At 36.9% G+C, this 144,179-nt stretch overlaps 7 protein-coding genes across 12 annotated transcripts in view; 4 read left to right on the top strand and 3 right to left on the bottom strand.

Moving 5' to 3' along the window:
- Positions 1 to 3,972, top strand: part of LOC128524160 (potassium voltage-gated channel subfamily H member 7) — a 71,403-nt gene extending 67,431 nt beyond the window's left edge. The window contains exons 14-15 of the mRNA XM_053496556.1: positions 226 to 394; positions 1,930 to 3,972. Of these exons, the coding sequence (XP_053352531.1) occupies positions 226 to 394; positions 1,930 to 2,130 (370 nt within the window). The 3' untranslated portion in view covers positions 2,131 to 3,972. The remainder of the gene's footprint in view (positions 1 to 225; positions 395 to 1,929) is intronic.
- Positions 3,973 to 7,588: 3,616 nt separating this feature from the next.
- On the top strand, positions 7,589 to 33,898 carry ifih1 (interferon induced with helicase C domain 1). Its single transcript, XM_053496557.1, has 16 exons — positions 7,589 to 8,294; positions 10,965 to 11,133; positions 14,180 to 14,446; positions 14,980 to 15,051; positions 20,099 to 20,292; positions 21,557 to 21,767; positions 24,512 to 24,729; positions 25,228 to 25,329; positions 26,079 to 26,202; positions 28,948 to 29,163; positions 30,121 to 30,377; positions 30,471 to 30,620; positions 31,770 to 31,931; positions 32,020 to 32,213; positions 32,335 to 32,428; positions 33,198 to 33,898. Exons 1-16 carry the CDS (start codon positions 7,869 to 7,871, stop codon positions 33,393 to 33,395), a joined length of 3,054 nt encoding a protein of 1,017 aa, XP_053352532.1. The 5' UTR covers positions 7,589 to 7,868; the 3' UTR covers positions 33,396 to 33,898.
- A 1,357-nt stretch (positions 33,899 to 35,255) lies between these two features.
- On the top strand, positions 35,256 to 46,257 carry fap (fibroblast activation protein, alpha). The gene is made up of 26 exons (XM_053496558.1): positions 35,256 to 35,530; positions 35,636 to 35,720; positions 37,393 to 37,485; positions 37,883 to 37,977; positions 38,068 to 38,142; positions 38,243 to 38,295; positions 38,424 to 38,496; positions 38,604 to 38,724; positions 39,175 to 39,329; positions 39,410 to 39,507; positions 39,606 to 39,735; positions 40,598 to 40,636; positions 40,742 to 40,840; positions 41,328 to 41,398; positions 41,502 to 41,555; positions 41,770 to 41,900; positions 42,069 to 42,119; positions 43,026 to 43,127; positions 43,235 to 43,304; positions 43,711 to 43,905; positions 44,668 to 44,722; positions 44,935 to 45,034; positions 45,141 to 45,199; positions 45,298 to 45,370; positions 45,612 to 45,685; positions 45,827 to 46,257. Exons 1-26 carry the CDS (start codon positions 35,528 to 35,530, stop codon positions 45,926 to 45,928), a joined length of 2,256 nt encoding a protein of 751 aa, XP_053352533.1. The 5' UTR covers positions 35,256 to 35,527; the 3' UTR covers positions 45,929 to 46,257.
- A 1,891-nt stretch (positions 46,258 to 48,148) lies between these two features.
- gcgb (glucagon b) lies at positions 48,149 to 49,297 on the top strand. Of its 2 annotated transcripts, none has more exons than XM_053497077.1 (4): positions 48,149 to 48,221; positions 48,337 to 48,439; positions 48,589 to 48,735; positions 49,002 to 49,297. In XM_053497077.1, the coding sequence occupies exons 2-4, from the start codon at positions 48,345 to 48,347 to the stop codon at positions 49,120 to 49,122; spliced, it is 363 nt and encodes a 120-aa protein (XP_053353052.1). In that variant the 5' UTR covers positions 48,149 to 48,221; positions 48,337 to 48,344; the 3' UTR covers positions 49,123 to 49,297. The 2 variants fall into 2 exon arrangements, with proteins under 2 accessions (XP_053353052.1, XP_053353053.1); XM_053497078.1 differs by having other exon boundaries at positions 48,985 to 49,070.
- Positions 49,298 to 54,629: 5,332 nt separating this feature from the next.
- Positions 54,630 to 107,129, bottom strand: slc4a10b (solute carrier family 4 member 10b). 2 transcript variants are annotated; one of them, XM_053495988.1, is made up of 28 exons: positions 106,920 to 107,129; positions 102,680 to 102,709; positions 91,772 to 91,853; positions 87,225 to 87,368; positions 85,512 to 85,650; positions 76,669 to 76,829; positions 75,428 to 75,616; positions 73,346 to 73,567; positions 71,405 to 71,493; positions 70,708 to 70,865; positions 68,880 to 68,967; positions 68,203 to 68,349; positions 67,456 to 67,550; positions 66,480 to 66,654; positions 66,005 to 66,138; positions 65,289 to 65,534; positions 64,196 to 64,301; positions 62,396 to 62,557; positions 61,297 to 61,410; positions 61,010 to 61,171; positions 59,900 to 60,151; positions 59,331 to 59,399; positions 59,068 to 59,241; positions 58,616 to 58,738; positions 58,295 to 58,359; positions 58,059 to 58,170; positions 57,014 to 57,029; positions 54,630 to 55,774 (listed from the first exon to the last, which is right to left on the bottom strand). In XM_053495988.1, exons 1-26 carry the CDS (start codon positions 106,965 to 106,967, stop codon positions 58,074 to 58,076), a joined length of 3,471 nt encoding a protein of 1,156 aa, XP_053351963.1. In that variant the 5' UTR covers positions 106,968 to 107,129; the 3' UTR covers positions 54,630 to 55,774; positions 57,014 to 57,029; positions 58,059 to 58,073. The 2 variants fall into 2 exon arrangements, with proteins under 2 accessions (XP_053351963.1, XP_053351962.1); XM_053495987.1 differs by lacking the exon at positions 73,346 to 73,567 and having other exon boundaries at positions 106,920 to 107,126.
- A 5,768-nt stretch (positions 107,130 to 112,897) lies between these two features.
- On the bottom strand, positions 112,898 to 117,593 carry tbr1b (T-box brain transcription factor 1b). The gene is made up of 6 exons (XM_053495989.1): positions 116,803 to 117,593; positions 116,233 to 116,387; positions 115,924 to 116,045; positions 115,471 to 115,629; positions 115,203 to 115,264; positions 112,898 to 114,613 (listed from the first exon to the last, which is right to left on the bottom strand). Exons 1-6 carry the CDS (start codon positions 117,492 to 117,494, stop codon positions 113,764 to 113,766), a joined length of 2,040 nt encoding a protein of 679 aa, XP_053351964.1. The 5' UTR covers positions 117,495 to 117,593; the 3' UTR covers positions 112,898 to 113,763.
- Positions 117,594 to 136,349: 18,756 nt separating this feature from the next.
- tank (TRAF family member-associated NFKB activator) overlaps positions 136,350 to 144,179 on the bottom strand; it is a 10,067-nt gene continuing 2,237 nt past the window's right edge. For 2 of the 4 annotated variants that reach the window (XM_053496909.1, XM_053496908.1), the window contains 5 exons: positions 144,019 to 144,131; positions 142,860 to 142,930; positions 142,099 to 142,217; positions 140,329 to 140,705; positions 136,350 to 136,788 (listed from right to left, as the gene is read on the bottom strand). In XM_053496909.1, coding sequence (XP_053352884.1) covers positions 136,639 to 136,788; positions 140,329 to 140,705; positions 142,099 to 142,217; positions 142,860 to 142,930; positions 144,019 to 144,131 — 830 coding nt within the window. In that variant the 3' untranslated portion in view covers positions 136,350 to 136,638. Of the gene's footprint in view, positions 136,789 to 137,772; positions 137,916 to 140,328; positions 140,706 to 142,098; positions 142,218 to 142,859; positions 142,931 to 144,018; positions 144,132 to 144,179 lie in introns of all 4 variants that reach the window. The other 2 variants (XR_008360509.1, XM_053496910.1) reach the window with 2 other exon arrangements.

Raw genomic sequence — 144,179 nt, 5'->3', positions numbered from 1 at the left:
ACTGAATGATTTTGTACATAATTATGCAGACATGATAAACATATATATATATATACATATACACACACACACACACACACACACACATATATATATATATATATATATATATATGTGTGTGTGTGTGTGTGTGTGTGTTGGTAAATTATGTTTAGATTAGAAATCAGAACCTCTGTTTATAGTCCTTGTAAAGCCTCTGGTAAAAAAAATATATATTTTTTTTAGGCTGGAGTCTCAAATGACGTCAGACATCAAGACTATTCTGTGCTTACTGCAAAGAAGCTCATCTGCAGTCCCTCCTGCATACAGCACCGTCACTGCCAGTCTGGAGAAACATCCCAATAGAGCACATTCTTCAGTCAACACCAGCCAAACTCTCCCCCCTAACTTAGAGGTAACCTTCAAAATCCAATGCTTCCACCCATGCTGAAGAGTATGAGTCTCAGGACTCCTATAGCAGGGCTTTAAATCTCCTGTCATGTGTAAAAGTTAGTGCCCCATCTTTTCATTCTATTTTTTTTTTTGTGTGTAAAAACACAAAAATCATCACAATTTTCACGGTGCCATTTTAAATTTAACAAAAATACAAATAAATACAGTAAAAGCACACAAAAAAAAAGTTTGTGTATCTGAGGTAGTATTTGCTGTGTTGTAAGACCTGCTACAATCAGATGATTTATTCACGAAAAATTAGACTTGAAATAGGGGAACTTAACTTTTACACTTGACTGTATATTATGTCATATTACATATAAGATGTTACATTTACATTTACATTTAGGCATTTGGCAGACGCTCTTATCCAGAGCGACTTACATTTTTTTTTATCTTATAACACATCTGAGTAGTTGAGGGTTAAGGGCCTTGCTCAAGGGCCCAACAGTGGCAACTTGGTGGTTGTGGGCTTTGAACCTGGGATCTTCCGAACCGTAGTCCAATGCCTTAACCACTGAGCTACCCCTGGCCCATATTAGATAATGTCATGCATGTGACATCCATTTGATAAAGCCATTTTTTTATGGTTTTATAAGTTTCTGGCTCATAAAAACCTTAATGCTTTATATACTTCCAGATCATTCTTTGATTGGACAAGTGGTTAGTGCAGCAAAAAAAAAATCCCCATTATTAACGACAATCCTATTAATAAACTAGATTTATGTCACGTTATGTCAAAATAATGTAAGTATATTTTGTTCTGTCACATGTTAATTTTTTTCTTCTGTCAATTCATAAAATTTTAAATTACGTATGTTTTATTACAAGCAATACTATATTGTAATTGTAACATATTACGTTTATACTGTCGATATGAGTTGCCGTGCTTACACTGCTTTGATTTCACCACTGATTGTGATTCTTACATGAGTGTCTCTATTCTCTCCAGGCATCAAAATTTCTATTACTATTACTATTGCCTTAAAGTTACCTTAAAGTGAATTGTTATTATCATTTTATTCCTCTTATGCCACAGCAATTTGCTAATACTTACAATGACAACTAGAGGGCACCTAGAATGCTTTGCGTTTTATTTTCAAGCAAACCCTACCGGCCACTGCATCTCTTTTTTTTTTTTCTACTGGAAGGGCAATAAATACTTACCTGTACCTAAGAGTATGGTTGTAGCTTTACCTCACGATTGCTCTGACATTGGAGAACCTTTACAAAATTTAATATCTTAATGATTTAATCACTCTCTGAGCAAGTAGAACTAAGAAGTCAACAGTGGTCCTTTTTTTGCATTGTTTCATATAGGATATATTCTTGGTATGTACTATATCACTTCTTTTACAGTACATGAGAATGTTGTACAAAATCTATTTTAAACCTGGCTCCTACAGGATATCTAATTGCATTAAATATCAGGTTCTCTTTCTCATCTCTGTCTGTCTCTTTCTTTCTCTCTCTCTCTCTCTTTCTCTCTTTGAGCAGGATCAGGAGACAACTAAGCCCCACAGCCCTACACCAAAAGAGAAGGTTCCTTCCAAGCACCAACATTCGAAATCACTCGTTCCAATCCACTTCTCCTCACATTCTCAGTCACCCAACACACCCAGTACAGCAGCCACAGCGATCCAAAGGCCTCTGTCTGACCCTGGACTGCCACGATGTAGCACTGAATCCCTTCCATGACCATAAAACTCGACTTCCAGGATTGCCTAGGCTTGTATGTACGAGGAGAATATTGAATCCTGATGCTCACGTCCATGGAGCTGAAACTTTAGTTGTTTTGTTGAAGTTGAACATTCTGTTTGGTTTGAGTGAGAATCCCTAAACTCTGACCTCTTTTATAGCTTTTGCTCCATGCTAGAGCGCTGGATATGAATAAGTAACCTCACTCAAGGACTCAGGGTATGGCTTATGACTACAATACACAACGAATAGTGATGGTGGTCTATCATCTCTAAGATGGTTCTTTCCACGGTTTTAATGTCTACTGCTGTATTCTCTACAATTTTATCAAACACTGGAATAGTTTGCAAATCCTGGACTGTCAGTAGTACTATGGTATTCTACATGTTGTATGATTGTTGGTGGGTGAAGAGCACTTCTGCAGGTGTCACAGCCATGTAACCATTTTCTGCCTCAGTTTACAGTCATAAAAGTTTCTTATTATCCAAAGCTAGTCAGGAGCAAATAAGAGACTGGTATTTAAGAGCATCACCAATTTATCACACATGTATTTACCACTTTTATGTACTTACAGTACATTCCTGCTGTATAGGATAAGAAGCATGTGGTAAGTCTGTTCATAGAGAAGTGCATGACTGAAAGCGTTACCTGTTGCATGCTTAGTGCAACGTACTGGAAAGCAAGTGTAGTGTGATTCTGGCATGTATCAAAAATGTTTTATTCCCTATTTTAATGGGTTACATTTCTTTGCACATGGACCAAATTACTGGAGGCCTAGAACTTTTTTGATAACCAAAGCATTGGTACCGCACATGTAGCTCTGAATAAGTATATATGCATATTTATGTATAATTTTAGCAACTACTGTAAAACAATTGTGGATGAAACTGGATATTAATAAGGCACAAAGGAAAATGTTTAGTTTCTAAACCATTATAGAATTTTTGTTCCAAATTCTGCTTGCAATATTAACGCCTGGAATATGGTACGTTTTATATTATTAGCTTCCATTGCAAATTGATGCAGCAATAAGCATTTAAGCCTATGTAAGTATGTATTTATTTATTTGTTTGTTTGTTTGTTTGTTTTTGTTTGTTTCATGAATTTTTAATGGACTGATGTGCTTTAAAATAAGTTATGTGGAGTCTTAACAAAAATTTGTTTAATGACAGTAGAGTGTGTTTTAAAGTACATATCACTAAGGGAAGTCCAAACTAAAATTACGTTTATTTAGAAACATAAAAAAAAAAAATATTATTTTTTTACTAAAATCCAAGTAAATATTTAGTTCTGGGAAATGAAAAAACTCTTCCAAGCCAATTACTTTTTAGTGTAGGAAGCTCAGAGAGGTAAAAGCTGCAGCAGTGAAAGTTTTTTCCATATATATTCCAATCTTGGGTGTAAAAAGGTATCACCTGAAGGTTGTATTTATGAAATTATATCTATTTCATAATACACCACAAGTTCAACACAAGCATTGAAACTGTGCATGCTTTTACTTGCTGGATCAAGTGCTGTCTGAAAACATCTTTACTAATTACCCACAGAACAACATGGTTTATTCTTAAAACTTCTCTCATACCCACTCCTTTCATGTACAATACAATACATAAAACATGACAAGTAGCCTATTGATGATAAGTGGACTGAAAATTGTTGCAAACTTGCATATAAAAAAAGAAAGAAAGAAAGAAAAAAAAGAAAATTGCAAACTTTTGCACATATTCTCCAAACTTGTACAAGAAAGTCACTTTTTACCTAAGTGTGTTTCACATTATTTAATTTACATTTAATTTTATTATTTTTTATGCATTTTTAAAGTTTGCCACCATATATTTTATACGCTGCAACACTATACAGATTATTTGAATGTGACAGTTATTTAATGATTTCTTATATATTGTATGGTGTATATAGCACACTTGCTTTAGAAGATTACTTTTAAATAATTGTATAAATTAATACACAAATAAAAAGAGAATGCTAGATATCAGCTTTGAGTTTACTGTTTATCAGAAAATTAAGTTTTCTTGATATTTTCGGTTTACCAACGCACCAGTTACTGAGGTACTGAGGTTACCAATACTGAGGTATTCAAAGATCCTGCCAACACTCTTCCGGCTCATTGCTGTGTGTCAAAAGTGATATAATCCCTGGTCAGGAGTGGCCCTGTGGTGGCCTCTACAGATTGGCTTATACATTATAAATAGCAATAAGCTGGCTAGTGTAATTTATTGTAGACTGGGAAACTGGTAGCTAATGGTATACCTGTCGGGTATGGTAAGAAATTCTATAAAAATGAAATATAAAAAGATCCTTCTAAGTACTTCTAAAAATACTGTTTTGTTTCATTCACACATAATTAGGTGACAAGAAAAGTTGTCTAACAGAACAATTTTATATATATATATATTTGGGTTTTTTCCAATTTTCTCCCTAATTTAGTCGTGGCCAATTCCTCCGCGTCAATAGGGGGGCTTCCACATTAAGGCTACTACTACCATTCAGTCGGGAGGGCCGAAGACTATCACGTGTTTCCTCCGAACTGCGTGACGTCAGCCTCTTTTCGAACTGCTCGCTCACGCACCGTTAGGGGCGGAGTAACACACTCGGAGGAAAGCGCTAGCCGCTCTTTCCGCGTGCGCGAGCTCACAGACGCCCCTGATTGGCTGTAGAGTCGTAATTAATGTGGGAACGCAAGTACCTCTCATCCCTCCCCCCTGAGAGAGCTCAGCTAATCAGCTCTCTCTGTGCCTCCGGCTGTGAGAGGAAAACCCGGTTACCCGAACCAGCGATCTCCGGATGATAGGGCGAGCACTTTACCACTGCGCCACTCGGAGGCTAACAGAACAATTTTTAATTTGTATAGCACGTTTAACAAACAAAAAAGCTTTACACAATCAAAAGAATTATTTAAGTTTGTATAAAATGTAAATGTGTATGAATCAAAATGACAAGATTTTTCCTGATGAGCAAGCCGAGGATGAAGGTTGCCATCGGCAATATGTAGGGTAAATAGTGGTAAATTGGGACAATGGGTAAAGTGGGGACAGTTAAGCTTAATAATTTATATCTTTGCATGGATATGTTTTTATTACTAAAAATCAACAATGAGTTCATCATTAGCAAGTATGTGATAAAAAAAAAATCTGTGGCTATTACATCCCTTCCGGGGTGTGGCACATCATATTTAACAACCCTTTTCAGAAAGTGTCCCACTTTACCACTATTCACCCTAGCTATATAGCTTATATATATATATATAATTCCATATCCTAGAAATATATAGAATTTCATAAATATCAATCATGCAATACCACAATAAGTAGAATGTTGTTGAGCTAAATATACAGTAAACATGGCTGTGTTGTGGCCATAAGCATCACAGCCATGGCGATATCCAGCATAACCACAAAACCTTGTTTTTATACATCAGCTCCACAAACACAATTTATTATTAACAGATTATGAATTGTTTATTTAACCAGTTATTTTGCTCCGCCAACACATATCCTTTCACAACTGGTGGAGCTTTTGACCAACAGTTAGTGTAATTACATAGCTGTGGTGAAAATAGTTTAAGTTCTTGCCAGTAGTATGTAGTCAAGAGATGAGGAAAATAAACCTTGGAGGTGGTGGACAGTCCTGTAAATCTTGTAAGTTTCTTTTTATACAGTGTATCCACTTATTCCTTACTTTTGGAGCTGATACTTGGAAATCCATTAACTTTTAGGTTTTAAGGTTAAATCCCAAATAGCTTTACATGGAGCTAGTGCGCTAGGGAGTACAATCACTTGTACTGTACCACACACCAAGTAGTGCCCTCATAAGGGGCTAGAGAGCGATTTGGGTTCAGACTTGTGTTAAAATCTAGTTACTGTAGCTTTGTAGTTCAGCTCAGGCATAAATTAAACAACACATACTGTAGGCCATTCAGAATGACAGCAGTCATTATTAAGGAGACAAAGTGTAGTTTAATATGACACAATATTATCAGGTGCATTTTTATGGTGAAAGTGCTTTTGGCGACTTTTGAATGAGGAATTTGCTGCTTCTTTTTTCTCAGTGTTGCACACAGTACCAACCTACTTTTACCCATGCTGGTGACCAACAGTTACTTACGGTAATTAATGATTGTAGAACACCTGTGACTCAGAGAGATACAGTACTTACAGTTGAACGGTCCAGTAGTGCTACAATCTATTATCACCAGTTCTGGAAAGACACTCGTTCAACTAGATTACTCGTACAGAACTGTTGCATCCATCCATACATCCCTACACTCAACTAGGAACCTCTGTAGTCCAACTAGGTGAATTCCATTTTATTTATTCCCTTTTTACGACCGTGGTTCGACCTCTGGTCAACATTCACACACGCTTTCACACACTACGGGCAATTAGGAACCATCAATTATCTGCATGTCTTTGGACTGTGGCAGGACATTAGTGCAAACTACCAACTATGGGCAGAACATGCGCACAGACCATAAAGTGGGAATCGGACCCAGACACTGGAGGTGCAAGGTCAACAGTGGTAACCACTAAGCTACCGTGCCATCTATCTGTTATATGATCAGTTTTATCAATTATGATTTGCAACCATGATTAAACTAAGTAACTGAAAAATCCTCTGCCTGACCAAAAAAAAAAAAGGTCAACTACTTTATAATTAATTTGTGAAAATGTTTCCTCATGCTCCCAGAACCAGAACTCCCAGAACTTGAATATATTTATTTATTTTATATATTGGAATACACCCATGTCAAGTTTATTTCAATCTATTTGAGGCAACTTTCACCCACTGTTTAAGCATTCATATTTTTCTGACAACATTTTTTCAAAAATTCTTTTTTTCTAACCAAATTTCAGTAATTTTTATTCAGAGGCAATTCTATAGTCTTTTAAGACTTATCTAGACAAAAATTTTGCCTAGATAAAATTTCTATCTATCTATCTATCTATCTATCTATCTATCTATCTATCTATCTATATATATATATAATGTTCTCTTGCTCTCTCTTTGAGCAGACCACTAAAGAGACCACTGCAATTTACCCCAGAAAAGGTCCCAAGGATGGTGACAAATCATCATTTAAAACCGAGCTGTTTCCTTTTTTGCAAAAAGAGTGGTACAAAGTTACCCGACAGCAATGTGAAAAACTGGTGGAGAGCATGCCATATAGTGTATACAGAAACTGCAAATGTGTTTGTCAGACTTAGGGGGTAGTTACTGGCCCTTAATGTCTGTCAAGCAGCACCTCTGTTTCCTTTGCTTAGGAAAGGAGAATATAATTTGGCACTTCTGATGAAGCCACCTTTTTTTTTTTTTTTTTTTTTGGTCAGGCAGTGTACTTTGTACCTTGAGTAAACTAACAATGTCACAAGACTGGACTATGTCTCCCTCTACTGGTCGCATTTTTTTCACAATAAAAAGTAACCAGTTGGTTACACAATCTTTTTTTCTGAACACCTTAGTTGGCATGATAAGTCTATCTGAGGAGATTATTATTATTATTTTTGCACAATTGACAACACTCGGTTCATAAAAGAACACCGAGGCCGAGCGCTGGTGGAAAGAACCCGACCACAGTTTGGTAGAAGAAACGAAACCGAAAGCGGGCGCCACATTTACAGAGAATACGTGTTTACTGTGCTAATCCTGGGCGTTCATCTGTATGTTACTTATTGTCACTTTCTATACACACATTCTCCCGACTCGCGGCTTTATCTTGCACCATGAACCACAATCAGGAGAAGAAAATCATCGAATGTTTCAGAAACCGACTGAAGCAACTGATTCGGGTCGCCCCTGTCCTGGATGTGCTGCATTTCTTAAGCAACGAGCAGAAGGAGCTGATAAAAGCCAAGATACAGAATGAAGGCGAAACAGCCGCCGCAGATCTTCTCCTCGGGGAAATTATAAATAAGACCCATCCAGAGGGCTGGTTCAGAGAACTCGTAACTGCACTGGAAACGGTCGAATGTAAACAAGCAGCCAAATATATAGAAAATAATCCTCCCAGTCCGTCGTTGGAGGCTGAGAATGACGCCTACACCAGGCTGATAGACCTGCTACAGCTCACTCTGACCAAAATGAAGACCACTGATGTGTGCCACGGCTGCTACGAGCAAAGGATTCTCACCGCCGAGGACCGGGAGAGTGTGAGTATGGCTGGAGGAACCGTTTAAATGAGTCGAGCCAAATGATTCGCAAGCACAAGGCCTTCTTTAATAAAAAATATTTCTATGAAACAAACAATAAAAATGGAAACCCCATAGCCCAGGAACTTTATCAATCAAGTTATGTAGTTTAGTTATAATCTATAGAAATTCCATCCCCCCCCCCCCCCTACAAATATTATAAAAATGTTGTTCCTTAAGAATCATATAGAATATTTTGACACTGCAGGAAAACCTTTACTAGAGACCTGTGTTTCTGTTATAAATGAGGGTTTGTCTGAACTCTTTTGTCAAAACTCGCTCTTTCAATGATATTTGTTTCATACATCGGAGGAATCCGAACCCTGTCACAGAAATATTTCTGTCTGTATGTCTGTCCAGCCAGATTTTGTCACAGCTTCATGCAAAACTGGCTGGACAGAATTTAATGAAACTTTGGCAGTACTGTAGTTTGTATTTGCATGAAGTTAAACCTGCACCATAAATATACGGAAAACAGAAATACACCACCAAGCTGCCCAAATTCTCATGACACAAAAACATGGCTTAGTCAAAAAAAAAAAAAAAAAGGCAAGTACAATATGAACCAAACCTTCCAAGATGAATTGACAAATCAATGAATGTTTATTCTTCCTGCTGGAAGTTTAAAACCAGTTTGTCTTATGTGTATCGAAACTATATATCTAATATATAAGTTACTAATAACCTGCTTGCTCAATGTAAACAAACACCTGTACCAATAGATATTGATTAGAAAATCTAATGAATATTTTTAATGAGATTACTTAATTATTTCACAGTTTAAATACCAGTTCTGAAGTGGTATAAATTAATTTTATCACGCAGAGAGTTCTGCCGTATAGACAGGCAGACTTGTGTGTGGGTTTCAACCTGAAATAATATCAGCTATTACATTAAAGCTGATCAAATGATTTATATCTTTAACCTTTTAACTATTTCTTAATTTTTTTTTACCTGTCAACAATGGGCGCTTACGCTAGTTTCTAAATATTTTCCTGTATAACTTGGGTACTAAAGCTCCTAAGGATTTCAAACAATTATTGAAATAAATTTCTACAAAACATATTTAAGTAGGGCTTATATATCGCAAATTGATTCAAACCATAAATTATGGTTTCAGATAAAGATTTGACTCCTCATGTAGTCTTTAGACTGTTTATCGAAATTTTCAATGAATAAAACATTCATACATCTATTTTCCTGTTTGTATAACACAAATCATAATCTGCCTGCTTTTGATTTCCTTGCACTCAGATGGGTCTTGACTAGATTAATAATTATATTTATTATGTTATAATTGTGTGTGTGTTTGTACACAGTGTACATTGTTTTTTGTGTTTTATATATATATATATATATATATATATATATATATATATATATATATATAGAGAGAGAGAGAGAGAGAGAGAGAGAGAGAGAGAGAGATAATGTGCATCAGGGCAGACCTGGGGAGAGACATACTGTAAAGGAGCATGACTGCTGGTAATTAGCATGTGAGGTTTTTTTAAGCCCATACAATATTTTTGCATTCCATTCTGAATCCTTAGTAAATCAAAACTTGGACTGCTTGGTTTACTTTCTGTAAAAGAGGTAATACACAAATTAGAATATTTTTATCATCTTGATGCATACAAAAAATGCCAAAACGATGCACAAACCAGACACACCCAACACCTTAGTTTAATTTGCATTAGCATCAGTGCATCAAACACTGTCGAAAAGTGGCTGTCATGTTGAACTTTTGTTCTTTTGTGTGTAAATATTTGCAGTATCAAAACAAAGGAGGTTTTATGATTTAAAGCTACATCTAAAAATATTTTAGGAAAAAACTGTTATAAAATCTTTCTTGTTAAGAAAAAACTAGTTGCAGCTTACATAAACTGTTCATTTACTGTGTTTTCTCCTTACTGGGAAAATACTGTTCTTTAGTCCTTCAGTCTGTGTCCCTCCAGTCTATGTCCGTGGAGTTTGCATGCTCTCCCTATGTTTGATGGGATTCCTTCCACAGCTCAGCACCCATTCAGAATGTACTCTGCCTTATTCACTGGTCACTGTACAGTAGGCTTCAGCAACTTCAACCTCAAACAGTATAAGCAGTACAGACAATGGATGGATGGATAGGTTTCAATATGTTACATTTAAATATTACATTACAATGTATTAATAAATTTACAAATATACAAATACTACACACAATCCATTATATTCCATTAAATAATATATTAGTGATTGAATTTAAAGGAAATCTTGGCTATTAACAATGGAGCTTACTTAAAAGTCAAGCTTTTTTAACTTTGTTTGTGTGTTTTAGATATTATAGTGCATTTTCAATCAAATATTTAAATGCTGATATAAGCATATTTTAAGAGGCCAAGTAATTTTTTCAGTAGACAGATAAATAAAAATAAATAAATTTGTATTTCTATGGTATTTACAGTATGTTTAGGTTGCAGTGCAATACAGTTTTATTCCAGCAGAGGGTGAAGGAGATTCATTTACTGTATAAGACATTTAATTGTCACAGAGATATTTTTTAATGTACTGTAGGTATAAATTTGTTTTCTTTCTCTCTCTCACACACACACACACACACACACACACACACACACAAACTATACCTTTGAACAGATTTTAGCCACAACTACACAGCATGGAAATACGGCTGGGGCCCGTTTGCTGTTGTCTCGGCTGCCAAAGAATGAGTTCGGGTGGTTCTCTCAGTTCCTGGATGTTTTAGAGAAGACAGAACACATCATGCTGGTGCGGGAATTAAAGGGACTACCTGTTGAGCCCATTGGTAATTCTTACTCACACTAATCACATGGCCTTATACATTTTTGCTGCCTACATGCAATAGTTAACTTACTTTAATATCTACACTATCAAGACATTTTATTTTTCTGTTTTTTTTTATTTATTTATTTGTATTTTTTAAATTGTATATTATACTGCAGAAATTGAAATTATGACAAATCTGGAATTACAGTATGTTGTCAACAAAACATGTTAAATAACCCAGAATATGTTTTATATTTATTTTTTATTTTTTGTTTAATGTTTGGAATGCTGGTTAGAACCAAAAAAATTTAAATTTGGACTCATCTGACCAATGGATGGTTTACACGGATCTAATCTCCATTCCATGTGTTTCTTGGCGCAATTAAGTCTCTTCTACTTGTCATTCTTCCAAGAAATATTCTTTGTTATTTCTTTGCCACAATTCGAGCGTGAAGACCTGACCTACACGGCCTTCTCTGAACAGTGAATGTTGAAATATATATCTGCCATTTGAACTTCAAGAAGCAAATATTTAGGCTCTAATCTGAGGTGCTTTAGGTTTCTGAGGCTGGTCATTCCAATACAAATCTAAAACTTATCCTCTGCAGCAGAGGTAACCCTTAGTCATCGTTTCTTGGGATGGATCTTACAAGGGCCAATTTCATCAAAATGTTTGATGGTTTTGGCAACTTGAGATTTGACAAATTGACTGACCCTAACTGCTTAAAGTAATGATGAACTGAACTGTCTTTTCTTTTTAGGCGCATTTCTGAATTCAAAAAAATTCCTGGGTAAATTCCATGGGTGTGCCAAGCTGTCATCAAAGTTAAATGTAGCTACTTTGGACAATCTAAAATATAAAATGTATTCCAGGTTGTTTAAAACTTTTTTGTTGACATTCCATATGTGTTCTTGCATAGTTTGGATATCTTTAGTATTATTGTAGTGTTGAAAATAATATACAGTAAATAGAGCAAAAACACTGAAGAGGAAGTGTCCAAACATTTGCCTAGCAGTGTGTGTGTGTGTGTGTGTGTGTGTGTATGTGTATATATATATATATATATATATATATATATATATATATATATATATATACACACACACACACACACACACACACTGCTATATATATATATATATACACACACACAGCAAAAAAAGAAACGTCCGTTTTTCAGGACTGTGTATTTCAACAATAATGTTGTAAAAATCCAAATAACTTTACAGATCTTCATTTTAAAGGGTTTAAGCAATGTTTTCTACCTTAACAGCTTACAGAAAGTAGGCATTTAAGGTCACAGTTCTAAAAACGCAGGACACTAAAGAGACTTGTCTCCTGACTGTGAAAAACACCCAAAGAAAGATGCCCAGGGTCCCTGCTCATCTGCGTGAACGTGCATTAGGCATGCTGCAGGGAGGCATGAGGACTGCTGATGTGGCTAGGGCAATAAATTGCCATGTCCGCACTGTGAGACGCCTAAGACAGCGCTACAGGGAGACAGGAAGGACAGCTGATCATCCTCGCAGTGGAAGACCACGTGTAACAACACCTGCACAGGATCGGTACATCCGAATACCCACCTTCGCTGGACCAGACAGGAGTGGCAAAAAGTGCTCTTTACTGATGAGTCACGGTTTTATCTCACCAGGGGTGATGGACGGATTCGTGTTTATCGTCGAAGGAATGAGCGTTTGACCGAGGCTTGTACCCTGGAGCGGGATCGATTTGGAGGTGGGGGGTCCGTCATGGTCTGGCGCGGTATATCACATCACCATCTGACTGAGCTTGTTGTAATTGCAGGCAATCTCAATGCCTTGCGGTACAGGGAAGACATCCTCCTCCCTCATGTGGTACCCTTTATGCATGCTCATCCGGACATGATCCTCCAGCAGGACAATGCCACCAGCCATACTGCTCGTTCTGTGCGTGAGTTTCTGCATGACAGCAATGTCAGTGTTCTGCCATGGCCAGCGAAGAGCCCGGATCTCAATCCCATTGAGCACGTCTGGGACCTGTTGGATTACAGGGTTAGGGCTAGGGCCATTCCCCCCAGAAATGTCCAGGAACTTGCAGGTGCCTTGGTGGAAGAGTGGGGTAACATCTCAGAGCAAGAACTGACAAATCTAGTCCAGTCATGAGAGGAGTCAGGAGGAGATTCACTGTAGTACTTCAAGCAGCTGGTGGCCACACCAGATACTGACTGGTACTTTTGATTTTGAGCCTCCCTTCATTCAGGGACACATTGTGAAACATTTTTAGTTTATGTCTTATGGTGTTGACTCTTTTAGTGTTCATACAAATATTTACACGTTAAGTTTACTGAAAGTAAAAACAGTTGAAAGTCAAAGGACGTTTCTTTTTTTGCTGAGTTTATATATAAAATTGTTTGTACACACATATACACAATATTTAATTAAACTACACTTGCTGTAGATTTTCATTAAGAACGAGACTCTACTGTTGTGTGCATTGCGTTTTCTCCACATTGTTTTTATATTAGCACATGATACTTATGTTCTTAAACAATATCTTTATAGAGAAAGATGTTTTGCAAAATAATTGTAATCTAGCTGTTCCATGCATGCATGGGCATGCATAATTTGCATGCCCTCACATAAAGTCTCATAAAATCAAGAAAGAATATATTGCCCAGTTGTTCTATATACTGTAATGCAGGCATTTTTGAAATTAGATAACGCAGGCTATACTTAGCTTTATACCTCACCCCTGAATAATATACCAAAGAATGAAAAAAGTATATAGACCAACCAAAAAATATGTTGATATATAGCATTTTTTTTTAAACCAGTTAGATTGGCAGTGGTAGCTGAAAAGTTAAGGCACTGTGTAACTAATCAGAAGGTCAGGGGTTCAAGCCCCAGCAAGCCACCTTCAAGCTGCCTCTTTGGGCCACTGAAAAGGACCTAAGACCTTTTTCTTCCACAGTAACTTTATTCATGCACTCTGAGCCCACCTTCCTAACAAGTTCTAACAAAGTATTTTACTATGCTGTATTGTGTACTTGACAAATAAAGGCTACTTCTTTGACTTCTACTTTCAGAATCATCAGCTGATGTTGACAAACCACAGTCTCCAAAGGATGAGAGTGAATTGACTACACAGTCAGACACTGGGGAAGGGAAAACAATTGTGGATAAACCTTCTCCCAGATCTATCTCTCCGCCTCCCAGTCAGGCCTCTGGCTACTCTCAGGTTTCACTCTCATCCACTTCTTGCCTTGAGGCTGCGGCTCTTGACAGCAGCATGGACTGCAGTGGCTTCCTGTCTTGTACAGACTCAGTCGCTGAGCTAAGCACTGGAGTCGAAGGTTTGCCAACTTTGGACACACATTCCTTATCCCCTTTTTCAATCAGATTATTATATCATATAGTATATGAAACATCATGTAAAAAATATAACAAATAAAATAAAATTCAGTAACACAAAAACTGGAGGTCATACTTAGAACAATATTTTTACGATACTGGTTTATATTTTTACTCATTCATTTATTATAGTTCTGAAAAGGATTTAAAACAGCTGATGTTGATGAACCCCTTTCACCCCTGTTAATTTCACTAAATGTTGGTCGCTAACTGTTGGTCGCCACCTCTGCCAGTAGCGGTTAGTTAGTTCCGCCAGTCATGGAAGGATATGCTAGACCAGTGTTGGAGCAGAGTAAAAGCACAAAAAATGTTATAAAAAAAAATTAAATTTCCACTAACTGACTATGGTTTAAACAATCTAATAACTTTGTAAATAATTAAGAAATATAACACAAATTCAACACAAACTATAAACTAGAACTAAGAGTTTACTAAGAACTTGCATAATATCCCTGGACATTTTTTTCTGCCACAGATTTGGACCTGTATGAAGGCAGTGATGTTGAAATAAAAGAAGAAAATGCAATGGAGTCTTTGGATCAATCAGGTAATGTCATTTAAAGATAATGTAAACCAACAAAAAGGGATCTGCCTTTTAGCTAGAAAGAATTATGGTTGTAATTCTAAGCGAACTAGAGTAACATATGGTTTTAATAATATGCAGTGACTCCAGTGGTGTGAATGTGGGGGGAAAAAACATCATTTAATCTAAATCTAAATGTCGGAAAGTATATGATCGTGTTCATTAAACCTAGGGGGTGCATTTAAAATAGTGCACATTCTGCTATATTAGCAGTTGTGTGGCTATATTAATGCAAACCAGACCTCGGCCAAAGCTTCATGCCAGGTTTCTGACACTCCTGAGAACATGAGTCATGTTTTCTTCTTTCGTATTTTCCAGAGGATTTCATGACATGAGCTGCCTGTTAAGTATTTCCCCATTTTTAAAGATTAAAGCTTTCACAATCCAAGTGAGTTCTGTGATCTAGATTTAGTAGTCATTCAGTAGTTAGCACTAGTATTACTTTGTATTGCTTTCAGTCGTTTATCTTTCAATTTTCTAGCGGTTCCACAAATACTTAAATCAGTTACTATGGAAACAAAAATATGCACACATACAGTTCTGAGGAAACCTGGAAGCCTTAGCTGAATGACAATCAGTGTGTATTAAAGGTTTGTTAGCACAGTCAACATGCCATAATTCACATTCAGTTCCAAATTGATTCTACAGGATTACTCCAGAAATCCCTATTAAACATACAGGGTCGCAGGGGGCCTGGAGCCTATCCCAGGAGGCTTAGGGCATGAGGAGGGGTACACCCTGGACAGGGTGCCAATCCATCGCAGGGCACGCACATACGCTCACACACAGACGCTGATTTACACACTACGGGCAATTTGGGGAACGCCAATTAGCCTAATCTGCATGTCTTTGGACTGTGGGAGGAAACCCACCAAGCATGGAGAGAACATGCAAAATCCATGCACATAGAAGCAGAAATTAAACCTGGCCGGGAATTGGACCCGGACCCTGGAGGTGCAAGGAGACAGTGCTAACATTTTATAATATTTTTTAGAATTAAATATTTTTTACATGCATAAGCTATACTGGTGCTTATTTGTTGGATAATGTATATTTATTATTGTCGTCAGATATTTTAATTCATGCTAAATTTCTGCTCTAGTATCTCAGCAGGACATTTCTAAGGGTGTTAAGGTGGTGTTAATAGGAGGAATAAAGATTATAATGCTGAGGTTTCCCTGTTAGCTCTTTAAAACAAGGTATTATCTTTTTTTTTTTTTCAGCAACATTCAGTGTCAGGCAGGGAAATATTCGATTCAGTTACACTGTTAGGGCTGAAGCTTGGCTCATCTTTTTGCATTCTGTCAGGCACAAGCACAATGGCTTAGAGTGCAGTATAATTATTGTACTTAATATGTTTGAGCATGTACAGGAGAGAACTTGAGAGAGCTGTAAAGACTCTTGAGAGTTTTTTTCTCTTTAGGTAGGGATGAAGTCCCACTGCCATCACTATTAGCACTCTAACCAGGAGGCCATGTGTTAAATAAGCAGTCATTATAGTGGATTTTGTTCTTTAACAGGATCAGTATGACACTTAGAAGCAGCACCAAGAGAATTCAAGCACATTTTTTACTCAGTAAGAATGTTCACTAATAAAGCAGCTCTAGGGCCTTCAAAGCAATGTTGTATTTATATTTACATTCTTTCCAGTGGTGTCATGAAGCAGACAAACAGATCCAAATGCAGGTTTTTCTGTTATTTATTAAAACCAATTTGACAGACATTCCAAAGAGATACGCAATGTTCAGAAATGTAAACAAACAAGTGGTGGGCAAACGGTCATGAATAAGACAAGAATGTAACAGGAAACGGGAAGTATGTTATGAGCAAAACTCTAATCTAGACAGGCGTGTAATAACAACATGGATTTTTCACAGACAATGCTAGAGCAAGGCATCGCAAGGTGTTCAGCGGTCAGCAGTCTGGGTTATTTACAGTGTAGAGTGGTATTCAGAAAAGTGTCATCAAGTGACCATGAGCTTGACTGAAGAACAGTGATGTGGCTGTGATGTTCCAGTTTTAGACTGCAATTTCAGCATTTGCAGACATACAGTACGTGGCAAGCAGTGGCCAAACACACTATGACTAAACAGATTCTCCAAAGAAATTTTCTATTGCAATGTTTTATTACGCAGTTGATGGACTGCACTGTAGATTGCTTAGATGACATCATTGACAAGAGCAATGAACACTGTGTAAGAGTTGAGTTTAGTGGTGGTGCAAATGTATGGATGGAGTTAATGTTGAATAGCGCTTTTGCATAGAGGAAGAGTTTCTCTACCAACATATGAAATTTGTATGATTTATGTCGGTTGATCTTATGCCCCTTATACTATATATACACACACTGTACAGTGCAGCAAAAAATTATATTGTGAAATTTTTTTTTTTAATGATTTGGTTCAAAAAGTGTAACTTTGTATATCTCTAAATATCAGAATATTTAAATTAGAGTTTGCATAAATTACTATTCAAATAGTATAAGTACCTTTTATGTTTCAGTCTAGTTCAGTACACACATGGGTAAGACTGCTGATTTCACAGTTGTTCAGAAGAGGATCATCAACACAGTCCACAAGGCTGGCTGTTCATAGAGTGCTGTATAAAAGAATATTAAGGAATAATTAAATAGAAGTCAAAAATGTGGTAGAAAAAGATGCACAAGAAACACAGATAACTGCTACCTTAAGAAAAGCAAAGCCAACTGAAGAACCTAGGAGAGTATCACAAGGAGTGGAATGAGGCTGCAGTACATCAAGAATCACCACACAAAGACATCTTCAGAAAATGGCATACAACTGTTGCATTCCTAGTGTTAATCGACTCCTGAACCAGAGACAATTTTAGAAGCATCGTACCTGGGCCAAGAAGAAGAAGTAACTGGACCACTGCTAAGTGGAACTGAACCCCACAGATACTGTAATCTATAAGGTATTGTCAAGAGGAATATGAGATGCTAACAACCCAGCCCCCCCCCCTCTAAAAAAAGAAACGGTGAGGATTGCCATCAAAGCAACCTGGTTTTGAGTAATATGTCAGCAGTGCACTTGCTGACTGCCTCCATGCCATGCCACACTGATTCATTAACTGTGCTAATAGAGTCCAGACCAAGCACTGGTGCATAACTGAACATACATTTTCAGAATGCCCTGAAATGCTTTTTAATAAAAATTTGGACAAAATTTATTTTTTGAGAAGCATTGAATATCTGTTACTGAAACCAATGTATGAACTTGCGCAAAAAGACTTGGGGAGGCACACCCTTAATTACAAACACATGCTCCCCCTGTTGCAAGCAATAGCTGTGGAGGTTGCGGTCTCAGCTTCCTCTTTTGGTCTCTTGTGTACTATCAGTCTTTTGACTTTGACAGGCACAAATGAAAGGAATTCAATACAAATGCCTTCTGGTTTGGGATGTTTTAAAATAAGTGCTAAGTTATTGACCTGTTTTTAGTACTGACAGATCACAAAACAGAGTGTATAAACAATAGATAGAAAACAGATAAACAGCTAATTTAAAAATGAGGCTTAGAGTGGATGCGTGCTCGTGTGGTTCCTGGTCCTGCCACTTTTTTTGTTTTTTTGGTTACAACCCACGTGAAGGCATTTCCCACCAGTGGACTTACTACTGAAACTCTCAGTCTGTGTGCTTCATACCCAACCAGAACCAATATAACCTGTTGCCATCGGACGAGTCTCCCGAGATAAAACAGATGTAAGCTAAACAGATCTCGGTCTCTCAAATGGCTATTGTAGTATTGCAAATAATTGTGTTGCAAGATCTTTACTGCAGATTTCATGAGAAATCCCTGCTGCAGAAAACCTTAGGTCTAACTTACTGTAAAAGTAATGTAGAGGAACACACATAATCATTAGTCATGTACACACATAACTGCATTTAGTTTTGTTCCACAGTTATTCATATTACTCAATCTAATCCACTGGCCTGGCTGCTCATCCACAAACATCATTTTGTTCATTTACTGTAGATATGCACAAGAAACATTTAATGTAGGTTAATAAAGTGTTATCACAGTTAGCTTTCTGTGAAGTCCTGTATATGCCTAAAAGGTTATCTTCAATAAGACGTGGCTGCAGATACTATTTTTCAGTTACAGTCTCACAAAAACACAGTTCACATTTCTGCTGAACTGGTTGGGCCTCATGTCTGATCTAGGCTTTGGCAGCATTGTGGTTAACTGGCACAGTTACACATACATAGTTAACCTAGCCAGACCTTAGTAAATCTGCTATTATATCACATGTGAAGTCTTATGAAGTTACCCTCACTCACTTACTCGTCAGGGTCGCGAGGGGCCTGGAGCCTATCCCAGGAGACTTAGGGCACAAGGTGGGGTACACCCTGGACACATTGCCAATCCATCACATGGCTTGTGAAGTTATCATTATTGTTTTATTTGCATTGTTCAATTAGGAATGATACCTAATGTCACTTTATGCTTGTATTTGTATGGAGGGCAGGGAATACATGGCAGAAATGTCCTGTGACACGAATATACAGTATGTAAAGCATACTGTATAACCTATGTATTGTTGGGGCATTTGTAAATTTGTATTTCCTTCTTAAATAATGATAGGTAAAATAAGCTTAGTAATAAAACAATAAAACATTTTAATGTCATTATTTACATTACACTGCTTTATTCAACTCTGATGTTTGGTATTATAGCAGGAGTGGTGACACAACTAGCTCCGATGGATCTGCTTAGATCCAAAAACCACAGGATGTTACCCAGAATTTCAATTAGCAATTTCAATTAGAATAAATGTAATAGCTATGAAAAAAACAGCAAACACCCCTAACTATTGTAAACACTAATTTTCCCACACTGGTGGATAGGAAGTGTGAAGCACATACTTACTGGAGGCATCTATAGTTGGGCCTAGCCTCTTTTCGGTTTGTTTGTTTGTTTGTTTGTTTGTTTGTTTGTTTGTTTGTTTGTTTATTTGTTTTGCATTAAAAAAATTTTTTACTTTTTTTTCCCCTCAGATAACAACAAAGATATAGTTCTGCGTGATTATCAGAATGATGTTGCTCGGCCAGCTCTGGAAGGGGAGAACATCATCGTTTGTCTCCCTACAGGAAGTGGTAAAACCCGAGTCGCTGTGTATATCACCAAACACCATCTGGAGAGCAGAAGGCTAAAAGGACTGCCAGCAAAAGTTGTTATTCTGGTTAACAAGGTACTGGAGAGCAGTATATGATACAACGCAAGCTTGCCTCTGTGTAGCATAAACATTTAGAACATGTCTAAATTTTAACAAATACATCTTCTATATGAGAGAGTTTATACAATACATTTTAAAATAGAATCAATCGAATTCAACACTGATTTTAGATCCTCTCAGGGATCTGAGAGGATCTAAATTCAGTTAGATAATTTTCCATGTTTGGCTAAAATATGTCTGCTTAGAAGATCCACACATTCATGTGATCTGGTGGAAATGCAGTGAGTGTTTGAGGTGGAAAGACATTAACGTTATGTTTTGTCTGAATCATCTCCAAAGTAGTTCCTGTCACACTCCAGACAGGTCAGACTTCTTCAGGAACATATTGTATGAATATTATGTTTACATCCTGTGTGTGTCTAGAATTGCCTTAGCTCTTGTTTATTAAAAGTATAAAGAAAAAACTATTTAATTGTTAGATAATTAAAGGTCAAGATAATGAAAGCAGTAGAATATTTTCCGAATTAAAATTTAAGATTTGGAAAGCTTTTTTATTACCGTGTCTTGATATGTTCAATGAACGTTCACATCGTTAAAGTTTAACGTAGTGTCATATTTTCTATTACAAAAGAATTTGCAACCACAATCTTCTACTATTTAATTTTTTAATCTTCTAAAGATAAAACATTCAATGTAGGCCATATAAAAACCTAGGATTTCAGTATTTTTACATTGTTTTATTTTATACATTATAAATATTTTAATAGTACTGCAGCTTTATTGCTTTAATCCAGCTTGCATACTTTAACCAACACACTTGACAGCTCTTTATCCCATGTTTGGCTGGTGATGCTTTCCTGAAAATAGAATGCCTTTTTTAGAAGAAGTTTTTTAAACCTAGACCCATGATGTCCTTTTGAAGAATTTGACACATTTATGAGTCAGTTTAAACTGAGTTATTCAAGCAGGCATGTGACAGTTTAAAGTGACTTTACTCCTAAGAGTGACAAACAGATTATTGTGGGATTTATTCAAAAACACCACCTTTGAATTGCAGGCGTATTGCTGACCATTACTGTCGGTAGACCTAAAAAGCTTTCTCCAAGATTTCTTAATAAACAATGCACTCTAATATTGCATAGTGCTCATATTATATCCCTCCCTCTAAAATATCTGTTATCATTTCACTTCATTAGTCTTTGTACCAGTGCATGTTCTCTTTAAAGTAAAAAATAAGCTCTTTCTGGAATGAAAAGACATCTATATTCTGTGTACGTAGGTGCCCCTGGTGGAGCAGCACTACAAAGCTGAGTTTGGGAAGTTTCTGAAGCACCTGTACTCTGTTGAGAGAGTGAGCGGAGACTCACAGCTCAAAATCTCCTTCCCACAAGTTGTTGAAAAAAATGACATCATAATCTGCACTGCACAAATCCTGGAAAACTCTTTAGCAAAAGCCAAGCAAGGTGACGAGGACGGGATCACATTATCACGTAGGTTACACTTGCTTTACCATGACCTTTTTTTATTACATTTCATAACACTTGTATTTCTGTAAAATCTCTACTATATTTACCTTCACTGTGTGGCTAAAATTGAAGAGTTCAATCCACTGACCACCTGATGTTTTATTGGTTTTTCTTTTTTGTGTTTTTTTTTTTAAACCTCCTGTCTATGCTGCCAGTTTTGATGTTTTTCTGGCAGTGCATACTACAAGGTGACATATGGTGTTTATTGGGTTTAAGAATATTTCAATTTTTTTCTCTTCTTTTCCTTTTTTTCCACTGGTCTCTGGCCACATGTCTGTTCTAGTCATCAGTTAGTGAATTGCCTGACTGATCAAATCCACAGGGGAATTATTTTTCTTCCCTTAACGATCATTGTTTCACTATAAAAGCTAAATCAATCTGTACACAAAACCTTTACAGTTTGTGAAACATTTTGTTAAAATAATTGTTCTGGCTGTGATACATGCACATTTTAGTGCTTTTCTTTGGAGGTTTGGTGGAATGTATTGCAGTAGCACAAAGCAAAGGGGAGTTCTGATACTATTATTATCACACCTAAAGGTTTGACTTACAATAAAGACATTCAGATTGAAGTGTGCTGGACTCTCTCTCAGTCTTCTTGTCACTGGGGACTTCCAAGCGGGATGTTTTGATTATCAATAAGTTGTGGCCATGATAACTTGGCAGTGTTATGGATGTTGGGACATTCTTGGGACATTCTTGTTATTGTGTTGTTTTTAAATGACTCACTTTGACATTGCAGCAGCATAGATTACGTAACATAGGGACAATGTTAAATGTATATAAATGGAAATACATATTACAATGTCCATAATAGTTTGTTGTTTGTTTGTTTTCCAACAACTATGTTAGTTCCCTGAATGAGCATTAAACCTAGTTTTTAGGTAGATGTCTATTGCTAAAAACTGCTCCCAGGCGAAATTTATTTGACTACTGCAATTTACCAATCCATTAAATCAGGAAATAGGCAAAAGTTAAACACAGTTTAAACATGTATTAACAGGTCTGTGTCACTTAACGTTTGTGATCTGTTCTAGGAAAACAGGCGTCATGCAGTTTGAATGCCGAGTGGACACTATTTTACAGTACAGTTATGTAAATGCTTATCAAAGCTATACTGTAAGTGATCCTACAGTGTAGCTGCAGTGTATAAGTGTGATATGCTTACATCCTGAGCAATATTTTTTATTTATTTTCCATACATTTATATCTTTTCTTTCCCCAGAACTAGCCCAATGGCCAACTAGAACTAACTTATAGCTAGTTCCAGGGTAAGAAAAGAGTTAAATTTGCACTAAAAACACCATAACCTTGAAAGAGACCACCTCAGATTAGCTCAGAGGTCTGTAGATGCTTCAAATGATTCTTAGCTGAACTTTGGAACGCATTTCTGTATTACTTATATTGTACTTGTGTTATGGTTGACAAACTTTAATGTTGGTGTGCAAAGCAGGAACATTTACAGTATACAGTATATTGACAAAGACCTATGGTAATATACTTATACTGTATACAGTACACCTCAATTTTGATTTAAAACAGTTTTGAAAAACCTTAAATATTCCTCCAAACACTAAGTCTGAGGTTCAAAATGCTACCCCTTTAGCACAAAGCAAAGGCTGGTGTTGAACTTTCAAAGAAAATAGCGGGTGTACATAGCTAGGCCTCACAACATAAATATGAAAAGTATTAGAAGAGATTTCTTGTGGGACTGGAGACATGTACAGTACATAACTGCTTTTCATACTGTTTCATAATTCCTTTTTATACACATCTGCTTTTAACTACATTACTATTCATGCTCATTTCCTTCCACATGTGGAATATCCCTGAAACAATGTCCCTGTGATATTTAAACATTCAAAATAATTTGCGTGGAATAAAACATTACTTCATGGACATCTAAAAACTAGTACAAAGCTTAAAAACATTTATAGCCTATATCTTATTAACATCACTGAAGCCTCAATTAGCAGTTTGTAAATGCTCTGTTTCCTCTGGACTTCTCAAATATCTATCCTATAATGAACCTACTGATGCAGTTTTAAAATCATAACTTTTTCAGAGAAATACCCTTCCAGAGAAAAATAGACTCAAGTTCAGTTAGAAGTCAAAACTAAGGCACGCCTCTGTCTTTGGCAAACACTGGCCTGATGTGTACTGTACTTGTGTGCAAATGTTACGAACTGACTCCTCCATATGCACTGTATGAACTCAGCATAGGAACTTTGTTGATTAACCTTATCCAAGAACTTAACAATATTAATAATTGATATTTACTTTACAGTTTGTATAAATTATGCAGCACCATACTTAAATCATAATACTGTCTTTAAAAAAAAGTACACGCAGAACCAAAGACGAGGATTGCAAGGGAAAAACACATGAATGACATTATAAACATAATATTTAAACTGTTATGTGAGCTGTGTATGATGTGAGTCAACATTTACATCAGTGACAGTGTTTTTGCTGGTTTAGATCATTCTGTTTGGACATAATGTATTGAGTTCCAAATAAAACAATAACATTAAATAGAAATGTGTTCTGCAATATTTTTATTTAATTCCAACTGAAATTGCAACAGAAGACTTTTTTGGCAGAGCAGAACAAAATCAAAATATCCTCAGAGTAGCAACATGCATGGGCGGGAGTGTGTGGGCAGAAAGGTGTTAAAGTTAGAATGCTCTTATTGACTTTTTTGCCAGAATTCACTTTGATGGTAATTGATGAGTGCCACCACACGCAAAAGGGCGGGGTGTACAACCACATCATGATCCGCTACCTGAAACAGAAGCACAAGAATGCCAGCTTGCAAAAGGAACAAAAAGATCCAGTACCGCTGCCACAGATCCTCGGCCTCACTGCTTCACCTGGAGTCGGAGGGGCCAAGACTCAACAGAAAGCTGAGGAGCACATTCTCAAGGTAAATGCACTTTAACACATACATACACACTGAATTCTTATCTACTGTAGATACAGGGGGTAAAAATCTAATTTTTATTTTAGTTGGCCTTCTGACCTACCTTCTACTGTATAACCAGTTCTCTTTAGTTAATTTTTTCCTTCTGTTTCTTCCCTCTAAAACCTTATCCCACCTTATCTTTCAGCACCAAGCTGTTCCTAATGTTTCACATGGCCCCTGTACACAGTGCGGCTATAAAGTGTCTCATGTGTTTCATTCTTTTCTGAAGGAATTTTCAAACAAAACAAGGCACTCTCTGTACACAGGTTTACCCTTTTCTCTCTTTTCACAGTTAAAAAACAAGTCTCTCCCCTCATTTTCTTAACTTTAGGACAGTTGTAGGGAGGGAGGCTATCATTGGCTAAGCGGTGTTAGCTAAGCGGCCAAGACTGACTAAGCATAATTTAGCAGATGTAATTTTTCAGAATGAACTGCAGTCATTAAAATAATGTCTTACAGATTTGTGCTAACTTGGACGCCTACACAATAAAAACCAAAACTCTCGGAGAAGAGCCCAAGGGTCCATACAAACGTATTGCGAGCGCACAAGAAAGAAAGGAGGTACCAACTGCATCCAAGCACACCATCACATTAGAAAACAAGACATACAGTACAATACATGACAATTCATTACACAGGCATGCTTTAAGTGTGCTGCATTATAGAGGGAAGTGCAAAAGTTTGGATACCCTTACATGCTTTCATTATTAAAGAGTTCATCTTAAAATAGAAAAGATTTTGGAATTGATTCAAAGGGCAAGATTACAGCATGGTCAAATATCTGAAGTAGATTTTCTTCAATAGCTTCCTCCCTGTTTGAAGTATATTTTAAAGGTATTTCAGGCATACAGATTAGTAACAAAAAGACCTATCCTTGTTATCACAACTGACTTAGAGTTCCAATTGTTTAGTTATTTCCTGGTGGGTGATTTGTGTCTATGTTTTCTCCTGTGAATGATGTTGGCAAGCATGAACATTTTTTTTATTCTTTTATCCCATTTACTGTACCTTTGTGAAAAGTCAGTAGTTTCAATTTCAGGTCTTTTGAATTGTACTTTATTAAACCCATTGTCTTTTACGTACTCATGGCAAACTGCTCGATCATGTGCTGTATGATTAATACAATTGGCACCTTGATGGGGCCTAACATTTGAGGTTCCTATTGCTGCTGAATTAGAATTCAGTTTCTATAATACATTTTTTTTTGTATTTAAATATAGCTTTATTATGTGACAAAATGTCATTATCGTTGAAAGTGTGATTTCTAATACAGATTTCTGTCATTACTATTTTGTTCTGCCAATTTGAAGGATCCCTTTGGAGATGTGATAAAAGGAATCATGAGTGAGATTCACACACATGCCCAACTGAACCCACTGTGCCAACCAGGCACACAGATTTATGAGCAGTGGGTGGTGCAAAAAGAGCAGAATGGTAAGGCAGAAACTTTTTTCATGTTCCAGACTACCAGAATATGTTTCTTTTATATTTCGTGGAAATTGTTCTTAGTGAGTATTAATAGCCAATTCATCCCTGAAAACACTGTGACACTTCTACTGTACACTGTAAACTCATTGAAGCAAAGCACCACATATGCCCTATCCCATGCTGTCTTTGTTTACACATGCCTGTGGTGTCCACAACGCCCTAGACATCCCATTTGTAACTTTCAAACGGATATTCTCTATCTCCCTTAATCCATTCTTTCCATTCTTTCAAAAGATTCTTCAATTCTTGTGATTATTGGCATGAACCAATCACTAAAAGCTGTTGTATTAAGACCTTCGAGTATGTTTGAATAGACATAACTTAGTTTGGTGCGTTGGCAGAAATGACAGAAATGGTGAAAAAAAAAGAAAGAAAAAAAAAATTTTTTAAACCAGCTTTTAAACACTAAATGCAACCATGAAATGAAATAGGTCTGGTAATTAGCTGTCTTTCTGTCTGCTTTAAGACAATGTCCACTGTTAAAAGCGTATGTAAATAACACAATACTTTACACAATACTTGTGTAAAATTAAACATTGAGCACATGAATTGAATGGTAACATTAAAAATAATCTTTTTTATTATAATTTCTTTAGAAATAAAAAAAATAGACATTCTATTCCCGTATAGAGCTTTTCTTTAATGCCATTTACACTATTCTGTGCTCCTTTACCCAAGAAGAACAATATTTATACATGTGCTCATGGAAAATGATGTCATAAAAGTTTCCAGGCCAGTTCTGTATTCTGTGGATATGGTCACTGGAATAATTTTGGCTATTACAGTACATAAAGATGGTGTTATCTTACACATTTTGTACCCAGAACATCCATTGTATGTTTGGATATTATGGTTTCCTGTAAGGAAATGCATAAAGACAACCTGAAATCAGAATACTGTAAGCCACATAAAAAAAAGGGGGACTAAATCATCTAATAAAGTGCAGTGAATTTTTCATACTTCTAATAGTCCATGTCTTTGACTTAAGTAACAAAGGAAATTAAAACCATTTTGCAAAGACATTGTGTACTTTCCACAAGATAAAAACAATCCCCCACCCTATCTCACTTAAACATAACATTGTAGAAGAAAAATGTGCTTGAGTTCCTGATTTTGTATGGGGACAATCCCACAACATAGTTAATATAGGCACCTCAACCCATTTAAAAAAAGCAGTAATAACTTTATCAGCCACCAGAGAGATGTCGTCCACAGTGCTGTGGTTTACTTCAGTGGCAGGCACACACAACTCTGGCACAAATGGGGAATTGCTGCAGTGCCTGGAAAAAGGTTTCTCAGGAATCAAGTAACACATATGATTCAGCTCATGGACCGCACAGAAAATAAGACCAAAGTACAACTGACTTTTGCTTTTAGGAGTGTTTTCTGGACTGCTAGGTTGAAGTCCTTAGTTTATGATTTATTCAAAAGGACCAAACTCACATCTGTCCATCCATTTGAAACAGCAGATCTTGCTCCGGGACAAAGCTGCCAGGGTGTTCCAATCCCCAGTGTAAGCAGTAATTCAAAAATGGGGTTGCCGGCTATCTTGTGGTCAAGTGCAAGTGCCTAATTTCTGAACTCTGTGTAATATTACAAGAATTAGTGGCCCTCTAGCCCTAATAAAAAAGGATCTAATTTATCCTAAGGATGTTTTATCGAGTTGAGGTCAGGACTTTGTGCAGGCCAGTCAAGTTCTTCCACACCAAACTTACTCACCATGTCTTTAGGGACCTTTCTTTGTGCACTTCTGCGCAGTTATGTTGGAACAGGAAGGGGCCATACTGTTCCCACAAAGCCTGGGAAAGCCTTCCCAGAAGAGGGAAAACTGTTATAGCTGCAAATGATGGTCTAACATCAAATTATACCCTATGGATTCAAAAAATTCAAAAGTTTATATGCATGTGAAGGCAGGCGAACTAATACTTTTGTCAATATAGTGTAACATGGAGATGTTTAAAACTGGTAAGAACTTGGAGAAAAGACCCTGCATACCTACAAGAATTATCTCAGAGACCACCGACATGTGTCTTAGCATTCTTAACACCATCTCACACTGAATAATTATGTGGCCTGCTTTGATGTTTGGGAGCCCTATTCATTAACTGTGATACTGAGTAAATTGTAATACAGGTACAGTATGATGTAGCTCTAATGCCAAAAGTAATTGGAGAAAAAAACTTTGTATCCTTGAGACACTGTTATCACATCTAACTAAGTTGGCATACAATGGCTTATATCCTGGCTGATGTTTTCAGCTGTAAACTGCTTCATTGCTGGTCCTTGTAAACTGAGGAGTAGTGGTGTTCACTGTTCCCCGCAAAAGACTTAAGGAAGCACTTAAACCTGAGATTATGTCTCCTCTTTTACTTCTACTCTAAGAGAGACTTGGAAAAAAAAATGGTTTGAAACTGCTGTTACTTGTCGGTTCAACCTGATTCCTCTCCATCTGTTGCTCTTTCTCAACCATGCATATTCTGCAATTTCTGAACTAATGAATCACAAACTGGAGCTCTGTGATCAGCAGAACATCTGGATGATCTGTTAGAAAACTAACAAAAATTACTATCGAGGTAACATATAATTAGTGAGTAGTAATAGTGCCATTTTAAATAGCAGTATGCATATAACTTTTTTTACAATGATGCAACAGTACTTTTGATGCTACCTAACTGTGTATTATGTTCTTAGCTGCCAAAGATGACAATCAAGCAGTGCGGGTTTGTGCAGAGCATCTGCGTCAATACAATGAGGCTCTCTACCAGAGCAACACTATCCGCATGTGTGATGCCTTCAGCTTCCTTAACAAGTACTACAAAGAAGAAATGAAGAAGAAATATAACCCTGATGATGAGGACACCATTCAGATCACTGATACTGAGCGTTTTCTCTTCAAATTATTTAATGGTATTATAACAGAATGCAATGCATGATGATCAGATAAACATGTCCAGATCTTTCATGATGAGTTCAGCTCACTATTACAGTTAAATCCTTGTTTGTGAGCATAATTTGTTCTGAAAGCGTGCTTGTATATCAAAGAGAATTTCCCCAAAAGAAATGATGGAAACTCAGATGATTCATCCCACAACTCAAAAATATGAATATAAAGATTAACACAAAATTAATCACTTTTAAATTCACAATTGAATCAATCAATTGAACTAATTTTGCAGGGCATCGTCACAGGAATCAGATGAGTAAAGAATGAGGAGAAGGAGATTGGGGGGCACAAACACAAAACACAAAACACGCACACACGGAATCCTTTTAAGGATTTCGCAGAAATGTGACATTTTACTGTCGTTAAACAGATTAATCTTCCGTACTGCTACAGCCAACTTTTTTCTTTACAGGGGAGTTGTTGCAGTACAGTTACTAAAGAACAGTCACTGCACTTGGACACAAAATTTTGGAGAAAAAAAAATTATGTGCATGCACACACGTTACAATGTTACAATAAACAGCACACGTGTGCACGGATTTTGACTATACGCGTGATGTATATGCACTGAGACTGAGCATGGAGACGATTACCCACAAATCCGCAGCGCGAGAGAGAGAAGAACTATTGGCTCAGTAGTGATAACTTGAAGTTCGACAAAGCGCATGTGTACTATAGTACTTGTATATCAAGACCTCACTCGTTTTTCAAGTTACAATTTATTACAAATTTTGTTTGTCTAGCAAAACACACGCAGACCAAGTTCCTCGCAATCCTCGGTTCCACTGTACTTACAGTATGTATTAAATTTGTTAAGAATTTAAATCTAGAGCCAAATGTGCTGCTAACTGCATTCAGGCTTTTAAATGCTCTAACCTCTTTCAATCTCCCTTTTTTCCTTTCATTTTATTTTTCAATAGCTAAAAAAGAGCTTCTTCAAGAGTTAATGAAAAACCCACAGTATGAGAATAATAGTTTGGCTCAGCTAAGGACCCTTATTTTGGAGGAGTACACCAACAGAACTGAAGCCAGAGGCATTATCTTCACCAAGACTCGTCTTAGTGCCATTGCTCTCAGCCAGTGGATTCAGGAGAACCCAAAGTTTGAGGATGTTGGTGTCAAAGCAAGCTACTTGATTGGTGGTGGAGATCAAAGTGTGGTGAAACCAATGACTGCAGTGAGTTTAAGGAGATCAATGACAATCTGTATATTGTTAATCCCTCTTACCATAGTAAACCACGTGTGTGTGTGTGTGTGTGTCTCATGGCAGGCAGAGCAGAGAGAAGTACTAAACAAGTTTCGTGAAGGAGAGATCAATCTTCTGATAGCCACCACTGTTGCAGAGGAGGGCCTTGATATCAAGGAGTGCAATTTTGTCTTTCGATATGGTTTGGTGACCAATGAAATTGCTATGATTCAGGTAAATATTGACACAATTTCCTGACTTTTTTCTCCCTTATTAGCATTAGATCAAAAAGCAGCATTGTCTGGGTTTACAGCTCTTGCTAATTGTATAAATATTGAAAACTAAAAATCATTAATGCATTTTATGTGACAACCATATATGTGACTGTCTAGGGAAAAGCCATTGGATAAAAAAATTACTTAATCAACATGCAAAATGTTTTCATTTTATTTATAAATATGTTCTAATTATGTTGGGTATGAAATTCCACAGAAGACAAAAATATATTGGTAAAAATGATCAGCCTGCCAATCACTATCTAAAAACTATTGTATCTTAGTATACTCTTTTTCACTTAGTGAATGTAAGGAATATCACAGTGAGACATTGCTAATTTATAATCCTAATAAATTAATTTTGTAATCAGACATCAGCTGTCATGGTGTCGATACACTGTAGATTTTTAAAATAATTTTTTCTCTTTTCACTTATGTGGGTAACCAAAAAGTAAAAGATTGTAGTTTTACTTGGGATTGGGATGCAACATCCCTTCATAAAAACTTTTCCTAGGCATTTACACATATATTACACAAGATCATCTAAGGTGCTCACTCTAAAACATATACAGTATTATGATCTAAAAGAGAACATTGGTATTAATCATGGATGGGTTCAGTGTCATGAAAATATTTACACAATTAAAGAGTAGTACTGAATATTAGTACGACACATATATTTGACTTTAAATGAAATTTAAACCTAATTATAGAAAGAGGGCACAGTTTTTTTGGACATGCGTCTAACAATAAACTAATTGCTAGCATGCCTAAAGATAAAGGATGGTTCAATGATTAAGGCTTTGGGTTACTAATCAAAAGTTAAGGGTTAAATCCCCAGAACCACCAAGCTGCTGCTGCATTACACACGTCCCTTAACCTCTCTGCCTCTGGTTACTGTCTCATAGCTGACCCATGCACTTTGACCCCAATTTCTTAAGCTGAGACATGTGACGAATAGTATTTCACTGTGCAGAAATGTTTATATGACAAATGAAGGTTTCTATGTTTTTCTAAACACACAATAAGTTTTTATGGAGAGCTAAGTGTACCTTTTAAGAACTAAACATAATGTAAATAAGCAATTTAATTATTTTTTGTCCTGCAGGCTCGAGGCAGAGGAAGAGCGGAGGACAGCAGTTACACAGTGGTGGAGGAGGCAGGATCAGGTGTAGCAGAAAGGGAAAGTGTAAATGAATACAGGGAGAAAATGATGAGCAAAGCTATTGCCAGGGTGTGCACACTGAGCCGCGAAGAGTATGAAAAGAAAGTAAGCGTGTTTTACGATTGTGGCTCTCAATTTTCTGTGCATAGCATGAAAGAAAATTTTAGTTGATGCATTGCCATGTTGTGTTCAGATAAAAGAGAACCAGCTGCAGGCAATCATGGAAGAACGTGTGAAAACCAAGAAGAAGGACAAGAAGGGCATGATGATGGAAGACCCCAGCAAAGTGAAGTTAACCTGCAAAGACTGTGGTGAGCCTGTTTGCTCTGGGGAGGATATTGAGATTATTGAGAAAATGCACCATGTCAATGTGACTGAAGCATTCAAGTAAGTAAACCTGGACAGAAAAAGAAGACTGCTCATTTTTCATTGTATACTAATATTATTGTTGAACTTAATAATTAGTTATCATTATTATGAGGACAGTAATATTGTTATTAATTTCTAGGAAGCTATTCATTGTCAGAGAGAACACTACCCTGCAGGAGAAACTCCTAGACTGTGAGGCAAATGGAATTATAGCATGTAAAAAATGTGGACAGGTACTGTATGTCTTTTTCATTATGTGCAAGTGTAATACTTTTTAAGAGTGCATGTAATCATAATTGATGTTTAAGCATTTTTTCTGAATTTTCTCATACTTAAAGGTCTTTATGTATGCCAATTATGTAAGTCAAAGGGTAGTAACTAGCCTTAGTCATATTAGTCATGTAGTTTATCACAGTGTGTGTGTGTGTGTGTGTGTGTGTGTGCAGTACTGTTCCAAAGCCTTAGGCACCATATTACCTTTATTACAAATGTTATGTATGTTTATCATGTCTGCATTATTATGTACAAAGCCATTAAATATTTTCAAACAATACAGAATAATATTGCATGACAGACCAGTTTTCAAATGGTAACAAAAAAAACTAATGTAGGCTTAGGGTTATCAGAACAACTTATTCTCCAGTACACTCAGTAAAGCCTAACAGCTGTTTTACTTCTAAAACTGTACACATATGTATCTAACCCGACTGATTATTTTCAAGCAATATTTTTCACACCAAATATTGCACATTAAATTTTTTACTTGTTTCTTTCATGTATATATGTTTAGAAAGCCACAAAGTTTTCTGTCTGTTCCCAAATAAATTTTTTCTATACTGTAAGTAAAACAACTATTAGGTACTGTATTACTGACTGTTCTGAACAAGATTAGACAAAAATATAGTTCTTCTGGTAACTTTGTCACACTTGCTTCTTCCTTTTTGACTATATCTAAATGTGTGTAGATACAGTATATTTATGTATGTTTTTGTCTGATTGCAGCGTTGGGGCTCTATGATGCTTTATAAAAGCATTGAATGTCCATGTCTCCACATTAAACACTTTGTGGTAAAATACAACTCCAAGAACGTGACCAAGGTCTTTAGCAAATGGAGTGAGCTACCCATTAAGTTCCCTGCCTTTGACTACTCTCAACATGTTGTTACACAAATCTCAGATGATGAAACAGAGTCTGACTAAATCAGTGCTCATCCCAGTTTACTTATTGACAAATAGGCATGAATGCATTGTACACTGTGCTGTTGAAATACTGTAACGATACATAAATACAAATATATACAAATATAAAGATACTGCAAAAATTGCATTCACATAAACCATGAAAAGAAACCTGTGTAGAATCATTTACGCTGGCATGTGGGGTGTGAAAACTTATTTATTTTCTTTAAAAATGGTTTACTTTTAGGTTTTTGGTTTAGATATAGCTGATTCTCTGATTCTCTGACTTTTTTGACTAATTGTATTTATGGATGTTAGATCAAATATCACAGATCATAAATCTAATATATTAAGACATTATTGCATTGTCTGTCTTATTATGTAATTGCATGTGCTTTGTATTTGTTTTTTTGTATTATAGAGATGAATACTGTTTGTTTTATTTGGATATTATTGTAAGAATTAGCACTAACCCTTATTAACCTAGTTTATTCCCACTAAACAAATAAATGTCTGATGTGTCATTTGGGCTTAATTTCTTGCATGAGCAATCCATAATGATGGGGCCTGGTTTAAAATGTATTGGCTGCCATAATGTTCTCTAAGTGTGACATCCTCATGGGAGAATGTCACACACAACAACTCACACACACACACCACTGCATCTGTTCAGGCACCCCCAAGAGGAAGTGGTTTCCCTGAGTACAGGCCTCATCAGAGAGTTCCTGTCAAATCACTGCTGCCATCAAGTAGGACTTACTCTGACAGCTGGACAGTGGACAGACTTTTTCCTTCTGTGCTGGCTCAAAGATGTAATTAGAAATGCACAAAAATAAAAACAAGTCCCATGATGATCAGAAACGTGGAATAGCAAGTTTTAAGAACTGCTTATACGTTTCCATATGCTGTTGTAAGTTATAGCCTATAATTAATACCCAGGCAAGTTCCAATCATAAAATGATAATGTATACCATTTAACTTTTTTTAAAAAAAAATCATGTAGAGGGGCTTACAATTAAAAGGCTTAAAAAATTAAAAACATTTTTAAAAAAACAATCATACAAAAATTCCTTGAGCAGTCTTTTCAAAAGATAAAAAATGGGGCAGCAGATTGCTTTCCATTGTTATCAAGGTATGGTCCCTGGACCTCCTGCAGACTGTGAAGTAAAGCTGGTTGCCCTGAGTTTCTAATTGTGGTAACCCCCTTTTATGAGTTATTATGCCTATAAAGAAATTCATAGTTATCTTCATTTTCCTGATCAGGATGGAGGTAGATCAGTAGTCTGTGCTGGGAACACTGGGCACAAGGCACAAAACCCCTGGATGCGATGCCATGTGGGCTCTGTGCACACGTTCATTCTTGGGGAAAGATTTTGCAACCAATAGCATGGTTTTAAAACTAAGAAGGTCTGTAATTGGAAAATGAATATCCAAAAATACTACAGATTTTCCCCAATTTTGTAAATCGCTGAGTGGTAAAATTATTTTACAGTTGAATGCAATTACTGTATAATGAGTGTGATATTTAAGGAAATACAAATGTGATATCACTTTTAACATAACATCAAGATAACATTTTTTTCTTCCAGAGTGTATGCAATGCATGTAGTCAATAACACATAGGATAATTACATACAGTACCACTGACTCATAACAGTGGTAGGCTAACATCATGATTGTAAATGATGGACAAATGTTTGTTAAAGAAAGCCTGGGGTTCTGTCAACTTCACTACAGGTTTTAATTAAGTCGTTTAAGTCGTTTATGTCCCCCTCGGCGAGTATGACGGCTGTAGTGTTGGTTCAGCTCTAGTAGTGCTGAGGGAAGCTCCTGTGCTTGCTCGGAAAGTCGCTGCGCTTGCTCACTTTGCGCTGAGGTGGCGTCTGTGCGGTGATGGAAGCGGGAACTTTTAACTGCTGCATCCCAGAACTTCAGTGATTCATCAGAGGAAGCTTGTTTTTTTTTTTTTTTTTTAACTCGGACACAACGCGGGTGGTGTCAAGACATAAGTGATTGAAGTGTGTATGTGTCTGTGCTGGTGATCTAACCTGAGGTTCAGAGAGAAGTCCTCCACGTCAGCGCACCCGAAACTCCACAGGAGTGTAGAGAGAAAGAGAGAGAGAGAGAGAGAGAGACTGAAGCTCCGCACCAGCATGGTCAGTTCAGGAAACTACGTTGATTCATAATTTTTTTTTTTTTTATTGTTACTGACTGTCGATAGAAACTTTTGCTGTGTGTTTACCCGCCTTATGTACCTCCAGGGCTGCAGTAGGCTGTGCATAGGTTTGATCGGCGCGCTTGTGCTCGTCACGCTGATAGTGGTGCCAACGGCCATCTATGTAAACAGTGAGTAGTGTTAGTGTGGCTGTCATCCCTGTCCTGGTCCTAACTTAAAGACAGTGCGTTCTTCACTTTTACAGTGTTGAAGCAACTTTTATAGTGCTGAGTCAACTCTTCCATTCAATCCACACCTCTTAATGTTCAATCAACTCTTACAAGGTTGCATTCCTTCTTATAATGTTTATATAACTTTTACAGGGCTGACCCAGTTCTTACTGTATTGAATAATTTTACATTGCTGAGCCAGTTCTTACTGTATTGAAAAAAAAAAAAACATTGTTTTTACAGTTCTTACACCGAAGGTGTGGAATTCACTGTTGAAATGCTTATACTCTTATAACTCTTACAGTATTAAATCATCTCTTACAGCACAAAATCAAGTCATACAGTACGGTGTTTATTCATCTCTTACAATACTGCCTTTCCCCTTCTACAAAGTTTATATAATTCAGTGTTCAAAGTGTCAAGTCAGCAGGACAGTATGATACTGTAAGTTCAGTGGAACTGCCTGCATTTGGTGAAATCTTAGTGTTGAATCAAATCTGAGATTTGAATCCTCCCATGGTGTTGAATGAACACACTTAAATCTACATGTTCTGTTGAACAAAAATACTTTGGAGGTTTCTCCAATATTGATCATTTAGCACTAAGCATAACAATATAAAATGCAGCTTTTTTGTATGCCAGCATGTTGAATTAGATGCCCATTTTTATAAGACCTTATAATGACCTTGAGGCTTTTAAAGCCAATTTATTTATAGTACAGTATACTAATACAGTATATATTAGAAAAAAACTTTAACTATGGTCTTGAATATAAGTTCATAGACACCACCCAACATTTATATTCTATAACATCTATAACATCTTTCTGTATTCTGTGGCTTTCACAACAGAAACATTTCTAAAATCTATTTCTACAGATGATATCAAATTATAGTTTAAGAATGAGTGGAGTTTTTACCCTAATTTTCTTCTAAATACAAATTACTCTTTACATTTATTATTATTATTGTTATTATTATTGTTATTATTATTATTATTATTATTATTTTAAAAGCAGTTAGTGCAATATATCTCAAACCAACGGTGTATGTAGGCGGCACGGTGGCATAATGGTTTGCACTCTTGACTTGCACTTCCTGGGTCGAGAGTTCGATTCCCACCTTGGGTCTGTATGTGCATGACCCTGAGTATGTATGTCCTCCCCATGTTTGGTGGGTTTCCTGGGTGTCCAGTCCAAAGATATGCTAATTAGGCTAATTGCCATTTCCAGACTGCCTGTAGTGCATGTGCTCTGCAAAGAATTGGTACCCTGTCCAGGGTGTACGCCACCTCTTGCCATAAGTCTCCTGTGATAGGCTTCAGGCCCCTGTGGCCCTGTACAAGGAATAAGGAAGATTAACAATGACAGCGTAATTCATATATATTTTACATGAGTTTTGCTGATGATTTTTTAACAATAACAATATTTTATTTAGATTTTTTAAACAATAATAATAATAATAATAATAATACATTGAGTGATATGGATATATTAAATTAATTAAAATTGCTTGTGTTTAGAATAGTAAATTCAGTGACTGTCATGCAGTTAACCTTCAAAGTGTCGCCACCGTGTGGCCAATCAGTAGTCCTGTCTGTTCCTGGTTTAAAATATTTTTGTTTCCTGTTTTAGGGAGCAATTCGGTTCCGAAGAGGACTTTCACATTTGACGACTTTTATAATGATACTATTAGGTATCAAACCTATAATTTACGGTGGATTTCAGGTAAGGTACTCAAATTAAAAACGGACATGTTTACCAAGATCTTTTTTTTTTTTTTTTACCACACAGTTACAGCTGATGTATAAGTAAAAAAAAAAAAAAAAGAAAGAAAGGGGGGGGGGGGTAAAGTATTTTTGTTAGCTTTTCCAGTAATTATATTAAACTTTTTGCATAGGATTGCAGAGGAAACAATTATGGCATTACAAACTGCCTTGGCTTTGTAAACAATAAATCAATGAACTTTAAAATGATCAGTTTTATTTATTAACTTATTATAATTTAGAATTCAAGGCTGTGCAGAAGAAGTAGTTTTACTTTAATTAAAACCAGTGTTATGGCACACACATTGCTGTGTCAGATATTATAACCATGGTCTTACCTTTATGTTGCTTTCTGACAGACAATGAATATCTCCACAAAAGCAAGGATGGTAATGTGTATTTGCATAATGTAGAGACCATGGCCAATTCATTATACTTGAGCAACTCAACATTTGTAAGATGCCTCTCCATGATACTCTTTAGATTTTTTTTTTCCATAGCATTATTCATTGTTAATTGATTTTAGTTATGATTTGTTTTGTAGGCCCAGGTGGATGCAACAGATTACATTGTGTCTGCTGATAGGAAATTTGTCTGTTTGGAAAGCAACTATTCCAAGGTAATCAAACATTACAAACATCTTACAGTTATAAAAATGTTGCTTTTTGGAAAAGGAAACCAGTAACATTTTTGATGCTGAAATGGCATTATTTTGACAGCAATGGAGACACTCATTTACAGCCTCATATTCTTTATATGATATGGAGAATCAGTAAGCACAATCATTTTTACTGTAATAGTAAATATATTCTATTTTAAAATAGTATATTATATGTACTGCAGACTTCATGTAATATATTGTACAATACAATTTAATTGTTGTCATTGTGTCTTGTACAGGACTTTCATCACACCTACTTACCTCCCTGAAGACATCCAGCTATTATTGTGGGCACCCGTGGGGAACACAATGGTGAGACAGAATTTGCATATTTGACTGCTCAGAAAGTACAGGTTGTTTTTAGTATTACATTGATGCTATGTGAAATACACTGTTTCTAATACATTTCTTTTTGTTAGGCATATGTGTGGAATTATAACATTTACATCAAGCAAAATCCTACTGCTGAGTCTAAACAAGCGACTAAGGATGGACAATTTAATCAGATCCTTAATGGAATACCAGACTGGTCTTATGAAGGTCAGTTACCCATCCATCCATCAATTCATCCATGTTTATACATAACTCTCCATCAATTAGTCCGTCCATGTATACAGGCACATCTCTTATCCACCAATCTCTTCTACTATACCGCTACTACCAAACTTACTAGTTTACATATATCCATCCATTCATCTCTTAATGTGTCTGTTCATCCATCTATTCATCCATCCATCTATCTATCTGTGTGTAATGGCATCCCTACATCTATCCATGTACCAATCTATCATTCATCCATTTATACATGCATATTCATTTATTCCCATCCATCTATTTATCCTTGGATCTATCCACCTGTCCATTCACCTGTTTATCTTTGTGTACATAGATATTTCTATATTTTTTGTAGTTAATTAATTCATCAATTCATTTAAATCTAATAATATTTTAGCAAGGTAATAATCAGCAAGGTGTCCTTATGCTTCCCAGAGGAGGTGTTTGTATCAAACGAGGGAATGTGGTGGTCTCCTACTGCAAAGTACCTGGCCTATGTGCAGATTAATGACACAGATGTTCACGCCATTGAATACTCTTTGTATGGAAATGGGCAATACCCCACCACAATGGTTGTCCCCTATCCCAAGGTATGAAAATGCAGAGTAATTTTGTTTGTCAGCCACTCAGTGTGTGACCCACAAATAACTGTATGTGTTTCTTTTTAAAGGCTGGCTCCAATATTCCAAAAGCCAAGCTGTTTGTAATTGATGTTTCAACGGCATCTATTTCTTCAGAGGTGATGGTGCCCAAAACCCTCAGGGGAGGGTATGGTAGAATTTATAATTTTCAATTTTTTTTTCCTTATCTTAAGAATAATACCTTAAGATGCGTCTATAACTTTTTGTTTTGTGACTTTTGTTTAGTGATCATTACCTGAGTTCAGTAACATGGGTAACTGATGAGCGGATTGCTGTGCAGTGGCTTACACGCAGGCAAGACCAGGTTCTCCTTCAGATATATGACTATGATGGGACCAACTGGAATGAAAAAACGGTCTGTTACATCTCTTATAAGGCTTTAGCCACAGAGAAAGAGACAGAGAGGCAGAAACAGATAGAAAGAGATAGTTGTTAAGAAACCTGACCTTACTGATACCCTTTATTCCACCAAAACAGAGATCATTTTAATCGGGACAATAATTTGACTCTTCTGAAACAAAGTAACATCTTTGCCACAACCACAGGAGATGTCTTCATGATTGTTTAATAAATGAAATGTTACTCACTGTATCAGATATGGTTAACTAACTTGATGCCAGCTGAACCATATGAATGACTGTAGTAATTATCCAATGACACTCTTAACTATTTGCTTAGTTAAATCCATGTTTTGTTTGGTTTTTGGCCAGGCAGTGTATTTCTACTGGTAAAAGTCTGGTAGTTTTTTTTTGTATATGGTAAAAGTAAAGCTGTCTAGAATCACAACTAAGATAATTTAAACACAGCAGATGTGGCACACATTATATTCACAATTTGTAGCTGTTTACATAATGTTTTGTTAGCATTACCAATGTGGAAACTACTCAAAAATCTTTTTTAAATATTCAAATATTCAAATTCTTTACCGAATTTTCAATGCTAGTAATACTGGAAAAGGATCACAACTGCTTAAACCTCCATGATGTGCCAGCAGATCCAAACTTTATCACTCTACTTGTGACATATTACGATATGTTCCCAAATAGTTTTACTAAGTACTGTATGGTTGTTGCTGTATAATTCACTTCATACATTTATCATAGGATGGGGTTATATGTTTTTTTGGGTTTTTTTTTTTTTGCTTGTTGTTTGAAAGCCATTGCTATCATTGATATACAGTAAAATGCATTTATTACAAAAACAATGTGTTCCTACAGAAATTTGAGCAAAACAGCAGGACTGGCTGGATTGGTCGGGTAAGTTTATTTTGTTATATGATCAAAAAATAAATAAACCGATAAAATCTCAGCAGTCAGTGAAAATATGCTTAACAGCTCTTCGTACCTCTTTCTGTTTCTCAGTACATCCCTTCAGCTCCTATCTTTGCCGCAGACAACAGTAGTTTCTACAAGGTGATAAGCGATGCAAACGGCTACAAACATCTCCACTATGTAAAGGATGTAAGTAACTACATGTACTATTTAGTAGTTTCAAAATGAAAGTAGTTTGATGTTTACTGTATGTAATAAAAAAAAATGGAGCTACATATGGAAATACCAGGCAGGGTCACCTTGCCATTTGATACTTGAGCTCTGTAAAACCCAATTACAGACACCTTTAATTGGTATAAATGGCATTATTATATCTGGTCAAGGAAGTGAGTAATCCTGTTAATTAAGTTACTTTCAGAAGCAAGAAATAAGCAATTTCCTGAAGCATAAGGAGAAGAAGCCCTAGCCATATGGTGTAATTTGAAGTTGTAAATTTACATTCTTGATAATGAGTGTTAGCTCCCAGTGCATTATGTAACACTGTGTCCAATTAAGAACTGGGATGGGTTTTTTGAGACCTCTGAGTGTATGTGTAAAGCGTAGGGCAGAATAAAGTTATAGAGAGCATCTAATAACATTCATCATGGTAATGTTTGTATGTTTTTTTCTTCTACAGGGCAAAGCAGTACCAGTAACCTCAGGCAAATGGGAAGTAATCTATATATCAAAATTAACCAAAGATGCCATGTGAGTGCTATAAAATGCTAGATTTATTTTTAGATTGCTTGTTTTGAGAACAAGCCTATCAGTTAGTTTAATTTATTTTCTTTTTTTATTCTATTCATCATAGATACTATGTTAGTAATGAGTATATGGGAAGGCCAGGCCAGAGGAACCTCTATAAGTGAGTAAATTCTGTTTCTGGATAGCACAGAAAAATAACAGGTGTTATACTGTAATTGTGTAATTGCCTCTAAATTTCTGTATTAGTGACACATTAGTTAATGCTGTTTTTTAATTGGGTTTATTATTCAATTTAACCGCTGTGAAATTATTGTGCAGTTAATACCTAGCACACTTCATGACATTGACATATGTCTGTTTTTGTGTGGAACCAGGATATCATTCAGCACAAGTCATAGTCACTCTGCCGCTGAATGCCTCACCTGCTCACTCTATGAGGACAGGTGCCAGTACAATTCAGGGTATTTCAGCCAAAATGCTGCTTACTTCCGCATGGACTGCTATGGTTAGTGCGCATCGTATCCTGCGCTCTCACACCTGCTGCTACATTAAACTATTTTAGATAAATATAAAATAATATTAGACATAAATTTATTGAAAAAAATGGAAACATAAAGTAATATATTATTTTATAAATTACTGCCCATAAATACATTTTCTTCCTTCTACTTAGGACCAGGACTGCCCATGTTTACACTTATGGACAATCGAGGATCTAGTAAAGGTGAGGATGTTAATTACATAAGGTTAAAATAAACATGATGGGGTATTGTTGTTATTTAGCTTCAGTAGATTGTTTTATTTGTAATTTATTTTTATGTGGTAATTAACCTTGTATTTTATACAATTCTAATTGCTTACAGTTACATATGTGCCACACTTATGAAGCACTTACATTGTAGCAGCTATAAATAGTATTTAAAAAAAGATCACCAGCCTCTCTTTTTTCTTTGAAAGATAATAAAATAAATGTATTCCTCCAATTTTTGTGCCCTGCAAATTTTGTTCCCTTAGCTTCCAGCACAACTTTTTGTACTGTTCAAATACTTAATCTCATTTTCATTCATCTTATTTGAAGTGCATGTAATAGAGCAGGGAAAACACCAAAATGTGCATGACATTGGGACCTCCAGGAACAGGGTTTCGAACCACTGCGGTGCAAAATGCTTGCTCCTACCATAAATTGTAAATGAACATCTCCTCAAAGAATGCATCACCATTATATTTGTGTTTATGTGTTTAATTTGTTAAATAACAATGTTAGAGCCACTTCCATAATATAATAATCATGGCACTAATAATACTCTTACTCACACACTTATCTTCTATATTGCTTTATTCCTATATATACACACACTCACACACTACAGGCAATTTGGGAACGCCAGTTAGCCTAATTTGAACTGTGTGAGGAAACTCGGGCACCTGTAGTGAACCCACCAAGCACATGCAAACCCCATGCACACAGAGACGGGAATCGAACCCGGGCTCTGGGGGGGGCAAGGTGACTAAGCCACCGCAACACCATAATAATGACATCACGACAGAGCAGGAATGGTGTATACATAAAACTAGTTTCCAAATAAAAGATAAATCCCTGATAGCTAAAGACTACTTGATGTTTTTTTAGAAATCCAGGTGCTTGAAGACAACAAAAAGCTGGAACAAATCCTAAATACAGAGCTTCTAATGCCAACTATAAAACGTGCCACATTAAAAATAGCAGGATTTGGTAAGAGTAATATTTTCTTCACAGACAATACAATATTTTAAGTACAGTATGCTAATAATACATAAATATTATTATGTAAATGTAGAATACCTTTTGATTCATAACAGATTTATGGTACCAGATGATGTTTCCTCCTGACTTTGATGCATCCAAAAAATATCCTCTCCTGATTCAAGTGTAAGTTCTACATTTATATTTGTCTATCCATTGTTTTGTTCTCCTGCTGTGTGTTTAGCAACAACAATATCAGATAAAGTCTATTTTTTCCATGCCAATGTTTGCAGTTCAGGAACAGGTGCTGTGATTAAATGTGTTGGCTGTGATGTGTCAAATGTCTGGCGTCATGGGAAACATCGCTTTCTCCTAAATTAATGGTCAAACTGGTTTAAATATTTTTAGAAAATGGCTAATGTCTATTCTGATGCCTAATTTATTCCAAATCTCTACTCTTTTGCTTGCATGAACGATGAAAGTGTGTTGAATGTTATAGTTGTTAATTAAAATTTATGAGCCAAAATAATTAACGTGCAAAAGGCCTTGAAAATTCTTGAAAAGTTTCAGACTGAAGTTTTGTGTTTTAAAGGTATGCAGGTCCAGCAAGTCAGTATGTGGAATATAAATTTAGGCTGGAGTGGGCCACGTACCTCTGCAGCACAGAGAAAGCCATCATTGCTAGCTTTGATGGAAGAGGAAGCGGTTACCAAGGTGATGAAATAATGCATGCAATCTACGAGCGGCTGGGCACATATGAGGTGGAAGATCAGATCTCAGCTGTGAGGTGAGCTTAAGAGACACAGTATGACCACACTAAATGCTAAACCTGTCTAAGTCTAGCAGAGCAGGATAAAGCAGGTGGTGAAACAGCTGCATATTACATAATGCATGAATTCAGGATAAAAGAGGGGGGAAAGTTGGACAGATTTATAGAAAGTGAACTCAATGAATCTTGGCTGATTTAAGAAGTTGCATGACATTCCACAAAGATACTTAGTAGGTCTCCGGACTGATTGTTTGATTTAAAATTGGCTTGGTCTTGAGGGGTTTGGTGAAAAATAATGGTCATATTGACTTTCCTTTTGATATTCACAAAATTTGACAAGAAGTGTTACATATTTGAATGTGCTTCACAACATGTATGTGATGGTTAGGATCAACACTTAGTCTTCATTCAATCTTGGCTAGTCCTGGCCTTAAACTTGTCTTGTATTTAACAGTTCAAATTCAAATTCAAATTTTATTTGTCACATACACAGTCATACACAGTATGAAATGTAGTGAAATGCTTACACGACCGCCAGTGACCTTAAAAAGAGAATTAAAGCTTATAATAAGTAATAAATATGAATAAAAGAAATACGATAGAAAAATTAAATAAAAAAATAAAATTGAAATTGTTGCAGTCTTGAAATTGTTACAGTTGCAGCCTACATCATTATTGTCTATAGCTTTAATGAGTTTAACCCTTTAAGTCTATTTTGTTTTGTGTCTCTTTGTGTACCTTCATAGCCTTAGTGTTGAAAATCTTATTTTTTCTATGTAGGAAATTCATCGATATGGGTTTTATAGACAAAGAGCGAATAGGAATGTGGGGATGGGTAAGTGTTCTCATTAAGTATACTAACTATTATTAAGACAAGGATTAAAAACATAGATGACAGATGGCCTATTACTGAAAATGTTCTACAAAAACATGCATTGATTTTTGAATAGTTTCTTTTTTTAATTGTAGAATATACTGTAAAGATTTTTGCTGAAAACATCTATTAAAATAATTATTGTAGTAGCACAGGTTTGTTTTCTGTTGTAGTCATATGGTGGCTATGTGACCTCCATGGCTCTGGGCTCAAAGAGTGGCTTGCTCAAGTGTGGAATCGCTGTAGCTCCTGTTTCAAAGTGGGAATATTATGGTATGTCTTTTGATTTTTAATAGGAGTACTGTAGCCTGTTGGTTATTATATGATGGTGTAACATTTTGTCAGGTTTAGGCATGTTCTGAAAGATGCTATGTTCCAGATGCTGTGTACACTGAGAGATACATGCATCGCCCTCAGGATAATTTAGACAGCTATAATGTAAGAGCTCACATTTCTCACATCATTTGTATTTAAAAGAGATTTATTACCAGACTAATGCTCTTCTGTTACCATTCATTCCTGTTTTACCTTTGCAGAACTCCACAGTAACTGGCAGAGCAAAGAATTTTAAATCAGTGCAGTACCTGCTGGTGCATGGCACTGCAGACGGTATTCCTTACGGTTCATTATAAATAATTGTATTTAGAGTAAAGCATAAGTGTATACTTTTGAAGCTTTAGTGTTCACTACAGCTGTCAAGTACAAATATAAACACGTGCCATGTATTCTGCTTCTAATCTTGCAACTGATGTTTCATTGTTTCAGCAAATCCTTACTATTTCTCTTAACATTTCAACGTTTTTCCATAACATATTGTCTATTTGTATTTGTATATATTTTTTTCTTCTAGATAATGTCCATTTTCAGCAAGCTGCTCAAATTTCCAAAGCCCTGGTGGAGGAACAAGTAGACTTTGAGGCAATGGTGAGTGTAAGAAGAATATGTGACCAGATTTTAAGATAGCATGAAAATAAAAATAAGATTTGTTTAAAATGCTAGATATATTTAAATCACACATATGTGAGTATTCTGTGGTCACTCACCCGTATTTCTTTTTTCTTACAGTGGTACACAGACAAAGACCATGGTCTGTCTGGCAGGGCCCGCTATCACCTCTACACACACCTCAGTCACTTTCTTCAAAAGTGTTTTTCTAAAAATACATAAATAATCACCTTAATTGCAGGAAATTTGTAGTAAACAAAAACCATATGACACATATGTATATAAATTATACAAAAATGTTAACAAATTGAGATTTTGAATACTGTTCGATTGCAGTTTTTTATGCTGAATATTCATTTTACCTTTCCTTTTTTATTGTTAGATTTTTGCTTTGTTGATCAAGCAAAACATGACTGCTATATATTAAATACCATTTGCATGTCTTTTTATAATATGTACGAAATATTATGGCTCTACAGTAAACATGACACTGATTGTGATGGCTGTGCTATTCGAGGGATCACTTGCACTGAATTCAATATGTATTCTAACTTGGTTTTCGACTGTCCAAGTATGTCTTTGAATGTTCAAATAAATTAATGAATAAATAAATAAATAATAATAATAATAATAATAATCATATATCTTATGCATTTAACCTTTTCTCTGAGGGCATATAAAGTATGGATAGTTTGAAATCGAAAAAGTTGTTCCAATGTCCATATATTTCCAGTTTGATAAAGCTGTGCGCTTTATAGCCCAGATTCCTGTTCTTGGGTATAGTGTGTAATTGCATTTTAGAGAACTATGTATGTTCCCATTACAATCATATTCAATCTTTCATTTTACAGTGCAACCATTCTGTCCCATCAGTGGGTTAACACTTGTCTTCCAAATTCATGTAACAATTCATTTCTTTAATAGTACATAATAAATGAAAGAAATAATTTTATTATTATTACCATCATCATCATCATCATCATTATTATTATTAATATAATTATTATTATTATTATTATTATTATTATTGTATTTAGTTAATTTAGCAATCCAAATTTTGGTCACCTTCTAATGAAATGTTTTAATTATTTTCTAAATTGTAGAACAATGATAAAGGCATACAAATAATGAATTAATCTCATCCAAACAGTTGATGTTGAGATGTATCTGCTACTAGAGCTCTGCAACAATTTAATATAAATCTAAGGTGCTGTTAATTGGAGATTTCTAAGGCTGGTAATTCTAAAGAAACTGATCCTCTGCAGCAGAGTTAAGTCTTGGGACAGTCACCACGAGAGCCAGTTTCATCATAATTTTTGAAGTTGCATTAAAGATACTGTAGATTTTTCTTTCTCTTAAATTTTCCGCAAGGACTGATATTCATGTTTTAAAGTAATGATGGAATGTTCTTTCTCTTTACTTATTTAAATAATGTAAAATGTGTTTTTTTATGTCTTAGATGTCTTCAGTGTTGTTCTACAATGTAGAAAATAAATAAAGAAAAAACATTGAATTAAAAATGTGTCCAAACTTTTAAATGTTGCTTTAATGTGTATTGAACATAATTATAGTTACAGCAAGTGGCGTGGTGGACCAGTGAACATTGAGAAAGCTACAGCGTTCCTGATTTGATGCTGACTTCCAGTTACTGTTTGTAGAGTTTTGCATATTCTCCCGGAGTCTATGGGGGTTTCCATCCACATAAATCACTATGAATGTGTGTGCATGTACAGTACTGTCTTTTGCACAGTGTTGCCGCTATATGGGCTCCAACAGCACTGCAACCTTCCACAGAATAATTATGAATGAATGAATGTATGAATAGTAACAGCACTATAAGGTTAGAATGGATAGTGTAGTGATTTAAATTCCAGATTCTGTACTTAGCGGCATTAGATGCTCATTTAGGATTTATGTAAATATATTCCAGAAATATTAACTTTACAGTACATATTACCTTTAAAATGTTTTTTTTCAGACAAATATAAGCCAAAGATATACTATGGGCTAATGCTGAACCACCAAAAGGGCCCAAAGAGACATTCATTGTCCAATATTTACAAAGCTTAAAACCAAAAACAATGTGTTCATTCTTCCAGTCAGTCAGGCACACTTACTTCAGTGGAAAGTACTCAATTTCCTGGAAACTGAAATGAATCACTCTATTTGTCAGGCTGGAATCATGTTTGATCTCTCCTCACTAGTGACAGTTTTTTAGCTTGTATGGACATTGCCGCATCCCATTTGTCACACTGCAAATATGTCCAGTGCACTGAAATGGAGTCTTGACTAATGGATTGAGAGTAACAGGTAGGTGTACATGTGCGTGCAAGTGTGTGCATGTGTGCGTGCATGTGTGTGTGTTACCAGAGCTACCTGTCAATGGATGGGTTTCTCTATATAAGACACACTGTGCCAGGAGGGGACAAGGGAGCCTGATAAGACGCCAGCGGACACCATCACCCTCTCTCTTCCTACATCCTTCTGTTTCTTCCTTTAAGCAGTCGATCTACAGGTAGGAACAAATATCGAAGGATTTACCTTTGTTAAAAACTTATTATGCAGGCTATATTTAAGGGTGATTTATTTGATACTTAGAATAAGTATTGCGTGTGATTTTTACTTTTTAGGGAGCAAAATGAAAAGCATCCTGTATTTGGCTGGACTTTTACTCCTCATCATTGTACAAAGCAGTTGGCAAATTCCCATTGAGGACACAGAGGAAAATTCCAGGTGAGACTGAAAGATTTTGCTTTAGATTTGGCTTCTTTTATTTTATTTGAATTTGTTTTAATAAAATGTAATTTAATGCAAATAAAATGTGTATAAAATATAAAGTTCAGATTTTTTTTTCCATTTTTGTTAATGTTATGTCTTTTCAGTGTAATGTTAGAAGACACACTATTTATTAATCCAACAAACATGAAGAGGCACTCAGAAGGAACATTTTCAAATGACTACAGCAAATATCTGGAGACCAGAAGAGCACAGGATTTCATACAATGGCTGATGAACTCTAAGAGAAGTGGGTAAGTGTCGAATCTTTTCCATTGAACATTGCTCAAGCTAAATATAATTATATTGCTATTTAACAACAATGAAGATTTAGCATTTTAAAACAAATTTAAATTATATCATTAAAACTTTAAAACTGTCTGTTATCTGTTTCTTGTAGAGTGTTTAGCTCAAATGTTTATTTTGGTACAGCTATGTTTGATTTTTTTATAACTCTTAACAGGTTATAGTTTTTTTATTGGTATAAATTAACTTTCACGAAGTTTTTTATTTTTATTAGTTTCCACACAAGACGGCATGCAGATGGCACATACACCAGCGATGTGAGCACATACATGCAGGACCAGGCAGCCAAGGAGTTTGTCTCCTGGCTTAAAATGGGCAGAGGGAGAAGAGAATAGGGAAGCTCCCTTCAGCAAGAAAGAAGCATTTCATACCTTGTATGCTGAAATGAAACACCCAACAACGCACTGCTGGACCATCGTATTCCATCATACCACATTTTTTCATTGCCTTAAATAAAATGTGTTTGAAATAAATCTCTGCTGAACCTAAGCAATGTGATGTAATTCTAAACTGTGTGTGGTATATGTTATTTATTTGATCTTTTTTTGTATTCCATGGCCAAAAATGATAAGTCTTACAATTACTTAATAACCCTTGCTGCAAGAGGGAAACTATTGCATGGGTTTTAAGGAGCACATTAAACCTAACATTTCTGGGGTCAGATTCCTAAAAATCTCTATAGTTTCATTTCTATTTAACAATCTCTAAAAAAAAAAGATGTCTCAATACTGAGCCAAAACCAGGCAACTAATGCTGTTTTTACTTGTAAATTCAATTTTTCAATTCAATTTTTTTTATATAGCGCTTTTAACAATGGTCATTGTCCCAAAGCAGCTTCACAAAAAAAAAATTAAAGATTTTATTTTTTTAAGAAAATAAATATATATACTATATATACTATATATACTTGTATATATAAATATATACTTGTATATTTGTATATTATATTATTATCATTTTACCATATTATTTTATATATTTATTCTGCCAGTAGTCAATCACCCAGTACAATACAGTCAGCAGCATTTATTTGTTGTCTATCCAGTGGGCATGATGTTTAAAGTGGTTTATTACACCATGTCTAACATGACGCTATTGTAGAATTATGTTTGCAAGGCATGGAGATGTCAGTCAGCGAGAGATATAGAGTAGAGAGCGGGAGCCAGAGAGTGAGCAGCCTCAGGGACCGAGCCTCTCTCTGAGCTGTCAGCTGACACTTCACACCATCTGCTGAGAAATAAAGGGGAAAACAAGGCTGCCCACTCAGTTTTATTTATTTTTTGCTATATGTTATTTTCAAAATCTCCTGAGAAAAAAAATCTCATGCATGTTAAGTTTCCAAGAAATATATGCATATAATAAATAATTATCCTGTCTCCTTAAATAACAATAATCTAAAGAAATGCAACAGTTTGTAGTTTTTAAGTCATATAACTGCATTTTTTAAAAACTAACATGCAGAAGACATTCCCTAATTGTGCATTAGCCATTCATCCCCCTGACAGACGACTCACATCCATGTTTCATGCAGCACAGGGTTATTAGACCATATAAAAATTTCCAATTGTTGTGGTAATTCTATACAGTAGTACTCTAGTTTGCTTTAGATAGTTTAAACAGCTCGTGTGCAACCAAAACAGCTCTGACTTGGTCAGGTATTTAGTTGTGAGGTGAGGACTTCCTCAATTGGACTTGGTTTCCAATACATCCTTTAGGTGCTTAATGGCATCGAAATCTAGAGAATTAGGAAGGCTTATCCCTGTACTCTTTCTTCTTTTTCTTCAGACTATTTCTGAAATGTTTTTGCAGTGTGGTAGGGTGCATTATTCTGCTGAAATATGCCACTGCCATTGGGAATAAACTCACCATAAAAGGTTCTACTTGGACTGCAACAATGTCTAGGTAGGTGTTCCATATCATTGTCCAGAGCATCACACTGCTTCCACCAACCGGCTTGCCCGTCCCCACTAGTGCATTCTGGTGCATCTCTTCCTCAGGTAAGCAATATCCGGCCAACAACATGATGTACAGTAAAATAAAATGTAATTTATCAGACCAGAAAAAATCTTCCATTGCTCTTATATTCCTTTGTCAACAGTTGGGGCTTTCATCAGTCAGCATGTGCACCCTGACTGGTCTGCAGTTACCCAGCCCATACAGAGCAAGCAGTGGGACTTTGGTGCCAGTGACACTGCTGCCATGGGCACAAACAATAAAAGTTAATCAAATGTAACCTAAGTAATCCATTAACTTTATACTTTAACACATGATATACACCAATCAGTCATAAAGTTAAAATAATCAATACTTGAAAACTAATTATTGATTATACACCAGTTGACAGGTGACAGGATCATGAGCACCCATGGTCCCGGGGACCAAAAGCCAGCTTCTCCAGTTTGATCCCACACAAAAGCGAATGCAACACAAATAACCGAAATAGAAAGCCATTAAAAAGGAACCAGAAAAAGATTGAAGGTGCGTTCAAAGTGTTTTACTATGTGTAGATAACAAGAGAAATGGTGTAGGTCTAATACTGAGTATGCAGAGAGTGTAGTGGAAGTAAGGAGAGTGTCTGATAGAGTGATGTGATGAGTGTGAAACTGGAAGAGGAAGGGGTAATGATAAATGTAATCAGTGCATATGCTCCACAGGTGGGATGTGATGTGAAGGAGAAAGAAGATTTCTGGAGTGAGCTACATGACAGTGAGTCTCCCCTGGGAAGAAAGATTGGTGATTGAAGCTGACCTTAATGGGCATGTTGGAGAAGGAAGCAGAGGTGATGAGGAAGTGATGTGTGGGAATGGGGTTCAGGAGAGGAATGTGAAAGAACAGAAAATTGTAGATTTCACAAAAAGGATACAAATGGCAGTGGTGAATATATATACACTACCGTTCAAAAATTTGGGGTCACTTTCTAACTCCATGATGGTTCCTGATTTTTATTTCTTTCTACATTGTAAAGGAATGCTGAAGGCGTCCAAAAAATACAATAATCTCCTTTGAACAGTTGATATTGAGATGTATCTGCTACTTATGCTCTGTAAAGACTTCATAATGCCTCTAATCTGAGGTGCTGTTAATTGGTGTAGTTGGTCATTTTTCAGGCTGATAACTCTAAATGAACTTCTCATCTGCGGCAGAGGTAGGTTTTGGTCTCGCCCTCCTGGGATGGCCTTCATGAGAGCCAGTTTCATTATGGTGCTTGACGGATTTTGCAAATGCACTTGACAATACTGTTCTTGCAAGAACTATTACAGAAAGGCTGACCTCTGTGTCTTAAAATAACAACTAACTGTTGTTTTTGTTGTTGTTATGTAATTACCTAATTCCATATGTGTTATTTTTTTAGTTTTGAAATCTCCAGTATTGTTGTAGAATGTAGAAAATAAATCACTAAACAAAAACAAAGAAATGTGCCAGTGACCCCAAACTTTTGAACGGTAGTGTAAATTTCAGAAAAAAAGGGGAACACAGGGTGACATACAAGAGTGATGGAAGATGTACCCAGGTGGACTACCTGCTCTGTAGGAGATGCAATCTGAGCAAAATTAGAGACTGCAAGGTGGTTGCAGGGCTTAGTGAAGCTAGACAACATTGGATGGTGGTCTTCAGGATGACTTTTGAGGTACAGAAGAAGAGGAGAGTGAGGACTGAACCCAGGATTAGATGGTGGAAGATAAAAAAGAAGATTTTTGTGTGACATTCAGAGTGGAGGTAAGTCATGTACTTGGTAGCAATGAAGAGATGCTGGACAACTGGTCAGCTACTGCAGAAGTGGTAAGGGAGACAGCTAGGAATATATTTTGTATGTCATCAAGATAAAGAAAGGAAGGTAAGGAAACTTAGTGGTGGAATGAGGAAGTACAGAAAAGCATCAAGAGAATGAGGCTTGCAAAAAAAGAATTGGTATAGTAATAGAGTATAAGAAGATGTGATGTAAAGTGAAAAGAAAAGTGGCAAAGACTAATGAACAGGTTGTACTGTATAAGAAGCTCAACTTAAAGGAAGAAGGAAAATATTTATATCGACTGGTCGGACAGAGAGGCTGATGTACTACATGCTAAAGTGATAGAAGATGCTGATATACTGACTAGTGAAGAGAGTGTTTTGAGGAAGTTGAGAGAGTATTTTGTGAAGCTAATAAATGAAGAAAATGAGAGAGAAAAGCTTGGATATCAGGTAGTACAGGGACAGCTAGGAAGAGGATGAAAAATGGAAAGGAAGCTGGTTCAGATTACATTACAGTGGAGACATGAAAGTGTTTAGCTGAGATGGCAGTGGAGTTGCTTACTAGATTATTTAACAAGTTTCATGCCAAGTAAGAGTACCACAGATGCCATGGTTGCTTTGAGAATGTTGACTGAGAAGTATAGAGAAGGGCAGAAAGAGTTGCATTGTGTGTTTGTTGGTCTAAAGAAAGCATACAACAGGATTCCCCGAAATTACCTGTGGTATTGGAAGAGGAAGTCAGCAGTGGCAGAGAATTATTTGAAGATTGTGCTAGATATGTACAAGGACAGCATTAAAGCAGAGGGTTGTGCTGTGGGTATGACCGACTGGTTTAAGGTGAAGGTGGCACTGCACCAGGGATCTGCTCTTAGTCCCTTTCTGTTTGCAATGGTGATGAACAGGTTGACGGATGAGGTTAGACAAGAGTCCCTATGGACTATACAGTATATTGCGATCAGTAGCAAGAATAGGGAGCATGTTGAAACGAGTCTAGAGAGGTAGAGGGATGCATGCAAGAGGCATGAAGCACGAGCAAGACGGAGTCCATGTGTGTAAATAAGAGAGAGGGTGAGGGAAAGGTGTAGTTGCAAGTAGAGGTAGAGGACTTTAGGGTCAACTGTCATAAGCAATTGGGAGTGTAGTAGAAAAGTGAAGAAGAGTGTAGGCAATTAAAGGGAAAGAGAAAGAGACAGGAAGCAGAGCCGGAGGTGGCAGAGCTGACAATGCTGCAATTTGCTTTGTAAGTGACAAGAATAGACAAGATTAGGAATGAGCACATTAGAGGGACAGTGCAGGTAGGATGGTTTGGGGACAAAGTTAGAGAGACCAGGTTAAGATGGTTTGGACATGTGCAGAGGAGGGACGAGGTATTGTATATTGGGAGGAGAATGTTAGAAATAGAGCTGCCAGCCAGGAGGAGAAGAGAAAAGGCCCAAGAGGAGAGTAATGGAGGTGGTGAGGGAGGACATGTGTAGGGTTGGAGTGACAAAGGAAGATGTGGTAGTTCATTGGACAAACATGTAAGATCCACAAAGACCCCCCGATGTAATCCACAGTACCCAAAGAATCTGCTTCCAATGCCCTGGTGCAGACACTCCAGCAAACCCCCAGATGGTCTTGAGGAGTCATGCCACAAGGGCCACAGGTGCCCAGGTAGCACAAGGGGGTCCTACACATTGGTGGACTTTCCACTTCACCACTGTGCTTCCCCATATCAGTAGTATGTTAATTCTTAAACAATGACTACATTCAGATGACAAATATATAGAGAACTTCAGAGCTTATTCAGATTTATTTATTAGCCATACATTTATTAACATAAACAATAACATCTAAACAGCTTGTACGTATAATTGTGAAGTGCTATTTTAACATCAAGTTTAAGTCAAAACAAATTTATTTCAATAAATTAATGAAACATTAGATGAAAATGTATGTGGTCACCAGGTTATATTCCTTACTGGGGGAAAAAAGAAGCCTATTGTAGCTGCTTATTCAATTCCACAAACATCAAAGCAAGACAAAGCATATCACCCGAAAGAATTCTGATTACTCGACTTTTAAGAAAAAAAAAGGTAATCCTAAAAGTGCATGAATGTACATGTGCATTTACAAAGTAAATCCACTTATATATCTTTCATTTTGCCCTTCTAGATTAATATTGCATTTAGTCTCAAGTTATATTATACCCCTGATAGATTATTTGAGAAACCTTAAACTGAGGATTATGACCTGTAGAGAAATGCCCTTCAGAACATTTACAAAAAAAGGTATGTCATTTCTGTGTTGTTGATGTTTCCCACAACACTTCAGACGGTTCCTGTGTATAACATGCTGGTACTGAGAAACTGCCATGTGGTATTATTTAATCAGAGATGTGCAATGACCAAGCTATCAGAAAAATCTATTTGGACTTTGGCATATTGACAGAATCAACACACAGCCTACAAAATCATTCTCTAGATCAATTATCAGACATCAGATAAACATTTTAACATATAGTATAGTCATCTGAAAATATAGCAAATACATAATTAAAATGAGAAAATCTTTTTAATTACAATGCAATAAATTGTAATAGCCTAAGCCTCTATTCTGAGGTAATACTCTGTTAACAAAATAATAAGCAGTACCATAGTTCGCCATTTATTCTAACTAAAAAAAGAAAAATACATCCAGTATTAATAATAATAATGATAAAGAATGCAAGTCTTAACATTGATACTTATATGTTAAATCTACCATTAGTCTTCTAAATATTTTTTTGTTTAGTTGGATTTAATTATATGTTAAATAACAAGAAAAAGACTGTAACATTTACAAATACAAAACATAGAAAATACATATAAATCCAGTTAAAATCAAAAATAGTTTTTAGAATAGTTTCTAGCTTTTCCAACACACTCTATAACTTTTACAGTCACCATTCCTCACCTTCACCTGCTGGTATCGTTTTATTTTGCTAAACAGAAAATACATATAAAGTTAAAGAAATTGACAATTAACCACGCAAAAGCATCTTTAAATTATAAATAAAATCTAATAAAGCACTAAAAAAAAAAGAGCAAAAACTTGGACAAATATGAGCACACAAGACAAGACATATGAGCAGAAACATGTGGCACATGATATCAGTGTGTGTTTGTGTGTGAGACCACAGTGAAGGAGACGCAGGTCAAAGGCTTGTCATTATGTTGACAGTTCTCTTTTCTTTCATCTCTTTGATTTCCACTGCCACTGCAGGTTGTGTGTAAACTGTCAGAGAAACATGACTTGATTCAACCACACAAAATATCATAGAATACTGAACAGTCAGAGCAAACACTATCAGGAGCAGTTACCTGTTTACCCCTTTAACTGGAATGAATTATCTTTTGATGGATGTTATGTCTGATTTGTAACCATGCCTAAATTACTGGGGGGATTTCGAATTTATTAGTCAGAGATTTGTTGCTACAGTTTGTCCCCCAACACCAGTCACTTACTTTCAACATCTCACTCATTGTCTATACCACTTTATCCTGGACACAGGATCACAGGGGACCTGGAGTCTATCCCAGGAGACCTAGGTCACGAGGCTAGGTACACCTTAGACATGGTGTAGATCGATTGCAGGGCACACACACATACACACATCTATTCACACACACTACGGACAATTTGGGAATGACAATTAGGTTAATCTTCATGTTTTTGGACTGTGAGAGGAAACCAGAGTAGATGAGGAAATCCACCAAGCCCAGGGAGAACATGCAAACTCCATGCACACAGAGGCGGGAATTGAACCCTGGTGAGAAACAAAGCTGGAGCTTTTGGCCACAAAGCAGGGTACACCCTGGATGAGGTGCCAAACAGTGCAGGGCACACACACACACATTCATTCACACAGTTGTGGGCAATTTGCGATGGCATACAGGTCGGAGGTGGGAATTGAACCCCAACCCTGGTGGTGTAAGGTGACAATACTAACCACTACGACACACATATTAGAGATCTTCAAATAGCCTTAATGTGTTATTTTATTTTATTTTACTCGTATGTGTTAGTAACATTTTAGTGGTAATTCTCATTCAATCTATCAAAGCACTCACCAGCTGGCAAACATGGTCTAATCAGCCTGACTAGCTCAGCGTTTTAAAAGGAATAAAACTGATGTTCAGGTTTCTGTGTAATTTACATAAAAGCAAATGTTATATGCAGTCACTCAAACTGATTTTTATTTTAATATAAAAATATAAGAATATAAAAATATTTATTCTAATAAAATATAATGCAAAACCAATTCCTAAGGTAAAGGGCTAAAGTAAAAATGTACAAATTTGTGTATGAAGAAAAGAAATCTGCTCCAAACTAATGAAAATGCAGCATATGATTCTAAGAGACATGCTATGTCCTTCCAAGTAAAAAAAAAAAAAACACATTCAAAGGTGACACATTTAAAAAAAAAAAAAAAGGAGACGGCAAAAATAGGGTCATAGGACAAAGTCAACTTACCTGAAGTCCTCAGAAACTAGGAGAGCAAGAAAAACAGCATAAGATACACATAAGATTGTACGAATCTAATTACTGATTATTTGTAGAGAATCACAGTTTTCAACACTAATTTGATATTTATTAGCCAAGAGCATTTTCAAATAAACAAAGCCCTTCCAGGACTATGAAAAAATTCAACTATGATGACAAGAAGTGAAGTTTTTAGTCTACACAACTTATGTACAATGTAGTTATACAAACTACAGTAATTGCTTTTAAAGAAACAACATGACAAAATGTGACCCATCATATCAAGTCAAGTATTAAGTCACACATGTTACTGTAGTTTTGCACTATGGCCAATAGTATGCAGTAGGTAAAACGTATCAAAACTTGGTTAAAAATACCTTATCTTCCTGATCCTTTTTAATTCTTATAATGTTTAAAGCAATCTAATAAACACTATACTATATTTTTTTCGCTATAAAACCACACTGTTGGTGAAGATTTAGGGGTAGTAGAGAAATCCTGGTGCCAAAATAAGGCTGAGGGTTCCCTCTTTTCTATTAGGAATTTCACGGAATTCTTGAAATCCTCATTTAAATAGGATTCAGAGTAAATTGAGGCAGTGGTGTCTTAAATGGTTAAGGCTGTGGATTACTGGGTTACTAATTGGAAGGTCGGGGGTTCAAGCCCCAGCACCGCCAAATTGCCACTGTTGAGCCCTTGAGCAAGCCCCTTACCCTGCTCCAGGTGGGCTATAAGCTGGCTAACCCTGCGCTCTGACTCCAGGTTCCTAACTGGGTGATGCAAAAAATATATATATTTCACTGTGCTATAAATTACATGTGAATAATAATGTATTATTATTATTATTATTATTTTATAAATTGGATTTTGACAGATTTTTCTAAGTAAACAAAAAATGCACTGGCCATATCTCTGCAACCAGCCATGATATGCAAATCACCCAAAATGTGACTTAATACCTTATTTTAAGTGATAATCACTGATATCTGCATGGCTTAATTGTGTACTTTATGTACAAATGAAAAATAATTCAAACCTTTATGTGACTGGTTCACTTTTTTGAGCCATCAGAGCTGACTGCCTTCCAAGTGTTTCCAAATGAGGCTTTAGACATCTCATCCGTGATGTTCACAGATGAAGGATCATCCCTAAAAAAAATTCTAAATCAGTCATTTCACAAACAGCGCCAATATCTTATGTCTGTAGTAGAAAAATATTATGCATTGCACTGCAGCTATTTTTGTTCGATTCGTCAGTGAAATTGGCACACACTTGTAATGTCCTTCCAACGGCACTTGTACTACTCCCTCTTCTTCTGCCAGAATACTTTGCTCCTCCTGGCAGACAGGAATGGAGGGAGAGAGAGCGAGAGAGAGAGAGAGAGAGAGAAGAAGAGAGAAAGAGACAGAGAGAGACTTTTACTGCAGGAATGCCAGCAAGAACTTCATCCTCCTTTGACCCCCCCCCCATCCTTCAGTTTCCTGTTTCAATGCGGCACACTAAAATCGCTTTACACAATAACTATGTAAGAAATGTAACTAGTGTAAAACTGATGTCAGATGTGCTTGTGTTATTGCTACAACATTAGCTCACCTCTTTTTCTGCATCCTCCATTTTCTTTTTCTTACTTTCTGGCATGAGGTCATCCAGCCAGCTCAACTCTCTTTTAGTGAAGATAAAATCCAGCAGCTTCCGGATAAATACCAAAGCAAGAACCTGCCAACAGAAGAAACATCATACAAACACATTTCATAGCTAGAACTTGCTCCTGGCAATAATCTTATAAATCCTTAGCGCTTTTACCTGCCAAACGTCTATAAATATCTAAAGCTAGAACTTGCTACATTCTTGTTCAATGTACATGCTCCAAACTGCTGTAAAACATTGTTAAAATGTGTGTCTGCATTGAAAATATATACAAAAAACAATAAAAAGCTATCAAATATTGGAATAAACTGGCAAGACTAAGTGTTAAGTCTATATCGTAACAATATCCTATTGTGCAATTCAGTTAGTTTGATTAGATTAAAAGGGAAAAAGAGTACCATCATAGGAAAGACGATGGCAGCTCGGGACGTCTTAATGACCCAAAGGAGCACCAGGCAGCTGAGCTGGATGATGGTGAATAAGTGAACCTTCCGCAGAGGAACGTGCCTCAAGTAGATAAAGTCTGGCTGGTGCTTAGCTGGCATCCCAAATAGCCTCAACCTGTCAAAGAACTAAGCAAAGACACCAGGATCACCCAGTCACTGATCAGGAATTATATCAGGATAGGGGATAAGATACATTCACATGTTTATATTTATACCTGTATTCCTCTTAGTGATGATGCTCCCATGTAAAGAAACACTCCATAGAGGACAGGCATGGGGATGAACTGAAAAACAAATCCTACAGTAAATATGCAAGCCGTTGCGGTGATGCAACTAAAGCATTTGCTGAGATTATAACTGAAACTGATATTCTCACCATTAATTAAAATACTACCAAAGTGCTGCGATTTCTTTTTTTACTTTACCTAATGAAGGCAATGATGAGGTTAAAAAGACTTTATTTGCTTAGAAAGGTGCGGAAAAGTGAAAACCTTTTCTGGCACAATCCGTCAACACCTTTTTAAAGAAGCTAATGGCCTTATGTTTTTTTTTTCCCTAACTGTTGCAATAACTTAAAGAATTAGATAAACATATTAAGTATATTACACATTAGGGAACATTCTTTATGAAAAAACATTAGGTTTAGCTCTTTTTAACTATGCACTGGAAAGCTCGCATTATCCACAAGCCAGTTCAAACGCAGTTCAAGAGTAGATTTTTCACTGTATTGATAATCAGAAGGAGCTTAGAAAAGAAGCAGTGGATGTACAGAGCAGGAGCAGACCTTAAGCATGGAAGTCATGAAGACAGAGCACCCCATCAGGAGAAAAATCATAAGGCCTGTTAAACGCTGTTCTCTGATGCCAAGAAACTTAGGCTGCTCTCCTGGGGCGGCGCTTTCAGACTCCAGCTTCAGGCTGTTCACGTGTGAGATAGAAAGCACCGTAGCTGCCACAAACCAGGGCAGTCCCATCAGTGAACACACACCCAGCATCACACCCACCACAAACAGATCCAGGTGGTAACCACAGCCTTTCTGCAATGAAAGAGTAAAAAACATTTTTCAATCACAACAACATGTATTAGTAGTAGTAGTATAGGTATAAAAATTATTATTATTTCTATTACTATTATTATTATTATTATTAAAAACTCTAAAAGTGCTTGTTTCATTTAACAATCTTCTTGCGTGTATAATTTCAATCTTTTATTTAGCAATGCCCATGAGTTATTATTATTATTATTATTATTATTATTATTATTATGCTGCAATAACAAAAAATTTAACAAATAAATAAAACCCTTCTATGAGCAAATGTCCAAACATTTTGTAAGGTAGTGTTTATTTTAGTGTTATTACTATTCTTATTCATATTAAATTACTTTTGTATTTATAGGCAATAAACAAACATTTTTGAGATTCTAACTCCTTTAGATCATGTTGCACTGTAATCAATTAAGTTTTCATACAAATCTCATTGCTGTTCTGAAAAAAATTATTAAATCCCAAAACATCCCAAATCTTTAAAAACAACATTTTGGATTCATCATCACAGAACTCTAAGGTGCATAGAAATGATTTGTAACTCCCAGATCTGTAGCATGCCCATAGGGAACCGAGCGGAGTGACAGTTTTCAGTTTAAGTAAAACAAAATCAAAACTGTTAAAAATGGACTCACAAGGTTTTCTGGCGACGATATCGATATTCCGAAAGCCATATGGGATTAAACTGCTCAGTTGGTAACACTACTGACTAGGAACCAATCATTTGCTAGTTCAGAATGTGCTATAAGTTATTCTTAACATATACAGCACAGATGGACGCAATGAAAATATGTAAGTGATAAAATGATACATTAAAAAAAGAAAATATACTTTATATGTCAATTATACCTTAAGTTTGTGTTCCTTCCTGTTAATGATGACCGCAGTGATCTGCTGGTCCATGAAGATAAGGATGGTACAAAGAAGAGCGGGGATCACTGTTATGATACAAGTCCACCACGGGTTCGGACCCAGTGGGTTAATAAACCAACCTCGGTCATCTCGTGTTGGCTACAAGAGCACAAAGGCAGTCACTTTAATTAGTATCACTTTTAAACTTCAAAATACAAGATGTATTTATACATTACAGGTGTCAGACGAACATGGTTAGATGCAATTTCAGGACAGTTTCTCACCTTAAACTTGTTGGGGACCTGCAGTTTGGGTGAAGGGACACCTAAAGCGTAGTCCACCAGAACCATGGTTAAAATGGTAAAAAACACAGCAAAATCACTGATGATTGATCTGACCTGGAGCAGACATAAAATATAATGTTAGGAGGAAATGTATTAATACTAACGTTCATGTGCATTACTTATGAAGCAAATAATAGTCCAAGTAATACCACAAGTAGGGCTTAAGGGTCTTTTGTCAAGGTGCACAAAAAAAGGGGTTTAAAACTAGCCTGGTAAGCTGTAGTTCGCCTACATCTTTTAAAAGTATTGTTTATTCGTTTCTGTGTTATAAAACACAATAGATATGTATTTGTTACTGTATTTTTTTATGAAAAGTATTTTAGGATTTGATGAATCCAAATAAAGTCCAAGTTTCCCAAATAAAGGTTTTGTTCGCTTGGGTATAAGGTGGTTTTAGCAGACAGGTGCATGTTAATGTATGATAGCACCTAGAGTTAACAAATTATTATTCATAATATCTAATGCAGTATATTATCTATGAACGTAAGTACAAATAAAGGAATATACTGACTCAGTTCAGCCTTTAACTGGGGTCTCAAATATTTCTTTGATATTCCACTAGAGAGCACCAGTGCACAAAAAAAAGCATTTCACTATGAATCCTCTTATCAGATTTGCTCCCTCTCTCTCTCACACACACACACACTCGCACGCACACGCGCGCACACACACACACACACACACACTATTACATGAGAATGGCATTTTAAAACATGTATACAGTAGAAGTAATTCATAGTATGAATGTATACACACACAGTATAGGGAATTAGCATTAACCACTCACTGAGACTATGTAAGTTAGTGCTAGCCAAAATAAACAACTTGTAAGGAGATTCAATAATCATAATCAAGCGTACACAAAGCAATGACTTCTACAAATACAGAGGTTACCTATAATAACAGAAATTGAGCAATATTTTTGCCAGGTGGTTTGATTAGTCGTGCCTATTAACACACACTCACACACACATGTACATACTGTACATACACATGTACACAAAGGCACAGCACTGAGAGTGTGTGGTGATTTACATACCCTGGTGGGAAAGTATCGGCTGGTCTTGAATTCTTTAAGAAAAGCAGACATGGCCACAGTGGAGAAGAAAAGCACAACACACCAGAAGAGCACATCAGGGACATAGGGACCATGAGGACCACAGGCTGAGCCTACAAACATCCCCTTCTTCTCTATGCAGTCCTGAGAAAAAAAAGGCATCATGTAAAAGCAATAACTACATATATGCATTATATCCTAGTTAAAAAATAATATGTAACAAACTGAGTAGGTTTGAACATCTTACAAACAATCTTACAATGCAATTCCCATTCAACACTTGTTAGATTTTTATAGTTATGAATAAATATTCTGTTATTTGCTATATTAAAACTCTAGAATTCAAAGGCTAATTTGTAATAAATGTACTATTTCCATTAACATAATTTAGAAAAACTAATGACGCATTTTATAATTTGTGCAACAAATCGTAGTTAGGTTGATGCACATTTCATTAGGTCATTTGGTATGGGACTTAAAAGGTCAGGGGGGAAACAGTAATATAAAAGCATTCATTAAAATCTGTTATTGTTATTATTACTAGTATTATTATTTTATTATTATTATTGTTTTATTATTATAAAAAGAATTTAAGCATATAATCTGATCTGATGTTTTAAACTCTCTCTCTCTCTGTATATATTTTGCTTTTAGTGCTTCGAAATGGCTAATCCAGTATAATCCAAGCCACATGTCCTTAATCTCTGCTGTTGTTCTGTCTGCATCTGAGAGAACATGCTATTCACACTTTAGTAAGTCGCTCCCGATAAGAACGCTCAAATTCCAAATGCCTAAATGTAATGTAATGTGATGGAATTCACATGACAGGCACATAAGTATAAGACCACATTACAAATTTGAAATTTTTAAAACAGAAAATGTACAAAATTAACCTGAACATCAGGTTTCATGAGTCTGAGTATCAAACAGAGGACATACCAAATATTTAAAAATTCCAATATCAATTCATTAATTTATGTTGATATTTCTAAGATTCTACTTTTCACTCCAGTTGCTGATAATATTATTTGTATTTAAATTATGTTAAAATGTAACAGAATTGCAATCAGAGGCGCTCTAATCCCCATGTACTGTACTTGACTTGTTTTCTGACATTGCCACTATATATATATATATATATATATATATATATACACAATCGTATGTTACTCTTTTAAAATGAATCAATATTTGAGTGGGGTGTCATAAATGCTACCCACTTCAAACTATTTGAACAGTAAACCCGATCTTAGATCTTTAAGGGGCTTGCCATGGATCTCAAATATTTTAAAGTAATCCAAGGTTCCAAACCGTTTGCAGGAGTGTCCTGAATTTAAATTCTTCATAGTTCTTGGTCACCTGAAGCTGTTAAATCAAATAATACACCTATGAAATGTTAAGATGTACTTAAGAACCCCTTTTCGATGTTACTACAAACCTTGCTAAAAGGTCAAGCATTGTCTAAGAACGGTCACAACTTTCCTACTGAACCAACCCCTAAAGTACCTACTACACCTCCAGAATTAATATGAATTTTCATAGACTTCAACAATTTCTCACCTGTTAACCTGGGAACTACATTTTGGATACCTGTAACTGCAGAAGCAATAAATCTGCCACACACTACCATAACAATCATGTACATTGTAGTTTCTATAAGATGGATTGGTGTGATTTATTCTTAAGTGGCACAAACCACTAGAATATACCTTCAAACCACTTAAATTGCACAAATCTGGGATCAAACTTGGGAAAGCCATGGTTTAATCTGCTCATATTAACCTGCACTTCCAGAGCCTCCCAGTAGATTTCTGATGCTGTTATGTTGTTTTGCTCCCAATACTGCAGAGTGGCATTGCTGGGGTTCACTGGCTCTAAACAAGCACAACTGCAGAAGCAGAAAATAATACACATTTAAAGAGGAGAGAAATGTTAGTTTCTGCAGATAGGTAGTTGTTTATTTCCATATACTTGAAAAAAGATCTTCTTTTAGTGTAAAAAAATCATTAATTATCTACATTTCATTTAAAATGCTAGGAGGCGGCACAGTGGCCAGTGTCCAGGTTCAATTCTCGCCCCGAGCTCTGTGTGAGTTTGCATGTTCCCCCCGTTGTTTACGGGTTTCCTCAGAGTTTTCCGGTTTGCTCCCACAGTCCAAAGACATGCAAATTAGGCTAACTGGCATTCCTAAACTGCATGTAGTGTGTGAGTGCATGTTTTAATATTGACCACAAAATACAATGGTCACCATTAGCCTCCACTGTCCCTAGTTGAACTGCAGCGGTTCCTAGATAGATGGATAGAAAGCTAGTGAGCTACTCTATGTTGCATTCCTGAAATGCAGCAGTTATTACATAGCAAATCCTCTAGAAGAGCTATCCTATCACAAAAAGTTCATGCAGGCTATGACAGCTTGTTGTGTATGGGGCTATGCCGCCACAGACCAGTCAGAGTACTCCTGCTGTCTCCTGTACACCGCCGAAAGAGTCTACAATGGGAATGTGAGCATTAAAACTAGACCTTTGGGCAGTGGAAGAAGGTGGACTGGTCTGATGGTCTTTTAAATCATTTGTGGCATGTGCAGTGTTTACAAGGGGGAAAATGGCACCAAAATGCACTATGGGTAGAAGGCAAGCTGGCGGGGGTAATGTGAAGCTCAGGGAAATACCCTGGGATAGCTTGGGCCGTGGCATTCAGGGATGCTGCTTTAACCTACCTTAACATTGTTGCAGTTATACCCTGTAATGGCAACAGCATTCCGTAATGGCGATGGCCTCTTTCACCAAAAAAAATTTCCTTGTGTTACCTGTGAGCCTCTCTCTCCCTGTGTGTGTGTGTCTGTGTCTATGTGTATGTGACATGTGTGTGCCCTTACGAATAGGTGGTGAGTTTTTCAAGGTTGTTGTTCATATTAAAAGGATAGGTCTCGCCAAGGTGGATCAGCTTTTCCAGAGCCTCATAGATGAAAATGATGCAGATGAGAGAGGCGAAGGCTTCTTCTGTAAACCGAGTGATGTAACAAACGAGGGCGCTGGCATCAGTAGCCACCAGTAGCAGACAGAGGAAAGCTGTCCAAAGGCCAATGCATGCCCTGAGGGACAGATAGGACAACCCGTACTCCCTGAAAACAGCAAGAGAACAAAGGATTGCATAATATAACCTCACGAAAGTCTCACGAATGGTAATGCCTTGACTTTTAAGATGTTACTCTCAATAGATATCACTACAGACAAACCAGCATTTGTTTTTTGTTTTTTTCATTAAAAATGATAACAATTCATTATTATTTAAAGTAAAATATCCCATATACTATAACTATGAGCATTAAAAAGAAAATCTAATTTTGATTATCTTTATTATATTTAGTCTAAACAACATGAAAGCAGTGTACACTAATTCTCCACCAGGTCAGGCAACAATAAGGTTGGTCCTAGATAAATCCAAAAGCATTTCATTTCCATTAGGTACTATCAGTATATAAGTAATCTCTAGCAATGACCCATATATTTACAGCATACAGTTCTGAAAGTGAAGAAATATGTCACATTTGTAAGCAACGTTGAATTATATTGATGATAGAAGCAGCCTCACTTGCAGAATTTAAATAAAATCTTCTCAAAAACCAGCACAGGACCAGTACTGCCAAGGATGGTGAGAGGCTGGCCAGCAAACAAGGAGTAAGCAATTCCAGTCATCGATGCACCAAAGAGAGACTCGATAGCACTCTGTGCACACACACACACACACACACACAAACACACACATAAAACAAAAGAAATGTGTTTGTAGATCTGGGTGCCTTAATATGATAAGTGTGTGAATGTGATTAAATTAAACCTTCGTTTTAATGGATTGATATAGAGACTCCTATAGCCTTCTGAGTGTAGATAGATAGATAGATAGATAGATAGATAGATAGATAGATAGATAGATAGATACTGAAGGTAACTATGAATGATGTGAAGCATTATTACACAATTTATAGGGTAATTTGGCAGATGTTGGTGTACTCCGGTGTACTCCGGTAAACTTAGGTTTAAAAACCCTATTAATTGTGGTTTCTTACAACCCTTCCTTCTGTGGCCTCCCCTAGCAGTCCTCCGAAGGTGATGACAGGTGACATGCAGGCACAGTAGAGGAATAGGAATGAAGCCACACATTGCAGGCTGACAGCATCCACATAGTCAGATAGGTAATGTGGTGCCTTGCGCTTTATGTCCAGGAAAAACCCACCAAACAGCCTAGAACACACAGGACATGTGAGAGTCTTTAACATTTAATAATCTGACTTGTAAGGAACTTAATCTGATTTTACAATCTGAAGTCATTTAAGATGTAGGATTTGTCTGTTTTTTTTTTTTTTTCATATAAGTATCAAATTACAGATCATAAACAAAAGTCATAATTTTAACTAAAAAAAAGATTGAATCTGAGACTATTATATAAAATATATAGGCTATAAAAGATGTTCTTATAATTTTTAATCAACAATCAAGTCTAAGTAAATCATGGGAAAACGTCACATCCACGTGATATCAGGCACCCTGCTTAATTACGTGTTTAACTTTTACCCGTGCTGCATTAGCCACATAATCTCTGTATTTATTCAAGCTAAGGCTATTCTTATTAAGGTTTCATTTAGCATGTGATTGTTGCTTGATAAAAGTATGGGAAAAAGAGAGGCATTTGAGAACAGAAGGGGCTGTTGTGATGAAAAGAGAGAAAGTTGAGGCGAGTTGTGAAAACTGTCACTCATGGGGGGAGTCTCTGTGACCAAATGTCAGCTGTGGCGTCCGTCCAGTTCATTTCAAAGTTGTGAAAATTGATTTCAATGCCATGGCATTTGTTTATATACAGAAAAGAGCCCATAGTCTATAATATTTAAGACTTTTCATTTCTCTCCTACATAAGCTTTGACCTTCTCGACCTCACTCAAATGCACAGTCACTAGTTCTAGAGACACGCACATACTTTGGCTTACTCGCACACTGACTTCAGAAAATAAGCACACATATACACACACACACACTATCCATACCCACCTCCCGGTGTGCTGTAGCTCAGGGCCTCCATGCCCCCCATGTTCCTCAGACTCTGCCAGCTCTCCGTTGGGGACAGCAGGGATTTTTCTCTTCTCCTGATTATCACACACATACGCACACACACCCATGCACACACAAAGAGGGAGAGAGAGAGAGAGAAAGAGAGAGAGAGAGAGAGCACTTGTGTCAGCTCCATCTATTTTGGATGTCATCATGCTCAGCTGAGAACAGAGAATTTTAAAAACGAAGACAATTTCTTAAAAACCTTTAGGTTTATAGTCAAAATTCTTATAGTATAGAATTTTATAGAGATGGATGACAAAAGAATAACAAAGTGCTGGGCCATCACATGCCTCCAGTGCAGCTTTAATGCACATTGCCTTAGATGCCACATATACCTCAACCTATACTGGATGGATCAAACCATTCATTCTAAAGATACTCCCTCACATTGTGTTCTGATAAATAATTACATTTTAGGAAATTATGGAGCCTAATATGCATACTTTTTCACAGGTTCAGCTTCGTTAGGATCGGGTCACTGCTAAGGTGATTAGATAAATTTTACATCTTTTCTATAATAGTCATATAATCTTTTGCCCCATAGATGTAGATGGAGGCATCAGAAGACCATTCCTATCAGGAAAAAAATGTTTAAACTGAAGGCAATTTGTCATCCATCTGTATACACCCCATTAAAATCAAACTAAGGTACACTTACACATATCTTCACCCTTACATGTTTACCTGAGAAGGGACATTTTTCGGTGGCTCGATTCTGATCGATGGGTCCCATTCACCCGGGGGTAGGACCGTTACTTGGTCAAGGAACTCATCAATTCCAGCCACCAGATCATTGCGGTCCTTAGCCTTATATGCAACATCATGAAAGACCTGGGATGCCAAAGTGCTTTGTTCAGTTACATCGACTTTAAAAACTGCTGCTTTAAGTACACATTAACATAGCTTTCAACAGTGAAAAAAAAAAAGCTAGTGCAAATCAAATTCTGCCGTTAAGAGTACATATTAGCATACCTCTTAACAGTGGCATGATTACAGTGTTGCCACAGCAACAGGGTAACTGGCTGCTAGACTAAAAAGTGAAATTCTAGCTAATGAGCAAGCGTTTGCATGTCATTATGTGCATTCAAAAATGTGCCTCGGCGCCTTGAGGAAGGAGTGAGAGAATCAGCAGAAGTGTGAAAGGCCTCAGACTCTATCGATTCTCTGCAGTCTTAGAGAAATAGATTCTGTCACAACTGATGCATTGCTCCTAAAATGCCTCTAACGCATTTGTGAAGCGGGTCCGTCGGCCAAAACACACTTACAGACTTCATTTGCAATGTGCGAAAAAACAAATAAGTGTTTTGTTTAAATTATAGAAAACAAAAAAGTTTTGAACCAAGTATTTGTTTTTTTCACACCTCATCAGTCATCAGGGTTGCGATGGACCTGCCAATCTCATGGTACTGTGATCCTTTACCCAAAGGCCCGAGCAGAATGAAGAGGAACCTCAAGAAAAAAAATTTAAAAAGAAAGCAGTCTTATAACAGATGCAATGCGAATTATGAACATGATTACTATAAGGTTTAGAATTGGTTTAAATGTTCATGTTAAATCCCACATAGCTGAAGTTCATATTTAACATGCAGAATCATGTAAACAGCATATGGAGCTTATCCACGGTACTATAATTCACTCACTCGATCACTCATCATCTATACTGCTTGCTTTATCCTATACACAGGCCTGAAGCCTACGCCGGAAGACTTAGCGCTTAGACAGGGTGCCAATAAATTGCAGGACACATACATACACACAATCACACGCTGCTGCACAAACTATAGGCAATTTTGGATTACCAATAGAATATCTGGAGGAAACCCACCAAGCATGGGGAGAACATGCACACAGACCTAAGGCGGAAACTAAACCCGTACCCTGGAGGTGCAAGGTGACAGTACCTTAGAAATGGCAAATAACTTAACCTGCATGTCTTTGGACTGTGGGAGGAATTTAGGGTATCTCAAAGAAAACCTACCAAGCAAAGGAAAGGAGAAGACGAAAACTCATGCACACACACCCAAAGGCAGGACTCAAACTCACAACCCTGGAGGTGCAAGGTCACAATGCTAAGCCAACGTGCCACCTACTCTAATTCTGTATGTTGTTTTTTATTTGATACTTCCGGTCGTTTTCAAATAATTCACCTTGGTAAACAAACAAGTTAGACATCTCACCATTTATGTAGATAATTTCCCTGATATGATGTTATCCAAATAAGTACAAATATTGCAATTCTGTACGGAAATAACCTTTAACAAAATAAATAAAATAATCTGCACCACATAATCTGACAAACAAGCAGAACAGAAGGACTTTATTTTCAATCACATTACAACAGTGTTACTGTTAAACAGCTCCCACATTGCTGGCATCAATAAAACAGGCATCTGGAGAAGGTCTCACTTTTCTCCTCTACATCTGGAAAAAAAAAACCTCAAAAATTGGCTGTGGGATCTAAAGTGTCATAAAACTAAATAAAATAAATAAAATAAATAAATGTGTTTTGCTTGTATAAAATGGATTCCTTTTAAATAACACTTACTAAAGACTACAACACAATTTTACATTTTTAACTCTATCACAATGATAGCGACTTTTTGGTTGTATGTAGTCCATATTGTCCCACAGTGATGATGACTTTTTAACTGTGATTATTCATATGGTGTTGAATAGTTTTCTTTACAGGAACAACAAAGAGTGAAAGTCAATCTGATTGCAAGGTTTACATTAACGTGCTCACTCATTAGCATTTCCATAGTAACCAATTAGACAGGGACTTGTATGACAGATGCTTCACATAAACATATTACAATGTCTAACTGTTGACATGTTTTTTGTGAGAAGGTGTTTATTTATAATTTTTGGCAGGACGTTTCAAGAGACACAGGTAAAGCTGTAACATGCTTTGCATTTTCCATTCTTTCTTATTAACCTCAAAAGAGTGAGGGAAAAGTGATGTGTGACTATAGCCACTGTAACAAATGTCATATAAGAAAAATAAAACACTATGCGATATGCTGTTATAGGAAAATAATCAACATTGAGGTGCTATCAGCACTGACTAACATTTATAATATTTATTTAAAAGGGTAACCTAGTAGGGCGCGTTACTAATCAGCATGGTTCAGGTAAGTTAGGATTAGTGGACGTTAAAAGCTAAAACTGGAGACACACAACATCAGTCACCTGGTGGTTATGGGAACTTCTGCTAGGCCATTGAGAAGGACTGCAGGTGAGAGACGTACAAATGCCACTACAGGTTTCTCCAAGAACTCCAGCTCTCCAACCAGAATATTAGAAGCCTCGGCCCCAGCAGGGATCTTCTTCATGAAGTGCAGGTCTATCTACAGGGATAGCAACATCACAGCACATGCATAGCTAATAAACATATGATTATATCAATGGATCTAGTTTCTGCTCTTCTATTCAAAAAAATGAAAGACATGTTAAGTGCAATTTTAAATGAGAAAGTATAAGTAAAGATAAACATTCTATATCATAAAAACCTTCTTCGATAAGTTAAAAGCAACTTTTTGTTTTTATTAACCTAAAACAAGCATGTTTTAACTTAAACTGTAACCCCAAAAAAGTTGTAATTTAGGACACATGACAAGCAGTTACAGTTCCTCTTGGTGAAGCTTCTTTATGAAGCTGGTTGATAATACCAAAAAGAGTGTCAAAAATCTTTAACAATAAGTACAGCAAGCAGTTAGCTATGACAAGATTGAAGTAAATTTTGACGTACAGTATGTGAGCATGCTCTCTGCACAGCAGTTAAAAAAAAAAGCACTACACTAGCATAAGAGTTTGGTTTATTCACTTTGGCATTTTTAATGTGTTACAATTCCAGTTGCTCCAAAATCCTACAGCCAATCACTCTTACCTTACTGAAATCCACACTACTGCAGTCTCTTGTGACCTCTGGCTTGAGGTCGGGTACACTAGACTGGGTCTGTGGGAGGATCGTCTGGCCTGTGCACACAAGCATAACACATAAGGCCTGTATACAGTATATGACTGGTATTGTTTTTCACATGCAGATGTCAGCATCTAGAGCTGAAACATTCAATCAGTACTTTGCCAGTGCTGATCAGCTAAAGCCGAAAAACCTCTAAGCATGTTGCCATTAAGAAGTAAAGAATACAAAATGCATTTATCCTGAGAGAGAGAGAGAGAGCGAGAGAGAGAAAGAGAATATGTATACTGATGCTGTGCTGAGGTGTATTAAGAATAGGCAGGTTTTGCTTATTTAATACATTTAGATAATGTAATAATGTGTCCTGATGGATGATGGAGGTCAAGATAATGGTACTTCTACCACCACATTTTAATAAATACCACAGTATGAGCAGCTAAACATTTACAGTAGGAATAATGAGACAATCTCTCTTATTCCACTCAAAGTCACAGCTCCAGCATCCTAGCCTAAAAGCAACTACTGTCTGCTATTCATGAAGTAGTACCAAACCTCATTAATTTGGAGCAAGGCTAACTGTAAGTGTGTCCTGCTCTGTGTAAATAGATTTTTTGTTTATAAGTCATGCTCCCTGGCTTCGAGGTTGCTGTTCCTGTGTGGCTTTTTGCTAGAACACTATGCATAAATTACCTAACTAATAAAATCACATGTTTTAACATTCAAGAACAGAGCGAATTTTGTTTTTTAAAAATTATCAGCTAAAGAAGTTTGGTTCTATTCATGTGTTTGCTTTGCTTTGAGGAAAGCTTGCAACTTCCTAAACACAATCCTTTAAAAGGTGGCAAAGGTCTGATGAATGATTCGAGAATAGCTTTGTTCTGTTACCGGCATACCATGTTAAGTATTGAGAATTTGCATTCTGTATTTTAATGAGATAATAAAGGAGCATTTCTTGTCTTGATCAACAGCACTTATAGCAGGATTATATTTAATGCATAATTAAATATAAATCTAAATAACAGATGGACCATATGTCACGAAGTAGAAATCAAAACACAATTAAAACTGATTTCATTTTTCTTTCTAAAATGCTATAATTGTGCTAACAGTAAATGAATTAAATAACAGACAAGAGATAAAAGGCAATTAATATGATTGCATTTCTTATTAAGGGTATTGCGAACGTTAGTGCACTACACTTAAACTAACAACTCTATACAATGAAAACTGCTACAATACATTAAAACGATACAATATAGCTAAACTTCTTTAATTATTCTTTGCCAAATTATGGGTTTAATTACAACGATTCTGTTATGGTCAGCACTTCATAAATTAGATCAAGAGCCTACTTGGAGAGTATTTTTCTATAATATAATACATTTTAGGTCTTTAATAATATAGAAACGGTGCATGACCTATGTTTGCCCGGCTGTTTACTCTACTGTGCCAAATCATAGAAAGGAGAGTAACACCAAAAACGTCAGCATTGCATGGTCTGTTGAGTCATCTTGTTGTTGATTTTCTTCAACAGGAGGCTGATTCTCTTGATAAAGCCAAGTGGGCCCTTTAATTCACATTAGATGCTTCCAACTGTTCAGTACAAGAGTTGGTCTGTTCTCCTTGAAGCCGAATCAAAAATTCCCATTTGATAAACCAGAATCTAAAAAAAGGCCGCTTTATCTGGTGTTTCCATTTCTATCTAACCTATACATATTTACAGCCAGTGCCTTTACTGCCACAATCACCTCTCTTTTGTTTCCAACAGCACATGCTCTCATCCAAAATGTCTGCACATATTTAACAAACAAACAAACAAACAAACAAACAAACAAACAAACAAATAACCACCTTTACAAGTTTTGTTTTAGGAAGTGCTAGACAGAAAAGTCTTTAAGTTTAAGTTGCCTGGGTCCTGGTCAGTGTGTGCCTGTTTTGAGGATTGCTGTGAGATGTGTGTGTGGGTTCGGTTGGAGGAGGTGGAGGTGGACGATTTGAGGAGTGGAGACGAGATGGAGACACTAGAAGTGCGGCATTGAGGGGAGCAGGAAAACACCTGCCTGCACCTCCCATCACAGTTAAATGAACCCCAAAGAGAAGACTTAAGGGCTGAACAGAAAGATGAGCCACCTGTCTTACACACACACACACACACACACACACACAGAAGAGTGAAGGAAAGACACTGAAACATTGAACGAGAGGAATAAACAGAAGCAAAACCAAAGCTTAACCTCTAGCAACAATAATTTCTGAATTATTAATGGAAATCCTTGAATAAAACTTTTTTAATCTCCTTTTTTATCTCCATCCTTGTGTTTTCTAACAAAAGGTTCTTGAATTTAAGACAATCTTCCAAAATATTAATTTGCATATATTTCTATAAGCTACTTAATCTTTGATGCTTAAGGCCCAGAATTTTTTTTTTTTATTAATCGCACCTAATTAAATTCATTTTACATTACAAAGTACAATTGACCTACAGAACAGCTGCATATAACTACTTAAGATATGCCCAAAAAACAAAGTATTTAAAAGCAATTCTGTGTAGGGTAGGCCAGATGCAGCTAGACTGTCTGTTTGGTTTGCCTTTTTTACGGCATGTCTACACGTAGCCGGGTATTTTAACATTTTTTCTCTGTGGTTTTCAAAACTGAGCTTTTGGAAAACTCCATCCAAAGTAAAGATTTTCCAAAACTCCATTTTCAGTGGTGTTGTATGGACACGGGGGGAAACGAAGATTTGGGCTTGTTGTAATGATTTAATTGTCTGTGTGCTTATCTCTTTGATTTGACATCAGCTTTGTTTATGAGGATATTTTGTGCAATAGTGGACTTACGTACAGTAAACTTGTGACTGTGTTAACGTTGCATACTGGACGTTTTACATGCATGTATATACAGTTTTTTACACATTAGTTAATTTACACAGGTGACTGAATGTACTACTGAGCTCACTGCTACTACACATTATACAAAACTCAGACGACACAGACCCCGCAGACTGGGACGACGGTTTCAGACGAGACCCGTCAGACTTCAACAAAGCGCAACAGGTAATTGATTAGGGAGGCTCCTAACAGCACTTAACAGGGCGTTTTGTGTTTTCATGTGGACAAAGATATTTTTAAAAACGTAGGTGATGTGGACAGAATTATTTTTTAAAACGAAGAAGAAAAATCTGTTTTTAAAAATACCCGGCTACGTGTGGACATGGCCTTAAAGTTCAAAAGTTAGTGTCATGTGAACTATTTAATTGTGGTTGGATACTTCCAGAAAAGGATCAAATTTCCACAAATAAAAATAGGTAAGAATTCTCATTAAGTCATGTATGCTTCTATATAATGGATTAGGCAGCTAAACATTTAATTTGATAAAGAATGAATAAAAATGATGGGACTGAACAAGATTCTATTGACGTATTGTTTCTCTTTCTAAAACTTGTTGCCTTACTGCTCACAAAGTGCAATCCTGTGCCTTATGTGCATTTTTAGATTTATAATAAACACAGACAGCCAAAGCAAATGAAGATGTAGGAAAGAGACTGCAAATTACATGACCGTGCTGTGGAATAATTGGGATAATTAGGATAGCTAAGAAAGTTATAGTGTATTGTTGTAAGACCTTGTGTTCTGACTCCTCCAGTCCTCCCATGTCATCACTGAAATGTTATGGTTACAATTCCTTTTTGTACCCTGGGTCGTCATGCTCGTACAGTATTATTAGCCTTTGGTGCACTGTTGAGTCTACAGTATATATTCTGGGACCTTTTCCTTTCTTGTCCACTTGTGGAATGACCTCTTCCTCGAGTTTCTCATGGTTTACAAATTAAGCGCTGATCATATCCGCCTTATGAACAGTGGATATGTCATTATACTGAGTGTATAGTAATTTAATAAAAAAAAATATATAAATAATTAAATAACACAGTACGGTTGAAAAAGTACATTCATTCTGTGCTTAGAATGACCCATGCTTGGGTAGAACATACCATTCTTATCCATAGAGTTAGATTCGGACTGTTTCTTGCCGATGTCAGCAAAAGATCGGACTATAGGAATACGGTTGGCCAGCTTCTTGTGATTTTGATGGTGGTGCTGCTTAAGCAGAGCCTCTCTGACTTTTTTTCTTACTTCCTCATCAAGTTCACCCAAAGCTCCCTGCTGGTCCAACACCATGTCTAAGAGAGAAATGAAAACACAGATTACAATACATTCTTGTATTATAAACAAGTTGTCTTGTTTTAAATATTCCTAATTTTTAATATGTTTATGTTATGCAGTTTTGCTGTCTTTATGTCTTTATGTAGCAACTCAATGCTCATTTTTATTTATCCATCCACCCTCTCCTCTATCCATTCCTACTGTATATACTGCACATACATCATGCAGATGCTGGAGTTATACATATTGCACAATGTGTGATGGATATTAACAATTTATATAAAGAGAATAAAAAATGGACTGATTAATATTAAGCAGTCAGAGTCGGATAAGACTCTACATCTCTCATCAGCCTCCTATAAGTGAATCTACAGTATATGCATGGGTTATATGCCTGTGACTGTGGGAAAAGCTTATTTTTTTTAAATACACTGCTATTTTTGTTCACATGTATAGAACTGCTGAGCTGTAGACATACCGATGCCAACTCATCTTAGCAAACTTAAAAAGATGCTAATTTATAAAATATTAATGGCTTGGTAGATCCCCAACAAGATTATCCAAAGACGCCAAACATTAGTTTGCTTTACGAAAAACAGGTCAGCATTACTAAATCAGAATGATTTTGTAATTAGCATTATGTCACATCACACCTGCAATAACCCCTACCAGAGAGATGTTTTGAGAGAACAGATCATTTTTACTTTATTTAAAATAATGCATTGCAATAATACAGAAGACTGACCCCTTTATACTCATTTCCTATTTCACCCTAAAATTACGGATTCACAAAGACCACTGTAATTGCATTTAGCTTTACAAAAATAAGAATTATGCAGTTATAAATTCTTAAATATAGTCTATAAATTTTGTTAACTACAGCAATATTTAGAAATGAACATGCTATACCTTCTATTGACTGCAGACTGTTAAGACTGCTGAAGTACTGATTGAAGGATTGTATTGTAAATGTAGAGTATGTACATGTGGAAAGATTTGAGAGTCACCTACGTTCTGTTACAGTAAGTTCCCTCACCCACATCCCACCACCAGACACATATAAACACACCTGCAATTTCCTCTAGGGAGTTGGCCTTCATGTCGAGCAGCACTGTGCCATTGATGATGCAGCTACGCAACTCAAATAAGCTGTGCAGAGAGAGTGTGGCCACATAGGGCTTACTCCAGCGCTCCCCTCCATCCTCCACATCCTCCTCAAACTTTAGCCATCTTAAGAGAAAGAGAGACCCTTCAGTCATGAGCTGAACATCAACAATAAAGAAACCCAATACAGAACTATATGGAAAAATCAGAACGTATCCTCTGACAGATTCTTAATACACTGTACTGTTCCTGCTCTGTTCACAATTCATTTCACATTAGTATGTGACTTTTTTAAAGAAAATTTAATATCATTACAAGCAGCTGTAATAGAAGCTGTCAGGTCCAAATTGTGAACACTTTAGACTATGCTATCAGCCCTGGCTTCTGCACTCCCCTAGCCCTTTAACATCTGTCAGCTATGCCATAATCATGCAGTTACAGGCTTTATTTAGCCTGTCTCTTTCATCCTGTCTCACACTATTTCTCATTCATTTAGGCCTATCTGAGTCTTTACACATTGTTTCTCAATAGATCAAATGTATAAAACATCATTCACACATTCAAAAAACATATCTCGCAGATATGTTAGATCTCGAATAGATAGACAGACAGACAGACAGGCAGATATGACTTCATTGTTACTGCACAAAACAGTTACTCAGGAACAAAATGCAGTTTAGCATCTACCAGAAGTGCAATTAGCAGCACTGCAAATTAACAGTGCAGGTATATACACTGCCTTAACTGGTAAGAAAACAATTATTGATACCCGTGATTAGAGATCACATAGAGGCTATGGTACAACTTACCTATAATGTCGACAGTAGAAATTACAACTTTAGTTATTGGTGCGTCAGGTTAAAAAGGGAAGGGCATGAAGCGATGTCCTAATCATGCATAGTGTCCACTGTACATTTTATTGTGATATTATGTGATAGACCAAAACAAAGTGGTAAAGTAGGACAAAATGATAAATAGTTAAAAAAAAAAAATTTTTACAAATAAATATCTGAAAAGTGTGTCATGCATTTGTATTCATCCCCCTTAATTCAACACGTTTTGCCCTGTGTATTAGAAGGAAACTGAACAAGTAGGCCTATGGTTTGTTAGGAAGGATTGTCAGGAAAAAGCCACTTCTGTCTAAGAAGAACATGGACGACTTCCATGAACAGAGCGCTAGACTCTTGTTACAAATTTTCCGAGAACAAGTGAAACCAAAGTAGATCTGGGGCCTTAATGTCCAGAACCATGTTTAGGAAAAAACAAAAAGCATTTTAGCAGAAATAGCTCATACACACTGTCAAGCAGATGGGGGTGGAGGGGTGATTATTTAATTCATGCAACAAAACAATGATCAGAAGAACACCATTAAATTAACATCAGAACGACAAAAAAAAAATAAAGTAACAAGGTTTTAGAATGGCCTAGACAAAGTCCAGACCTCAACCCAAATAAGACTGCTGTGGCAGGACATTAAGAAAGCTGTGCATAAGCAAATATCCAAAAACCTCAATGAACTGAAGCAATGTTGTAAAGAAGAATGGTTCAGAACATTCAGAACAATAAAAGCACAGAATTGAAAGGGGATACTAACTTTTGAACATGACTGTAAGATTATGTTGGACCAGAACATATGTACTGTATATGTAGCCTGATTTGTAATCAAAAGACATGAAACTCTTATGCGGTTACTACTAGCTGTGCATACACAGTGTATGGTTGCTGCTAACAAGCTTTGTACAACTAGCTGACTGCAGAGCTACCTAATTAGTAAAAGAAATTCATGTCTGTTTTTAGGCAAATTATCTCAGCAATTGCTCGTGTTTCATCCTGACTGGGTCTCATCATTATACCTAAGGCACACACAAGTTAAAGCAACACACACTGAGACATTTAACTGGAAGATAAAGCAAGCTAACACAGGGAACAAGACTACCTACAACCTGCAGTCTAGCTGCCCAGGGACACTCTGGATGGACAACTTTTCAATTTTCCTAAATGCTCCCACAGCACCACACTACTTCAGTCCCTCCACTGTCTTCCTGTCGCTGTGCGCATCAGATTTTAAAACACTGATGTTTCCCTTTGAACTACTCTATCCACTTAATATTCGGTTCATCCCCATTTAAAATTATTAATATTATTATTATTATTATATTTAGCATGTATTCTCCTCATTCTTTATAATGTACATACAGTATATGTATATTTTGTATGTTGTATTTGTCTTCTCTTAGTCAGTAGAACTATTTTTGTAGAACAACAAATCTTTCCTGTAGAAGCATGTGATCTCCCACATGTGATCCCAAACACACTGTGTTTTTTTTTTTTTTTGGCTGTAAGCTTTACATGATGCAATTGCAAGTTACTATCCTTTGCTACTGTATGTCAGATATTTTCTTTGGGAACAATAAAGTAGGTAGTATGCGTTAATCTTACTGATGGTTAGCAACCTATTGAACCTGTATGAGAATGTATCTAGAGAAAGAGACTTTGAAGCATATCTTTAAGTCACCCTGGATAAGGGCTAGTTATGTGCAACACATCTCATAATGTTTTTCCTTTTCTTACGTTGCTGCTAGTAGCTCACTTCCTACATACTCACACATATCACAATTTAAAGCATGAGTTGCTGTATTTTTTTTTAAATAAAATCTAACCAACATATTATTGTTATTAAAGTACATCTTTACACATCTACAAACACACCTACAGGCTGATTTATCCATCGGGACCAAACTGTGGCAGGTGGAGTTATAGCATTTAAAAATTCCCGTTGATATAACCAACACTATTTGTAAGTAAAATTTGTCATTTGTGTTTTTTAAACCCACTTGTGACTCAAACAATTAATAAATGATTTAACATTTTATAAACTGATAGAGACATCTTATTTTTATTTGAAACTGTTTATCTGTTCATATACAGTATATAATATGAATAGAAAAGTATATAGAGATAATACAGGAGAAACAGTATAGAGCAGAGCTGCAGGATGTCTACAGGCAGTAATACATCAGTGGCCTGTAGTGTACTTTTTTTAGTGTAGGGTTTAGTAGTGTAATAGTTATGGGGAAGAAACTGGCCGTGAGTCTACTGGTACTGGTGCAAAGGGTATATTAACACCTGAAAAGAAGCAGGTTGAACAGTTAGTAAGTTTGGAAGATTGGAAATGTCCCAGTGACCTTGTGCTCTACACAGACATAACTGTAATGGGGTTTTTTTTCACCAGTGAAGGGTGTTTGCACCAGTGTTGTGCAGTTTTTACTACCCTTTGCACCGTTCGTCTGCTTTTCTGCAGACACCATGGAGCGTCCATATAACACTGTGACATAGTAGGTCAGGATGGTCTCAAGAGTGCAGATGAAAGAGTGTCTTTTGCTATTAGATTTTTATAAGTGCAATATGAGCTCTTTGGTTTTCTCAGTATTGAAGGTGAGGTTGTTGGCTGAACATCATGCTGCTAGTCTTTGGATCTCCTCCCTTTAGACTGACTCATGATTGTTGTTAATATGACCTACCACTACTAGTATCATCTGCATACTTAATGATATTGCAGTTATTCAGAGGCACACAGTCATGGATGAATGCCCAAATAAATGAACTTGGTGATCAATTTATTAGTGATGATATTGTGTAAAATCGAGAGCTAAAGTTAATGAACAGCATCCTTGTTGTTGATGTCCAGGTAGATATGGGTTGTACAAGCAGTGAAAATGGCATTCTTTGTTGGCAAACTAGTGGGAGTCCAGTGTAGCTGGTAGGCCTGGAAAACAGTATATTAAAGAGGTCCTATTATGCTTTTTCAAATATTTTCTTTCATGCAGTGTGTCATGTAGCTGTATGTGAACATAAACTATCTGCGCTATCTGTGACTTTTTGTCTATTAAAAAAAAGAACCGACTCACTTTCGCCTAAACGAGTCGTTAGCAAATCTATTTTTACTCTGTTACGGATCCACATCACTCCGTAACATATTTGCATAATGTCCGCCCACGTTCTACGTCGCAAACAACTTGCCCGCCATTTTACAATTAACGTTACCACACTCTTGTTAATGTGACCAAGCATTCATGCCAGGTTCACTTAAACACTTTGTAATATATAAAAACAATAAAAACGTGAGCAAACAAAATCCTTTTTACTGTTTATTCTCCACCATTCACCAAAACTGAACTTAAAGTAGTAATGGTGGAACAGCGCTGCAGTTATTTGTTTGGACGAGAGAAGGAGAGATTATTGTGGATCATTTTCTTTCGAAGATTATTTTTTTTTGGATTATCTTTGACTGGACATATTCTATGGACTTCTCACCCTCCGTCATCGGCCTCTCGGACTTCATTAACCCCAGTGAGACCAAACCATACTCGGTATACTCAGATAACACACACTACAATAAACACGGACTTCGGACATTTTCCACTCACTCGCACACATACTGTTTTTATATATAGTTTGTAAATATTGTTTATTGTTGTACTGCTTCACACGAGTCAGTTCTGAATCATTTAGAAATGGGATAAAATTAAATCTATTTTTAGACATTTACAATTACATTTAGGCATTTGGCAGACGCTCTTATCCAGAGTGACTTAGATTTTTTTTTTATCTTATTACACATCTGAGCAGTTGAGGGTTAAGGGCCTTGCTCAAGGGCCCAACAGTGGTAACTTGGTGGTTGTGGGGTTTGAACCTGGGATCTTCCGAACCGTAGTCCAATGCCTTAACCACTGAGCTACCCCTGGCAAAACTGAAGTGTTTTTTGAACTTGCATACATCTAAACCTGTTTTAATAGACTCATTAAGCAATATTAGCAAACTTTAAAATGGCATAATTGGACCTATTTAAAGCTTTTTATCACAACAGGGTGTGAGGGTTCACCACTAGAGGGCACTGTCTTTGTTTTGTAGTTTTTGGTTGTAGACTCAGTTTCCCAAAAGGCACCTCGGTCAGGTGATGCGGGAGCTTACCTGAAACGAGGTAGCTCATTAGTTTCGTCTCGCTGTTTGTTCTGGGAAAATGGGTCAAGCACTACTAACCATGGAATTACTAACTTGCTTAGCTCATGGTCTGTCTAGTCTCCTAGTCTGATTAGATCTTAGTCTGTTTAGTTACTAACCTGTTTAGCCACTAACCCTTATAGTTCTTAGTCTGTTTCATACCTAGTCTGCTGTGTACCTAGTCTGTTCGTCTCTTGGGTCTCTGGCCACTAGACTGTTTAGCAGTTGGTTTGTTTAGCTACTATCCAGCTTAGCAGCTAATGTGAATAACGGCTAGTAGGCCTAGCCAAGTCTGTCTTGTCTGTTCAGGCATGCTCAAGTATCAGTATGGCGGTTATCTTCAAGCATGTGGAGACAGTAATCTGGGCCAAGTTAAAGATGTCAGAGTGCCTGCTTGTCAAGCACATGTCTTGAGCAAACCATGTATTTATGTGCATCCACTCTGAACAGTGCTAAATGCACATCTGGGGTCCGTTCTTCGTACGTCGCTAACTCAGTTAGCTGGATTCGATTGTTGTGGATTTGTCCTGATCTTGTATTGTTTCGTTCTTTGATGCGCTTTTCGCATTTGTTGTCATAGCAACATATCTGAAGCTTGAACCTGCTCGGGAGCAGGTTTATTTCATGTAAAGAGGATTTAGCCTGCGTTTCTGCCGGGTTATGATTGGTTGAAATGACAGTCACATCTGATTGGTTAAAGAGCACGACTGACGCGGACTGACTCATGTGGGAAAAGAAAAGTATTTTGCATATGAATATACACACATAATTGCTATCAAATATTATATTAGAACATAAATTCATAGGTTTATTATCAAATATGATATTACTATTATAATGAAGCCTAGGCACGAGACAGCCGTCAAGACCATTAATAAAAATTCTTTTAAAATGTTTATTTTGTGACACATTTATTTTTTTAGGGATTTGTCATAAATATGCAAATAAATATTTATATATAATAAAACGGTTTATAATGAAAAACTTGGATGAAACAAATGTTATTATAAAATAAACAATATAAAAGTATACATGTATTTAAAAATATTTTTCTATTTTTTCACATACAACATTTATTTACATATTGCTTATTTTATTTTATTGTCTTATGTGATTTGTAATTTGCAAACCATTAACCTATGAATTTCTGTTCTAATATAATATTTGATAGCAATTATGTAATGAGAAAAATTTAATAAAAAATTGAGCGAGCCGCTCTTTTTCCATTTCATTAACCAATCTAAGGGGTTGTGATCAGTGTTTCTACTGTCGATGCATATCACCTTTTAAACCAACGCACGAACGCGCAATAATCCTAGACAACTCAATCTAGCTATACTAATCATCAACAACAGATGATGCTTGAAGAACCAACTTAGCCAGATCGTAATTAGCACGATGATCTTATCTTAGATGTGTCAAGCGACGTATGAAGAATGGACCCCTGTTGTGGAGAGTGAGAGGGGATGGCTGTTGACTTGGTCTCTTCTATACCTGCTTTGACTAAGTTAATCAATTAAAAGGGCACTGATGGTTAACAAAGTCTGTGTTGTTTTTATACAACACCTAGAAACTGTATACTGTTAAATTGTATTTAATTCAGTGAAATAATTGCAGATATTATTTGTCTACTTTTACTCAAAATGAGCCCAATTAATCTTAACGTTGTCATCTTGGAATATGACAATCAGGAAAGAAAAATTCAATGATGGGATAACCTGGTCTTTTCAGGTAGTCAGGTGACTTTATTTTATTGTCACATAGCATTGCTGTGCTGAGGCCTGACCAACTGAAGCAGCCAGATGATAACACTGCCTCCATAGGCTTGTACATTGTGCACGATGAGTACCTTGCTTCATGTGCTTCCCCTCTTATGTGCCCATCCCTCTGGAATAGGGAAAATTTGGACTCATCAGATCACATTACATTACAAGTCCCTTCTTTTCTGATTAGTCTCACAATTAGTGGTTTTCTTATGGTCACACAACTGTTTAGGCTTAATCCAGTGAGTTTATGGCACATGATCTTTCTTTTGCTATTAAACATATTTGTGATTTCTACTGTACATTTTTGTGCATAACTACAAATGTACATAACTGTACTTAACTGCATTTTTACAGTGCAACTGTAAGTTATCTCAGATCACGGTAATTCATGATTATTTTTTTCTGAACAAAATTTCTGTTAAGGGGTTCACCACTATTTTTCCAGGGTTTAATAATGCAGTTCAGAGCTCTTTACCCAAGTCCAGTTATTTCAGCTGGCTCTACAGCTGAGTGCTTTGCTTGGTATTAGGAAAAGACAAGCTACTTATTACAACAGTTAGAAATAAAAGAATTGTGTCCAGCTGAAACATTTTAATCACTGCAGTAATTTTCTAATTATAGTTTTTTTTTATATTCAAATGGAAATTTTCTTTAGCACAGGAAGTGTATATCATACTTGAGGAGACCAAGTCTACAGGCAACTATATAAGACTACGCAAAAAAAAAACCTGTTTTTTAATTTATTTTATATTGCTTTAATGGTCTGTTAACACATTGATATCACGTTTCATGAAGGGAGAAGTGTGAGCAGGATTGCCACCATCCCACTCCCAAAAGAATTCCTTATTTATTTTTGATGTTCTAAATTAAATTTTAAACTGCTAAATGCCATTATGACCTTTGTAAAAGAATACTTTCAGGAGTACATCTTGCAATCCCAATTTGCTAGTTTAGAGTCAAATCAGCAGCATATGCCAGCACAAATAGGCTGATCCAGATTTTTGGAAGCTATTGAGGCCATGGTTGCACACTGCATCCTCCATCACATCACTATATTATAAGCTGCACATTTAATTTTATATTCAACAACTGCAGCTGACCCAACACCTTATCCAAACAAGTACATTTTAGGATTTGCTATTGTTGTGTTATATGACAAACAGATATAACAAGATATTATAATTTTTAATTTATAGGACCCAATCCCAGGAGACTTCAGACTTCAGGCACCCTGGGCAGGGTGCAAATCCATCGTAGTGCACAAATGCACATGCACGTGCACACACACACTTTCACACCATAGGCAATTTGTGAATCTGCATGTGTTTGGACCATGGGAGGAAACCCAACATAGAGGAAACCCATTAAGAGAATACGCAATCAAACCCTCGACCCTGGAGGTGCAAGTCCACAGTGCTAACCAAATTATTATTATTTACAAATTAAAAAATTATTGAAGCTAGAATTTACATTTCTAGCCAGAAAAGAACTGTTAATTAAAGTTGGTTTGAAACATTATTTAATGCACAAACAAAACAGCCTAACATGCCTAAAGGAGGTTTAGTTTTAAGAATAAATAACTAGATGTTGTTTTATTGGCAGCTAACTTTTAGTTGTTGTTTTTTTTCCTTGCTTGCATTATTTAAACAGCATATTTATCACCCAGAATCCCCTCTTGCCACAGACAACCTGCTCAAGTTAATTAGCTTAGTAATCACACTCACCTGCACCTCCTTTAGTAATCACTTCTTACAAACCTCTCAGTGGTGTTTCATCTATATGGTTTTGCCCTTTAAATTTCCCCTTTTTACTTATTTAGATTTTCCACATATCATTTGTATGAAGTTTGCTAGATACTTCTTATCTTATTTGTTATAAGTACCCCCCCTAATCCAGTCTTTAAATTTTTACATGGTTAAATAGGTGAGTACATTTGCAAATTGGATTGATCACAAGAAAATGACCATGAAAAAATCCTGAGACGGTGGTTTGCTAATTTGATCATAAGACTGTTATTTCTTGACAGACAAAAGATAGTTACCTAGCTGTCTCCCTCCACTCAGCATCCTCTCCATCACGCAGGCAAATTTCATCCAGCTCGGTAAAGAGGTCATGAGGAATATGCTCTTCGTCATCATCCTCAGTTCCCAGAAGAAATTGGACCCTCTGAGATGGTGTGTCTGCAACACAAAGTGCGATTTAACTGGCAATGTGTTATCAAAAGTAGCATTTGAACTTCATTAAGCCTATCTGTGAAAGAGTGCATCAGCTAGAGCGGTTAGTAGAATCGGGCTAGCATTGTTAAACCCTCTCTCTCTTTTGGGAAATAAAATACATAAAAATGAGGATGTAGTTGTAATATGTGTTCTCTTACTTGATTTGAACAAAAAACTTAAATTGGATTATATTAAATTTTATATAAAATCAAGAACATAATCACTATGATCAATATTTCTTTAATATCTTTCGAGGAGTTAGTGTTTATCAAGGGACAAATTATAGTAGCAGACAAAACAGAACCTGTTGAACTGGAAAAAGTGCTGGCTCATGGCATTCATGGGTTTTTGATTAACTTTACCTGCTATATGTAACAGATAATGCATGGTTATGTACTTGGCATTCATCTTCCCACTGTCTCTTATCCAGTGTAGGGTTAGAGGCCTGAAGCCTATCTATCCCCCCCTCCCTGCCCCACACACATATACCCACTTAGGCTACGTTTACACTGTCATTTACAGGTAAATGTGACCCAATTCCAATTTTTTGCTCATATGTGACACATACCCGATATGTTCTATGTCCGTGTAAACAGGAAAAAAACGCATGCATTCCGATATTTCGAGAACGGTTTTAGGCCTCCTTCATATGTGGAAATAAATCAGATATAAATCAGATACGTGCTAATGTGATTGTCGAGTAAAGAGACAGATCGGATTCTTGAGTCATTGCGTTCTGTACGTCATTAAAATTGCGACTTCTTCGCAGTTTAATGACGTAATGTTATTCTCTCTGGTGGAAGCGCGTGTGGAATTATAACATATAATTTAATGCTTATTTGGGCTAGATAACAATAATAAGTTAGTATTTGGTGAATGAAGCATATGCGCAGGCTGCAATTATGCAGTTTTTTCATACTCCTCCGTTTTTAAAACCATGGAGATGTTTCGTGAACTTTGCATATATCGCAGAGCGTTAAGCATACTTCACCTTCATCTATCTTGGCTAGTGCGTAGCGCAAGAACCTCCCTTTAGGTATGTGCGATGTTTCAGAGGTATGGCAAGTGTAAACACGTGTATCGGATATGAGTCATAGTTGAAAGAACGTGTAAATAGACGGTCAAAAAAATCAGATATAGGCAACAAATCAGAATTGGGCATCGAGACCTGCAGTGTAAACGTAGCCTATGCCACCATTTTGGTGTCATTTTTTAGCCCTCCCATTGTTCCCCCCCAGAACATTTAAGCATAAAAATTAGGTCAATTACATGAAAACCATTCTGCATACATGCAGCAATCATTAGCCAGAGCAAAGCTTACAAAGCCCTTACCCATGATGTTTTCAGATTCATTTTCAGAACTATTTCTACTGTTTCAGTACCATGCTACTAATATTGTTACAAAGAAAGATGAGTGACTCATATTCATGCAGCAGCAGGATAAATGGAATCCAGAGAACAAAAACAAAGTAGTTGAGAGATGGTGGGAGGGTAGACAGGGATATTACTGAACAGAGAAAATGACGAGAACAGATTACCATATGTAGGTGACTCTCGTCCATCACACACTCCTGAGTCTCTTTCTCTGCTCCTCTTCCTGTGTCTGTGGCCGTGATGGCGGTGACGTCTGTGGCTTCGGCGTCCCAGAGGCACATGCACCCCGATATACAATGTTCTGTGACCTGGGTTTAAACACAGACACTGAAGTAATCACCTCTTAAAACAACAGCTTTAAAAACCTTCCTGAATGATTTGGGGGTACAGTAATGACATTCACTATTTATTCGAAACAGCAATGACTTCAAGTGAGTCACATTTGATTACATCAGGAAATGACAGTCTTTTTCTGTTGCAGTTTAATAAAATTAGGCCTTAGAACCTACACCTTTAATATCTCATTCTAACATTTATCACTGACACACTCACACACTTATTTATCTTTCATAGTGTGGGCTATTTACATTTGTGCTATGTACACAATTGTTCCTACGACTATGATGGTAAGAAACAGACACAGCCACTGGGTGTGAGGGTGTGATAACTAAACCTGTAATTTTGCTTTCACTCAGAGCAACAGCACTGAGTGGGAAGGCACTAACAGTCAGTGCAGTGTTATAAATATCTGGCACTATAAAGTAAGTCAGAAACACTAACTAAAAGTCTGAGCAGTACTTAGAGCACTAAGCAGACAAGTTCCACCGGTTCACGATGATGAACATTATAGTGCTTAAAGGATGGTTAAACTACTGTATTTGCTATATAATTACAAAATTAAGCATATCGATATACATGCACTACTGGATAACATATTATGTGGCGATTATTATTCATATAACAGAGAGTTCTGATCCACTAAATTGATTGGTCCAGTGACATTCCAAGAGGGCTTTCATTTTCTGTAACTACATTGGGATGTTTGTGTGTTTATCACTCCACCTGCCTAAGTTCACTATGCAAACCACCACTTCCCAGTTCAAAATGGTTACTACAGTAAAGTTATTAACACAACCATAAAAAAAATGGCAAATGAAGCACGATGAGGGAAAATGGCTGTCCTGATGTTGAATAAACCTACTTTCGGAAAATCCTTAACAGAACAGAGTACACAGTCCAATCCAGTGGAAAACAGCTCTGAGACAAAATGGTATCTGGGATTCCTCTCGCGATTTAAAGCCGCAGAGACAACACTGTTACATTCGTTTGAGATTCATTTCCTCAGGCGCGCTTACAGATTTTGGCCACATATAATCAAGTCGATTTGCATGCTTTACATTGTATATTTGTGTAAAAGAATCTTTTATTTCTTCGGACTTAGGAACAAATTGCACGTACAAACATGCTCGCAAAACAGAATTCATTCGTAAATCAGGGATTACATGTACAGGGTTGTGGGGGTGTGGAGTCTTATATAATTCTATATCCTATATAATTCTATATAATCCTATATAATTATATATAGGGCACAAGGCAGGGTACATCCTGGACAGGATGCCAGGGTGGAAAAGAATAAAAGTTTCCCTTAATGTCTCCAGTTATTCCACTACGGCTAATTTTTCTGGGGTTAAATATAGCAAATAGCATACAATGGTTCTACACACCGAGTAGTGCCCTTAATCAAGGGTTAGAGAGGGATTTTGGAGGTAGCCTTGTTTTAGTTTATTTTTCAGCTGGTTAGTTTTATGGCTCAAGTTAGCCACAAACAAAGCAGTGAGGTTACCCTGGCAATGTGAGGATCGTGCTCATGCTAACTATCATTGAATGAAACATTGAAACACAACATGGACACATCAGATGCAATTCAGAATGACCAAGCAGCAATTATTAAGAAGACAAAGTGTTGTTTAAGATGACATTATCAGATGTGTTTCCTTGCTAAAAGTGACCCAGTGACTGGTTGTGAATGTGGGTTTTGGCAGGCAGCTACTCTCCCCTTTTTTCCATATTTTGTACTGCCACTGAATTTTAATTTATATATTATATTTATATGCCACTGAATTTTGTTAATGGTGTGCACTACTGTGCCGGACCGGTCTACTATCACCAATGGTTATACATCAACGCTAAGTATGGTGCAGTGTGCCCCTAAAATGAATGATAACATGACAAATTAATTCACTCCCAATTAAAATTTGCCTGTGTTTTGTTTTAACATTAAGACTTTACCCCGTCCTGTCATGGGAATGCTCCCTGTTTGTAGTCACCTGTTCTTAGTTCATACTGATTATTTTATCTGTATATGTGCTCCTGTGTTGCTGTTCTTACTTATGCTTTTGTTTAATGCCTTTTTTGTGCCATTGTTTGATGTTAATGTTGTTCATATGTGTTTTTATGACATTTGCTATGCCCTAAGCTGAAAAAAGAAAAAATAATCCTGCTTCTAAGAGTTGCATGTTGTGTATTTATTTTCATGTGTCACATTGGAATACTGACAATTATAAGATGTAATGTACATAGATTTATGACTTAAGTGTAGCTACAGTACATACTAGAGATTTCTTCTGGCCTAATAGACAAAGGCAAAGGCTAACAATAAGATTAACATGGCCAGGATGCCATTTTACTAAGTAGCATAAAAACAAACCTGTGATTTATTTAAGGTTCAATTAATTGTCCATCTGTCACAAAAAAACTGACTTAATAGGCGGCTGCTGTTTAAAAGCACATACAGATGATTTAAAAAAGTGTTCATTATAGTTGCTTTGTGACTTTTGAATCTGGAAGCCTGGACATAATGTAACCTGTGTGAGTGGAGCAGAAGCGGAGTGGTTTCAAGCAAAAGGTCTTTAAATGAGTGTGTGTAAAGTTCAGGGAAAAAGGTCAAAGTTCAACTAACTAACCGCCAGAGCTCACGACCGACAGTTAGTGTAATTAACATAGATGAAAGTAGTTTTAAATTCTTACTGGTACTACTGTATGTAGCCTTAAGGTGAGAAGAGTATCGCATGGAGATAGAGAACAGTCCTGTATGTCTCAGACTTTTTCTTTTACATTTCCACTTATTTTACTTTACAATATCAGCAACATTAACTTCCAGGTTCCTGGGTTAAATCCAAAATAACATAAAATGGAAAGCTAGTGTGCTAGGGTGTACCAACACTTGTTTAACACCCCAAGTAACCCTTTATAAGGGGTTACTGAGGGATTTGGGATTTGGGATTCAGCCTTGTGTTAGAAGCTAGCTAGCTTTGTAGCTCACCCTAGAAGAGAAAGAAAATAACACAAAGGCAATTTTGAAGAATTTAGATGCAATTATAAATTAGACAAAGTGTTGTTTAAGATGACAATGTTATCAGGTGTGTTTTCTTGCTGAAACAATAATTAAACATCTCTCGGGTGTAAGCTTACTTAGTTCTCTCTTTCTGTTGCGGCTAACCCCTAGAGGTCGTAACAGAAATTGGGGGCTCGTCCGGGATTTATCTTCAGGGAAAGACCAGGCCAAAACAATAAATGAAACAGACTTTGTTTTAAATCTAAGTAACCTGAAATTGAAATGAAAGAAAACAAAATACACACTAGCTTACCTGTCTCCCTAAACAATAAACAGATCTGTGACTCTTTTGAATAGGGGCATTGGCAGGTAGCTCCTCTCTTCTCAGTACTGCAGACTATAGCTACTTTCACCCTTGCTGTGACCAATAGTTAGTGTAATTAATGACTGCAGAGCACCTGTGATGCAGAGTGAGACATGAAGTTTAAATGTCCCAGTGCTGTTACCGTCAATTATCACCACTTATGGAATGCCTTTTGTCAGATTTTTTTTTACTGTAGAACACAAATAAAGCTTTCTATATTACAAATATTGAGAAAGTGAGAGAGATAGAGAGAAAGAGAAAGAAAGAGTAGACTGTTGACTAGCAGCTACAATACAGAAGCAAACAGTTAATAACCTTCTCATCTACATGAGGCAGTTTTAATTAATACATAAAAAAATGTGTATACAAATACAAGCTGGAATTTCTTTCACTAAAAAAAACAGGAAATAGATGTAAAAACACATTGTTATTTCGGATATACTGTATGTAGGTGGGTAAGGCCAAATTTAAATACACTAATAACAGGATGCTAAATGTTTCCCCAATGTAAAATAAGATTATAATTATGATACACATTTTATACAATAAATGTGCGAATATACCCACTACTGTGGTTTTCGTCTCTTGCAGAGAGACAAAGCAAGGAACAGAAATAGCTCCTTTGCTGATGTCAAAAATTACTGCTCTATCCTCGGAGCAGTTTTTTCTTTTCCAGGAAAATGCTCTTAACCCCATGATACCATTCACATAACCCTCCCTTCTACCCATGTATCGTGAGTAACACACTCTCTTACACACATGCGCACGCGCACACACACGCGCACGCACGCACGCGGACACACACACACACACACACACACAAGTTTATATCGTCAGCCTGAGCTGGTGCATTTTGATCTTGAGTTCCACCCACACATGTTCTACCTCTCTCATTCTCTCACTCACCATCACATGTGTGAATGCATGAGTGTGCGTGTGCGAGTACGTGTGTGTTGATCTCATGTAGATTACCCACATAGAGCATGAGAAATGTTGCATGATTCTGTTATTACCCTCTAGCTCTTCTTGTTCTAAATTGGCCTTCAACGTAGAGCGAGTGCCTCCTCTGTCCACCACAGCCTCCTCATCACCTCTCTAGGGGAGAAGACAGACAGTCAGAGAGAGAGAAAGAGAGAGAGATTGTACAGTCAGCCATGATCCCCACTGTCAGAGTGTAACAGATCCTCAGGTTCATGCTGCTCTCTTTGCACTTTTTTCCTCTGCCAGCCCAATGGCTCTCATCCAACTCTTACATTCACACAAGAATTTCCTGCCCGGGTCAAACTCACCACATAACAGCAGACAAACACACACACACACACACACACACACACACACACACACACACATCCCCCTAAGGCTGCTGCATGGGCAATTACTATATATTACTGTGCATTTTTATATAAAGCACATGATCCTTATTCACCATAAGCTTGTAAGCACCTTGATCATTTGACCACGACACAATTTATTTTAGCACAAAAACTATTTTTAAACCTGCAAAACAGAGGGGTATTTAATCAACTATGTGACCCAATTACAAATCCTTAATCCTAAATATCTGATTTCTGACTCACATCATTATCATATTAATGTAGTTTTATGTGTATCAGATTTTATGATAACAAGCATTTATATACTGTGTATAAGATACATGGTTTGTGGTCTTGACGGAATATCAACTATTGTGGAAATGTAATCCCTTCCACTACTTAAAAAAAAATACTAATAATGAAGTCTTTTGTTTAAAAAGTGCTCTTTGAACACAGAAAAAAAATGCAATTGTCCAGTGTAGATGAACTGGGAACATCTGTCATCCGTAATAAGTGATAATTAAACAGGAGTAAACACTCTTCCACAGTTGGCAGAAATAGTCCAACAATTTATAAGGTTTACGGATTATTTTAGATGTTAGAAGGCATAAGATTCATTTCAGATGTTCACCAGGTTCAATGTCACAGTTATTCTCAGGTAATAGCTATGTATATATAATACAGTGTGTGTGTGTGTGTGTGTGTGTGTGTGTGTGTGTAATGCTATCTCCAGCAATTCTTTCTATTTATATGTATATACAAATGTACTCATACCCACAATACCATATGGAAAGAAAAACATTTCCTGCTATTTGTCCCCCACAGATAGAGGTGGGAATGCCTGAAAATGAGTGGGAAATGCTTGACTAAGTCCCGACCTTGGACATTTCACAATTCCTGCATTCTGATTGGCTGGGAAATTGCACTTTCTTAAAGGGGCATTCAGAGATAGGGCTTTTAAATCTGCAGACACTGAAACAGGTTTAGAAAATTTCGAAATTGTGCCAGAATACATGATCTGAGTTGCATTTCAGCTGAAATATTAACATTCACATCTTGGAGACCTCTCAGTCTTGGCCAAACTTGTTTAAAAATAAGCTTTATTTTTGACCTTTAAGATGCTCCACAGAAATCGTACTAGTGTAGAATTATTTCCATTTCTTTAAGCTTCCGTTTGCTTATTGATTAAGATAATTACACACTGAATTCCTCTGACATTTTACATTCCTATTCAGTAGGCTACAGAAATGAATGCTTTCTCTAATATCTGAAGACAGTTACCATGGATACTCATGTGGTACCTCTCTCTAAACCAAACATAATTTGAAAGTCTTTTATGTTTGAATCTCTTTCCCAGCCTTGTGAGTCATTATTTTACAATGCTGAAGTACATACAGTACTTCAACATCAGGACTATGAGGTAGCCTAGACAGGACGGTTTACAATGTAATGACACCACCAGGGCAGTACCCTCAGAAATCAGTGGTCAGTTGCAGAGTTCCTGTTTTGTAGCAACTTTGGGAATAAATGTAAAAAAGTTGCCACTTCAGAAGGACTAATTACTGGCCTGCATTTATGGCAAGAACATGGCCAAGAAAAAAAAGAATGAATTACATACTTTGAACGTTTTTTTTTATAATTTAACTTCACTAAGCATTTTAGTGACCCCATTCATGATTTTTCCTGACCAATGAAGCTGACAATGTAGCACTATCTTTCCAGGCTTCAATGTGTTGGAGGGTTTTTAACCCAATTCAAATCTCCTTAATTTTTTTTTTCCTTAATGCAGGTCATTAATGCGTGCGTGCTTATCAGCCTGTTTTAGAGTTGCCACCTGTCCCAGTTTTTTCCCAGGACTGTCCTTTTTTCAGTCATTTGTCCTGGAAAATATATGGTATTTCCCAGATTATACTGTCCTGGTTTTGTATGGGTTATTATATACAGAGCTATATCTATACAACATAACAATTTCACAAGTTATCCCAAAATAATTACAAAGTAATGAATGTTTTTTTTTAGTTGATGTGTCTTTCATCACTCACATTAAATCAAAAGGTAAATTAAACAAAGTAAACTAAAGAAGTTGAGTAACCATTGCCACTGCTGTTTTAATTTTATAACACATGGCACTCTAAAGAAGTAATACTGTGAATAGAATGTGCTTGAATTATAAGAGTCAACTTCTATGACTGTTTCATAAAACCATGGGGTGAATCAAGGTTATATGTAATCATTTTCTTAACAAATGAGCTAGTGATAAACTTTTCTCGATAACTGAAATTGGTGTTCTCTCCTCTGAAAAAAAAGAAATTATGAAGATTTACACCTTAAGAAATTAACCAATCCATCATAACATTAACACCATTTAAAATTAACACATTAATATTGATTCTCAATTATAAACAAGTAAATTGGTGACATGATCATGGGCACCCAAGGCTCACCCATGCCCTTGGGGAGCAAAAGCGAGCCACAGAAAAGCTTATGCAACACAAATTTCCAAAAAAGTCCATGCTTGCCATCAAAGAAAGGCATCAAAAACCCAGTGCACCAAAGCCGACTGCATACAGGGCCCAGATGGCCAAGAGCCCAAGGCTTCCAAAGGGTGATCCAAATTCCTCAGATCCCATTCAGATTGAGTATCTGCAGACGCCCTTATCCAGAGCGACTTAGATTTTTTATTTTGTTATATATCGAGCAGTTGAGGATTAAGGGGCCATGCCCAAGGGCGCAACAGGGACAACTTGGTGGTCGTGGGATTTGAACCTGGGACCTTCTGAACCGTAGTCCAGATGATTCTGATAGTACAGACCTTAACATGAAGGAAATGGGAATAAAAATGCAGTATGAAACTATTGGACAGGATGAGATGCATGCTGTGTGAAGGAGGCGTGGGTACGGCATGGCAGGATGTGAGTCAGCACCTGTATTGTGTGGTTGCTTGTGGACACACTGCCACTTTGGGAATACTGGCATTATCCTCTTAAATTACATTTTGGATAATCTTTTACCTCTAGAGATCTGTTTTAATGGGCTGCTCTGCCATTTCTACCTTTGCTTTTTTTTATATACTCAGCACGACATGCATAAAGGACCAGATCAGCTAGTGGGAAAATGACTTTAAATAGAGCTCACTAGTGTTCATGAGTTGGACTTTCTGAGTACAGTGCCAATCTCTAATGTAAACAAGAACGTTTTAGTCCATGATTGATCGTAATATTCACATTAGAGTGGTTAATACTTCCACTATCCTGTGTCACCTAGAAAAGAATGGATTGCTCTTCTGGTTTATTTTAATGTTTGCTCCTTAAGTTGTCTCAGTCAGTTTTTTTTTTTTTTTTTTTTTTTTTTGCCACTATCATCCCAGGTTTGCTCATTAGCAGTGTATACCTGCATTCAGATTTTTCTAAAGCAACAATTAAACAAAATACAAAATTTAATTTAAAATTCAGAAATCATCAGTCCATTGTGTTTAAATTGTTCCATACTCTAAATTCATGGTTACTAGAAATTAATTAAAGTTAATTGAATTGAATTGAAAGGACATTTATGAAGCGGCAGAATATAACTTAGTTAATGTTGACTACATGACTTTTTCTTTTTTAGAAAACCCATATTTTGCATTTAGCAAAAATTTTCTATTATTAGTTAGATATTCGTTTATGTAAAACAATTACAAATGTTATGTGGCCATAAGAAAACCATTTAATAATAAGACTAATTGGGGGGGGGGGGGGGGTTAAATTTGATAAGGAACATAAAGATTGGACTTTGGCAATGGAAAAGATGAGATCTGATAATATTTGATGACCCTATTCCAGATAGATGGGCGCGTCAGGGTAAAAAGTGGTGTGCTTATCATGCTTATGATCTGAGGTTCAGATGGTCAGGTTTAGGCTCAGCAATGTTATATGGAAATAAAATAATCTCAGCTGACTTGACCTGAATATACTGAATGACTAGGTTATATCATCAATGCATTTTTTTTGACTTCCCTAATGGCATGGACATATTCCAGGACTTAAACTGTGAAAGAGTGGTTCTGGGAGCATAAGGTATCTTTTTCACACATGAACTGGCCGCCACACTGTGTGCTGTAATTAAAACTAAAGGCCATTGCTTTCTCAAAAGTGTACAAAAATCATATAAATTAAGTCCTTCTATTTCCTTCTATTTTTTGACACAATTTTGTGGTGTTACATCAACTGCACTGTACTTTTAAATGGCGAGGGATACTGTATATTTAGAGGACAAGATGCCAACACTAAGACACATCCAGCACACACACACACACACACACACAGAATGGAGGGGGGGGGGGGTCATTTTGCCATATTGCTTTTGCATGCCATAAAAAATTGAATGATATTTAATCTGTATAAGAGCTGATCCCTTTATTCCTCCTCCCCTGTGCTGACACACTGCCAATACCACAAGAAGTGTCCTTTTTCTGTGCCATTCCACAAACACTCTCGCTGTGTAATCCTTTCAACAAGAGCCAGTGAGTGCTCCCCTGCAGACACATGCCACTGCACACACACAGAGATATACATGTACACACAGGGACACAGTCTTAGAGAACACAATACCATTTGAGAAGAGAGTATTTCAGAGAAGTCCACAAAAAAATCAGTTATATTGGGAAGTTTTATTTGTTGTGGAACAAAAAGAGAGAAACGACAGATAAAATTAAATGGAGGATAGTATGAGAGAGCAATAAATGTTATCCTGCAGTGAGGGTGAGGTGGATGAAGCTACTGGAAATCGTGACACAGTTTCAGCCCACTCTGCAACTGCTAGGCAGAAAAAACACAATTTTGATTTTACTTGGTTTGTAAGGTACTTTCACTTGTCTCATGATAAGTAAATAATTAATACCACAGCCATGTACACCAAACCATAAACAACTTAACCCTGAATCTTAACCTCGATAATCAGGGGTAAATATTCCATCTCTTCCATTTTGAAAAACCTATAAATGTAAAGCATATTTAAAAATATGTCGGTACATAAGGCTGGTACCATAAGGCCTGTATATATATATATATATATATATATATATATTTTTTTTTTTTTTTTTTTTTTTTTTTATGAAAGATGTTAAAGACTAGAAGAGACTTTAAGGTTAGGGTGTCTCTATTTCATTAATTATGCCTTTATAATTATGGCAAAGGAAGGTACGTATAAGGACAGTAAGACGTGTGTGTGTGTGTGTGTGTGTGTGTGTGTGTGTGTGTGTGTGTGTGTGTGTGTGTGCATTTTACACTGTTTGTAGGTGAAATTAATGCTGACACTATCACAGCCTATAAATACCTCTGTGCATGCTATGCCAGCACCACTATTATGAAATAAATACAGAGATAATGTCTGAACAGAGCAATTCTGATGGTCTAAAATAAGATTCTGTCAGTCAAATTAATCAATGGACAAAAAGATCTTCTCATAAATCCAATGCCATTGCATTTTGCTTATGAAATCTTAACACAATATAGGACCAGGTGTTACATTTATTAACCTAATTTTAAATGTGAGTTCCTTGAGTAATAAATGTTCCTACAATAGTATCCCTTGATTGGTCCTGAAATAGCCTTTCTTGTAACCCACCAGTCCAGGCAGGGTACCAATCCATAGCAGGGTAAACATACATACTCACACTCATTCACACACTACGAGCCATTTGGGAATGCCAATAAGCCTAAACTTCAGGTGGGATTTTTGGACTGTGGCAAGAACGCCAGGGTTCCCAAAGAAAACCCACCAAGTACAGGTAGACCATGCAAACTCCATGCACGCAGAGATGGGAATCAACCCTGGCCGGGATTCGATCCAGGACCCTGGAGGTGCAAGGAGACAAGTGCTATCACAGTGCTTACTGATTTAACTGGCAACCATTATAGACCAACATGAATACCCAACATGGTACAGAGAAACAGCAACAGTACTCGGCACACCAACCAGCAATTAAGTACTTGGAGGACCAACACATACATTAGCTACATTAGATACCAGGACCTTTACTCAGTACACTACAACCAATACCTGTAGTCAGTCCTCAACAGAACACCAAAAAGTTCAGTACTTTACAAGCCAACATCCACTTCCAATGCTCTACACACCAACACCTACAGTCAGTAGTATATATTATTTATTTATTTATTTATTTTTTGTGTAGAGTATAGAGTTTAAATATATATATATATATATATATATATATATATATATTTTTTTTTTTTTTTTTTTTAATGAATTTCTTTTATTTTTGTGAAGCTGCTTTGAGACAATGACCATTGTTAAAAGCGCTATATAAATAAAATTGAATTGAATTGAATTGAATTGAATTGAATTGAATTGAATGTTCTCTGGGATCTGTGTGCATGGTTGGGGGGTCTCTGGTACTCCGCTTTCCTTCCACAGTCCAAAGTAATGCAGATTAGTCTATAGTAATTGCCATTTTCAAATTTCCTATAGTGTGTGAATGCGTGTGTTATAGTACGGGTGTATGGCCATATGCACGCATACACCCATACTACAGACCAATAAATGGTTGTGACAAAGGATGCAATCATTAAGGCAGTCATGTCACTTATGACTAGAATTAGAATTGACCAAATTAAAATGTTTTACTGAAAAAACTAGTGGAAGTACTTGAAGGGTTGTAGAGTGTTTTTGATTGTATTTTATGTGGGGATGTTATTAATACAAACTCATCTGGAGTCCAAAGCCAACACTCAGACCTAGGCAAATTTACACAGTACTATACATATTAATAATTAAATCTATTATTTTACAGACCAATACATACAGCCAGACCTCTTAAGAACAATAAAATCATTACTTTACAGACCAACACCTACTTTGAAAACCTTAAATACAAAGGCCTACTCTCAGTCCTCTACAGACTAATACATACTGTACACTCAGTGGTCCAAAGAAACAACGACAATTCAGTATTTTACAGACCATAAATGGCAATAGTGTAAGCTACTACACTACTAACTAAGTAGTAGCAACAAAATAATTTTGTTGGTTTTGAGAATTTATTTATTGAAAGAAGCAGAATTATCTGCCAATAGAATTTTTGTTTGTTGTAAGCTTATTTTAAGAAATTACAGGTAGGTTTGGCTAGGTTCAAGAATATTTTACTTGCCAGGGTGTAATTTTTGGCAGTGCTGACATGTCATGAAAAGAAAAAGAAAAAAAAAGATTGAAGCTTCATGCATTTGCACAATATGTTTATAAGCCTTGAGAGCTATTAAAAGATTGAACTATGTATGGAAAGAAGGGGTTAGGAGTTCAGACTTCACAATTGCTTTGATGCATCAGTACAGAAAGCCTCTTAAACACTGCCTGATCAGTAAAAGCATAAAACATGCAAGAAACCAGCTTTGTATTAGAGCCTCTACATATGCTATTACAGTCTGCTCTGCTCTGCTGAGTGCAGTGCTCTGTACAGCCAGTGCAATGCAGCACAATGGGGCTGCAACAAGACACTGCTGCTGCATATCACATAGTGCTACCCTAGGTCACTACTAAATGCCATTCACAGAGCTAAGCAGACGGAACAAATCTTTCTCGACATACTGTAAGCAGATAGCCTTATACTGAGTGCTGAACCATGTTAGCAAGAGTACAACAGTACAAAGTACAGTAGTGTCAGCATACCTGTGATCGGAGCTTGCTGTAGAAATCCAAACTCATGACAGGCAAAAGTTGTGTAAGCGTAGGTATGTGAAACACCTAACTGCAACACCTAAACTGAAGTGTCTTCACACTGTCTGGCACACTGTGCTATCAAAGATATTAATCTGCTGCTCTCTCTCTCTCTCTCTCTCTCTCTCTCCCTGTCTCTCTGGGAGTCTGGGGCTTTAAGCAAGTAACCACCTACATTCTGCCACATTCCAGTCTCCTCTCCTCCTTCCCAAGGACACACTGAGACCAGTTCTTCTCGTGGCCAGTCAGAGTATCAACTAAACCTACCCCTGTCTCTCAGCCTCATTTACAACCCAGTCCTTTTTAAGGCAAAGAGCAAATCATTCTCAGCTCAGTATAATCCATGCCACACAGCCATCAGCACTGTTAGCTAAGAATAGCTGCAGTGTGCAGGTCAGGGGACCAGGTGAAGTATCTGCAACATAGACAATGAGGCGCAGAAAGGCTCACTGCACTGCTTCACAGATTGCAGGGCAAATGCAGTATCTCTCCGATTCATTTTTTTTTTCAATTGTGTATATCTGTTGGATATAGAGAGCATATTTAGCCTGAGAGAGTATTCTAAGCAAATCCTATGCAATTACTACTGAGTCCATGTCCACTAAGTAATCACTAGTACTCAGTGGATATGTCTTTGGTTTTGTGCAGATAAAATACAAAAAATTTAGTTATTAATGTAGTTATTTATGTCCAATGTTAGGTCCAAACTGATTTGTTTCATTTTCTTGACCACTGAACTATATAATCCATTTTTCTTATTGGCAATCACTGTGATATGTCTTTGACATTGTGGATCTGAAATAAAAGATAACTCTTGCCTATTATTATCATCCTAAATTAATCCACTGCCAGATATAGAAGCTTGTTAAAACTTGATGCCTGTAAGCCCCAATAATAATGAGAAAATATAAAAACTCTTACACACATTTTTCTCAACCACCATCAAACATAACATGACACTTAAAGCAGTGCAACATTCTAAAACCAGAATATTTTTTTCATCGTGCATCTACAAGCAAGTGAGTATTACCAGCGGGATGACCACAATAACACTGAACTGGAGTGAGTTTAGAAATAAGGGTCTTCATGACCACATGAAGGAAAGAGTGTGGCCAGCTTCCTGATGTTCCCTAGCATTCTGTATTATATTCAGACTCATTGTTACTGCAAATTGGGATACTGGCTGCTTCATTGCTCTCACTGACAACAGCTTTATAATTCACGCTGTGTAATAAATGTTTCAAGGATGGAATTAAAAATGAATCACCATCTCAATATTGCATCCCAAAACACACCAGACATATCATTACTAGCTATGAGAAAAAACATAGCTGTGACCCTTATTTTACTACAGACTGGCAGTCGGGCATGCTGAAATGTCAATTTTTTTTTTTTTTAGAAAGATATACATAAAGAAAAATTGACACTCAAAAGTCTCTTAGTTTTACCCAGCAAGACTCTAAACTAAAAAAAAGAAACAATTTAACTCTTTCTAAACAGTAAGACGTTTCCGATTTTACAAGTTTTTACCACAAAGTTTACCAGAGCAACATTTTACCTCCTCTTCTACACATTACTGTTTCTGTAGGCTGAAGGTTTCATCCTGAGCCACCTTTCAACAGATACTTACTCCCCACACCCTGTTAACAAGCAGAGAGACTTTAATTCAATCTCCAAAATAATGCCGCAACTCTACAGATCTCAGTATTTTTAACCAAGTTTGCACCAAAGCTTTGTCCATCTTCGCAGTTTGGATAAACTCCAGACGGCTCTAGTCTCTGCTCAGACAGAAACAAGACCGACACTTACATAACCTCTTCCCAAGTGTACTATTATTATACAGACTTTAATTACTTTAATTACTTTTACACCATATGTACTTAGCTCTCTTTTGCAAAGGGGTTCATAATCTTCAATTAAAAAAAAAAATATATATTTTATATTCTAATAGCATCATCAACACATGCAACACATACAACAAGTACAACACACATAACACAGCGGACTAGTTGTTGCACTAATTAGTGTTAGTCTTGAGGAAGCATTTTTATAATACACCCAACACACTAAATTAATTGGTATTTGTCTAAAGAACAAATGAACATGTGGGTATTGGTGTAGGCAGTAAATGTTTAAGTAACTCATCTCCTTGGCTCACATACAGTCATGTATGATTGTCACGGGTCTCAATATTAGGCAAATACAACCTTAGACGAACAACATATAACTGTGTCACTGTGCCATTGTTTATTTAATACAAACGAAGCCAAAAAGAAAAAACCTGGGCAATACTAAGTATCCCCCATTATTCAACAGCTTGCTGATCCACCTTTAGCAGCAACAACTTATAAATAATCACATTAGAAATAATTATTTTCTCTATGACTTTTTCACTCTCACATTGTTGTGAAGAAATTTTGGCCCATTCTTCTTACCTACTGTAATTGTTTCATTTCATTGAAGTTTTTGGGCATTCACTTATGCATAGCTCTCTTAAGGTGCTGCCACAGCATTTCAATTGGGTCGGGCTCTGGACTTTGACTAGGCCATTTTAAACCCTGATCCTTTTCTTTTTCAGTCATTCTGCTGTAGATTTACTGGTGTGCTCTAGATCATTGTCCTGTTGCATAATACAATTTCAAGGAAGCTTTAGCTGTCAGACAGACGACCTCACATTTGCTTCTAGAATACTCTGGTATACAAAGGAGTTCATGATCAACTAAGACTACAAGGGGCCCAGAGTGCAGGCACTTTTGCTAAATAACTTATTGCACATTTTACCAAAAATGAACAGATCATACACGATGACTAGAGAAAATCTTTCAGTGCTTCAATGCCATTTAGCAGGAGATGAAAAAGAAACAGAAAACAAATAAATAAATAAACTAGTCCACTCACCACAGTTCTTCCTCTGGAAGGTGTTATTACCTGCAAAAGCAAAAATTCTCTGTTAAAGTCGAACAACAATCAGTTTCTAATTCCAACAATAAACTCATATAATCTCTATGTATAGATGACATTATGACTAGTTATTGTTATTTGGGGAGGGGGGTTGCCGTTTTAATGCTCAGGGTTTAGAGCTATAAAAAAATTCAAAGTAAAAAAAGGCTGCTTTAAATTTATTTTATGTATATATCCTTGTAATCAGTATTGTAGTGTTTTAAAACCAAAGCACATTTGCCATAGTGAAATTATGTAATATTACTTTGCAGGATTTGGATTCACATCCAACTAAAGGATTAATATGCCAGAGAAAGCACACATTAAGCAGCAGATCAGAGCAATCTGACCCCCTCATACCAAAGAGTTCATGAAAGGTGCACCAGAAGGCTGTGTTTTTAGAGTAACATAAAAGCTGCTTTTCAGTCAACTCCTAAGAGATAATAAAGGGAGATCTGCTCACAAGTGATTAACTGTAGGGGTTTGGCTTAATTGTCATGAAAAAAGTTATTCATACATTCATCTGGCATTTTCATAAACTGGTATTCTTCAACCACCCCTGCAAAAACACTTTACCACTCACTACTGAGGGAGACTAAGTAGGAACGAATTGTGGGCTCTTGCCCACAAGCCTGACTGCTAATGCCGAGCTCAAGCATTACAAAATAGATTATACCTCTGTAAAAAGGGTATTGTTACAATAATAGCTAAATCTTGCACCAAGGTGCGCATTTCAAACTTATTACCGCATTCATGGCATTAATGAATGACTCCATACAGACTTAATTACTGTGTTAAGTGGAATTAATAAGGTTTTAGGTTATGATTAAAAACTGAGTATGTTTTATGCAGCCTGGGATGAGTTTCAAAATGTTTAGGTTCTGGGAAACTCTGAAAACATATTCAAAGACAAAGGTAACTGATGGTCTGGTAAAAGGTCTAATAATGAATGTGCACAGAAAACATCACTAAGCGAGACAGACTTTTATTATTATTATTATACTGTCTTATAAGAAAAGAAGGAACGTCGCCACATTCAAGTCTGCACTCTGCAACACGTCAGAACTCATCAGAACTTATAACTTAAATTTTAAAGACTTTTTTAAAGACTTTTTTTGTAAGTCATATTTACAAGGTTCTTCTTTCCAAAACCATACAAGTAGGTGAACTAATTGGTGGGAAAATTCCTCTGGGTGTAAGTTTGCAGGAGTGCACATGGTGATGCCATGCAATGTACTACCATTCCATGAAAGGGCTATGCCTACCTCATGTCTAGTGTTCATCTATCTAAGATAGCTGTAGAGTCTAGTAGATCTAGTAGATCTTCTTTTAACTTCTCTAAATCCAACATAATCCTGACCATAATAAAGTGGATGCTTTCCACTTGACATTTGGGGAATTTGGAGGCCAAGTAAAACCTCAAACTTTTAGTCATGCTCCTCAAACCATTCCCGAACAAATTTTGCAAATTGGCAAGGCATATTATCCAGCTAAAAGATGTCACTGCCATTGGGAATATCATCACTAAGAAGGAGTGTACATGGTCTGTGCATGTTTAGGTACGTAGTACGTGTCAAAGTACAACAAATGAATGTACCATGAATGTATATGTCGAAGTACCACATATAAATGGCAGGACCCAATGTTTCCAGAACATTGCCCAGAGAATCACATTACCTCTGCCAGCTTGTGTTCTACCCATAGTGCTTCCTGGCGCTGTCTCTTTCAGGTACGGCTATAAATATGCATCCTGCTGTCCAATTTATGTGAAAGACAATGTAATTCATCAGACCAGGCCACCTTTTCCATTGCTCCTTGGTCCAGGCCTGATGCTCAGATGCCCACTTTTGGCACTTTTTTTTAGGTGGACTGGGGTCAGCATGGACTCTTTGACTGGTCTGTGGATATGCAGCAAGCTGCGATTCATTGTCTGGGATTTCCCTAATAAACCCATTTTTGTTGAAACCAGTATAAGTTTCAACATTTTTGTGCTTTGGTAGTTCTTCCGTGGGATTGGACTATAGAGGCTTTCACTCCTTTTGAATAAGCCATAGGCATACCTAACTCGGTTTATGGATGATCCTTCCTTGAACCATTTTTGGTAGATATTAATCACTGCTTCTCGGGAACACTGAAGAACGTATATTGGTTTTTGGAAGCATCTGACCCAGTTCTCTAGCCATGAAAATGTGGCTCTTGTCAAAGTCACTTAGATCCTTCCACTTGCTTATTTTTCCTGCTTTCAGAAGAACAAATTTAAGAACTGAATGTTCCCTTGATGCCTAATACACCCCGGTGATTGGCGTATATTGTAAAAAGTTGTGTTAAATCTACAAGACCTTTAAATATAAATGCACAAAAACATTCTGGAATTTTGTAGATTTTACACATCGATATTATGTGCATTTTACTTAAAAAGATGTGTAGTGTGCCTAATTTTAAGTAATTAGTAATAACCCAAACATGCCAATTTTGCTCATTATTTATTTTTGTTAACTAAAAAATTTTACTTGATTGGAAATATTGGAAAACACATTATTCATTATAGCCTATACACAAATGCCCAGCCAAAAAAAAAAAACCCACTGAAATGCTGTATTTCATTGGACCGCCTTTTGCTTCTTTTTGCTCTTAACTTTTTGATAAGCTTACTTAATGTCACAATGTTTATTTCCATCCAAAATTGCATTAATTTTTCTCCAGGATAATGGTTTAATGTTGGGAGAGTCGGACCTCTGCATAAAGCCTTCTCCAGCACATACCAAAGATTCTCAATGAGGTTAAGGTCTGGACTCTGGGGGCCAATCCATGTGTAAAAATTATGTTCCTTGAATAACTCTGTCACAATTTGAGCCTGATGAATCCTGATATTGTCCTCAAGAAAGAAAAAAATCCATCAAGACAGAAAAAAAATCCACTGATAGAAAAACCTGGTCGCTATATTCAGGTAGTCAGCTGACCTAATTTTTGAGAACATAACAGTGCTGAAACTAGACCTACCAACAGAAGCAACACCAGATCATAACATTTACCCTGCGCAAACAGCTTAAATCTGGACTCTGAGACCTTTTTCCAATACTCTACTGTCTATTCTTTATGCTCCCTAGCAAACTGGAGTTTTCTTTTACTTATTAGCCGACTGATAAATGTTTTTTCTGAGGCTGCACAGCTGTTTGGTCCCAATCCCTTGAGTTCTCTTTATGTTGTGCATAGCTGTGAGTTCTACTGTTGTTGTTGTTGTTAGGATTTTATTTCTTTAAGCATTTATGTCTCCCATCATTCGCATTTAGGATGGTTTTTCTGACCACATTTCTTCCTCGAACATGATGGGTCACCGCTATCCTTCCAGGTTTTTAATTTTAGCAGGTTAAATAATCTCCTTTGTTGTTTTCTTTGCATGATGCAGGACAATAATTTGACATTTCTGAAATAGAGTAACACCTTAGTCACAAACATAGGATATGTTTTTTGACAGGAATGAGGTAGAGAAGCTACTCACTGCATCAGTACCTTGTTGCCAGCGAAAACATAATAATCACTGCAATAATCCAGTGCAAGGCTCTTACCTATTTGCAATTCAGGTTGTGACTGTTTTTTTTTGTTGTTTTTTTTTGGCCTTGGCAAATAAAAGCATCTGACAGCTTTCACATTCTGAGTGATTTATCATCATAAATAGTGTAATAAGAGGATGGCAGCATAAGGCTATATTTTTTTCTTAGGACATGACTGTTGCGTGAAGTTCCTCTGCTCCTGCCATTGTGGTGTAAATCAACTTCCCCCGCGTCCTCTGAGTCTGCGACACTTGCGGCACTGCGTGCTAATGATTTTCACGACTGGTATTTTATTTTCAGCCAGTTAAATTATAGTACAACTGTCTATTGTAATAGGCTAATCCTAGGAACGAATTCGGTCAGGGTTTGTGCGTATGTTAGTCTGCGTTTAGACGCAGTGCACACAGCCGCAGCATGTAGTCACGTTTCTGCAGAGAGCCTGTCATCAGACGCAGAGCCTATTGCTATGTAACTGGAAATGCGCACATCGCCTATGAGAAGACTCTACAGTTCTCCCTATGACAGACTGGTCACTTAAAATGGATTTGCACCAGCCAGCGAATGCGCACAGGTCTGCAGTGTCAGTATGGGCGTTAAACGGTGTACGCGACGTATTACACGAGCGTGTATCGGAAAGTGGATCTTACCGTGGGAAGCAGCGGCTCCATCTGAGCGCCCTGATCCTTCAGGTCCATCTTGGCTTACTGTACCTACCGCTCGGCTGTGATGCTGTAGGGGGTTCTGCTTCTGTAAAGCGGCGCTGGCGCTGTAAGCATCGACACGGCGCGGTGTGGTCACATGTTTAGCAAAGTAGACAGGCCGACCCTAATATTATTACTCTGGAAGGGGTGTCTCTCTCTTTCTCTCTCCCTCTCTCGCGCTCTCTCTCTCTCTCTCTCTCTGCATGTGTGTAAAGTGCAGTGTGACGCACTGAATATTCACTGAAACCCTATAAACGTTAGAACATATACTGTTCGTGATGATGGATTACATTGCAGAAGATCCTCCTACACAAAATCATCATTCATTTATTTATTCACCTTCAACTACCCCTTTATCCTGGTCGAGGACAGTGGGTCAGGAGGCTAAGAAGTAACACACACATACCACCTACATCTACAAATATGTTTTAGAGAAAACCAGGAAACCTATAAAAACAGGATAACAAGCAGATCTTCACAAAGAGAGTAACCTGAGGTCATGATCGAGCTGTAGGCCTTCGAGATCTGATTTGTGATCAACAATGGTTTACAACACAAGAGTAATTAGTAATTACTTATGAAGAGTATTGGCTATTTAGATTAGTCACTGGCAGCTTATCGCTCATCCACTGGGATCATCAGTGATTAAGCAAAGGTATAATCCTGTGTGTATATATACTGTATATACTGTGTGTATATATACACTGTGTGTATATATACTGTATATAGGCGCATACATTTTGTCTCTAGGGTTGATGTGTTGGTAAGCAGAAAAAAATGGGCATGTAAGGATTTGATCAACTTTGCAATGTTCCAATCTGCAGTGGTCAGGATCTACCAAAAGTGGTCCAAGAAAGGAAAAATGGCTGATCCATGTCTGTGTGTGTGTGCGCGCGTGTTCCCACCCAATGCCCAAACCTCAACCACTGGATGCAGTGCAGGTCCCAAGCCTAAATAAAAAAGAAGGGTTGAACCCTATATATATTTCTTGCAAGAAATCTATTGATAGATGGTCACCCATCAAGCTCCATAATAAAACTAGCTCATGAAGACATCCCAGAAAAGCAAGACAAAAACTTACCTCTGCGCTGCGGCCTCAAAACCAATTAACAGCACCTCAAATTAGAGCTGTTATGAATGAATAGCAGCCACATCTAAGGTAAGGGTTGTGAGAAGGGTCAAATTATTGGGAGATTTGAAATTCTCAATAGAGGTATTGTTGCACCTAGTGGTCGGAAATGGGAACTACAAGAAGGTCCACAGAATCCCATTGCGATAGAAGTCGCGCTTTTTTATCTTTACATTTTCAGTGGATGGCGTGCAGCAAACAGAACAGGGTTGCCAAGACCATATTTTGGACAGATTATTCCAATTAAATCTACTACATTTTGCAACAAAAAGGAAATGTAAGTGGCTATGTAGGATATGTGGCCATGATGACAACTAGAATTAATTGTATTCTTGTTTCAGGATTTTTAACCACTATTTCTTGCAGAATATTTGTACAAGATAATCTTGAGCTACTTTGCAAAAACAACATGATTAAGATCAGTACCAACATATTTTTACATAACAGGGGACCAAAATGTGTTTAGCTTTAGCTTTGTTTGTTGGTCTTGCGGCTGCTCCCAGCAAGGGGCCGCCACATTGGACTATCCATACATACAAGCTTGTCATAGATGTTTACGCCAGCTGCCCTTCCTTTTGTGACCCTCCTATTTTATCCAGGCTTAGGACTGGCACTGCCCTTGGCTGGGGTTTAAACCCGGGTCTTCCGCATGGCGGGCAAAACACCTACCTTCAAGCCACCAGTGCCCTATAAAAGTGCCTTTTTGAAAGCTTTAGCTTACATTTACTAAAGTAGTTTGTGGGTGATCTTGAGGTATGTTTGGGATCAGTGCCCTGTTGTAGAAGCCAACATCTTTCCTCATCAGTTAAAATCAGTTTTAGATCCCCATTCATTTGCTTAGAAGAACCCATGGTGGTCGAGTGTTAGAACAAGGTTAAAAGAGTCATAGATTTTTTTTAATACTCAGTTGTAATGCCCACTGACCATTCTTGATCTGATTAACGAGTCCTAACAAGTCAACAAAGGCCTAACAAATTAATTAGGTTCTGAGACTTTACAACTAGAAGGGTGTCCATGTTTTTGCACATGCCATTATTAAAATTTATTAGGTTACATTAAATATAAAGTAACAGAGCATTTGCAGAAAATGTTTTTTTTTAAATAGCTTGCTGCAAAAATTGTTTAGTGGGATGCGGGAACAACACAGGGCAAAATTAAACTTTTTTAATGTAATTACACAAGGGCAAACACTGTGTCCTTCAGGTCACATTACCACATTTGTGAGCAATGGTCTGCAGCCAAGTTTTAAAACGATTTGCCTGTGTTCTCAAGAAATCTGTCAAAGAGTGTTTTCAGGGCATATAAGTATTTTTGTCACAAGGGTTTTTTTGTTTTGTTTTTGTTGTTATTACTGAGTGTTACTTTGTGTGGGGGGGGCTTCTTGCCTACAATGTTGCACTGTTTTGAAGCATAACCCACCTACAGTGTTAGATAGGCTTCGTGATGCTTTACATATAAATTTTGGTGTGTGTGTGTGTGTGTGTGTGTGTGTGTGTGTGTATACAAAGGGGCCCAAAAATGTATACACATTTCAACAGTTAAAACCCGAATTGAATTATGGCAGCAGTATTTAGTTTTCTGTTTTTTCTAAAAATGTCAGTAGTGGCACCATTGTTGATTCTATCATGTGATATATATGCATTTTCTAGTCCATAGTTTTTATGTTAAAGTGTGTTTCCTTTTTCGAGGCCTTCTCTGTTTGCGTACGTGTGTGCGTGCATTTGCCTACGTGTGTGTGTGTGTGCATTCGTGCATGTACATGTGTATGTGTGTATATTTATATAATATAGAAATCTATACGACTAACCAAAGAGAAAATGAACTAAAAAGAATGTAAAGGTTTAATGATAAGAACAGTAAAGAGTATTCTGCTGATTTTAAAGCTAGAATAAGGTTGCCTTCCTTCTTTGACATTGTACTGTATTGATTGATTGATTGCAAGAAAACCCTGGAATTTCAAACATCATAAAGACGGCGACCTTATTCTAAATGTAAAATGATCTCTTTGGGTAAAAGTATAGCTTCCTACATTACCCACAATGCCACTTAACTCGCTGTTGATAATGTTGCTACTGTAATTTCTGCTGGATTCGGAAAGGCTTGTTGGTGGCAATTTCAAATTTAGTGCAAGTTCTAATGATGTAATTTCCCATCCCATCACATTTGCTTGTGAATTGAAAAGAACATGAATGCAATGCTTGTGTCTGCTAATGAATAGCTACTTTAGATGCATTTTTACTTTTACAGACCTGAGTGGCCATTGTTACTGTTCTTTCATGCAATATTTTGAACTAAAATACAAGCATCGCAAAAATTGCATACAATAGTGGAAGCAAGTAACATTAGCAAGCTAAATAACGTTAGCCATCTAATGCTAGTTATATGGGTGGTCATTTTAATGTTTATAATTACGTTCTGGTTACCTTTTCAAACATGTCTCTGTGTATACATTAATTTAAACTCATTACAGCTATAAATAATGTAGAACACATTAGATAAGAGGCATTACACTGTTCACAATGTAACTGGCCATGTTGATCTGACCTTTTAGATGAGAACAGTATACCAAGTTGATGAGTTGAAAAGCTGGGCAATAGACCCCATGTATTCTCCTTCTAAAAAAGCACTGTAGCAGCACTTTAGTCTTTGAGGGTGCTTTTTCACTGGGGCCTGGGAACCATTTCCAAGAACACTTCAAGCCCCAGGACCAGTTGATTTTTGTCTGTAAGCATGCATTCGTTCTGCGCTCGGGAACCAATCCCTGGACTGACTGCAGCTGTAGTCTCAGGAACGATTTATGTGTTCACAAGCACGGTTGGTGGGACATGTATACGAAATCGTGCTTAAAAAAGAAAGTGACATAATTACTATTGGACTTTATCACCATACACAAACAAATGTGGCTGCGAAAAGGGTCTATATTGAAGTACTGTGTACTGTGTTTGTTTGAAAACATCCACTCATCTCTTCATCTGTACACTCTGGTCCAGCAGAATTCTAAAGTTTTTTTTTTTTTTTCATACTAACAACACTGTAGATCACTTACTAGCCAAGCCAAGCGTCTGCCATAAATTAACTGTACTGTATCATACTGCTGCATTCAATTTCCAAATTTGGAGTCCAACCAATGTTGTCTCCATCATTCCTGTGTTGGATTTCTAATTAATATGTGATTAGTAAAGGTGGGAGAGAAAAGACGCTCTTGTTTTTTTTTTCTCTTGTCTTTACAAGGTGACAGTTAAACCTAACCATTATTACTTATGTTTAAGATCTTTACATTATTTTTGTCTTGTTAAACCCTTATGAGACTGCACTAACAACACACTCCGTGTGATATTGAAACTAACCTATTATAACAATATTAAAATACACCAACCAACAATCAAATTAGCACCAAAATCACTCAAAACATCAAAGATATTTCAATATGGACATATTTAATGTTTTTCAGGGTGAAGTTTACCTTTAAGCGTAAACGTCCATTTATGTTTTTACTCAAATGACAGTTTCAGCTGCAAAATTAGATCATATATTTACAGTACTTTGTATTAAATCAAGTTAGTGACCAAGTCCAGTCACAAATCATTTATTGTCATGTATTATTATATAATAAGATTGAATATTGTGTCTGAATTATAGCTTTAAAAGTTGACGCTTGAATCGCTAGTTAGCATATCAGCTCTGAGGCTCTTCTTCTGAACATGGAGGTGCTGGCGCCATCTGGTGGACCTGGACTATAATGGGCTTAGGCGTCTTTTTCCTTTTCCAAAATTATTTATCTCAGCCTTCCATGGAAATCCCTTTTATCGAATTGTTAATCAGCCTCACTAACATTATAATCAACCTAAAACAAATGGTTAAACAGGGATCCCGTGGGATTTAATTAACATTTAACTAAAGCAGAAAAGAAGGAAAATGTCGCCGCCACCGGATGGCAGCAAAACAAACTTTTCACATTAAAAACACACACTGGGTTGTGTAGCAACAACTGTTAGGATCGCAGCACAAAAACCAAAGCACACACAACTGATAAACAACGCAAATAGACTCACATAATGTGATTCATTAGACGACTCATAATGTGTAACGAATGATGAAAATAACTTTCGCTGTTGTATACAGGTTCATCTTAAAGAATAGCATTATTATTTTAATTATGGATATTTTAATAAATTGTGTATTTTTGTCCTATTAAGCCTACTAAGTTAATCAAGTCATTAACTTGTGATAAAATAAACAGTCTTAAATAATTATTGAAAGATGGGGAGATTTAAATTTATGTAATCTTATTTTATGTTTTGGCTCATATTGTTTAAATCTGTGACTTAGATTTTGTTGACATTTCTTAATAATGTGTAGGTGACACTTGGCGGCCTCAATATGCCTTATCTGTGTGCCATATGTGCATCATATCCTCAATCTGCTGCCAAAAGTATTAACTCAAATTAGAGGGTTTTGTTGCTGTTGTTTGTAGAACTACCTGTTGAACATCAATTTATTTTTAATGTGCATATTCCTTTATAGGAAAAATGAAATGGGTTCAGCATACGACCTACTAAATAAATAGTGTTTCCTTCTTACTCCTTCTGTTTTTGAAAATAATATTGTTTTCCAAATAAGTTTTTCGTAAAAAATGTATGGAAAGTGGAATGTAATTGCACAAATTGCAATATTAATATAATAAACTATTGGGCGAAAGATTGAAGCGTATTCCTCTAAAACACATGGTCCTGGAGTCAAACCTTACAAGTCAGTATAACCTACATTTTAGTCCCATTTGTACCTTAGGTGAAGGTTAAAATTTGAAGGCTGTTTTACTAACAGTTTGGGGTATTTATTGCAAATGAGCACAGCACAATGACATTAGCTTTTCATAGCATGTCTAACTGACGCGTCTTGGGATTTATGAAATTATTTTAAAAAATCACAATAAATCACAAAAATATGTCGAATGTCGGAAATAATGTCTCCTTTAAGAAATGGCACCTGCCCTGTACAAGTAATGTGTTGTTTTTCCTTATATCATGGATTTAAATATCAAGGATTTGATTTCATTATTCGCGGCCAACCAACAGCGTTACAACGAAGTACAAAATGGTCTCACGTAGAGAGCAACAATTAAACTACAGACTAATATATTTCCAAACAACAGCAATACAATGCAATACAACTCTGTTTGGTCTCTATTAACACTGAACTACTGACTGTTTGGAACTCTGAGTGGTCCCTATCTGACGTCTCCTTTTTATCGGAGAAAACAGACTGGGCCTAACCACTTCTCTTCCAACCTAAAGCATTTCCAAGATAAAACAACCTGATTTCATCTAAAAACATCGCACCAAGCATCTAATATTTCTGCCATTTTACATACTGTACATCAACAGGTAATGAGAAACCACGGATGTCTACACAGGTATATACATCATTTAGTTACAGTGGTGTTTCCAACAAATGCAAAGGAAATTATAAACCTGTTACTAAGTTTAAAAGGAATGATAGGCCGCGTAGCTTAATAGATCTAAATATACAAATAAATGCACGAATAAATAGATAAATAAATAGCCAAAATAAAATATGAATAAATAGATCAATATGAATCGCATTATTATTTGAACTTGTCATGGCAGGAGCCATGCTCTGCGTTACGACTTGTTCCAGTGTCTAACTGTGTGAATAGAAGCTGTAGTAGCCAATGTCCTTGGAGCAGTTCTTCTCGCACTCCCTGGGCGTTAGCATTTCAGATTTTAACGGAGATGCTGTTTCCGAAACCGGCGTGGCAGATGGAGAGATCCTCCTCCGCTTGGCTTGCTCGAAAATGCCCGAATCGCTCGAGTCGATCGATTTAATTGAGGAGGGCGTCTCTATCCAGCTGGACTCGGACAGGTCCTTGGGTTTGGCGTCGTCGTTTGTGCCAAGCGGGGATCTCTCGGGTGCGGTAGGGTCGCCCTCGTCCAGACCGACCAGGTAACCCGCAGCCGCCGCCCGGGCAGGGACTGAGTTGGTGGGCCAACAGGGGAGCACAGCACCGGATTTACCGCAGTACTGAGGCGGAGTGCGTGCTCCCCACGCCGTCGCCTCGCTGTAGTAACCCAAGGCTCGGTTAGAACAGCCGGCCGCGGGCAGTGGGAGAGTTTTGACTCCGGCGGCCGCGTACGAGAGCAGCGTGGCCGCGTTGCCCGCGAGATCGGCCGCGGCGGCAGCGTCGTACGCCGTGGCGGCGAAGTCCAGTCGGTTGTTGGCCGGGGTGACGAACCAGCGCTGCGGGGAGCCCACCGCGGTCTCGTCGGTTTGCTGCGGCGAAAGCAAGCTGTTGCCGAGCGGGACGCCGCGGTCCGTGCCAGGAGCGCCACCGACGCCAGGGTGAAAGCGGGACTTGGCATACGAGCTGACAAACTGGTCCTGCAGGAAAGAGCCCGGCATGGCGGCGTAGCGCGCACTCGGCATGAGCTGAGAGCGCGGAGACTCACCCGGGGACGGCGTCAAGCGATCAATGTCACAACCTGTGTAGACGCTGGAATAGGAGAGGGTCAAACAAACATAGTTTGAGTATTATGAACTTGATAAAACATTTTAGAGGAACCTGCCACCTGCATGAACATTAAACGTCGAGCGTAAAGGCGCAAATAAAATGTACAATTTTGGTTTTGAAAAAAGTGTATTTAATTTACAGCATGAGTTTATTTAAGCATATCTATGAAACTTTATTTAGCTTATTTGCTAATATAAACAAGTCCACTTATTTACTGCTGCCACCTGTTTTATTTACCTCAAATAAAATATTGTAAATGCAAATATTTCCTAATTCGTAGTTGTTTTTTTTTAATTATGTCCGTAGACGCTTTATTGTATATGTTTATTTCCAGGATATACATTTAGCTTCGGGATTGGATACCTGTAGCCTATAGTTAGCTCCAGAAACGCATTGGAACATCATCTTGAAATACGAAGTAAAATAACCCATGAGTGATATTTGACGTGACGTAACATTAAATAAAACGACTAAATAATAATAATAACAATAACAATAATAATAATAATAATAATAATAATAATAAACAATAAAAAATAATAAACAACAATAATAATAATAATAATCTTACGTGTCATAATTGTCCCGGAATCCTTTTGCAAATGGATTATGGTCAATTTTTAGCTGTGTAATCTGTTGGGTGAAATACAACAAAAAATGCAATGATAACACCACTCTTTATCACAAAGATTTGATAAAAATGCAATGAATTTGCATTAATAGTTACAATTATTATCTGTCATGTCTAATGTTAGCACATCACCCACATATGCATATGACCATACGTAAAACATCACTGGTAAATATATTGGTGCGTTGAGGCATGCTGTAATTCTTACGTCTGTATTTTGATAGGCCGTGACGGCGATAAACTGAGTTTCGGGAAAGGTGAAGGTCTGCACGCGACCAGGCTGACTCGTGTCCTCTGTTCCGTCTTCATTCACCTGCACCACGTGAAGCCGTGGCTGGTATTTATGCAGAGACTGAAGCACCACCATCTAAGTCACCCGAAATAAACAACAGTTAGCTCAGGAGGGTACTGCAACGCCACTTCCAATGCGTATATTAGATTAGGCTACATTAACTGTAAGGCTACCACATCCCACATTGATACCACATCAAACCTGTTTAAAATATGTCGAACTATGGTTAAATGTTACAGAAATAGTTTTTTAATCTCCCACAGTGATTACAAAACATCACCACAGTGATGTTTAAAAGGATTTTACATTTTCTACTTTGTTCCCATTAAATATTTTTTATCTTTGTCCTTGTCATATTTATTGACTAACCTGTCCAGTATTGTTCGAGGCTCCTTTGTTGTTCGTTAACTTCAATTTTCCAAACGAAATCTCTTGGCGCATCCAGTGTGCGCCCGTGTTGGGAGAATCCGGGTGCATGTACACTCTGTTTCCTACACATATTATATAAATATGGGTAAGAACCATATAAAATATAAATATATATAGTCCTTCCATTATTATTATTATTATTATTATTATTATTCGTTAAATACGTCACTGAGACGCATATGGTGTGTTGTTGAAAGTTGAAACGGCAACAAAAATATATTTTTACAGTTAATTCGCATTTGTGCATACCTGTCACATTGGTGTCCGCTTTGCCACACGGAACCCATTTCCCTCCCTGAAAGCGCCAGTGGTTCGCATCCGCCAGAATCACATCAACAAAAATGTTGTAGTGAGCTGTCGGGTCCAAGCCGGATATATTAAAACTTAAAAACGGGAACATTCGTCTAAAGATGGAGAAAATGTATATTAATTTAAATGCTGCAAAGATTTGTCGTTAGATAAAATTCAACATTATAATTATATAATATATTAAAAGGCATAATAAAAAAGAATAATCATAGAAATTATAGTAATAATTAAAAATGAATTATAATTTAAAATAGGTAATAAGCCTAAATTAAAACTGAATTTATGATAATAAAGTTAAATAAAAACAAAACAAGTGTGCTTTTTTATTTGCATTTAAACACGGAGAAGCAGGTGGTTTAGTAAATGTGTATTTATATGAATAATAAATACCTAAGTTAAATACCTTAGAATTGTAAAATGTTGCGACTAATTTGCGCTGAGTAATTAGTCTACAACTTCATTTTTCACAATAAAAAATAAACGAAAGTTTAAAAAATCCCGAATACCTACCGTCCTTGCTTGGTTATAATCATCTCGGTCTGATGTCGATGAAACTTGAGCCATAGCGCCCTGTTGCACAGGTAGATTTGTGCTTTCCCGGGAAGCAATCCTGCCTGCGCCGAGCTGAACTGGTAGAAAGCGGCACCTTGGTACGCGTGGCCGTACTGCTGAGTGTAAGGGTAGGCAGCACTCGGGTAGCCCTGTGGAGAAGTGTTACTCAACAAAGTGTTGTAAGCTCCGTTCGTTATGACAGGATGATGCGCCATATAGCGACTCGGGCTTCCGATGGAAAAGGCCGGGTGCGCTGGTCCGTGCTGGCTGGGGTAGGGGAACATGGCGGCAGGGCTGGCGGAGAGAGGCTGAGTTTGGCTGGACTGTGACAGGAGATACCTTTCTCCAGCAGATCCATCGAAGTTGTGACGAATGTCAGCAACTCCGTCGAGCGCTGGAGAGAGTTTGCCTCTCTGCACGTCTCCCGACGAGTCCTTAGAGTCGGCAAAATTGTCCGCCTCTGACTGATTCGTCATCCCAGCGGAGTTTTTTTTCAGGGGTGAACTTCTCTCCAGGTTGTCACGAGCAGATGTAATAGGATGGCCGTGCAAGGCGAGATCAGAACCTTCTGAGTTTGGGTAGCCACTGCCCACACTCAAACATTTCTTGGAGAGCGCGAGAGCTGGCGAGATGCAGTGCTCTAGCTGCATAGCTCTCTACGACGGCAAGCGGCAATTAACGCGTGCGACGTGAGACCGCAGGCTTAACGCCTCGCGAAGTTAACCCGGGAGAGAGAAAAAAAAAACGCCTTCCCGCGGTCGGAGCTACTTTGCGCAAGAAAGCAAATCAGCCAGTTGACACTACCTTTGCAATCGAGGGGGCTTTCGCTTTTCATTCCTGCCGCCTGCATCGTTAATGAATCGACTTTTGCTATTGGTTAACACGTGACAGTAATTTAATTAGACAGAACTTAATTAGGATAATCAAGGAGGCCCTTCACGCCACAGTGTATTCGCTTCTTGTGGCCAGTGATGTTTGTACACTGAAACTTGTGAAAACTGGGACTGGTGTAATTTTAGCTACTGAAAAGACAATAGTTTGATACGCCAAAATTATTACAATTACAATATAGTGGTAACAATTATAACCATTTTCGGTGCCAAATATCAATAATTACTGACCATTACCAATGTAATATTTTTACTCCATACCATTTCAATATATATATCAAATATTGTAAGGGATGCTGTTTGATTAATGTCTAAATAGTTACTTGGTAATGTCGTTAAAGTAAACATGAGTAAAAAAAAATGATTTCAAATTAAAACAAAGAAATTACCAGGAAATGTGTTACATTTTCCAACATTTTGTGATTTGGCGTGAAATTACCTTGAATATGTATTTTCTAGTCCGAAAAAAAGCAATAATTTATCTGAGTGGGCTACTTCAGGTGAGAGTGTACACCATGCGCACTCCAAAACGGGACTCATAGTAATAATACAGGGCAAAACTAAATAATAATAATAATAATAATAATAATACGCAGCCGTATTATCGTAATCATATTTTTGCATCAGCATGCACACGGCAATTTAAAAAGATAAGTTGTAATTTACATTCTTTTAAAATTTTGATAGGATTTTTTTCTTTTAAGGTATATGTATAAATAGCTCAAAAGCAGTAACCTACATGGAATGATAGAAAAGTACCTTGTTTTTTACTTCTTTTCTTAAAGAGCGTGCATGTTTAAACCGATTTTTATTCGTGAACCTGATTTATACTCATCAGTAAAAAGATTTTTGGAAGTTTTTTTCTTTTTCGAGCATCATTCCTCTCAGTGTTTCTGCGTGATGGACGACCCAACTTTGTGCTCTCCCTGACTAAGAATAGCATTTTAATTCCCAATAAATTTATGTCACCAGTCTGACAGGGTATACTGCATGGCTCTGCCAGCTACCTCTCATTAACCGCTGTTTATGTCATGAGTGTCCAGATTTCATTCCTTTCTATTTCCAGCATCAATGAATCAATTTTCTTTTTCCTCCTTTTCAATCTCAGAACATATTCTACAGCCCTTCCTCTATGTGCGTGGTGATTTTAAGCTTCCAAGTGGTTTGCATTAACGGTTGATCTGCCTGAGCATATCATTTTTTGTGGGAAAAAAAAACATAGTGTTATAGATAATTTATCCTACAGTGAGGATGGAACTTGGACTAGAGGGAAATAGCTACTGGTCGATTAGAATCCAAATTTTTAACCCGGAATGCGTGCGCGTTTATGAGTGTAAAACAGCTCGGGTGAGTGTGAGCGCGGGGATGCGCGGCGAGGTGAGCGGACCTGCACTTCTAATGAACAGGCTTTTCGTTTCCGAGGCTAACAAGAAGGGTCATTAGAAAGGGGCAACTGGGTCCAGCAATCTATTCTCCAGGAACGTGCAAGCACAGGCTTGCCTGCATGCGCCTAACCAGCTGAACGAGCGGCTATCTTCTCCTCCTCATTATTCCCCTCTCTCTCTCTCTCTCTCTCGCTCTCTCTCTCTCTCTCTCTCTCTCTCTCTCTGTCTTGTCCGATCTTTAATAAGCCTTTAACCAGACTTAGGCCTTACCGCTGCAGGCCTTATTGTTGACTCACCCAGCATGCATGTCTTGCCTTAAAGAAGTTGTTTTTCTTCCGACCTGTTATTCACCTCCCCTTCTTTTGTTGTGCATTAGACACCCCCTCACACCCTCCCCTTTCCTATCTTGTACTTTGCACTTATTAGCTCAGCCAGTGGCCGTAACCGCAGAGAAAGGGCCTGGAGGGGGATTATCAATGCCAGGGCCAGTACTGTGTCCCTCAGGGCGTCATTGTGTAGAACACACAGCTTTTGCATCCTCAGGTGGGCATAAACACACGCCACTGACCCACGCACACAGGTGATGTGTTCCTCTGCCGCATGCACATTACTCTAATTTGTTTGAGCAGTGCATTGTGCTTTTAATTATATATATGCCATATCTACACCTTTCGCAATCTGAGTATTTTCCTTATTGTAATTAGTAACGTATTATTTGCAGCCACAAGATTCATCATTTATTTTCTTATTCCTTCCATAAGACTCAAGTAAGGCAAATGCATTTGAATCGGTTATGAAATATGCGGGTGCGGGAAGCTCTCATAATGGCCACTGGCCACTGTGTTGTAACGGGGTCCTAATCTAAAAACTAAGTGTCAATGCATCCAACGTGGAAATTTAAACGAAACCTCAGTTTTTCATTGATATTCAAAGAACCTCTAATGTGTCATCATTGTGAACAGCTTGAATAAGTGACCTCAGGCAGAGAGGTGTTTGCTTTTGGTTCACCTCCTAGAGCCATCATGTTGGCATTGATCAGTCGTAAGATGCCAATAACCTGCTATATGAACAAGCCAAATGTCAGATCTGCTTATCAGCCTTGCAGAACGAGACATGTCTACTAAACCTCTCCACATCTGCCTGTGGCACAGTGCCAGCAGCCTTCCTGAGCCACTTTACTTAACTATGCTTAAATAACTAAGCTAAGAAGGTCACATTAGCACTTTATTACCAATCAAATAGCAGACATTGGCAGTTAGATAAAACAAAACCAGGTGGCTTTGTTTCAAACTATTGTAGTAAAGGAAAAATTGTCACTCAGGTCTAATCTAATCACTGTCAGTAGTAGAAAGAGGAGGCTGCTGTAAGTGAGCACCAGTCCAGGGACTTTACCTAATGCCCGCTCTGTCACATCAATGATGGGATCGTCGCACATCGAATGACAACAAAATTATAGCCAGGCTGGATATGGGGACAGAGGAGGCTGCCCCAGTCACAAACGATTGCTTCCTGTGAGCGTGAAAGAGAGACTGTACAGAGTAAACACAGTACTGACTGGACAGAGATGAAAAGAGAGTGAGAGCTCAAGGTTATTTGTGATTCATGGCAGGTAGTGGCTTATATTACAGAGTTAATAAAAATTTAATGGGAATGCATTTAAGATGGACCTTAAGTTATTTATAAGTTGTTTGCTGAATGCAATATTAAAATACAAAAAAAAAAAAAAAAACCTAAAATATATAAGAAAGTCCTATTTAAAAATATTTCTCACTTCTACACTGCCAGATTTCTCCCAGCTTGGCTAATTATCTCATTAATAGTGTTTCTTCATTGTTTGCTATTAACATGTATTCTGACCGCTGTGGTGTCCTGTGGCTGGGTCAAGGCCTGTCACAAGGCATCAGGCAGTTATTTGGAAAAAGGAGATGGGAGGTGGTCTGGTGTGGGCTGTGCGGACAGTTGTGGCTTTTAAAGCCTTATTAGCCTGAGTGGATCAGAGCCAGACCTGCATCATCCCCTGAGACACACTCCTACACCGCTCATTATTGATGTCCTTTTAGGTCCTCTGCTCAGGTGTCACTCATGTCAGAGCTGGCTTAGTTTGGTATAGGAGCCAGATTTACTTTCTCTCTCTCTCTCTCTCTCTCTCTAAGACATGAACATAGTGAAAGGCTCCTGACTGTTTAACCCTGACTGCATACTTTCTTTGCTGATTCGATGTAAAATTTAAGCATATAAAAATTGAGAATCAAGTAATTTATATGTAATAATTAGATTAGATTAGATTAGATTTCACTCTTAGAAAGTTCTGATGTTTAAAAAAACAGCACTAATGACCAAGCTCACTAACAAAATAATTTTAAAAGACATGACTCAAGTGTATTCATTATAGAATATTATAAACAATCAACATATTTTCTTTCACTGAAAGTGATATTATTATTAGTTTTTTTTTATAACTTGACAAATTCTGTTTGCTTAGTTAAACAAAAGATTAATACAACTGAGTCATTTAAATCGTCCAAAAATCTAACCAATCCTTTTTTTACTGGACAGAACCACTTGCAATTACATTGGAAAATTACAACAACGGTTTCATCTTGAGACCAGCTGGGATTTGGAAAATAGAGGGCCAACAACAGAGATGAAACATTCAGTCATTCTCATATTTTAATAAACCAGGCTTCTCTAAATTAAGAACATTCCACAGTGCCAATGATATACTGGCATACATTCATCAAGTCCTGATTCTCAAAGGAAACCCGCTAAAAGGCAGTACAATTTGTATGCAGGCAGTGGAGTCCATAAGTATCACTGGAGAGTAATGCAATATTTGCTGATTTTTCTCTGTAAACCAATAAATTGGAATTTTAAATGAAACAATGACTATGTGGTGCAAGTGCAAAAGCTTGAATTCCTGGGTCTTTACATCTACACTATACTGAATAAAGTATGTGGTCATGCTGTATAATCTGAAATGCTGATTAGTTGTAAGAGCCTTTAATTATATCAGAGTTTTGATAAAACAAACAAGTCACTGAGTAGGGCTAATATGTCTTACTGTGTGTAAAATCTCCCTTGTATAATAGGTTGCTAATATAGTTTGGTATATTATGCATTGCAAAGATTTGTTTAACAACAGTAATATAATGGCAACAAGGAGTAATCAGTAAATGGTGCTTTACTTACCAGTACTGTAGGTTTGCCATTTGTGGATTTGTATTTAAGATTCAAATCTTAAATAAAATCTTAAGAAAATATCAGATTTTTTTTTTTTAAATGCAGGTTAATAAGTGACATGGCAGTTTGGAGTGTACTGTACTAGTTTAAATGCTCCAAACCTAGACATGTATGGGTACTTCTCATCTACTCCTACTGCTTCAAAGCATAAAAATCTGTCAGTATTAACAAAGAGGTAGTTTTGATTGACTGTACCTGAGCACATACGTATTAGCATTCAGTGCATGAAATATGTGTCATAGACATGCAGAATAGACAATAATTAGCATTTCAGAATAGTGGAGATATTGATCCATTTTCTTAATGAGCACCATTTGAGTAAAGTCAGTCTATGGAGTAAGTGAACTGGACTCATTAACTGCAAAACAACAGTAATGAGGACAGTGGCAGAAGTAGACAGCATACAGTTTGCCAAAGCCTCATCAAACTGACAATATCTTAAGATTAAAAATAACAAACTAGGGTGCTTTATAGCCAATGTCCCTTATCGTGGATTAAAATAACACTGGTACAGTCAGTTAGCCTAAAGTTCAAGTACACATCATTGTTAAAATCTTTGCCCAATGAACATAACCAGCAAACTGGATTTCAACCAGATTTTTTGTTAATTATTTTAAAAAGGGCTAAAATTACAATACATTAACTCTTTAATTAACTGTCCTGATTTACAGGATAGTCAGTCAATGGAATTTACACTTTGCCTTGTTAGTTTACATGAGGTACTGTGTTTTACATGCAGTTATCAATTAAGGCAGATATATGTTATGGTCAAGGGTCTCGTGTATCTAAACATTTAACAATATATTTAAAGGTTTAAAAGAAGCAAAGTCAGTAGCACTTGTACATGTCTTTTAGTGTGGACATCATCATTTAAGAAATTTCAGATGAATAAGAATTATGTTGATTTTGTCAGTTTAAATTACAACAATATTACACCATGCTATTGATTTTTTCGCTGTTTATTTGTTTGTTTATTTTTCTGTGAACACATGTATCACCCCAAACCTGATTTGCCATTGGACTAGTCATTTTCCTTTTCGTGAAGACACATGTTCCCTGAGAAACAGTGACAATACTAATGAAATGAGTTCAGTTTGTGCAGCATGATCTGTCTACTATGAAAATCTAGAACCTTTAAGTATTCCATGTTGGATTTCCTAAGGATGTGACAACAAACATCACTGGAAATTTGTGAGAGAAAAACATATAATGATTTTAATTAATTTGTGCTTAAAATCACAAACACAAAGTGTTATTGCGCATTGTTGCTCTGAAATATTGCATGGATATTTATATCAAGTAACAAAGAGGGAAGAAAATGGCTAATGTTCCAACTAAACCATCTTTTATCACCAGCTTCAGGCCTGTTAGCGACTCCTTAGTTTGTTGCCAGTCTCTTTAAATATTCAGTGAACTATATGACCCGTGGAGTGCAGCTGGGCTTTGCGACCATTTTGTTCTTTCTGCTGCCATGCACTGTCAGACATCTACAAGTGAAGAATATCAGCCACTATCCTCTGCAAGCCCCTGGGCATTAAAAATTCAGGTTAACTCTACTTTTTGAGCCATTTCAGATGAAAAGTGCAGAGAAATGAAACTGACTTATGCCAAATGAATATCACTCAATTGCTGTGATTTTGCCTCTTATGTTTGTATGGTTGAAATTATTTATAAAACATCAATTTTGGCTGATGGCATGAAGTGTGCACATTTCCCTTCAGATCCCGTGGAGACTTTTGTCATATTTGGTCAGAAGTAAAACAGGATAGAAACCTGAGCTTCAGGATTGTTCAGATGGAGCATGATCACATGCTACATGCAGAAAGAGCAGCTTTGAGGTGATGTTTTTGAAAAAAAATTGGTCTTTTTGTCATATGTCTTTATATGACTTGACTTAGGAGTTACATACAAGTATACACATAATCTGCATAAATGTACTTTTACATTTATGCATATTATTTTTATTACATGTAAAATTAAATAGCTTATCTGGAAACGTTAATCTCACTCACTCATCTTCTATAACGCTTTATTCTGTATTCAGTGTCGCGGGGACCTGGAGCCTATCCCAGAAGGCTTAGGGCATGAGGCAGGGTACACCCTGGACAGGGTGCCAATCCATTGCAGGGCACACACACACACACATACACACACTCACACACTTATTCACACACTATGGGCAATTTGGGAAGCCAATTAGCCTAACCTGCATATCTTTGGACTGTGGGAGGAAACCGGGTGTACCCGCAGGAAACCCACCAAGCACAAGGAGAACATGCAAACTCCATGCACGGAAATGCTAATATTCATCTAAATTTTATTTAAGCACGAAAGGGTGCAGAGAGAGAAAGAAAGAAAGAGAGAGTGAGTAAACAATATCAGACTGGTGAGACATCTTGATTTAACTAGCTCAGCGTAGAAGAAGGCCAGAACGCCCGATTTGGTTAAAACGCAACAGCAGGTGAAAGGCCCTAAAGTAAGAACATCTCATCCTGCTAAATATTATGATGTTTAGAGGCTCGCTGTTACTTTTTACACGGTATAAATTTAGCTCGCGGAATAATGACCAAATGAAAGATTACAATAACACCTTCCCACAGCAATCATATGTTTTAACCCTGTGGGACTAGACTTGGATGATCATGCTCAAATAGACTTGTTTTTAAAGGCTTTTGGAGCACTTGTCTGCATTACATATTCTCTTTAATATAGAAATAATATACTGTGTCCTTGTGCTCAGCTTATAAAAGCAAGCCCTGAGCCAATTTCTGTGAACTGGGTAGTGTGCCTATCTCCTCCTCCCCATGGCAAAGTGAAATGGAATTGCCTCTCACATTCAAAGACAGCTCAGTGAAGGTGATAATAGAGCTACTCCCTGCTGTCTACAGTCAGGAAATAGGAAAGTGGCATATGGGGCCAGGAACCAAACAGAACAGGAACTGCAGCCTGGCAATAGTGTAAAGCAAAGGAAAGGTTAATGATCATTCTTGAATTCTAGTGGGAGAAAGTCGACTTCAAGTCGAAGAGAGTGGGGGGACATACAAAAAAAAAAAGACATTTTCAGTGACTTACCTTCTTGGACACCTCAGGTAAACACTTCTGAAGTAACATGTGCACTCCTGCAAATCACATCAATTTTATAAGAACACAGAAAATTGTCAGACCCAAACTTGGTGTCTAATCATGTTCTGTTGCAACTGTTCTTCATGCTACAGCACAATTCCTTATTAACCCTGCAGGTCAGTTATAAATTTAATAGCCTAATAAAATGTCAAAGTTCCTACCTTATATAAGATAAAACAGTAATATTTTTACAGACTTCCATAAACAATCCTACTCCATCTACCCAGAAGGAAACACCTTCCCAAGCATGGCCACCTGGCCCTGCTTACAGTCTGCAAGCAAATGCACACAATCCTGGAGCAACGCCATGATGGGAATGAGAGACCAAGCTCACAAACATTGCTCCAAACTGGGCTGTCAGACTAGCAGGAGTCAGGCGTGGGAGAAAAAAAGAAAGGGAAAAAAACAATAGACACTGATAAAACTGGCTCTTTCGCCAAGCAAGAGTGCAAGCGTAAAAATGAGAGCTGTGCATGTGGCCTGGATGAAGTGCTAACGTTAAGCAAAAGGGCATTAGCAGACGAAGAAACCACACCTTGGCCAAGGCAGTTTGTACCCACTCAGCACTCATGTCTGGCTACCGGGCCTTTAAGTATCAATTAAACTAGCAGTGGGATTAGCCACTTCATCATGAAGCAATTTGCACTGTGTCGCTCCTCCGCTGTGCCTTTGTTCACATTCATTTGGAGTTTTCCTTTTTTTTTTTTATCCATGGTCAATGATAAAGGTATTTGAAGAAGCAGATGACAACTGTTGAAGCCCAGAGAGTTTGGTCACTAGAGACATAAGAATTTGAGAAGAGTTGTAGAATTGTGTTTGTGTGTGTGTATGTGTGAGAGAGAGAGATGCCTGAAATCAACACCACACACATACACACACTCATGTGAGGATAATTAATGTACAAATAATTATGGCTATGCCTATACCCTATTCTAAACCTGATTTTTACCTGGTGAGTTTAAACCTTTAAAACTTTTTGTTTGGGTGGTGGGGTGTTTTTGTGTCAGTTTTTTTTCTTCTCATGGTTACCTGGCGAACATCTCTGCAAGGTAAAAACTGCCCATATTATTATTCCTTACACACACAATTTACATTTGTAATCTTCCTGTTTTCTAAAGGAGACTATTTTAATTACGTATCCCTCTGATTGTCCACTTTTTTAGCTTAATTTTGTCCCCCTTTCCTAAATTGTTTCAGCACAAGGCTTTGCTCTCCAGCTTGGGCCAGCTTGCTGCAGCAGATGACGGGTCTGGAAGGCATATGTCACAAAGACAACATCCAGCTCCTGTCTGACAGTGGCATCATCTCACCCTAACAAGTTATCGCTGTAATGCTGAGGTGACATGACAGTGTCTGCACGGGCAGATGGATCAATAACACAGGTGCTGGAAGCCTCTGCCATTGCCATACTCTCCACTATACAGACAATATCACTGAGCTCAGTATAGAACAGCATAGAAAATCTGTTTCCCCATGTAAAATATCACAGCCATTTGGTATCATGATCAGAACGTTGGCATATTAAAACCATGGCTTGACTGAATTGCTAAGGGTCCGTGATATACAGTATGGGACATTGTTATCTATTGATATAGATAAGGAATAAGCAAATCTTTCTTGTTTTTATGTAGAATGACTTTTTGCCTCTTTCTATCATTTTCATGCTCACACAAGTAATCCAATATATTGTTGAAATATTCAGCAGCAATGTTTTATTTGTCCCTTTGGAGTGGTGCTGAGTATGATTTAGTAATGCAGATGGAAGAATATGCCAGTGCACATTTCTGTCCTCTTTCATGCCGTATCAACTCTCTTCTCTATTCGATTCTCCTTCTCTCTCTCCTACTTTCTCTCTGTCTTATGATGGAAGAACTGACATGTCTGAGATGATACAAAAAATAATCTGCACTTGATAGTCATCCACTGTGTCTGTGTCTGCTATGATTCTATAGGGAAAAGCTCCTATATCTAACAGAGGACCCCGCTACCAAATATAGAGCAAACACGATCAAACCATGATCATCATCATCAGACTCATAATATTCACAATAAAATTAGAGATGACACAATTCAGCTTTTCCTGATACAGTATTAATATCAGTATAAGCTAACACCAGATACAGGTGCTAACATCCACTTAGTGACTGAGAGATCTGTTTATTAGAAACACATAAAATGTCTTTGTCTTTAGTTAAAATTATATAATTTCCTGCCATAAAATATGTTGAACAGATTTTAACCAATCATGTACAATGCATAATAATAATAATAATAATAATAATAATAATAATAATATATTTTGCTATTAAAAGCAATTTTCTGCTCATGAGACTCTTCTTCTGTTTTTCAACGCAATGTATGACTTTTAATGACTAAAACTGATGCAACACCCAAGTCCCAGGCTGATGAAATATCTAGCATTGCTAGTGTGCATATCCATGAAGTAGCACACAAAACATAATGCACATCCATAATGACTTCTGGTGTCTTGCAAGCACAGGAGAAAAAGAAGCTGAATGAAAAACAACAGCAGCCCATGGTGCTCTGGAGGTGCGGGCTCCCTGACTAGCAGATTAGGGTTGTGGGAGCACTTTGCACGTTGTTGTCACAGGCTGGCCGAGGGAGAATTGCGCTTGCTTATCCCCAGACAGATGAGACTGTGAACAAAGCGCACAACCAATTTGTGTTGCACTAAATTAAAAGCTCCAAAAAAACATTAAATGAATTTGTTCCACATCATCAGCACATTTAACATGAAAACACTCTTTTCCCCTTCTTTTTCAAACGCTTGATGTGTTAAACTTATCACATCATCACATCACAGCATCATCAATCTATGGTTCAAGATGATTGATTGTCTATCCCTTTCTTGAATATGAGTTCCTTTTCATTTCAGTATACTACTTTTAAAAATAAGTCAGTATGTTTATATATAAATTTTAAAAAATAGAATACCCATATAAAATACTATAATGTCCTGTCATCCTGTCTAGGTTGTGTTACCAACTCAGGCCTAGTGTCCCTTTGATAGACTGAAGATCCATTCCCACCCTAATTATGATAACGTGATTACTGGAAACAAATAAAAGGATAAAAAATGAAAGAATAAATGAATTAATGAATAAATAAAAATATCCCTGCTATCCATCATACTGTAAGTACATATACCGATGATATGATGTATTGTGCTGTAGTCTACCATAAGAAGGACCAAAAATCTTATTTAAAGATAAATAGAAACCCAAACTATGGCTCAGCAGGAGTGTTGGGCATGGAAAAGGGATCCCTGGAGAGCTGCGGGGACCATCAGTAAGGACTAGCATTATGTTCAAGGTGTCATTTTTACAGTCCTACCGATAAGAATACAAAATGTGTCTCACAAAATGTGTTAGAAATCTCTCCTAACACAATAGCTGATAAACAAGAATGATTGGATTCTTTTCTTTGACTCGGGCTAGTCAGAAGGGACAGGTGTTGGATCCCGGCTAAAACTGAATGGGGTTTATATCGCGGATTAATTTAAAAAAGACTCTTTTACGAAGAGCCTGGGCACTAATGAAGCTGTCTACCCACTAGCCGAGGTGTCAGTCTTCCTCTCCTCCTGCCAGAGCAGACCCACTCTCTCGTTCCACCACGGCCAGATGGTTTCTTCACACTGCATAAATAAATGGACGCGGGGGTGTGGACCTCTATAGCACAGATCACATTCTTACGGCATATACAGGACAGAGAGCTAGATAGGGAGAGAAAGAGTGGAAGAGAATAAGTGTGAGAGAAAGAGAGAAAGAGAGAATGATGTTAACAATAATAATTCTGTATAGTAGTATGAAAGGTCCACACCAAGGCCACTGATGCTTTGACTGTGTTTAGAGTAGCTCTGTGGACAGAGTATTAAATGAAGGCCTGTCTGCTCTTCACTGTACACAGATCACACCTTAAAGTGTTATCTTCCTAGAACTCTTCCACAGATTTGTTAACATCATTAGATAGATTGCCTCACCTTTGCCAGCAGTGTGAACCACTATCAGTTATGCCACCGACCTTTGATTATTATACTCCATTAGAATACCTGCTAATGAATTGTGAAACATGGTGTTATAGTGCAAATATAGGTTCAGTATTACTATTCGCTGCCTCTTCACAGTGGTGTGCACATGCTTTTATTTAATTACGAGCCAGTTTACCAGCTTTAGGCAAGCGGTTGAAGTGAGGATGTCCGAACAACACATAGAAAAAAGGTGTTTCTAATGCTGCTGCCTGCCTCAGTCATTAGAACCTGGCAGCGGCGCAGCTCCTACCTGTAAATGGACTCAGAGGAAAACAGAAGAAGTGCCCGGTGAGAATTTCACCAGGGGCTTGAAAATTCACACCCATCCAAGGTGTTGTTTAGGCGTCTGATAAACATGTGAGAAAATAATGGGCTGGGAGAGGAGTGGGTGCTTCAACCACAGAGACCAGAGTCAAGATGGAGATTTTAGAATAATTAACATTGTGATCAAGATGATATCAGTCCGCTACTCGTCATTCATTCAATGGGAGCAACAAAGAAAAGCAAGATGGAGAGAGACAACATCGAGCTGAGAGCATCTTGGACACAGGAGTTGTAGATCCAATTGAGGCTGTGAGCGGCCATATGGACTGGTGTGAAAATAGAATGCCAGAGTAGAGTAGAAGAAAAAGGAGAGAAAAAAATAATAATAAATACACAGCATTTTAGATATGATCATACTCCTGGGCGCCAATTTTTTTCCTACATCTAGGGTGAAAACAACTAAACGAGGGTTTTACATGATATGTTGCTGTTCGTGCTTTCCTTTTATAACTCCTAATTTGTCTTATCACTGTATCATATACTACCATGAATACTATCTAATAAACCGTAACATAACATGACGCAAGACTTGGTCCTTATATATCGGCTATATGAGAGGCCCAAACATTGGGAACAGGCAGAGAATGAAAAACAAAGTGCATGTGAGTCTCTCCTCCCATCTCGCCTGCTGCCTGATGTTCAGAGCCTGCCTGTTATCGGAGGTGTTAATTGGCAAATTCAGTACAAGTCAAGAGCATGTTCCCCGTCGTCCTCGCCCAGCTAGGCTAGGTCATTAAGCTGAGAATGGATTCTCTCATGCTGCCTTAACCCTTGCAGTGCACCATGGTGTTTTTCCCCCTTCATCTTCTTGCATCCCTCCTTCCAGCAGCTGCACTGAAATGTCTCTTATGGACACAGTCCACTCAAGTGAGTTCAGAGTTATAAAATTATGCTATAACTGCTGCCATTGAGCATTTGGGAGTTAATATGGTATAAGTATAAGTATTATGTACAAAAAAAATGACAGAGTCAGTATTCCTAAACAAACTGACCAGAAGGTCCACTCCAACCATTGAATCTAACACGTTCAACTTTGTCAGTTTCACTTGAGAGAGATTAGTGAAATCATCATGTTTTTTGTCAACTCCACTTATAATCAAACATACCTTTATTTATAAAGGTATCAAACATATAAATTAATGAGCCTAGAAGTTTACTTACTAAATACACAGTCATGATTGTTCAGTGAGAATGACACCAACAGGCTGCATGTTGCAATGTGCAGTTTTACAGTCTCCAGGCCTGGGCATTTCAGAAGCCTTGTTTCCTTTCTCTGGTTCCCCAGTAAAGGCAGCATCCTCTAGGGTTCTGGGTGCGATCTCACCAATGCCTCTGTCATCACTTGCTGTGACTGCCAAATCTGTGCTCCAGAAACGAGGGCTCGCAAACCAGCACCGAAACAAACACACAATGCAGGCAGGGCTGCTTAGAGACTTACAGAAGGCAGCCTTAACAACAGCACATTTCCGCTGAACACAAGGAAGAATCACAATACAGCTGAACCAAGAGGGAACAAAGCCTTTTGGATAACTTTCAAAATCAGTGGTGGCTCCTCTCTCTCTCTTCTCACTTGCACCCTTACATTTTGTTTGCATCCTGAATGTTAGCAGGCCAGACACCCAAATATGTTTCTCTAAAAACCCGTTGATCATTGACATGACTCTGATGTGAAGATATGGAGAGATTGATATCCAGTTGTCAAGAACTGTAATTTTTTTATCTAATGTTTTTATGGGCACAGATGCATAAAACAATATTATATGTGGGTCTATGTATAAAGTGTATATAAACGCACACTTTTTTGTAATATATATATGTATATATATATATATATATATATATATATATATATATGTATATATATACACACACACACACTTTATATATATATATATAAAGAGAGAGAGAGAGAGAGACAGAGAGAGGCTTTATATAATCTTTATAATTATTAGATCAATACATTAGTACTATTGTACTATATATTATTATTATATTAATATACTACATGGTTATTGAATTATTTTACTAACAACAGTGTTTGTATTATTCCCATCCTATAAATATAAAACCTTAGTACAAAAACATTGAAAAATACCACATGGAAGCCACACAAGCACTTTAAAATATACTGCAGGAAATATCCTTCGTCCCATTAAACTTTGTCAGTGGTAATGATGAGGCTGCCTCTAACTTCCTGCTAATTAACACTTCATGCTAATTCTACAACCACTTTCTTTTTTTTCACCCAAACTGCTAGTTGGCAATACACTGGGAGCACTGCAGTCAGTGTGCTGCATTCAGCTTGTTGTTCTCTGGCTACTTTGAGAAAGATCATAGACTGAGAGTTATCATGCCAATATCATCAGGGAAAAATTTTCAAAGGTCTTCTTGCTAAATGAACTAGTCCATGGCCTTATGTCCAGAACTGGAAATAATTATGCACTGAGTTACTGATCCTGTAATTATGTGTCTGTCAAAAAAGAGGGAAATCTTAAAATATATTTAAAAAAAGAAATGTGAAAAAAACTTACATAGACATCATACATTATTAATAAAACTATAAGCAATTCACATTTTATTACTAGGGAATGAGTTTGTTTTAAGTGATTCTCCATGTCCTATGGAGTATAAATTATTTATTCTTAATGATGATTACAATGTGTAGTTGGCTACCGTTAGGTAGATTACTATTGCTATCATGATGGTATAAAAATAATAATTAGATTATGATAATAATAATAATTAACTATTATAAATAAAACGTCAAAAATATTATCCTCTGTTTAAATAAGTGTAGAATCCTGCTTCTTCAATTTCTCCATTTTGATGTTCTATGGGCAACAAATTATTATATACACATTGTACTTATAGTTTCTAGTTTCCGGCAGACTAATCTGATTTAGAAACTGTGTAATGAATAATCTCCTAGACTAAATGTTTTTATTCTTAGGCTGGAGAAAATTACAAATTGTATTCAGCGGACACGTGGATAAGAAATGTTTTACAGATAAATATGCCAAGCAATCTAGCTCATTCAGGAAAATGAGCCTGGAAAAGAAGAAAGAAGACCTAACCAATTACGCGTATAATTTGATTACCTCTACATTTGTTGCAATCTGCATGAGAATTAAAACTTTCCCTGGGTGCCATATAAAAATACATTTCTCAAACTTTTCACGTGAATTTACTATAATGTTTTACATTTATCATTTATAATAATAATAATAATAATAATAAGTCTCAGCAGCAGAACTGGCGCAAAAAAACAAAACAAAAAAAAAACCACGAACCCGCAAACTGAACCGGGTGAATCCAGCAGACCTGAGCAGACATAAGGTGGCATTAATTGCAGGGAAATTACGCACAAATGAAACAGCAACAGATGTTTCAATTCATTCTAATTTCATGACACTATACGAGGGTTGATTTTTTTGCATTTAGTGTTAGATGATTATAAACAGCACCTTCGATTTTAATTTCACGCGAAATCTATTGCCTGGCTCGGCAGCCCGACGGTGATGATTTGGATGAGGATCTCTAGTCTATTCAAGTCTAGTGTGTTGAAACACGAAACGCAACTTCACACGTGAAGCTGTTGTTCACTTTCCACGTCGGAGATCACTTTGTAGAATCTAAATGAGTGTTTAAATTTAGCAGGCTATAGGACGGAGCTCTGACAGCCTCTATACGAGCAATAAAGAACTCCATGCGCTGCCTGAAGGAACCTTTTTGGCTCAATTCACTGCGTCGGAGGAACTCGTGCCAGCATAAATATGCCATCTTCTTTTCTCTCTCTCTCTTTTCCCCCTCGCGTTGGAGGTGACTCCGCTCCCCTGAAGCTGGAGACTTTACTATTTTTCCGTGAACCGAGCTGTGTGGCTGATTAACATGCGCTAATAATGGCGGCCCGGCTCCTGCTCCATTGTTCTAACACCTCCCCTCTCCTCCGCACCAATCTGTCACCGCTCCGCCGCGCCGCGCTGCTCTCCACAAATGAGATGGATAATTACTTGCCCCTCACGAACGCCTCACTCTTCTCACCCCTGATTGCTTTCACCTTTTTTTGCTCCTGGCAATTTTGACACCTCGTAATCAGCCTGCTGCTTCTCCCCTTTCGATCCGGACCCATCCTTGTCCTCAGTCTCGGCCCTTTTCATAGGCTACTCTAAGACTTTTCATCCCCAAACTCTATGGATAGATGGAGCACACATCCTGGCCTTAGCCTAAATCCTAATGCTGTTCTGACGCATGAGGGAAAGGTTTCAACCTATCAAACTCACAATGGTCTTTTTTTTTTTATATAGGCTATATATATTAGTAAGCGTCCATCAGGAAAAAAAGAAAAAAGAAAAAGAAATGAGTGGACATACAAGGAGAAAGAAAAAAAACACATGGGCCCCGTAACTGTCAGTACAGCTTCCTTCTTCCAAATAACAAGCATTGACAACATAATTATGTACAAGCATCTGTGCACGGCTCCAGTGAGGGAGAGCGGCGCGCAGGCTGCAGAGACACACACACACACACACACACACTCTGAGTCTTCACACATCCACACACAGGCAGAGAGAGAGAGAGAGAGTCATTAGGGAGAAGAGAGATAGCGTGTTTGCTATATTTCCAGAATAAATTCTCTCTTCATTCTCTGTGATCTGCTGTGAGCGATGAGAATTAAAAGCGGCCTGCTGATCCAGTGCGAATCAGCCATTATGCTGAACACATTGTAATATCGCAAAATGTGATGTTCAGCTTTGTAAATATCAGTCATCTGACGGCGCTCGGCTGCTCGCTGTTTCACAATAATGTGTGTTCTTGGGAAGAGGGAGTGTTGGGATGAAGAGGACAAATGTTAAACATTAAAGCTGCTGTGTCTCTCTCTCTCTCTGTTCTGAGATGCATATCCTGAAGATTTGCTTAAGTGCTGGGTTCCATTGCCACTCACAAATTCACAATTCAATCCACAAAAATAAGAAAACACCACAATATTTATATTCCTGTCCATAAGAGTGTGTTAGATGCCTCTGGAATGCTGAAATAACTCCTGCTCTGAAACTGAGAACTGGGAGTTAGAATTATGGGAAGCATTATAGTTGTTTTAGTCGGAAACAACTAAATATGGTTAATACAGGTTGAAAAAAAAAGATCAAAATTGAATATCAATCACAGAGACAACACAAGAAGAGGGAAACGGGGAAATCAAGAAAGTGTGAATAGGTTAAGAAATATCACTATATAAACTACTGTCAGAAAAACAGAGAACTAGGGAACAGGTGAAAGAGGAAATAGTGGAGTCTATCTTAATACACACATAAATCTTTTTATAAATAACATTTTTCCTATACATCAAATTTATGCAAAATGAGTTAAAATAACTGCTCAGAGATCGTTCTAAATGGACAGCGATGGGTCACTGTTATTACTGTTAACTTGTTCATTCATTTGTACACTAAAAATCACTGAAGTGCAGCTCCTTACTCAAACCAAAACGAACTGTGCTGAATCAATAAAAAAAAAATCCAGTTTGCAGTCTTCACACCAGCTCATCTACCCAGCACAAGTGTTAGCAGGCAGTAATCCTGGGGCCTGCAAGGTCCTCACTGCACACGCATGTGTTTCAGTACACATATTTTCCCTATTTCCTTAGCACATCATCACATGAGCTGGTGAAAATTATTACATTTGTTTGCGAAGCTGCTAATGATCTACTCCCACAGTCCAATGTTGCAGAAAGGTGACAGACTAAAACATCCCATTAGAAAATACATCTACTCTCACTCATGCATTACTGTACTTATCGATGTGATGCACTTAGTGGAGAAAAATGCAGGTTATGAACAGGAAGTGCAGTCTTTGATTTCAAAGCAGCGCTTATCCACACGATTGACAGTCTGTAAATAGTGACAGCCTTACCAATGCTTAAGCAATGAGGAAATAATGTGTCACTTGGTGAATGACAGTGTCCTTTAAATAAATAAATAAATAAATAAATAGCTAATAGCAATCAGGACTCTAAACATCACACTATCAATACTAGGATAATTGTGCATATAATTGCTCAGCAAGTCAGCCACAGATATTCTGTGTAATAACAAAGTTTTAATTAACCTGCAATACCTGTGCAAAACGGCTCTCAGAGACCATATGGCGTTGTAATATCGAAATAATTATCCAACAATCATTTCTCATATTGAATGAAATCTGCCTTACAGCTGGTTTAATTAAAATCAAGAAATTAAATTAAGAGTTATTTTGACCTAGAAAGAAAAACAAGCTGACCACAAGCTTTTAAGTGAGTTGGATCTGTTTACATTTAGACAGGGTAAAATTAAATTAAATTTCAGTTTCACTCCTGTAAGACCCTTAAAAGGAACTTTTAATAGACATGGTGTCAACCCTGACAGTAAAAATATTCAGTCACGCTACATATGTATACCTAAATAAGCTAAGAGTCATAGTAAAAATCTTTAAACCATATGACTACACTTTAGACATGCATCTTATAAAATGGAAGCGTTTCTTTATTACACAGACACACAGACAACACACTCAAAAGTCCCACACATCAAAAACAGAATGATTAATTGAGTTGGTAATACCACAAAATGTACCGTTCAAGTTCTTACAACTTAAATAAATGAGCATGGAGACCTCCCCTCCCACCACGCTCTGAATAAAAAGCCGCTGTGGCCGCCATGTGCCGAGCTCATTGTGCATAGAGGACAGCCAACAAAGCCATGAATAAGGCAGCATATCAGCTAGTAGGCAGCTCCTGAGTCTGGTTCTGTCAATCATCTGCTTTGTCCTGGAAGTGTGAATTGAGGTGGCTGTACATGAGGGTACTGGGAACAGTAGCCTTGCAAAAAGTACAGTGAGCAGATCCCATGCTTGATTCTTCCGATGCAATATCAGGGATTAGACCAGGGCTCCACAGAGGCTGCTCAAAAAGAGAGACACCACTTAATACACCAGGTCAGTGTTTAATGCAATATACATCACTGTGTGTTAATATGAAAGTAAAAAGATAATGTATAGAAGTGAAACAAGACAAATGTTACTGATTTTATATAATCTTGTAAACATAGACAGTTAAAAAAAAAAAAAAAAACACTACTCCTGTGTTCCAGCGTATTAGGACCTAGAGGAAAGCCAGCTTTCTTCTAATACTCCTTGTTTTGCACAAACTTGCAGGTACACTTTGTTAAAAAAAATTAATGATTACATGAGTTAAGCAAGGGTTTTAAACCTCTTAACTTTATTATTCATTATTTATGTATTATTAGAAATCATATTTTTCAATACCTATTCAGCATCTATTCATTATTATTAAAACTATTAGGAAGGTAGCTACAGTAGGTCTTTAATGTTTCAGAGTTTGGGTAATTAAAAGGAATAAAACACAACAAGGTGTGCTGTTATAGAAACCCAATTACCGATGGTGTGGTGTGCTGTGTAGTAAATGGCTACCACCATAAACGCTTTTCCTGCAACATCATGTCTTGAACTGTTTTATTTCTTTTACTCCACAACAGTGTCAACACTAGAAAGTTTTTTTATTAATGTATCAAACATCATCCTGTTTATCCACTTATACTTAACTGTAATGAAACAAATGCTTCCTCAAAGTAAACATCACCACATCAGCAATTACACACTTTTTTTTTCAAACCATTTATGTGCAGCATCTGCCATTTAAGTCCCTGTGTACTATTCTGTTACTACAGAAAAAAATAACATTAGATTAAGCGCATTAATACTAGGGCATTCAAGTCAAACCGTTACTTGTTATAAAATTTTTTCGAATGAATGAAGTCGTAAAACCAATAGACATTAACAGAAGACTTCAAGCACAGTACAGTGATTAGGCTCTTAGCCGCAGTAAAACCTTTGAATGGTGCAAATGTTTTAAAGAAGGCCGTACGTCTGTGAATGATGATCTCAGCTGAGGTGGCTCAGAGCCCACTGCAGTTGTTCCCATGATCATTCAGTGAGTGGAACGCCTGATCCTTGAAAATCGGATAACTTGTCGCCAACTTGGGGAAGAGTCCCATCTGTCTGTGGGAACTGTACAACACAATCATTCACAAACACCACATTGTACATTACAGGAACTCGGCTGGGAGTAACTGCCACATCCCCTGTACAGTTCTAACCATGCTCCAAGCTCTTTTCACATGTTTGGGTCATTAAAGGAGTTCCTGGGAGGCCAGAGTCATACAGAGAAAACTTTCGACCTTGATGGTATCCAAGCACCACTGAAACATTGGTATAAGTGCATTAGTGTAGTAGAGGATTATATTTAGAAATAACGGTAGTTTCTAACTCGCAATACTGTGTTGTCTTATTATTTCCTAGTTTGACTTGAATGCCCCTCGTACAAACCTGAAGTACAATCAGAGATGCTATTATAGATCAACACCTTCTGACCAATCAAAATCAGAAATTCAACAGCCCTGAGGTACAATAAATATAGTTTGCTGTCATGATAGACCCTAATCCATAACAGAAAGTCAAAGCAGTTATCATGACATGATATATAAATAATAGGCTCGATAAATCATAAAACAGATTTAAATTCATTTTAAACTCTGAATCCCGACTCTAATGTAATTCTGCACAACAGAAATGTCAATGGTACATCAGTGCTTTGTTAAAGCTTCCTAACTGATGCTTTGAGTGATAATCAGACATACTAAGAAAATTCGAGAAAACATATACAATGGTAACGTGAAGCATAATCTCATACTGTTAATACTAATCAGCAATACTGCAATCAAATAACAATATATATATATACCCCAACCATTTTGAAGATTTAACAGCTGAACTGAAGTGTTAAATTTCCGTTATATTTTGAAACATTTTTGTGGTTCATATGACAAAAAACAAAATCATTCCACAATTTTTGAAGGCATTTCTACAACACAATATTTATAAGGATATATAGGTTATACAGGTTATATATCGGATATATAGGTTTTATCTCCCTGCAGTTACAGTTGAAATTATACTTTATTTACTATCTACAAAATACATGAATTTGTATTTTTACAAAATAAAAGTAAAACATTTTCTAACTGAATGTTATGCATATGAGATCTGTAGTTCAACAGCAATTCTAATGTATGTATGTATACAGTAATGTATCATGAGCACAAACAATGATACGCATCCTTACAGCCCTAGAGTCCTCACAAGCCTTTTACAAAGATTTACAACCATCTGATGTTGGAATTCATATAATTAGTTTTTGGAATAAAAGTTAATATTCTCTCATGCCATTTACCCCACCTGTTCCCACCCACTACAGAGGTTTTTAATCTATCACATACTATGACAATAATGCAAGATGTTGAATTGATATAATAAAGTTACTGAACCTTGGAATTATATCTGAAATACAGATATATACCAATACTGTATCAAACTGACTCAGAGTATAGACAAAGTTGAGATATCTGTTAAGCAGAATCAGGTAACTGCTTTTCCAAATCAAAAACCAAAACCAAGCCTGTTTAAATATAACAACCAACATATAACAACCAACACAACAATACCTATGTTTTCTAACTAGGTTTTGTTTTAATCAGATTTTTATCCTGTAATTATTACCATATATTTGGCATGATGGGTTCAAAACACAAGCATGAGCTTATGCAAATTATCTAAATCGGTTTTATACATAGTTCTAAATAATCTCTGTTTTATTTATGGTCTATTTCCAATACTGACTGGCAAAAATATAATACTTGCACTGGTAGCAAATCTTTGTAAGGTATCTATGAATATTTAAAACAATTTATGCTTAAATTAGTCATGTTTAAATCAATTAGCAGGTGGTTACCACCAGTCCAGGAATTTTCTTACCACAAAGATCAGGTGTTGCTGCAGGTTTTAACTTAAAACAAATTGGAGCTACACATAGCTGCCTGAAGAAAAATAACAACTGATTAAATAGGTGGAATCATTTCTGATTGGTTGAAAAGAAAACCTGCAGCCACACCAGCTTGGGAATTTTAAGTTATATTTTATATATACTGTATGCACTGAGGTCTAGGAAAACCCGCCAGATGCAGCTTTGTCTGAAATCTTCTAAACATGACAAAATTTTACTTTTTTACCTACAATATAAACACATACATCAGTTTAAGATAAAATAAAAACATATTTTAACAATATATATTTCGAATATTCACTCTCTTTCAGTTTCAGTGGTTTCCAAATAAAAACATTTTAAGGAACATATTTCAGTTCAGTAAAATTTCTGATCTTTAGAGCTATATAGAGCAGAAATAGTCAAAAATGTACAAAGTGATGGGTTATCCCAGAATGTCACACTCAAATATTTAAAGATAATGAATTCTTCGTGATTTATTATGACTGTATTTAGTTTTCCTGTCAATACGTAGGCCTACTGTTATTTCTCTGCCCACTCTTTTAGTGTGCAACTATCCAAAGCGGAGTGTTTGGCTCTCACCTGTTGTGGTCCCCGGATTCCTTCGTGTGATGTGGTTGCACACAGCAGGTGTGATGTTGGAGGAGAAACAGAGAATGAGGAGAAGGACTCCTCTTCCAGCTCTGTGGTAATGGGCTCTGTAAGGTCTTTCTTGTGCACTGGAAGTGACACACTCCTGTCTGGTGCACTATGCAGAAATTCAAATTCACTATCTGTGGGTGGTGGGAACTTAATATTGTTCATAAAGTCACCATCCTCTGGGCTGGCACCGCGTGATGCTAGTGCACCCGAGGGCAAGGCTTCATCCACCTCTGGCCTTGAAGGGGTGGAGAAGTGCCCTTCAACTTGTTCGCTGGTGTCATCGGTGCACTGGATGGGCATGGAGAACTGTTGCTCTGCTGACACATACAGAGAAATACACAACACTGTTAAAAGTAGACAGAACTTATTTAGCTTTTTTGTAAATGTAAAAATTAAACATTAAAGACAAAAAAACTTTTATTAAACATTATGATTGGAGGATTGATTGAGCACTTATTCCTTACTATTTAGATAGAAAATAACCAAATGCAATGCTCAAATGAATAACTGCAAAAAAAGAAGGGACATATTGCTATTCCAAAATATATATATATATAAGCGCTATGCAGAAAATTTACTTGATTTATTTATAACATATGCATTTTGTACATACTGTTTGGTCTCTAAAGGTGGCTTTTAAAACTTTTTAAAATCTCTATAGCTGTCCATTAATAATACAAAACTAAAAAAAAAAAATCCTGAGTAATCATGCATATCATAAAGTACATATTTTGCTACCACTTAAACACAAATAAGCAAATCCTGAATTGTACTTGTATGATAATCCAAGGGTTAGCGCTGATCCAGTGTTGACATTCTCTCAGGACATTACACTGTTTTTTTTAAATTAAGATGCCGTCTTAAGGCTCTGATCTTTATTTAATACCCAACAAGCATGATGATGTGCCTGCCAGGGTAGTATAGCCAGACAGTCTGCAATATTGTAAGTTTAATACAGTAATGAGAATGACAACTCACCATTGTAAACTAAGTTATTATATATTTTAATCAGAGTTTTTAGCCTGTCTGTCAGGTCACTTGAATGAAATGGCCTTAACCTTACAACTACATATCTTTAAATAATGTTACTGAAAAATCTAATAAAAATTCTAGTAAAATGTGTTCTGTGAGAAAGTCAAACAATTAACCAAAACCTTATTGTATATGTTTAAATAATAAAGCTAATATTTAAAAATAAGTTGTACCTTTTTCTTTTCATAGAAGGCATTTTTAATATGGGTGTACATGCATTGACCGATCGATTAATTGAGTGATTAACTTATTGATGGAATTAAAGGTGTTCCGGGTTACTCCCGCATAAGAACACTATTTCAATCTATGGTCTACAGTAATGTTCTGCATGGATGATCACATCAATATCAATCATGGGCTTGTAATTGTGTACGTATGAAGTGTTAATTGTTCAGTCTGTTTTAATGCAGGGCAAGGATGCAGCAGCAGCAACACTGGACCTGCTTGCCTCTTATCCAGGTGCTACCATCTTTAATTGCATTCTGGATAATTCATAATACAGCAACTAATATCTTGTTTTGACATTTTTAAAGTAATTGTTAACTCTACATTTTCTCTCCTCATAATTTAATTAGAGGAAAACCTGTGTACTTGGGTTAAAGAAGAACAATAATCATTTAATGAAGACATTTGCCCTACATTTTTAAATTAGAAAGTAAAAATGGTAAATAATGTTACCACTGGCAGCATCACTTCCTTTGTGTATTCTTTTCAGGTGATCTTTCTGCCGTTTTGCAAGAGTCTGAATCCTCTGGAAAGTCCCCTGGATTTCCTGAAGCGTGTCTAGAACATCCTCACTAACAGCCAAAAAAGAGACTGAGCTTAAGCACAATGTGAATATTTGTACAGTATAAAACAGAATAAATACTTTTTAAAACACTGAAAACTACAAGAAGGACAACTGCATCTAATGTCATTTAATTCTAAATGTAAGACTTGCTAAAATGGTAAGTGAATAACAAAAAAAATATTTGCCAGGACAAAGAACTGAATTTAACATATATATATATATATATATATATATATATATATATATAGGGGCACAACAGTGTCCACCCAGGGACTTTAAACACACTATGGGCAACTTAGAAATGCCAATCGGCCTACAATGTTTTCGGACTGTGAAGATTACGAAAGTACTTAGAAGAAATGCACCTGAAGAAGAACATGCAAACTCCACACACACAAAACTAAGACAAATAACCCCAACCCTGGATATGCAACCCGACGGTCCTAACCACTAAGCCATCGTGCCTAATACAGCATCACTTTTATTAAAATTTTCTAATATGATCATAATATGATTTTAAATGTATGGTAAATTTATCATTAAAGTAATTTTGCCCAAATGTAAAGTTAAGTAATGGAAGCACATTGTAGAGTTTAATAAATTTAATTAAAAGTTTTACTGGGATTATACATGAGTATGAGATACATACGTCTTCATGCCACTAACTCCAGACATTGAATGGGGATGCATTGGTGTAAATTCCTGGGATTCTTTCTTCACCTTGACAAAAAGGAAAGAAAGAAAAAAAAGGAAATAAGAAAGAAAGGAAAAAAGAAAGAGAGAAAGACAAATAAGTGAACAAAATCCAGGCCTGAATAACTGTAAAATTACTTTTTCTAAGTAACATATCAAACAAATACTATAATTTGTACAGAGAGGTAATTTACTTATTCAAAGATTAAAGTGAAATTGCACTGCAATATATCAAATCAACATTGTTGTGCTGCAGCGAATCTAATCATTCAAGTTCTCTAAAATTTGACTTTATAGTAATGTACTAAATTTGTAGTCAATGCAAAAAAAATATTTTAAGTTAAGGTAATTTTTCTCCTGATACCACAGTAAACGGCTATGTTTTCATGAAAACCTTATGCTCTAGCGCCCCCTGTTGTTTAGAGCCATGACAAGCTCAAACAGTTGAGAAGAATTATCACGGTGGATTCAATTAGAGAAAAATTCTCACTATGGACAGATAGTGCTGAGAAATGATATCAAACTGTGAAGAAAGAGAACTACGTCTTTTTCACACATTTCTCGCTATTTAACCCAAGAGTGAACTGTGGATAAGTGGGAAAGCAGCTCAGGCACTGTCGTTGGATTTTCTGCCTGCTTTCTACTAACAAAATCTGAATAGGCAAGGCATATTTATGAGCTTATGTTGTGGCCTCGGCAGTCCATCAAAAAACTGAGGTATACGTCCTAGACAATTGCTTATAAATTATAACTACATATACGGTTACTTTTCTTCCTGTTTGACAACCAACAGGTACTTATGGTTCCTACTTCCTGTATCACCAAAAATCTTACAAATATCTATTTTAAAAAAGAAGCAAACCAAGAACCTAACCTTTACTGGGGCAAGAATTATCAATCCTTAATAAAAACCAACACAAGCAATTGTATTATCTACAGATCTATGATCAACACCCAAATGTATGTATGTTTGTATATATGTCACACTATCAACAGATTTATGAAACATATGTCTTGCCCCAGTTGAATGTAAGCTTTATAAATCCAATAGAAAAAAGGATGATAGCCTAATAATGATGACAGCCTATCAGTGATCAGGTCAGAGACACACCTACCAGGATATAGTTAGTCCTGTGGGGAGTAGAGGAGTTGCTAGGCCACTGAATATTAGGTGATAACCTTTCTGTTTCCTGTTTTCTGTGTGCAGTCTCGCAACATTTCACTTCCCCTGGAAAAAAAGGGTACAGTCCTAAATTTCTTAGGAGTGTATCAGTCA

This window comes from Clarias gariepinus, chromosome 5 (genome assembly GCF_024256425.1).
Source record: "Clarias gariepinus isolate MV-2021 ecotype Netherlands chromosome 5, CGAR_prim_01v2, whole genome shotgun sequence".
Lineage (NCBI taxonomy): Eukaryota > Metazoa > Chordata > Actinopteri > Siluriformes > Clariidae > Clarias > Clarias gariepinus.
This window is presented reverse-complemented; position numbering and strand designations above follow the sequence as displayed.

Excerpts from the sequence above, each read along its gene's own strand:
- fap (XM_053496558.1), top strand. Across the intron at positions 38,143-38,242 it reads TGGAAAGCAACTATTCCAAG|CAATGGAGACACTCATTTAC; the intron begins GTAATCAAACAT and ends TTATTTTGACAG. Across the intron at positions 44,723-44,934 it reads GAATAGGAATGTGGGGATGG|TCATATGGTGGCTATGTGAC; the intron begins GTAAGTGTTCTC and ends TTTCTGTTGTAG.
- slc4a10b (XM_053495988.1), bottom strand. The coding sequence starts at position 106,967 with ATGGACCTGAAGGATCAGGGCGCTCAGATGGAGCCGCTGCTTCCCACG. Across the intron at positions 91,854-102,679 it reads CTTCCAGAGGAAGAACTGTG|AGAGGTGATGAGGAGGCTGT; the intron begins GTGAGTGGACTA and ends CTTCTCCCCTAG. Across the intron at positions 61,172-61,296 it reads AGGTCCCCAACAAGTTTAAG|CCAACACGAGATGACCGAGG; the intron begins GTGAGAAACTGT and ends GTGCTCTTGTAG.
- ifih1 (XM_053496557.1), top strand. The coding sequence starts at position 7,869 with ATGAACCACAATCAGGAGAAGAAAATCATCGAATGTTTCAGAAACCGA. Across the intron at positions 11,134-14,179 it reads ACTACCTGTTGAGCCCATTG|AATCATCAGCTGATGTTGAC; the intron begins GTAATTCTTACT and ends TTCTACTTTCAG. Across the intron at positions 25,330-26,078 it reads GCGCACAAGAAAGAAAGGAG|GATCCCTTTGGAGATGTGAT; the intron begins GTACCAACTGCA and ends GCCAATTTGAAG.
- tbr1b (XM_053495989.1), bottom strand. The coding sequence starts at position 117,494 with ATGCAGCTAGAGCACTGCATCTCGCCAGCTCTCGCGCTCTCCAAGAAA. Across the intron at positions 115,630-115,923 it reads CCTCGAACAATACTGGACAG|ATGGTGGTGCTTCAGTCTCT; the intron begins GTTAGTCAATAA and ends CGGGTGACTTAG. Across the intron at positions 115,265-115,470 it reads CGGCCTATCAAAATACAGAC|ATTACACAGCTAAAAATTGA; the intron begins GTAAGAATTACA and ends TTCACCCAACAG.
- gcgb (XM_053497077.1), top strand. The coding sequence starts at position 48,345 with ATGAAAAGCATCCTGTATTTGGCTGGACTTTTACTCCTCATCATTGTA. Across the intron at positions 48,440-48,588 it reads GACACAGAGGAAAATTCCAG|TGTAATGTTAGAAGACACAC; the intron begins GTGAGACTGAAA and ends ATGTCTTTTCAG. Across the intron at positions 48,736-49,001 it reads ATGAACTCTAAGAGAAGTGG|TTTCCACACAAGACGGCATG; the intron begins GTAAGTGTCGAA and ends TATTTTTATTAG.